The following is a 121,896-nucleotide window of genomic DNA, read 5'->3' as shown; positions in this document are numbered from 1 at the left end:
ATCCGAGATTCCACTTAATGTACAATTTAAATTATTGGTAATGCCGGTAATCATTTCCATTGCGAACTAGTTCTTACTTAATTTACTCCTAATATGGTAATAATTGAACGAAGACGTTTATCATAAGATGGTCTGAATTAGTGGAGCAGTCTTCGCGAGCCTAAACACTAGTATGTAACGAATATATTTCATATTTTGTAGAGGCCATTCGGATAACATAGAAATATAATATTCTAAATATAACATACACAGTGTCCATCCAAGAATATACTCCTCTTTCAAAATGAGGAATCTCTTTTTGAGGGCAGTTATCTTTTTTAAGATCACAAAACAGAATTGAAGTTGAATTTTACTGTTGGTAGATGTCCGCGCAGCACAATGCGTCATATTGCAAATGTGAGGTGGATAATTGCATTCCACATACGATCATTTTGTCATCAACATCAGATTCACCAATGTCATTGTAATTCTAATTTCATGAATTGTTTATACAGTGCTATCTGGAGGGCCTTGAGCGAATTATTAACTTAAATTATAAATTCAACTTTCTACCCCCTGTTTAATTTTTTAATACTTCTCTCGACCGTCCTCTTATATATTGTCACATAGCTTAATCTTTTCTGGACACTGTGTAGGTACTGTATTAAGATGATGGTATACAATTATATAATATCTATACACATTTCAATATTCAACTTAAACGTTGTACATATTCACGCGACCGAATATCAAGTTTGGAATTGAAAACCTTCATCGGAGATCCCACTGACGGAGCTACGAGCGTAATAATCAGACTCTGCGGTGGCTTGAACACATTATGCGTAGTTGCTGCTGAGGAGAGCCCGTACAGTACTTACAATAATTGACACGAGTGCTAAATCTGATAACTAATGTTAATATTCTACATAGGCCATATCATTTTGAAAATTCCGATTATACCTGATTCTGAGTATGCCCGATTCTATTTCAACACAGAAAAATCAGAAAAAGTAATAATTAAAATATGAGTGAATATTTGATGGAGAAAATTTTGATGTTTTTGTATTATTGATGTTATATGTATATGAATGTATAATGTATGGAGAGATGAGGATTGTGTTTCTTATGATTTAATATTCAGCAAAACTGCCCGAGGCGCAAGACATGTATCCAATTAATTCCAACATCAATATGTTCGGTGTAGAAACAGACTCAGGTGTACACCTAAAGAGATAAATACCGGTGTAGATATTCCTCGATTTATGTATGCGTTAGTCAAAATTGCACAATCCCTCGCAATAGTGAAATTGCGTCAGTCACGGAAAGTTTAGGTACAGATCATTAAACCGAGGATGGCAGTTGGAGCTCCTGCTGGGGCGCGCGGGGGCGGGGCTATAAGTACTGGTCCCAGAGCAGGTCGAGGGCGGGGGGGCCGGGCGCGGGGAGGGGGGCGCCCTCCCGGCAAGTGTGGTCGCACTCGCCGCTGTACTGGTCCACGTAGTTGCCGTACTCGTCCGTGTAGCAGCGGTGCCGGGGGCCCGCGCACGCCGCCGGCCACGCCTGCTCCGCCACCGCCCACGGCTGCTCCTCGTCCCCTGCCTCTCCCTCGTACACTGGAGAGTACAAATTATCTTTATTAAGTCATGTAATCACCTTATTATATTATAGTCATTTAATCATCTTATTAAACTCTTCACACAGTTGGTACACAATCTGCGACACCTCTAATATTGCCCGAGGAGATTGAGTTTTGATTTAAATCGGAGCTAATTCTTAATGAGACTTTTGTCTGCCTCCATAGTGTAGTGGTCAGCGCATTTGGTTACCATGTTGGAGGTCCCAGGTTCGATTCCCACGGAGGGTAAAAAAAAAGGGATTTTTCACTCTAATATTTATGAAACGGAGGGCTGATCACCTTTCCTTCAACGATCAAGACAACATTGCGTTTATGTGATGCCGTGCTCTATGCACCGTCGGGTGCGGATAAGGGTTTGGATTGAATGAATTCTTCATACATACTATCGACACGGGTGTAAACGATCCCCGAGAAAAATATATTTTTGTACAGTTACACAATAAAATTGTTGATCTAGGCGGCCGCAGTAATTAGAGTAAATATATCATTATAAAAATAACTTCTAATTGGAAATAATCCAGATTTATGAACAAGTATTTGGATGTGACTCAAAATGTGTTTAAAATAACATTAAAAAAAAAACAAAAACAAAATGTTAGTATTTTTTTGTAATGTACATCATTATAATAAGTTTTAGAATCGTGTAACAGCAAAATGTCATGTATATAAAGAGAAAGGGATCGTTGCTCACCGAGCTCAATTACATTTTGTCGCAGTTAAGGTGTAATTTTGTCGGCTACTTGGATAGGGTTACTTACATTCGGGCGTATGGATGTAGGTGTATGCGTAGTTGGAGGGCGGGGGGGTGGGCAGGCCGGCAGGGGGCAGCAGGGCGCGCTCCCCCTCCGCGGCGCCGGCGCTCGCTCGGTCCCCCGCGCCCGGCACGCGGGCCCCCCCCGTCGCGGGCCCCGCCCACCCGCCAAAGTCGCTACTGTTGCTGCTGCACTCCGGACTATACGGCGAACTCTGGGGGATAACAATATTTAAATATAGGTACGACTCGACTCCGTAACAGTCCAATACAACAGTGAATAAACTTCTTCTCTTCTGTGCGTGTCATGTTAGGTCCCCCCCTTGCTCATGCCAAAAATCAAGTATTTTTTATAACAATTTTTTTATTAAAATTGTAGGCATAAATGTATTCGAGAAGAACAAAGAGACGCAGTTCATTAAGTTTTGAATGTTTACAATATTGTCCCCACCAGCAACTCCTTTAAAATCGTATATAAGGGGTGGAGGACCAATATTTTCATGCTCAGATGAGATTAATATTCAAACATGTATACTCCGCACTCGCTCCTTTTCTATTGGTGTCGCTTTGTTCTTCTCGCCTTAATAAGTGTTATAATTTTCGATATATTGGTGTCGCTTTGTTCTTATAACTTTGTAATTTTTTATAAATAAATAATTGACTATCATTTGCGCGTTTCCGTCTTCCTCGTCACAAGTGTTCCAGTACCGTTAGCAGTAACACCCCTGATGTTGACTATCACTCGAGAGTAATTGTCCTTGTCTCGGGCAGCTGTAAACAGCGCCTCGACGCTCCTGATCCCCGTCTAATCACGTATATTCCGTAGCCAGGAAATCTGTCTTCTGCCCACACCTTGTCAACCCTGTATTTTGGCTTTTATGATAAGTTGCTCGTTCTTCTCTCTTCGTAGCGCATGCCCCAGATAGGACACCTTCCGGACCTTGATATCAGGCAGCAACTGTTTCCCTGCTCTTGCTCTTTGGAGCGCATTTGCATTGCTAAACATAACGGTTCGTGGAATAAACAGCATCCGTAATCGAACTCGAGACCAATTTCACGAGTTGTATAGACTACTAAGCGCCCTTGAGGAAGTATTTTACAATAATGGCTCTATTATAATATAAATAATGGCTCTATTGTAAATGACTATTATTATAAATACGATAAGGTTTCTCACCCGAAAGATTCCCTTTTTCTTTTTGACGTGGCCCTCTTCGTGGGCGTAGGAGAAGTCGATGGCCCAGTAGGAGCCCTTTCCCGGGTCGTCCTTGCTGCGGGCCACCTTCTGGAAGCACTTGTTCAGGGACAGGTTGTGCCGAATGGAGTTCTGCGGGAGACCAGACAAATGTCATAACAGTCTAACAACTGTACACCGAGTCTCACACAACTATACGCCCAAACAATTCTCCTCACTCACAGGACCACACCACCACAACCAGAAATTAATCCAGGAATGGCTACAGATAAAAAGTAATAATAATAATAATAAAACCCTTATCTGCACCCCAATGGTGCATAGGGCACTGCGTCATATAAACGCAGTGTTATCTTGATCGTTTACACATGAAGGAAAGGTGATCAGTCCTCCGCTTCAGGCACCAGTCCAGGGTAATATTGAATAAATATTAGTGAAAAAAATCACTTGTATTTATTTTACCCCCCTTGGGAATCGAACCCGGGACCTCCAGAACAGTAGCCGAGCGTGCTGACCATTACACTACGGAGGCGGACATATACATAAAACTGTAAGTAAATATGTTGTTAATACACCTTATGTAAGTGTAAGTTAATTGTAACATCAGTGACTGGGAAGACAGGACCCAATAAAAATGAGTGTAATGTAATTTTTTACATATTTACTTTAGATTAATTTTTGGCAGCATTAAATAATATGTTGGTTTCTCAGTATCTGAATATTAGCTGAAAGAAAATATAACATCTTCTTCTTTATGAGCCCTCTGGCCCCACTGCTGCATATAGGCCTCTTCCCCTGCTTTCCATTTCCTCCGGTTGGTTGTTGTTTGCAGCCAGTTTCTACTTTCTCTTTGGGGTCTTCCGACACCTCTTTTGTTCTCCCAAGGTCTCCATCGAGTGACCATGAATTGGAACAATAATAAATGAGTGAATGGGGATATCACCTTCCAGCCCGTGTTGGCCACCCGGTAGTACGGGAAGGACTGGATAATGAACTGGTAGATCTCCGAGAGGGTCATCTTCCCCACGCTGCTGCTGCTGATGGCCAGCCTGATGAGACTCGCATAGCTGCAAAAGGAATAAGTCATCGCTCGTTACTCTCCAACCAAACATGTATTTACCCGGCCGGAAATCTGATCCGGCTTCTCCCAACGCCAAGAAAGCCACTACGATAAGATTATTAATATTATTGGTAAATTGACATATGGTTGCTTCTTAGGAGGCACATTTAAAGCGTGCCTAAACTATAACTTAGTACGACAGTCACGTACATTGAACTATGGACAATTCCGTCCGACAAGATGTCATTGGATCTAATATTATAAAATAATACACAGTTTCCAATGCGTCTCATCAATAGTACCCATAAGTTAGTCAAAACCTTTTGGGTGACGACAGTCGACATATTTTATGATAAAGTTAGTGTCGCAGACTATTGAGTCAGAGTTTCTGGGTTCGAACCCACTCTGCCACAATTTGATACCTATTTTTAATAATGAGCCGCTTAGGCTCACAGAAAAGTATGAAATTGAATTATTTTTGTAAATAATTAAAACACAAATATTTCTCTTTTTTTAAAAAATAGTTTACCGATCCATACCTGAGTGGGGGCTTCCCCTCCTTGGGCTTGTTGGTGAGGGGAGGATGCACGGGGGAGGGGGAGGGGGAGGGGGGCTGCAGCTCCGCCATGGCACTACCGCACCGCCGCTACCATCCCGCTACTCTTGCCACTTCCTGCAAGCACCACACCATTACATTATTTGCACCCCTTTTATACCAACTTCACTGAACGCACACGCTAATTCTCATTGACAAATCATTTCATTTTGCTAGTCCCCACTTTCCCATCAAATATACTCCACTCCTGTATTCAAGGATGTGAAGCGCAAGATTGATTATCTCGCCGTTGTATATTTGGAGGTCAACTCAACAGGGCGTCAAACAGATGCTTCGCCCAATGCTCAATTTAGGAGCGGATAATATCGAGCGTGCATAAATTTATAATATACGAAGCAGAAACTATAAGACACTACTGTATGATTTAAATCGGAAAACTCTCAGAAAAAGTATTCAAAGGAAAAAATAAAGAGTTGAAAAAGAATAGGAAACAACACGGTTTATTGTAAGCCACAAACGAGGATATCGCACATAGTACCTTCCGTTTACTCGCGGAATGGGAACCGGACTCTAGCGGGCTAGGTGCTATCATTTGAGCATCTTAAAAGTTACAAAAATTTACCGTCTTATCAGTCGGTTGAAAGATACTACTTCTCTAATATGCAAAGGCAAATAGCCGCAAGTTAAAAACAGTCATTTTCAGATAAAAGAGTTTAAAGTTAACTTCAAATGATGCTTTTTGGAAAAACATGTATCAAATAATACAATTTTACGGCTATTTGGATAATGAATATCTCGGTAAAGGAAAGAGATAGAGCAAAATCTGTGATTGTATATGATAGAGGCCAGTTATCAGAATGCTCTGAGCCGTGTTAAGCCAAACAGCCGCAACTTGAGTTACGGCTAGTTGCCTTTACACATGAGTTCTTAGCAATAAGCTACCAATGATTGAACAAGAAATTTACAACATTTTGAGTGTGTCCAAATACTTGTAAATAAATTATCTGGTCAAATTATAAGCTTAATAATAAAAATGAAAATGGTATTTTCTGGCGTTTCTCATGTGTGTGATTATAATCCAGGATTCGGATCTCACATACTAATATAAGAGTTTCTGCTTAATAAAAAGCTTCTTTACATCTCACCAATAGATGTCGCTAGTGAAGTTCTAGTGATTCATGAACAAGGTTTCTAAATTGGTTCATATATATAGAACTTCCAAGAATTTGAGTAGTGTGGTTGTCAATAATGGGTAGAATTGGTGAATGTTACACGTGTGTAAAGTGATCACTTAAACCAGCCTATGACGGTCGTAAGCCCCGTAAATGCCCAGACTTCCATATTCTTCTTCATCTTTGATGAGATGTCAAAAAAAAAAATAATAATAATATGAACAAGAAATTGTTTAAAATAAATAAACAGTAAGTGATACAAGGGCAGTACAAAATGCTGAAAAGAAAACACAGTAACACAGATGTGCAAAAGATGCAGGGTCGACATTTTTTTCCATGAGATAATTTCAATTGTTCATTTCATTTTGAAAGCAAATTTATGCAAACTAATTAATAGTTATTAATGGATATTTTCCCAAGCAAACATTCTTTGGGTGATGCCATCTTTGCCGATGTTTCAATCTCCATCTTCATATGATGTCTATCCTAACACGGATCCCAAAATATAACAGAGAAAGCAAAAATGCCACTCTGTGAATAGGGTTTATCACTCGGGGATAGATCCTGCTAAAATTCTCTTTGCAATTACTAAAATGCATTTTAGTAAGTTAGCAACATATAACATCATTACAGTGCGTATTTTTAGACAGTAGGTTCCCCAAAACCGGCTTAGTAAACATTTCACTTTAAAATATATTAGATATCTTCAAAACATGGAAGTATGGGCATTCACAGGGATTAAAACATGGCCTTGGCAGGCTTTAGGGATCACTTTATACACTGTAAAACATTCACTATTCTAACCACATTGCTCAAATTCTGGGGAATTGTACATGTGAAGTCATTTATCCACAGCTTTCGTATTAGGTTGGAACTGCCATCTGTTAAAAACTCTGTGAAGTAAATGGCTTTCTTCTTCTGACCATAGTGATAATTATTTAGAAATTGTTTTTACCTATTGAAAGGGTCAGGTTATTTTAATTTATGTGCTTCCTTATTCCGTTTGTAGGTAAACAAAAATGATTCGTCTCTGTTAAGACATCTAACAAGTGAAAACAAAGAGATAATGGCTAAATTAGATATATCTCGTAATACTACATTAAAGAAGATTTTTCGTATGTCATAAGCGATTTGTTTGATGTCAAAAATATTAATTTAATCATCGAACTTTTTTTTCGAAAACTAGGGTCATGGCGGTCACGTCTATTTGCCTTCCTGCCAACAGTACGATAGTGCTACACGGATACTTCCTTGTGATAATGGATAATTATCTATCTTTACACATAAAAAATATTACCATTTTATAACTCACTGCATTAAATATTTTCTTTATCGTATTTTAAAAACAAAAAAGTAAGCTATGGCGAAACGAGTTAAACTCCAAGAGCTCCAAAAAACTATTTGAATGTGTAATACGCGCGTAGTAAATTTTACTATACACATCATAATATTGTCAATAAATCGTAGTACACATTTATCACTTCTGACAATAACTGATAATAATCAGAATGGACTACGATTCGCATCATAGGTATTCGGTATTACTTGTTTCGGTGCAAAACGGGACTAAGGCGGAAATAAGTTGGTAAAATCACAGCTAATAGCATTTACCTTCGAAATTATAATTGCATCCTTGAAAACATACGAAATTAAGGCTATACGGAAGAGTCTTACATTCGATTCAGGACGAAAATACTAGTTTAGAAGAAATAGTAAAGTGTTATAGAAAAAAAAAACAATTTTTGAGGATACTCACAATAACATGTGTACGAGGAATTTTGTTTATAAACATTAATCTTCACGGAAACAAACAATATCGCGACATCGCTGAACGGGTGACATCTTTTGAATGTTGCCAGATTTGATTTTATTTTATGAATATTGCCATAATGTATGATATGAAGAAAACTACTTTTGTAATACGGGGTAGATTGTATCAAACGTATAAAACAGGTTCATCACTGACAAAAAATAAAATAAAAACGCTAAAGCCATGTCAATTTTTAAATAAAATGACATTTGCTTTTGTAGATACTAGTGCACTTTATTCTCTTCGTAGCAATCACGTGCGGCTCATGTTTATCTTTGAGACAAGCGAGTACAAATGTGAGTCACCGAGGGGACCAAAGCTGAATTCATACCTGATTTTTTTTCTAATTGTACACTGACACAAAATATTGCGATAACTGTGAGGGTATGCAATGATATGAGCAATTTAATTATCACTATCATTATCCGCCATACGCGTCTATTGCGTATTCAGCACCGGGAGAAATGTTAGATGTATGCTCCTAGTTTGTACACTGCATCCAACGTTTTAAGGAGAAAACTACATAAGTGATATTAGTCTGTATTTATAAATGTTGAAATATTTACAATAAAAAAACCCAGGCATGGTCTGAGAGCACCTAAAGATTTGTAGTTCATAATTTTTATAATGCCCTGAAGGTTTGAATACATATTTAGAGGGAAAGTAACGCTACGGATACAAGTTTAAACGGCTCAAAGGCGTCATCTATACTAATTGAATGCAGCACTGTAAATAAGAGTTGTGGCATTATCCCCCAGATCTGGGTTCTGCTATTTAAAAAAAGGGATAACCCACAAAGCCTCTATTTTAGAGTCTTTTATACAGATAAAATAGTAAGGACGAGGATGGTGTACATGATAAATGTACAAACATACAGACCAATCAAAAACGGATTAATCAATTAATTTTGCCATTTGTGGTAATCAAACCCGTGACTCCTGTTTGGCAGTTAAGTGTCTATCCAACTACACCACAACGCCTGTCATCTTAGGGGTCTACGAAATTTGAGAATGAAAGCTTTCTGTATGTGTTCAATATTGACTTAAACACATACAGTTTTACTGAATGCTTATAAAAAATGTAAATATGGAATTATTGTGCAAAATCAAAAATAAATAAATTATTAGGTTATTAACACTTCATACAGGTAAATAAAACAATATAAGTAATTTTTTCCTTTAGTTTATTCATAAAAAAATGTTAACACGAATAGAATGCAACATAGCTGGTGATGGTTTCCTCAAGAAACATAAAATGTAAAGTGTAATAATGTGCCAAGAGTTAACCAATAGTACCAATCAACCAATTAAAATTATACCAATTTTACTTTACTAATAAAGGTGCTTCAGATTAAAATATCATCAGTATCCACAATAGAATTTGCAAAATAAATAACAACCAGACTTATTTACTGTAAATTTATAAAAATATTAAACGCAACACAAGATTAGCTGCTATAATCACAGATTTGTAAGATAAATGGGTGCAATCAATAAAATATTATAAATAATTAATACTACTCTAGCTAGCTATTAAACATATTGACCACAAACTAGGATTATGCCGTGGTACAATTTATTCAAAATTTAAAAGTATTCAGGAATGTTAATAGCAACAAAAAAGGACAAGAATAGGGAGATTAAGTATTCGTGTGCTTTGCACAAAAGATTTTTAAAATCAGTAAATCAATATATTTAAAAAAAATTAAACATCCCGTAGAAGAAATTCAATAAAATAAATACTTTAATTATAAATGCCTAACAGACAAATTGTCGTAACCATTTTTTTTACATTTACAACAGAAAACAAATTTGGTATTTTAATTAAATAAATAAATACATTTCATTATTGAGAATACGTTCAATAATTTATGCACGAATACAGGATTTAGCCCCTGAGGGATTGTTATTAAGAGTTTTGTAGATATCTCAACGGCAACAAGAAAGTCTGGGGAATTTGTGACTTGGTCCTTGTCACAGGAGAAATTACAGTAATATTATATTATGATCATTCATTGTTCAATCATGGACAGAATAGTGAATATTACACAAAGCTATCATTTAAAAACTAGAAAAAAGATCCATTCAACTATATCTATTTCTATATCTTTGTCAGACTTTAATATCTCAAAGTATGGTTGCTAAAATTTATGTCATTATTAATCAGGACGTTGAAACAGATGTAAAAATTTTCCCAACAAAATATCCTTAAAGCCAGTTAGGTAAATATTATTATTTTTTAGTAAATCGAAGGATATTTACCTATTTGAAAAATAATTATTGAACTCAAAATAACTATATTTTGCCGGAAAAGGGTCGATGTTTAAAAATGTGTTTGACACAATATATTGGTAAAGAAAATCTGTCTGTTAACCATGGATATATCAAACATTAAGTATCATTTCGTAAATGCATTCCCATAAAGCACCTTTTTGAAAAACATTTTCTCACAGCCTAAAAAAAAAACATGATCCAGCTTGATTTCCTGGAAAAGTCCACAAGAAACGTAGTATTTTAAGTATGCATTTTATATTTGAAAATTTTTTTTTGGATGGAATGCTGATAGAAAATGAGTAAAAAATCTCTTATAGGTTCATATGAGTATTAAAAGATAAAACTAAATTATTTATTAAATTCAAATACATAGCTCGATTGCGATGAATTATTCTACAAATAAAGACGCTACAACTTGATTATATGCAGTTGACAAATTTTCATCTTAAATGGACATTTTTGGTGAATAAAATTGGATCTGCAAATAATTATTACAACATGAAGCAGGTGTATGAAAGTTTCACTAAAGCCAGATTCAGAAAGATGGTTGGTTGTTATACATAATCATCATTAAAGATGTTAGAAGTCATTAGCAATAGCAATAGGGTTTGATTTTATAGCCGAGAAACTTTTTAGTTCAGTTAGATAGATTGCTCGAGCGGACTGCAAAACGACCCGGGCTCAAGTCCTTTAGGATATTTTTTAAAAATAAGTTTCATTATTAAAATGACTTTTTATGAATTTGTCGATGGTAAATTAATGCACAAAAACTTCTAAAAACTATGTGAAGAATTTTACAGATGTCACTGCAAGTCAAATTTTGTAACGAATTTAAAATCTCTCGAAAGCAACATCTCATCCATACTCCTCCATGACTTGATTTGTTTTTAATATTATATAAAGATTGTTAAGATGTCAAAAATTTACATGGAATATCTAGCATTTTAATCACAGCTTTACTTTTAAATCATCTTAAATAATAATGATCAATATTTGACTTTTTTGAATAATTGTGTCTAAAAATGATATGCAAAGGTAATATTGTAAAGAACCAATTCTGCAGATCCAATAATATTCATTGAATATATTTTTTAAACACGTAAATGAAAAATTCATCTTTTTACTGACCGATAAACCGTCATGTAGGACCCTACTTTGATCTAGAGTTATCAATATATTTTCCTATTTTTTTTATTATTATTTTACATTCAAATACATTATAACCTATTCAATGATCTCCTTGAAAAAAAATGGTGAACGCAATTGGTGCAAGATACAATAAATAAATAAATAATAAAGAGTGGGTAACGTTGTTTAGGTACTTGTTGTACATATGTATTCCTTTGTGTTGGTTATATTTAGTAAACGTATAACAGTTAGTTCATCCTTCCCGCATCGCATATTGTGCTCACGGTGAAGGCGGTACTTGCTGAATAATCTAAAAAAAACAGTAAATTGTAGTGTGTAGTACGGGCCACGCAAAATGACCAGAAAATGGCATTAATGATAAGTTGGTAAAAACGTAATGTTATTACCAGTTCATCAGTAATGAAGGTTTCAAAAAGTAAAAATGACAGCATTATACATATTGTATTATCCAGTTGAAATTCGACATTGTAATGATAAGACCCATACACATTTGTTTTTCATCAATTCGTTCAAGATAAAGTCAATTTGTACATGATTATACCTTAATTTTATTTTAGTTTATGTTGAGAATCAAAATTTAAGTTAAAAATCATAAAAAATGTTTTAATTGTAATTTTGTTTTGATTATAGTTTGATAATTAATTTGATTGTAGTGTAGCCTCCGTAGTGTAATGGTCAGCACGCTCGGCTACTATTCTGGAGGTCCCAGGTCCGATTCCCAGGGGGGGTTAAATAAATATAAGTGATTTTTTCACTCTAATATTTATTCATATTACTAGAGTGAAAAAATCCCTGGACTGGTACCTGAAGCGGAGGGTTGATCACCTTTCCTTCATGTATTAACAAATAAGATAACACTGCGTTTATATGATGCAGTGCCCTATGCATCATAGGGATGCGGATAAGAGTTTAAAGAAGAAGGAAAATTAATTTACCCTTTTTGGATTCTTGATCAATAGTTGATGAAAAAAATATTGTTTTACTGTCTCAATATGTAGTACTCACCTTACTTATAGAATCTAATCGTCTCTGTCCCATTGGAGGTTCATTTACTGATTCCGGCATATACCCATTTGACAGAAGTCTCCCTAAACTGTGACAATAATAAAAAAAAGTTATTTTTCTAATCCAAATCGACATAAGTACAATAAAAGTAGTTAAAAATTGGTTAGTACACAACGCTCGACAAATGGCACCAAATTATGTTAACACAAATGTAATAGAAGATCTGTACATGCAAGAATCAAATCGTGCAAAAACATAAAATCGCATGCAAATAATTAAATATGCTATTCTATGATCCTCCGGTTCTATGATGATTGATCTCCCGACAGTTTATGCCCATCAATTGGGCAGTGAATCCCTTACCCATAAATCCCCCGGGAAATGAGACAAATTTGTTTTTCTATATCTCTTGAAAAATTGTATGATACCATAGACAGATGAAAATAAAAAGATGAAAAATGCAAAAAATATATATATTCTCAAGTTATCAAAAAGAAACTGACAAATATTTTTTTTACATATAATTGGCGTGATCTTATTTTTATGTTTGAATTTTACAGTTTATGTTCTAAATGTCAATCATTTGATCAGTTTATTTTGTACTATTAATTTTCAAATTAATCCGCCTCCGTAGTGTAATGGTAAGCACGCTCGGCTACCGTTCTGGAGGTCCCGGGTTCGATTCCCAGAGGGGGGGTCTAATAAATATGAGTGATTTTTTTATCTAATATTTATTCAATATTACCCTGGACTGGTACCTAAAGCAGAGGGCTGATCACCTTTCCTTCGTGTGTTAACAATCAAGATAACACTGTGTTTATATAATGCAGTGCCCTATGCACCATTAGGGTGCGGATAAGGGTTTGAATAGAATTAATTTTCAAAATGACATTTAACAAAAGTTATTTTTCTTTTACTTAAAATACTCAACCTTGATAAAAGGAAATTTTCCGCCATATTGCTGACTATTGTGCCGCATAAATTTATATATGTATTGGTGTTTTTTTGCTGTTGTAGAAATTGGTCCCTTGAATGTCAACTTAATGGCTTTTTCTGTGCGTATATAAATTAGATCCATCAGAAATGAAATGATGAACTAGGAAAATATAAACAGAGAACAAAGAGATTGAATCTAAATGATGATGGAGCAACACGTGCTAGTTGTCGTGCATTCATGCAGTCATCCACGTGGGCGGGCGGGTGATGAGGAAGCACTACTGAAGGCAAACCAAGGGGATTTGAGTAACTTTACCTAGATCGCTTATTAGCTTTGTCAGAGTTATGTGAGTTTGAGTACCTATCGAAGTAATCTTTGTATATGGTATAGCGATTCTAAATGATGATAGAGCGACACATGCTAGTTGTCATGCATTCATGCAGTCATACAGTCATGCAGTCATCCACGTGGGCGGGCGGGTGATGAGGAAGCACTACTGAAGGCAAACCAAGGGGATTTGAGTAACTTTACCTAGATCGCTTATTAGCTTTGTCAGAGTTATGTGAGTTTGAGTACCTATCGAAGTAAATGATGATAGAGCAACACATGCTAGTTGTCGTGCATTCATGCAGTCATCCACGTGGGCGGGCGGGTGATGAGGAAGCACTACTGAAGGCAAACCAAGGGGATTTGAGTAACTTTACCTAGATCGCTTATTAGCTTTGTCAGAGTTATGTGAGTTTGAGTACCTATCGAAGTAAATGATGATAGAGCAACACATGCTAGTTGTCGTGCATTCATGCAGTCATCCACGTGGGCGGGCGGGTGATGAGGAAGCACTACTGAAGGCAAACCAAGGGGATTTGAGTAACTTTACCTAGATCGCTTATTAGCTTTGTCAGAGTTATGTGAGTTTGAGTACCTATCGAAGTAAATGATGATAGAGCAACACATGCTAGTTGTCATGCATTCATGCAGTCATACAGTCATGCACGTGGGCGGGCGGGTGATGAGGAAGCACTACTGAAGGCAAACCAAGGGGATTTGAGTAACTTTACCTAGATCGCTTATTAGCTTTGTCAGAGAACAAAGAGATTGAATCTAAATGATGATAGAGCAACACATGCTAGTTGTCGTGCATTCATGCAGTCATGCAGTCATCCACGTGGGCGGGCGGGTGATGAGGAAGCACTACTGAAGGCAAACCAAGGGGATTTGAGTAACTTTACCTAGATCGCTTATTAGCTTTGTCAGAGTTATGTGAGTTTGAGTACCTATCGAAGTAAATGATGATAGAGCAACACATGCTAGTTGTCATGCATTCATGCAGTCATACAGTCATGCACGTGGGCGGGCGGGTGATGAGGAAGCACTACTGAAGGCAAACCAAGGGGATTTGAGTAACTTTACCTAGATCGCTTATTAGCTTTGTCAGAGAACAAAGAGATTGAATCTAAATGATGATAGAGCAACACATGCTAGTTGTCGTGCATTCATGCAGTCATGCAGTCATCCACGTGGGCGGGCGGGTGATGAGGAAGCACTACTGAAGGCAAACCAAGGGGATTTGAGTAACTTTACCTAGATCGCTTATTAGCTTTGTCAGAGTTATGTGAGTTTGAGTACCTATCGAAGTAATCTTTGTATATGGTATAGCGATTCGGTTGCCAGATAGAATTGGTCAAGTCGTAATGTTTCCTCAGGAATTTGATCAGTTTCGGGGACGGGCGGTCGTACGCCATCGTGCCGGGAGTCAGCTGCTCCACCTGGAAAATAATAGCATTTACATCATTACTGAAACTGGCCAGCGATTTTCTGTTAAAATCTAGAATTCTGATGCACTCATGTTGCACTTACAATATTTTGAGTGTGTCCAAATACTTGTTCACAAATCTGGATTATATCCAATTATTGGAGTATTTTTCATATTATTTTTTGACATCTCATCAAAGATGAAGAAGAATATGGAAGTCCGGACATTTACAGTTGTCAGACCCGTAAATGCTCAGACTTCCATATTCTTCTTCATCTTTGATGAGATGTCAAAAAAATAATGTTGCACTTATTTCAAAATTGAATTATGGGTGTATGCGGTTGTATCTATGTATTTGTACTCACAGAGAGCATATAGTCAAAGATCCGTCTCCCCCATCCCTTGCGCTGTTCCCGGGAGTACACGTAGAAGTCCAGGACGCACGGGATGTCCACGGCCACTTGTTCTCGTTGCCCGTCCGTGAGGAACAGCTTCTTTTTGCCCACTTTGATGAATCCTGCAGCCGCTCCTCGACCACTGGACAGAAAAACACCGATGGTTTAGTAAATCAAATGTCTCCCCCTGTTATTGAAGGCAAAGTTATCAGTCACAGAGTGCGGACTCTTAAAAATATACAAGTAGAATATGTGTATTTGATGGGAGCTCGAATGTAGGCCATTACTGCCACACAGGAAATAAAAATGAGAATAGCAGTAATGGTAAGGGTAGGTGTCAGTTAGCGTTAGGGTCAGTACTCAAATTACGAGAATACATAAATGTTGATTATTAACCCTCACTGACACCCAATGGTGCATATGGCAATGTATTGCATCGATGCGGTGTTATCTTGATTCTTAACTACGGCAAGGTGACCCGTCTTGCGCTTCAGGTAAGGGTGATATAAATTAATATTAGAGTGAAAACGAAATTCAATTTATTTTGATCCCCTAGAAATCAAACTCGGGACCCCCAGCGAGGCACACAAATGCTTTAACTACGGCACTCCCAAGGCGGACAATAAATTGTGAAAAATTAAAATACAGTGGAATCTCGTGTTGAAGATAGATCATTTGCAAACAAAAAAAGGTTAGTTCATAATCATAATGGTTTTTGGAATACAAAACATCCCAGTTTATCTGATCTCAGTAAATTGAGAGTGTGTTGTCTATCTAAAAGACTCGCAAGTTTCTTCTTTCTTCTAACCCTCATCCGCACCCAATGGTGCATAGGCTACCGCATCTTATAGAAGCGGTGTTATCTTGATCTTTAAATATATAAATGAAAGGTTATCAGCACTGCGCTTTAGCACTACACAATAAAGGCGGATGAAAGTTGCACGTTCAGTACTATAGTTATTAGTGTAAATTTGGAGGTAGATTTACTTATTGAAATCTGGGTCCAATGCCATGTAGATAGTGTGGTTGGTGTTGATGAGGTTTTTGAATGTGGTGATGGGCTTCTTCAGCTGCTGCTCCTGGGCTGACAGCTCTCCCAGGGCATCCACCAGCTTCTCCACTTGAAGAAAATATCTCCTGGAAAACAATCACATCCGCTCAAATAACGCACACCAATCTTGTCCGCACAACAAATACTATAATATAACACTCTGCTTATCATCCATTGTTCACTTTGTGTAATACCACTTTTATAAACACTTCGTGACTACCGGTTTTGGAAAATCATTCCATCATCAGATCATTAAAATTAAATTATTACGATTTGACATTTGTATAATAACAACAATTTGAAAGAGAGAAAGAATACAAATGAATCACAATGGGAATATTTTTATAAGTGGAATTGAATGATTTTCCCAAACGGTAGTCACAAATAAGTGTTTATAAAAGTAGTATTACATTAAGTGAACAATGGATGATAAGGAGTGTTTTATTACCATACCACAAAGTTATCAATGTTATCAGTTTCTTTTAATTTACAAAATATATACTACAATCCTCAGTTTCTTAAAGGTCAAATATATTTAGTTGGTTGGAAGACTTCGTTTCTTAGGTCGTCAATTGGTCTCGGAGCGTCATGTAGGCGGAGTCTGGAGCTGATTTATTCTTATTTCTTCTATGTCTTGTTTGGCAGCAGCATGGCCAAAGTGTTGTGCGAGACGACTCCCTGAGCGATAGTCACGCCGGAAATTAGCTTATTGAGATCTCGGTCATTGTGAATGGCCAACTGCAGATGGCGGGGGGTGATCTTGGTCATCTTGTTGACACCCTTTGCACAGCCTGACACCGTATCGTGTCTCTGAAGCTTTTGCTGGCAGTAGGACATACGGATGCGAGCTGATGTGTTTTAGGTGTTTGAAATTGCCACTGTATTCCATAAAGTTTATTAGTTGAAAGTGTTTTGTTGCTGCGGGGATATTCTTTTTCACAAAGCTTTAATAATAAATTGCACAAATGGACATTGTTGAGCGGAGAAACTGAATCAAGAATATCTTCACATCAATCATTTCATTAATTCGACTCAAATATATTAAATGTTTTAACCAATGACATCCTACACAATTTTTAAAAAAAGAAATGGAAATTGACTTTGAATTGCGACAATTTTTCTTTTGCGAGAATCTCAATTTCATTGTTAGACATGTCGATTCGTCATTAAGATATTAATTATCGGAGCAAAAAAATATCTGAAATAAAACTGCTAAAGAATTGAGCAAAAGAAATTGCAGTTTTCTTTACTTAAATATTTTACTGAATGCTTGAACACACTATAAACAGCTTCTGATTGTTTCATTTCTTTATACACAATCTACACATAAATAAATAAGAAATTAATTATATGAGCATTCGGTCGGTTTCCTATATTTCATTCCAATGTAGAACGTACGGCAATCATTTATCATTGCTAATCCCTCAAAACTGGAGAACCGTGACTAAAAATAAATTTCCTATTTTGGAAACGAACTTCGTTGTAACCTTCGTCAGTGAAAAGGCTAGGACAAAAACAAATGATTTAATCATTCGAAAATAAAACTTTCTAGATCATGGTATTAACAAAACGAATTCACAAAATATTCAAACGTCACTTGAATGCTGAAAACGGTAAATAATACGATACCGTAAATAAAAAGTAAAATTTGAAGCCATATTTCACCTTCTGTCATCGTTATTAATTTTGTAGTATGATATCACATCTGCTTCACTTATAATCAAAAAGTCTGTGTTTTGAAGCTCCTTCACATCGTACTGAAATTCCATTTTTCTTTTATAACTCCCGAATTTTAATTTGAAAATAATAGGGAATGACAGGCCCGCTACTCGACACCGCTTTTGACACCATAGATTCTATATATCGCAAGCTGAAAGTATACAAATCTCACCATTCAAATATATTAGAGTGAGATGGTGCAATACAAAATATTTTTACTTCTTTTCATTCTATGATTCCCATTTTGTTTGTCTCTTTCGTTCTTCATTAGTTTGCATAGGAGAAACGAAGTAGAGACCATAAAATTTAAGTTCTGCAATCTTTACTAGACTTGCGGTATCGTTTGACAAAAGTAATAAAAATGTCTTCAGGAAAGCAACTGAACCATGCAATAATGACTCACTTCACGCCTGAGCAACCTTGATGAGTAATAAAAAGAAATAAACCGTATTGCAAGCAATTTAAAGCTGTATTGACATTGACATAAAAGTGTTTTTCGTGTACTTTTATTTTCAAGCGCGATGGGATTGGTTTTCCGACACGTGCTACAAATGGCGCGAAATGAAAAAAAAGGAAACACTCCCATGTTTTTAATCCATACGTTTCTTCATAGGAAGCTGTGTTTACCTTTGATGCCCTGTAATTTGATGCACATTATTTCGTATTTCTCTCCCCGTATATAGAATAGATATTGGCGGGTATGTATGAGGCGGTGCATGAATGTGGAAGATTGTTTTCAAATATAAAGTGGTGTTGCGTTTTCTTCCCACGCGTCTTAAAACATCTACGTTTTGAAATCTCTCAACCAATCACATTTAGGGATCGGTGTAGTCGTGGTGATGAAGAAGTCGGATGGAGTAAAAGGGTTTATTTAGATAATATACAAGGCGCGGTCGGTTGTGGACGAGTGGCGGTTTCCGGTGTAGGGGGGAGGTCGATGATCGATGTCTCGGGGTTGCCTTAGAAGGATCTGGTGAACGAAGGGATGAGACGACAGAGGAGGGGGCCAGTAGTAGAGGTCGCCGACTAGTCGCGTCAGAACTGGCGGAGAACTGAGATCCTAGCTTTTTTTTTTTGAATTACCTAACTTCCAAGTGACACTGAAATCTAGCTACGGCTTATGCAACACCGTTTATCATGTCCCTACTCAGGTTTCAACTTTATAAGTTTCATAGCCTATGCCTACTTGTGAGTGGATTTACTCTTTATGTTTAAGGTTACTATAATTTCATGTAATTCTAGGCAAAAACACTCGCATGAGATCCTAGCTTTCGGTGGCTCAGGCTTATATACTTTCCCAGATCCTTTGTTCCTGTCCAGACAATGTGTTATCGCTAGACGTTATTCGTTACCCAGTTGACTTACCCAACAGGCAGGTAATGCATCAGCCGTGTGACGTCACGTCGGTCATTCCATTGTTCTGAGGAATGTCTTCCTGGAATTTGCAATCTGGTGTCCGGTGTTTATTATCGCTAAAAGTTATTAGATCCTGAATTTGATTGACCCCACAGACATTTTAAGCATTCTTCTATAGTACCACATTTCGAATGTTTAAATTTTTTTCGGTAGCTTGGGTTAGAGTCCACAGTCGACTTTTTTAAATCCATAAAGAAGCACAGAATATTTTTTGGGAATGGTCTCACTGGCCACTAAGCTTACATTTACGTTTAAAATAAAATTCAATAAATATAATTTATGTGTAAAATGTGAGAATATATTATTGTAAATTATAATTTGTAAACATGTGTAAGATAAAAAATAACAGATTAAGTGGAATATCCGAGTGTAGACTTATTTTTTCTTAATAACCTTAATGCTTGCCTATACCAGGAATGGCAGACAAGGGACCTGCGAGTCACACAGTGAAAAACTATCTAACACGCTTGAACTTTTAGATATTATTGTTTTTATTTAAAGCTATCATTTAATAAAAAATAAAAAGACACCATCTTGGATAAGTCTACAAAAAAATCTCATATATCTAAGCCACAAAGTAAAAAACTCAAAAAAATAGTGCCCATTGTCAACGATACTTTTCACAATATGCTGTTCCCATGACAGCGTTTGGAAAACAAATCAAAACATCTAACCAACTTCACAGATATAATGCAAGTAACATAATGTGGACTTTTATCATAGATATAATGCAAATAACATAGCCTTTATGTATTATTGTTTTAATTACTCAATCTATGTGACCCGTAAACTGGATTTTTTAAAATTAGTCACACCTGTGAAAAAGGTTCACCATCCCTGGTCTAAACAAACTAACTAATAAAGTTAATGGTACTTATCACATCACAATATTGGTTTTCATCTCAGATTATTAGTCAGAATGTAGATGGACCTTGTCCAAACAAAATTAGTCCCCTTCTTTAAGTATAGATGAAATTCATTGTATAAATTGGACTTGTAACATCTATAAACTAAATGTAATACTTAAATTGTTAAGTCGCTTTTATAATTACTGCACAATTTAAAATGTAACAAAAAATCAATGCATTTGCTTTGGAAAAATCCAAGGTTTGATATTGCTTGCATAATTAATATTTTTATAATTTATATTTCAAGGACTAACTTTGTGATTTTTCATTTTATAATTAAAATGTAACTTTGTTTTAAAATCACTATAAATTTATAGTGATTTTAAACCAAGTTTCATTTTAATTATCAATATTTTTATTCATAATATTGTAAAAAAAAAACAATAACATGTTGGGCAAAATAAAATCTTGGGTAATGACTTCAAATAAAACAAAGTATGTATTTTACATTCATTTACTTCTTTTTAGAGTAGTAAAAATAGTATTTCTTTGCATTACAGCTCAATTTTATTGTAACAAATTGACAATTAGTAAGAAAATATTTGAACAATACGTATGTATTTATAAAACCTATAAAAAAGAGAGATCACCTTATATTTAATTAAATATATACATTAGACTGTACTGACTATACTTAAAATAACATATATACTTAATCAAAAATTAATAATAACTATTAACGAAATATAAATTATTTATTAAATGGAGTGCTGGGTAATTATAAATATGTTCATCATTTGAAAGGAATGTGGTGATGAGCTTTAGCATCGGTGGTTGTATACTAGTAAGATTAGCATTTCCTTAATACATATATAGTTGCATGTATCAATCTGTGAATTTCAAATACTCAAATGTTCACTCATTATTCAGGTACTGTGAGGCAATATGTACAGTTGAAAAAATATAACAATATATGTATCTATAATATACTTATATAAAAAAAAAACAATTAAAAATATTATGTGTAGGGTGACACAAAAAAGTGGGAGCTTTTTAACAATTTTTTAAAGATTTTCAAAAATTTCCTTTATTCTGTGTCATCCTATACAACAGATAAATGCAAATAAAAACAAGAAAATATGTTTATATTATAAAATGCAATGTTCCAAAAAGATTTAAGTCCACATGCCAACACATCGCACATTTTTTTGATGAATAATTTAAAAAAACATACTTCACATCTTTGGCTGTGTATCTATTACATTGCAAGCAAGTAGCGATCCATGATTGCTTAGTAGCAATCAGTGTAGATACATTAATGTGATCCGAGTGTGCAATGGTTCACGCCAGGCCAACATTAATCCGTTTTGATCAGATTTGAAAACAGAGATCAAACACACCCCAAACAACATTGCAAATGCACAAAGTGTGGTTCGAGTGTGCAATATAGTGGATACACAGCCGTATAGGGTTGTTAAGAGTGACATTTTTAAGTATGAAATATCTAATTTAAACAACTATTTGATCACAGATATATTTTATATATTGTGGGGATACTGGAAAAAAAACGTTAACCTAAAAATATGCTATTTTGACTTACTGATGTATATTACAATGTTTTCAACGTTCTATAAACTGGCAAAATATACTAAGTAGTTGGAAATGTCAAAGATTGAATTGAAATGGTTTTAAAAGTAAATTAAACTTTAAGTTTAATAGCGGTGTTTTATTCAGGCTAAAAGCTTTAAATAACAGGGATTTTAGAGTTAACATTTTTTGCCAGTATACCCACGATATATTTCATTGTATAACTAAAACACCTTTCAGGTAATACTTTAATAAAAATGGCACTCTATAAATTATAGAAAATGATTACAACATTATTGGCTAGTATCAAGCGGAAACAACTCAAATATTGAAGTATTGAGATAACCGATGTTTACTATTTTCTTTTAAAATGTTGATTATACGACATGTTTCAAAATCATCATAGACAAATCTTAAAAGTAATTAACGTGATTGATAAATAAATATGTAACTGAAAATACTCACCATTTTTGTGATTTTTTTACATGACCCCCCTTTGACCCACCTTTGCACAAATTTAACAAAGAAGAACCAATTAAGTGCGAAAGTCGAGGGCTGCCTGTATTAGCAGCTATGCCCTCCCCACACGACAAACCACATTTGAGGATCAATGTCCTCGGCGGACATTGTCTTATACATGGCGTAGTGCTCTCTTATCTATGTGCCGAGAAAAATCAATACTCGATTAATAAATCAATCATATTATCAAACTCTTTTACTAATCTAAGTATATAAACTACCAATAACAAATAAAATTAAGACTAGACAAAAATACTCAAGAAATAATGAGAGCATTGCATAGAAATAAAATATACTATATTATATCGCAGGTTGATTGATATTTTAGTATTTAAGGTATGATTATATTGCAGATGTAATATTTTGTCTATTTCTGAAGTGCAGCGGTTAGTTCGATCAGCTACCGGACTAGAAGTCCCTTAATTCAATTTCCAGAGGACCTTAAAATAATTATCGATTGATTTTTTCAGTCAAATATTTATTTAATATCACCCTGGACTGGCAGTGAAGCGCAGGACTTCTCGCCATATCTTCATGTAATTAACAATTAAGAAAACGCCACATCAATACTACCAATAGTGCGTTACAAGACAAAATCAAAAGAAGATAAAAATATTTACCAAAATTTTTAAAATTACAGGAACATGGCAGAGAAACTACAGTTATTAAGATACTAAGATACTATTAATTAATAATTCTACTAAATATACTTTGTGAGAGCTGTTTCGCTTTGCGATGACATTTTTAAGATTAGCACAGACTCGTACACATTACCAGTAAATAGATAACAGAATAAAGTACCCGTGGTGAATATTCGCTAATTATTTATTGTAAGATTAATCCATTTTAATAAAAATGCATCCGTCCGACTCCCATAGCTACTTTAATCAAAACTTCAATAGAGATCGGATTACTTTGGCAAGAACACTTCTCGGTCTATCCATCATATTGAACTCTGATATTTTGCCTTCTGTTCTTCTACATTCTCAGTGATCAGTAATTTCCCTAAATTGACTCCTAGTAACAAATCTGAAATACAAGGAATTTGTGGTAAATAGTGGTGATAAATTCTTGAAGAAGACACAAGATAGGCACGTGGCGAGCATTTTCGAAGCTGTCACAAAGCTCTGTGAAGAGTTAACCCGAGAGTTAGTTTCTGCAAACAAAAATATATCTGGGGAGTGAAAAATATATGTCGTCAATGGTCCCGAGGCTTGCTGGCATATACATTGTTTTTCAAATAAACTCACAAAAAGAAATCCGGAGAGGTCAAATCTGGAGATCTGGGTGGCCAGTCAATTTCGCTCTTTTTGATGTCACGCGTCCTGGGAATTTTTGTTGCAGAAACTGCATAGTTTGATTTGCAGTGTTGCATGGCGCACTGTCTGGAAACCAGAAACCGTCCAAATCCTTTTCACACATTTGTGGGCAGGCACGAGCCAACATCCACCGATACTGATTCCCATTTACTGTTTCCCCTTCTCTGAAGAAAAATGGCCCAATGATGGTTCTGGCACCGAACACCACCCCAAACAGTCTATTTTTAGTCATGCATGGTGTCATGGATCTCATATGGATTCACCATTCCCCAAATGTGGCAATTCGAGGCAACAGCGCCAGTGAGTGCCAAATGGGTCTCGTCGGTCATCAAAATTTGCTTACAAAAATCACAATGACAGTTCAGTGTCAGCCATTCGAGCGGCTGTTTGGCTGTATTCCAAGCAACATGGTCAGTTTGTCAGCAAATATTATTTGAGTCAATTGCACTTTATATGGAAACAAATTCCAATCATCCTTTAAAATGCGCCGCAAAGGAGTTCCACTGACGCTAAAATGCTGAGCGTTGCGACGATATGACACATATCGCTCACTCCTTTCAAGAACGTCATAAATCAAAAATCGCCAATTTTGAGTTGTGCATGTTTTCGGAATGCCCAGAAAATGTACTATATCCCAGCAAAAGCGGCATATTTTTAACTTAATATTTACCCGCACAGGGCAGAAAGTGTCATTTTTGCATTTTGAAGAGAAGGTATTGTTTAATTATTTTTTTTAAATATACTGAATATTTTTCAAATGCAGAAAAAACCTTCAGGTTTTACTTAAAAAGATCTGTTGCACAGTAAAAAGTTCAATAAGTGGCTTGATATTTATTTTTAATACATTGTGTTATAGTTTTAAACTTTAAAAACGTTCTCCTGAAAAATCAAGTTTTTTGATTTATGACGTTCTTGAAAGGAGTGAGCGATATGGGTTCTCGGCAACACTCTCTTTTATTTATCATATTATTTCTTCATTGGAACATCTTGAGCATTGATTGAGCAAGTGTTGTCAGATGGTGCTTGTTGGTCATGGCATTTCTGTCAATGTGCATGTTGAGTTAACATAACTGAACGACTATTTTAAATGTATAATGTCACTATTTCATTGCGTTGTTTTGGTATAAAGTAGTTCATGGTCAAAAATTGTACTGAATTGACATTTCAAAAACATGTTTACATCAATAAGTTTTAGTTGATAAATGTTAAAGTTATTCACTGTTTACAAAGTAACATAAAATATGGCACACCTGTATTAAAATAAAATACTGGATAATATACTATCCTAAATATGAATGTAATTAAAACTAAACATAAAAACCAAAAACTAAAACTAAACAACCAAATTACAAAACAAACTGACAGCCATCAAAACAAATGAATATATATACCTTCAGCCAGCGGTGGGTTGCAGGTGGCTCGGAGGGGCTCGCGTGAGCCCCTTGTTAAATTTGACTTGGGCCGGCAAACACCTTTTTAAATTAAGATAAATCAATATTCTCCGATTAAATCAGTACTTAAATGCAATTTCAGTGGTTGGTTTAAATGTGTTATGTATGAAATTGTGAAACAAAAAACTTTATTGCCTTTTGATATTTCTCGAGAAATATATTTATTAGGGATGCGCAATAAAAGAGACCGTTTAGTTTTTCGTTTATTTAAAATACCTTTATTTTATGGTTTGACGTGCATATTAAGTATTTTTTATTATTTTAATAATTATGTATTTTGGATAGTTAAAACAAAATGATACACCTCCCTCCACCAGCGCGAGCCCCTTATTAAAAAATTGGCAGCCCACCCCTGCCTACACCGGTTAAAAGATAGTGATATTTCCACTTCTCCATAGATGGCAGTCAACCAGTGTCACTCCGCACTTTTATACAAAGCGGATAACTTTGGCATATTAACTATAATGGTATAATTATAATGTTAAAAAAGTACAAAGTGCCTTAATTTCAATTTCAATAATAGTATAATAACATTTTATAATATCATAAAAAAATATATGAACAGCTAAGTCAACAGATTTATTTAGTAAAATAGAGTCCGATTCTTCGGAAATTTTCTGTATCAAATACTTCTCAATGTTGACAAAAAAAGTGTTAAAAATCAATGAAATAAAGAGAGCACATTTTTTACAGTATTCGGTCATTACAGTTTATTTGTAATTTTTTTAAAAATATATATAAGTTCTTATTACTGTCCACAACAAGGCAAAGTTTTAATATGTAAAAGGATGAAGTCAGCAGTATGGCTTTTTGAGGATTTGAATATAAACCCTTTTCAATTTGTTTCAGATGGTAACAATATTTTGTCATCTTTAAAGTAACATATTGAAATATGGCACAAATAACTTAAACCTATATACATTAATTAGATAATTGCATTTTTCTACATTTAAAATATTTTCTTTTTAAATGTATGCACAGTTTATATTCAAAACCGTAGATGGAAACATCTGTAGCTTCTGAAACTAGTTGTTAAAATATAATACTCAAGTGGTAAAAAACAAATGTTTTATTTCAAATTTAATCAAGTCTTATCACAAAGTAACATAATATGTATATGCGCAATAGATAATTTATTTTAAATTAAGAACAATCTTTGGTTTTTTCTCAATATTCACTTATCATACATTACTAAAATCATCATTCAAAATCATTAAAGCAGTTCGAGAACTCCATATGCTCCACATAGGCAGGGGATACGGATTAAGTAGTTTAATAATAGTACAGTAGTCCCGAAAAATCAGCAGTTTGTATAACTCGGACTGGCAGGCAGATTTTGCAAAGTCGGATAGTTAATTTTCATTGTAGACGGCTTCGTGCCTTCATAAAGTATTTTTCTAAGGTCTGTCTTATCAGGTAAATTACTGTATACTTTGTATTAATAAAGACTAATAAGTAAAATGTAGTAAATGAAGTATGTAGTTTTCCTTTGTGTAAGGGTATTCGGGTAAACAAATTTATGAGGCGAATGTAGTTGGAAAAAGAAGCAGAGGACGACCGAGGAAAACTTGGCACAATCAGGTATGTCAAATACTTGAAAGCGGCCGGGTCAGGAGTCGTAATAATCGTCGGGTATGTATGAGGAGATGCATGAATATAGAAGAGGCAAAGAATGTTTGCTAAGACAAAGTGGTGAGCGTTCGATTCTTTCTGCCTACCCCTGCGGAGAAGCGGCGTGATGGTTAGTGAGTTAGTTAGTTTATTCGGGTAATTTATTCTCTGATGAATCCTCAAGCAAACAATACATACAAGCAGAGGTGTGCATTCTACATATATGGGCAGAAAAGTAGTGCCTACCCTGGATTACTCGCGTTCCATATAGAAACACGACCAGTGCCTACTATACCTTATCCTTACCCAACACTACTGCCTACCCTGATTAAAAAATCTGTGCACACCACTGCATACAAGTACAGTACTGTATTTTAAGAGGAAATATATATTTTATATTCCCGATAAGCCGGCATTTACGCAAACTTGACCACCGAGGTTCACATAAGGCGGAGTTTTCGTAACTTTACTATACTGCCATAGTGTGCTTTTAAAATAAATATTTAAGAAAATTATATGATTATTGATAAAAAAAATATATAACAAATAGGAACTATATTCTGGTCATTGTTTATATTGTTCCGAAAGTCTTGAACTTTCTTGCACAAGATTCATATTTTTTTAATCACTCCAACACACTGGCACATATCTTTCCTGTTTTGATCACTCTCACTCTCACATAAATGCAGCGACACTGCTTATGTCCCTGGACACATACCATTGGATAAATGTTTCAGTTTATATTGTCTTTCCCACAATCAGATCAGGTAATAGTTTTTAGGAATCCTTCCACTATCTGGCTGAGGTATCAGCTTTTATGAATCTGCAATCTCCGGCACTCAAATCTCCTACTAAGAAGCACAAAGGGTATGTTGACTTTTTGATTTTTTGAAAGATCTAGTGTTTAAAATAAGCTGTGTAATTTTAGGAACACTTGGGTAAAGTTTCTCTGGTTTGATGGCTGTTCCGAGAGTTTTGAATTTGATGTAATAGATCTATGATCCAAGATGGTAAATGCTGTTTTTGTATAAAGCATTGGTTCTTTTGAAAAGTTTTTCCCTCAAACTCTTTCTTTCTCTTCTCTACTATCTGGTTTGAGCTTTACTTGATTTCTCCCATATTTTGACACGGGTTTAACACATTTCATTTTTCCTAGTCTGGTCAAAGTTTTATTACACTAAATGTTGAAAGTTGACAGGAGTCAGAATGATCATTGTGCACGGATGTGGATAAAACGAAGTTTGTATGCAAGCGAATGAGTGTATTGGTATTCTATTCTCCATGTCAGAAGCAGCCTGTGATCATGTCATTTGAAGAACGATGGACACCAATAATTCATTTTTATCTTGAAATATAATGCTGTTTACTCTCTCATTGTTAGAAAATATGTAGATTAAAATTTTCCAGACATGCCGAGTTCAGCTGAAACATAAAATAAATTTCAATATTAAATTTTAAACCAAAAACAATTATGACATGTTTGCTTCAGTTAATAATATGATTCATTATTGAACCAATGACATTATTAATTAAATAAGTTTATGCATTGGCATAAAATGTACAATTCAATTAACACAGTTTGTGCGAGCTTAGCGGCAAACTCACTAGTACATGTATATTTAACATAACATAAATTCCCGCACAAAACTATATTCGGATAAAGTATGTATGATACTTATATCACCTTTGAGTAGGGAACGTTGCAAAATGTACACTTATAACTAGTCAAACTTTTATTTTTGTGCACTGAACATACTGGATACTGTCTTTGGACATGATTTTTAAGATCAATGAATAATTACATGAAATAAGAAAGATAGATATACCATAGGGATTACTATTGACAACAGATTCATTTCATTGAGATAAAAAGATGGATTGTAATTTGAGAATTATTATTGCCTACCATTGAGATAAGAAGACTGTAATTTGAGAATTTTTATGGCCTAAGGAAATAATTTCCTTGAAATAAGAAAAGGCAAATTATAACACGATAATTATTATTGGGAACCTAAATCCTTTCACTGACTCATTGACTCTCATTACTAATTACTCAAGCTGAAGGAGCTGCCCAGAGTATGTGTGTATGTAAAATAAACAATGGCTTATATTATATTTTTATTGACGTGCGCTTAATTTGGAATGTCTTGGAAGTGTTGACACATAATACTCTTATGAAATAATAAAATACTCCTTGAGATTGAAGTGCAGTCAGCGTGAAAGGTAGTACTACCGGCCCCGCAGATAAACACCAGGCGAGCGGGTAGTACTATCCTCCCCGCATAAAGTGCGTTAATATGGTGGTTGGTTCAATAAATAACATGATTTCTTCAAATAATAATGTGATTGGTTTAATGCATTAAATGATTTGTGCGTGAGATTGATATACGAAACTCAAATCTGCCACTGTCATAAACATTATATGTAATAGATTTAAACGTTCTCATCATGGCGCTCGCCATTTTTCGTTTGTTTTTTTGTTTTTTTTTTACCAAGAAACTGTATATGAATTTATTATGTCTAGAAAATACAAACCATGGAAACTATTGTAAATGTCCCCCAAGCAAGCGTGACATTTATTAACTAAAAAAAAAGTTGTTTATTAATGAAGTACTGAGCCGTCAGCGCTGGTAGGTACCTACTGACTTCACAAAGCTCGGAGATGTTTCAAAAGCAATTTCTACAATGTGCGCAAATATTTTTTTAATGCTGTCGGAAAAACATCAATTAGAACTTAATAACTTAACTTTTGTCATATCCGATCCCAGCGGCATGGGTCTAGTTTACTGCCCAGTCGGTTTTTTGTTGCTTAATGTCGAAAATGTTTTTTTTAAAGATCGAGACATTAACAGTTCTAAGAAGAAAAAAAAAGACAATATTTTTGCTCGGTATACCCGAGAAGTAGCTCGGCATACCTGTGAATAATTGTATGGAGAAAATCACAAACTAAAATATCAACCAATGTTTCTTCGCTATATCCGAGATATCGCTATAACGCGTTCCTTATTAGGAACGCGTTATTATCGGTTATTACCGAGTTCGACTGAAAATACAAACTTACCGCATTTTGCACTTCTTGTCCATGTGACATCTGTTGCGCTGGAACCATTAAATTTTGACCTATCCCGGAAAATAAAAATAATACATTTTTATTGTGTAAATTGAAAGAATTTAATTTATTTTTACAGTATTGGTAAAAAAATCTTACAAGTCGCTTTAATATATATCAAAAAAATTATTGAAAACATAGAAATGCTTTTTTTTTAAAATTATTTTGAGTATCTAAAGTTTGCACTTCTTGTCCATGTGACATCTGTTGCGCTGGAACCATTAAATTTTGACCTATCCCGGAAAATAAAAATAATACATTTTTATTGTGTAAATTTAAAGAATTTAATTTATTTTTACAGTATTGGTAAAAAAATCTTACAAGTCGCTTTAATATATATCAAAAAAATTATTGAAAACATAGAAATGCTTTTTTTTTAAAATTATTTTGAGTATCTAAAGTTGAAATGGAAAATGTATTTAAAAATCAAATTGGAAACAGCAAAAACACACATTTAGGGAGTTTGTCCACTACACGGAATTTTACCCTCCGGCACGTCAGTTAGCGGGTAGTGGACAAGCGCCTTTAGGGCGTTTTTCCATTTCACGGGATTTCACCATCCGGCAGTGCGGTTTTGAAAAATGAAAACGACTATGACAGTTAAGCGTGATTGTGTTTACGCACCGATCAAGAGCAACGATCCCAAAAAGATGGACAAAAGCGCAAGCCAATCCAAGTCAATCATCGTTTTAAAACGCTTACTGACGTGCCGGACGGCAAAATTCCGTGTGGTGCACAAACGCCCTTACCATTGGAAATTCATGTATAATCTGTGGATAAACTTACCCTGAACGGGCGCACTCAATGTAGGATTTATCTGAAAATAATTTTTTTAAAAAACATTAAAATACTGACCAAAAAAGAAAATACTTCACAAAAAATGTAATATTTTGGATATGACAATTTATACACAAATGTATAATTTTAGAGAAAAGTTCAAATATTATATTATATTAAAAAGAAAAACAGTTTAATCTTTTTTCATAAATTAATATTATGTATTGATTTAATAAGTAAAAACAGTTATGTTGAATGCATCGAAGTAACAATAGATTGGTATTTATTAAGTAAAACTTGTATTATTTATTAACATCTCAACAAAGATTAAGCTTATTGGCTAATAAATTAATATGAAAAATTACAAGACTATCGGTAGCATTCTTATTGAAATATGTAGAGAAATAAGGGATATATAAATGTTTAAACTTTATATATTTTTATAAAACGAAAAACGTGCGTTCGCATACGTCATCAAATTTCCGTTATCGAACGTTTTATGACGTCATATGGTTTATTGTCTATGGTTTATAGAGCTGTGATAGTAGTAGTGTGGATTGTTTGTTTGCCACTACACTACCATTTGTGTTATACAAATAAGAGGGGAAGGGGGGGGGGTGAGAGGGTGGACTATAGACATCAACAAATAGAGCCAATAATTTAGCAATGTTACCAATATTAAAATAACTCCATCGTTTCTGTGACGTCATTCATTGCCAACTTACGAAAATAATGTTTTTTCGATGGCGAATTTTCTAAAAGAAATGATGAATGAAAATATTAATTATATCGGCTGTTATAAACACTGCTCGAATCTAATACAATCCTTTATAAGTTGAGTATGTTAAATTAGATATTCCTCCCGTCTGACAAAGATCCATTGGAGGTAATCCAGATTTGTAAACAAGTATTTGGACACACTCAAATTATGTAAATAAATTAACTGGTCAAGTTATAAGCTAAAATAATAAAAATCAAAATGATATTTTCTGGCGTTTCTCATGTATGTGATTATAATCCAGGATTCAGACCTCACACACAAATGAAAGAGTTTCTGCTCAGTAAAAAGCTTCTTTTCATCTTACCAATATGTGTATATGAAATTCTAGTGATTCAAGAACAATGTTTCGAAATTGGATGAAATTTATAGAACTTTAAAGAATTTGAGTAGTGGGGTTGTCAATAATGGATCTAATTGGTGAATGTTCACGTGTGTAATGTGATCACTTAAACCAGTCGATAACGGGCGTAAGCCCCGTGAATGCCCAGACTTCCATATTCTTCTTCATCTTTGCTGAGATGTTAAAAAATAATATGAAAAATAACTCCTATAATTGGAGATAATTCAGATTTGTGAACTGTATTTGGACACACTGAAAATGTTGTATGTAAAACTTAAATAAAAAAAAATTTGATGGAAATTTCACATATTGCTCACTCCTTTCAACAACGTCATTCACCAAAAATCGTCAATTTTCAGTTGTGCATGTTTTCGGAATGCCCCGAAAATGTACTATATCCCAGCAAAAGCGGCATATTTTTAACTTAATATTTACCCGCTACAGGGCAGAAAGTGTTGTTTTTGCATTTTGAAGAAAAGGTTTTGATTTTTTTTTAAATATACTAAATATTTTTCAAATGGAGAAAGAACCTTCAGGTTTTGCCTAAAAAGATCTGTTGCACAATAAAAAGTTCAATAAGTGGCTTGATATTTATTTTTAATACATTTTATTATATTCTTAAACTATCAAAACGATCTCCTAAAAAATAAAGTTTTTTTATATATGACGTTGTTGAAAGGAGTGAGCGATATATAAAAATTAGCATTCGTATCAAAAACCGTCAATAAACGGATCGTGCACGGCTGACGAGAAACTGGAGACAATACCAGAGATAAAGGGTGTGCATTCGTAAAGAGGTCCGCCCGTCCGCAGGACCAATTATAAATTAATTCACGTATCGCGAAGTAATAAGAAAAACAAAATGTAAACAAAAATTGATAAATACAGTAAAACATCGATATAACGGACTAATCTGGGGGAGGGAGTTCCCCTTAAAGACAAAATTCCGCTACCTATATAAAAATAGGTTTACAGTAAATAGATTTTTAAAATATGAACACTGTATTTAGATATAAATTATTCATTCATTTTCATTCAAACCCTTATCCGCACCCCAATGGTGCATAGGGCACTGTATCATATAAACGCAGAGTTATCTTGATCGTTAACACATTAAGGAAAGGTGATCAGCCCTCCGCTTCCGGTACCAGTCCAAGGTAATATTGAATAAATATAAGAGTGAAAAAATCACATATATTTATTTGACCCCCCCTGGGAATCGTACCCGGGACCTCCAGTACGGTAGCCGAGCGTGCTGACCATTACACTACGGAGGCGGAAAATAATATGTACGTATAAATAAACATTAAAAAAAAGACTTCTATCTGCGTCTTCTATCTAGTCTGCGGACACTCGTCGTGAAGTGACGTTGCTGTTTGATATCGACGCGCTCACTTTTATCCGTAATCCTGCTTTGAAAAAGGAATCAACTTTTGTGAGAACATACTTTTGAAGTTTTGTGGCAACACTTAAATTTGAGCATGTACAATATTAATAAATAATAAAATAAAAACCCATATCCGCACCGAATGGTGCATAGGGCACTGCGTCATATAAACGCAGTGTTATCTTGATCGTTTACACATGAAGGAAAGGTGATCAGCCTTCCGCGTCAGGTACCAGTCCAGGGTAATATTGAATAAATATTACAGTGAAAAAATCACTTATATTTATTTTACCCCCCTGAGAATCGAACCCGGGACCTCCGGAACGGTAGCCGAGCGTGCTGACCATTACACTACGGAGGCGGATATTAACGGATGTTTTTATTTATTGTTACATTTGACTAAATTCTTTGTCCGTTATATGCGAAGATCATCAAATGGGGGTCCGTTATATGGAGGTTTTACTGTACGCAGTATGACTCATGAAAGTAAATGATCCTACTCGAGATATATTCGAGTCGAGGTTCATACTATTGTACATACATACATGAATCCGGTAATTCGAAACGGTCGGTTTGTATCGCGAAACAAAGTAGGTATGCACCCGCAGAAAGTTATCCAAGTTTACGAAGCATACGGTCTTTGGTGTTTGTTCTAACAGGGTGGTAAGGAATCCAAACCCTCATCTACACCCAATGGTGCGCAGGGCACTGCATTGCATCGACGCTGTGGTCAACTACATATATTCAATAAAAAGAAATAATATCCCTCGAGAATTCCTATCTACTTATGTTTAAATCAATACACAATACGGCACCAGAGTATTTAAAATAGCTGTGTATTCCGGGCGAATTGGTTGATAGACGTCTCACGCTTCGATCGGCTACAATTGCTATGGGGAAAGTGATACCAGGTCGCAACTAGCGCACTAAATTTGGCGAGCGTGCCTTTACCGCTGCGGGACTGATAGCGTGGAATGCTCTTCCACCAGTAGTTAAGAAAAAGTGAGATGATTTTGAAAAAAAACTAAAAACACATTTCTTTGCTAAATCATTTCCACTATCTCCTTTTCCCCAATTCATTCACAGTGAAGCGCCCTTGAGGTATTTTTTTTACGAAAATGGCGCTATATAAATTAACCAAATTTATTATTATTCTTATTACTACGCCAGAAATGCCGCGATTTTAGCACAAATAATTCAATTATTTATTGATTTGGCCTCATCTTTGTGGAATGACATGTTGATTATTAAAAATTAAACGCTTGTTTTAGACCACTGATTGAGTTTTATTTCGCACGATTAGTTTCGAAAACTATACATGTTTTCGAAAGTAGTCGTGTGAACTATGTAAATATGTATACTCAATTAGTGGTCTAATATGAGATACATTTTTAGTAATTCAAAAGTAAAACTGTGTTCGATCACTTATAAACACTCTGTGCCATTGTTGAAACATGCAAATCTATTTTTAGATTCGTCATTCGGCGAGGCAAAAATTCCACAGCCAGAGTTTATGATACGGAGTTGCAGAATGAATGCAACCTTATGCTAAATCGACTAACAAGTAAATTCTCGACGCGCCGATAGAATTAAGAAAGGTGCGTTGAGGTGTTTTGGACATGTATAACGAATGAGTGAGAAAAGAACGGTAAAACAATTTTACGAGGCAAATGTAGTAGGAAAAAAGAGCAGAGGAAAACCGAGAGAAACTCGGCACGATAGAGTGTGTAAATTACTTGAAATTCGAAATAATCGACGGGTAAGTATGAGTGTTACCGACGTAACTCTCGCAATGCCACTGGGGGGCCCGTCGTCTGTAGCACAGCTATGGCTCTGCCGTTGTAAGTGGCAGAGACTCACCGCAGCTCAGTCCGGTCGGCGTAGCCGAACAATATCCACTGGCCCTGAAAAGGGCCTCCGACTTGGGTATCGGTCTAATGGATACCAGACTGAGGTACGGAGAGCAGGATCGCAGGGAGATCGCACTGACTCGTGTGTCGAAGCGTACTCACTAGCCTTGAGAAAGGCTTTCCAACGGTCCGTTGTTGGTGCAGTGAGACGGCGAGTCAGGCGAAGTCCAGCGGCGAATTCTTGAGGCGAAGGAGCGACAGGAATGGTGAAAATAAAAGACCGATTTGGTTTTTACAAAACACACACACTAATTTATTTAAGAAATAAGGCTGCATAGCCGGCACGGTTTCATACCGTGTCGGTGTTTCACGGCGCTGTATAACGGTAAAGTACCGTTACTCAGGTAACGGTACTTTTCCCGTTATCCGAGGCTTGTCCGTACGGGCCCCTCTATGCGGGCGACCGCGTTCCCCGCTCCCCGCTCTCCCTTCCGGGCGGGCGGAGCTCAGTCGCCGCATTCGCTCCGTACGGAACACATCAAAATACATATATAAAACGCTTGACAATTTGATGCTTATTTATATGCTTATTCTAATACATATATATATAATAAGTCCAGATGACCGCTACACCTCATAGGAGGCCAGACGTCCGCAACACTCCCCCCGTGCAGCTTCGCTGTACCCAGAATGCAGCAGGACGTGTGGGTTCCTCATCAGGACGTTTCTTTAGCTCGTAGCTCGTTCATGCGATGCGCCGCGGTGTGAAGATCCGAGTGATCTCCCTGCAGCGTCGGGTCCGGGCCGGACATCTCCGGCCGGTCGAGACGGTGCTCCTCGCGAAGATCTCCGTGATCTCCCGGCAGCATCCGAGTAGGGCAGCTCTGGCCGGTCAGAACGATGCGCCGCGCCAGACTGCAAGTGGTCTTCCGGCGGCATCGTTGTCTGGCTGGACAACTCCGGCATGCAAGGGTGATGCGCCGCGAGAAGATTTCTGCGATCCTCCGGCAGCATCCAAGGTGGGCCGGACAGCCCCAGCCGCTCTATACGTTGACCGGATATCTCCCCCCGGTCAAGGCGATGCGCCGCGCCAGAATCCAGGTGGCTCCACGGCAGCATCGGCGGGCCGGACATCTCCGGTTCTGTGATTTGATCTGCGCTGTGATGAGCCGAGCCACGATCCAGGTGGCTCGTCGACGTCATCAGTGGGGGGTCGGACAACAGCTCCGACGTGACGCTAAGATGCGCCGAGCCACGATCCAGGTGGCCCCTCGGCGGCATCGGGGGTGGGTCGGACAACAGTTCCGACGTGACGCTAAGATGCGCCGTGCCACAATCCAGGTGGCCCCGCGGCAGCATCTGTTTGCCGGACGTCTCCGGCGTCTCGCTATGATGAGCCGAGCCACGAACCAGGTGGCCCCTCGGCTTCATCAGGGGTGGGTCGGACAAAGGCTCCGACCGCTCAAGGCGATGCACCGCGCCACTAAACAGATGGCCCCGCGGTAGCATCGATGTGCCGGACGTCTCCGGCGTCTTGCTGTGATGCGCCGCGCCACGATGCAGGTGGCCCCGCGGCAGCATCCGTGTGTCGGACAACAGCTCCGACGAGTCGCTATGATGCGCCGTGCCACAATCCTGGTGGCCCCACGGCAGCATCTGTTTGCCGGACGTCTCCGGCGTCTCGCTGTGATGCGCCGCGCCACGATGCAGGTGGCCCCTCGGCGGCATCCGGGGTGGGTCGGACAAAGGCTCCGACCGCTCAAGGCGATGCACCGCGCCACTAAACAGGTGGCCCCGCGGTAGCATCGATGTGCCGGACGTCTCCGGCGTCTCGCTGTGATGCGCCGCGCCACGATGCAGGTGGCCCCTCGGCGGCATCCGGGGTGGGTCGGACAAAGGCTCCGACCGCTCAAGGTGATGCACCGCGCCACTAAACAGGTGGCCCCGCGGTAGCATCGATGTGCCGGACGTCTCCGGCGTCTCGCTGTGATGCGCCGCGCCACGATGCAGGTGGCCCCACGGCAGCATCTGTTTGCCGGACGTCTCCGGCGTCTCGCTGTGATGCGCCGAGCCACGATCCAGGTGGCCCCTCGGCGGCATCAGGGGTGGGTCGGACAACAGCTCCGACCGCTCAAGGCAATGCACCGCGCCACTAAACAGGTGGCCCCGCGGTAGCATCGATGTGCCGGACGTCTCCGGCGTCTCGCTATGATGAGCCGAGCCACGAACCAGGTGGCCCCTTGGCGGCATCAGGGTGTTGCTGTGATGTACCGCGCCACGATTCAGGTGGCCCCGCGGCAGCATCCGTGTGCCGGACGTCTCCGGCGTCTCGCTGTGATGCGCCGCGCCACGATCCAGGTGGCTCCGCTGCAGCATCCTTGTGTCGGACAACAGCTCCGACGAGTCGCTATGATGCGCCGTGCCACAATCCTGGTGGCCCCACGGCAGCATCTGTTTGCCGGACGTCTCCGGCGTCTCGCTGTGATGCGCCGCGCCACGATGCAGGTGGCCCCTCGGCGGCATCCGGGGTGGGTCGGACAAAGGCTCCGACCGCTCAAGGTGATGCACCGCGCCACTAAACAGGTGGCCCCGCGGTAGCATCGATGTGCCGGACGTCTCCGGCGTCTCGCTGTGATGCGCCGTGCCACAATCCAGGTGGCCTCGCGGCAGCATCCATGTGCCGGACGTCTCCGGCGTCTCGCTATGATGCGCCGAGCCACGATGCAGGTGGCCCCTCGGCGGCATCGGGGGTGGGTCGGACAACAGTTCCGACGTGACGCTAAGATGCGCCGTGCCACAATCCTGGTGGAGCCACGGCAGCATCTGTTTGCCGGACGTCTCCGGCGTCTCGCTATGATGCGCCGAGCCACGATGCAGGTGGCCCCTCGGCGGCATCCGGGGTGGGTCGGACAAAGGCTCCGACCGCTCAAGGTGATGCACCGCGCCACTAAACAGGTGGCCCCGCGGTAGCATCGATGTGCCGGACGTCTCCGGCGTCTCGCTGTGATGCGCCGTGCCACAATCCAGGTGGCCTCGCGGCAGCATCCATGTGCCGGACGTCTCCGGCGTCTCGCTATGATGCGCCGAGCCACGATGCAGGTGGCCCCTCGGCGGCATCGGGGGTGGGTCGGACAACAGTTCCGACGTGACGCTAAGATGCGCCGTGCCACAATCCTGGTGGAGCCACGGCAGCATCTGTTTGCCGGACGTCTCCGGCGTCTCGCTGTGATGCGCCGCGCCACTAAACAGGTGGCCCCGCGGTAGCATCTGTTTGCCGGACGTCTCCGGCGTCTCGCTGTGATGCGCCGTGCCACAATCCAGGTGGCCTCGCGGCAGCATCCATGTGCCGGACGTCTCCGGCGTCTCGCTATGATGCGCCGAGCCACGATGCAGGTGGCCCCTCGGCGGCATCGGGGGTGGGTCGGACAACAGTTCCGACGTGACGCTAAGATGCGCCGTGCCACAATCCTGGTGGAGCCACGGCAGCATCTGTTTGCCGGACGTCTCCGGCGTCTCGCTATGATGCGCCGAGCCACGATGCAGGTGGCCCCTCGGCGGCATCCGGGGTGGGTCGGACAAAGGCTCCGACCGCTCAAGGTGATGCACCGCGCCACTAAACAGGTGGCCCCGCGGTAGCATCGATGTGCCGGACGTCTCCGGCGTCTCGCTGTGATGCGCCGTGCCACAATCCAGGTGGCCTCGCGGCAGCATCCATGTGCCGGACGTCTCCGGCGTCTCGCTATGATGCGCCGAGCCACGATGCAGGTGGCCCCTCGGCGGCATCGGGGGTGGGTCGGACAACAGTTCCGACGTGACGCTAAGATGCGCCGTGCCACAATCCTGGTGGAGCCACGGCAGCATCTGTTTGCCGGACGTCTCCGGCGTCTCGCTATGATGCGCCGAGCCACGATGCAGGTGGCCCCTCGGCGGCATCCGGGGTGGGTCGGACAAAGGCTCCGACCGCTCAAGGTGATGCACCGCGCCACTAAACAGGTGGCCCCGCGGTAGCATCGATGTGCCGGACGTCTCCGGCGTCTCGCTGTGATGCGCCGTGCCACAATCCAGGTGGCCTCGCGGCAGCATCCATGTGCCGGACGTCTCCGGCGTCTCGCTATGATGCGCCGAGCCACGATGCAGGTGGCCCCTCGGCGGCATCGGGGGTGGGTCGGACAACAGTTCCGACGTGACGCTAAGATGCGCCGTGCCACAATCCAGGTGGCCTCGCGGCAGCATCCATGTGCCGGACATCTCCGGCGTCTCGCTATGATGAGCCGAGCCACGAACCAGGTGGCCCTTCGGCGTCATCAGGGGGTCGGACAACGGCTCCGACCGCTCAGGGCGATGCACCGCGCCACTAAACAGGTGGCCCCGCGGTAGCATCGATGTGTCGGACAACAGCTCCGACGAGTCGCTATGATGCGCCGTGCCACAATCCTGGTGGCCCCACGGCAGCATCTGTTTGCCGGACGTCTCCGGCGTCTCGCTGTGATGCGCCGCGCCACTAAACAGGTGGCCCCGCGGTAGCATCTGTTTGCCGGACGTCTCCGGCGTCTCGCTGTGATGCGCCGCGCCACGATCCAGGTGGCCCCTCGGCGGCATCCGGGGTGGGTCGGACAACAGCTCCGACCGCTCAAGGCGATGCACCGCGCCACTAAACCGGTGGCCCCGCGGTAGCATCCGTGTGCCGGACATCTCCGGCCGTTCGCTGTGATGCGCCGCGCCACGATACAGGTGGCCCCTCGGCGGCATCAGTGGGCCGGACAACTCCGGCACGATGCGGCAAACTCCGACGTGATACGCTGCGTGAAGATTCCTGCCATCTCCTGGCAGCATCCCGGCGGCATCCTTCCCTCCTGGGAAAGACCTTACAACTCCTCCAACCCGACTTGTGGTCCGCTGTAGCTTTGGATGGGTAAGCCCGTATGTTACCGGTCCCAAAGCGGTAGTTACTGTCAACCGCCCGTCCGCTTGAAACACAGGGGAGCCGCTCGCTGCCGTTAACGAGGCGTTATCTAGCCCGATCAACATCCGCGGCCTTACGCCCCCGGCCCGCGCACTTTCTTTGTTCCGGTATGGCAAGTTCATAGTTGGCACTGTCCGCGCCTGAACCTCGTACTCGTTGATGAATACCGACACGCACTGTGAACTCACGGCGTTAACCTTACCACCCAAGGTCGCAATGGCTAAGTTGTTTGCGGCGCCCGTCGCCCCGACCTCGGTTGCTACTCCCTGTTCGATAAGAGTTACTGAGGAGCCGTCATCGAGCAGCGCGTCGATGGATACTTGGCCGCGCGGTCCCTTCAACGTTATCGGTATAACTTTGAAGGTAACTGGTACCTCCTCGGTATTTACACAGGATATCAATACATCGGTCGGTGCACTATTGTCCGGATGTAGCAATCGATGATGGCGACCGCCGCACAGATCGCACTTTTCCTCCTTGCAGCTCCTGGATCTGTGTCCCACTTCCAAGCATATAAAACACGCGGAACTAGTGCGGGCGAGCGCCCGTCTCTCACTCAAAGTCTTTGTTTCGAACATATCACATCGCGCGAGTTTGTGCGCCCCATCGCAGCACGCACAACTTTCTACAGTACACACAAACACGTGTCGCCTCTCTCGCGCTACCGCCGGTTTCTCGCGGTTTGTGTCTCGCTGGTATTTTGGCTGGCCCGACCATCTGGTCCATGCCCTTTCCCCGGTCCAGGGTAAGAAATCGGTTCGCCCGGGCACTGTTGCTTGCACCGGACCGCCTCGATCCATCGTCCTGGGTGGCGGGAAGAGTGAGGGGGTGTCATCCACCCACTCTCGAACCGGGTCACGCTCTCCCGGTCCTCTGTTGTCGCTGGTACGCCTTACGTAGCGCTCCTGCGCTCCGCGTCTTCCGGACTCATCCGGGTGATGCTCGTACGCTGTTGCCGGGCCGTGAGCCTTTGGCCTCGGCGAGTGTGTGTAGGGCGTCTCTCTAACCGGGTTGTCCGCCGGTGCTCGAGAAGCTGAGCCGGAGTCCTCCGGCCTAGGCTCGCTACGGGAAGAATAAGCCGCGTTCCCCGTAGCAGAAACCCCTCCAAGCGACGCTGCATTCGCTGCTTGCAGCTGGTCGATCATTTCCCTCAACTCTGCGTTCTGTTCTTCCTGTCTCCGGCTGTTCTCGGCCATCTCATCTAGCTGACGGCGCAGCTCAGCGCCCGTGATGGTATGAGTGGACGAAACGGAGGCAGCATCCTCTTCGCGGCCCTCGGGATCCATACCGGCGTTGCGACCCGATCGCAAAGAAGCCGGCATCGTAGCTGTAGACGGGGGGTCCAGATCCGGCTCGAAGGACCAAATGTTACCGACGTAACTCTCGCAATGCCACTGGGGGGCCCGTCGTCTGTAGCACAGCTATGGCTCTGCCGTTGTAAGTGGCAGAGACTCACCGCAGCTCAGTCCGGTCGGCGTAGCCGAACAATATCCACTGGCCCTGAAAAGGGCCTCCGACTTGGGTATCGGTCTAATGGATACCAGACTGAGGTACGGAGAGCAGGATCGCAGGGAGATCGCACTGACTCGTGTGTCGAAGCGTACTCACTAGCCTTGAGAAAGGCTTTCCAACGGTCCGTTGTTGGTGCAGTGAGACGGCGAGTCAGGCGAAGTCCAGCGGCGAATTCTTGAGGCGAAGGAGCGACAGGAATGGTGAAAATAAAAGACCGATTTGGTTTTTACAAAACACACACACTAATTTATTTAAGAAATAAGGCTGCATAGCCGGCACGGTTTCATACCGTGTCGGTGTTTCACGGCGCTGTATAACGGTAAAGTACCGTTACTCAGGTAACGGTACTTTTCCCGTTATCCGAGGCTTGTCCGTACGGGCCCCTCTATGCGGGCGACCGCGTTCCCCGCTCCCCGCTCTCCCTTCCGGGCGGGCGGAGCTCAGTCGCCGCATTCGCTCCGTACGGAACACATCAAAATACATATATAAAACGCTTGACAATTTGATGCTTATTTATATGCTTATTCTAATACATATATATATAATAAGTCCAGATGACCGCTACACCTCATAGGAGGCCAGACGTCCGCAACAATGAGAGAGGCATGAATATGGAAGAGGCGAAGATTGTTCGCAAATACAGAGTGGTATGGCGTCTTAGTCTCTCTGCCTACCTCTGCGGGGAAGCGGCGTGATTTATTTTATTTATTTATTACCATCATATACATAATTACAGATTACGGTAATATGGCCTCATTGAGATTTTCCGTGCGAAGGGCACATTTTACAAAATATATGTCAACTCGAGGATCGAATAACATCTATCGATAACACACATCAGCAATTGCCAATTCCGAGAAAACATTCCTCGGAACAATGGAATGACCGACGTGATTAAACACGCAAAAAAGCAACTAAGTAAAATGCTTTATACACATGGAACAATGACCGGGAACAAAAGGATATTACATTCGCCTCGAGACCTGAGGTGGTCGAGCCTGCATTTCAGCCGACGCCGACGCGTTGAAGTTCCGACTTCGTTCCGCAGGTCGCCGAGCCAATCGAACAATGCCTTCCCGAACCATATAAAAACGTTATCGCCCGTGCTTCGACATCAAACACAAAACAAACCAATTAGAATCACACACAACACCGAGGAGCTGCAACCTCAAAAAACACATACCGACACTTGAGGAATTTTACTTAGTGCAAACTAGAAAATTCTGCGAGATACTCCCATCACACACAAACTCATCAACACACTCTGACATACGACGAGGACAACTTGTACGGGTACACATGCAGGCTGCCGAAACATTAGCTAATGTGCGGCAGACTGGACCCTCCAGACTGATCGGCGAGCAGCAGCCGCAGATTAACATTGTTTCAGTTCAAATGCTAAAGTTAGACTGATGTGAAGATTTATTGTAAACAACGTGTCGTGTATTTAAATAACTTATTTAGCGTGTATTATAATATATCGTAGTCGTACAGGAGAAAGTGACCAACTACCAAAACGTAAAATGTTCGGGAGGGCCATTTAAATCACTTTTGCTTGGCAACAAAATAAACATCGATGCAGTTAGTCATTTTAACCAAGTCAATATATTATACTTTCAAGTTTAAAATCCTTTGGGATTTTTTCAGGGTAATATTAAGCTAGTACGATATCAAATAGTCACGTTTTTGTAAAACAATGCACTCGGTCACTTTCTCCTGTATGACTACGATATTCTTAAAAAATGTATTTCCTTTCAGCGAGAGAAGTGAGAAATATTTAAATTTCGCCTAGTGTTTTCCCTTAGATTTCGCGTAGGCTTTTTAACTTGCCACTTTCCCTACAAAAGTGTTTGTTTTGATTTTTTTCTTTAATACAGCGCTGTGAACGTAACTTCATTTTCTTAGTGGAGTCGATTCGTATAGCGCAGTTACCTAAGTGTAAACTCGTGTCCCATCAGGGAATATTAAACTATTAAATGTAGAATTAGTGAACTCTACCGGGGGCGCGACCAGTACCAGCTCAGGCGCCACTTGTCCTCCGACGACGTCACGAGACGTCCGCCTCATTTCCCCGCCACGATAGTCAGTTAGCACCAGACATCAGACATCCGTAATACGTCGTTCCTACGAGATCCTCCGCCACGGTACCACGCCTCGAGGAATCTCTCTTCGTTCGATGCCCTTCCTCAACACCGTCCAGCCTGGCAGTCCGACTTCGCTGCAGACCATCGCCGAGACTACTGGGCTTTCTCCACGCCAAATTCGGCGATTCCGCTTATTGACATAGCCATTTAACCAAAAATATGCCTCATCGGTGAACAAATTATACGTTGAAAAAGAGGATCAAGCTGAATATTGTTTTTGGCCCCTTCGCGAACCTACAACGCGTATAATGGTCATTCAGCCTATTCATGGTGAAATGGCAGAACGTATCGACTACAAATTGACAGTCTGTAGAAACAATGTTTTCAGTTTAAAAACCAAATGTCTAAAATAAACAACCGTTACATACATATATTGAAAATACAAACTCACCGCATTTTGCCCTTCTTGTCCATGTGACATCTGTTGCGTTGGAAACATTAAATTTTGAGCTATACCGGAAAATAAAAATAATACATTTTTATTGTATAAATTAAAGGATAATATTTATTTTTACAGTATTGATAAAAAAATATTACAATTCGCTATAATAAATATCAAAATAATTATAAAAAAGTGCACTTTTTAAAAGATTTTTTGAGTAACCAAAGTTGAAACGGAAAATTTATTCGACAATCAAATTGAAAACAGCAAAAACACACATTTCCCATTGGAAATTCATGTATAATCTGTGGATAAACTTACCCTGAACCGGCGCACTCAATGTAGGATGCATCTGAAATATAATTTAATAAAAAAACATTAAAATACTACAAATAAAATTTAAAAAAAAATCATCATGAAATATGAAATATTTTAGAAAATATGACGATTTATCCACAAATTAATAACTTTTGAAAAATACGTAAATAATGCCCGCTTCTGGCACTAATTAGCGCGTAACAATCACAACTACTATTGTCAATAGTTATATTGGTATACACACATAAACATTGATATACACGCTGCAATAATATCTTAATAAAGCTTAGATCTCGAGCTTGTCTCGAGCGCTCAAATCAGAATGCGTTCAGCCACGCTCAGGGCTGGACGTGTACTCGGGCTAATTAAAAAAAAAGTGAATTGGATATTTTTTTGTTTTAGAAGATATATATTTTTTTATTAATAACTTTTATTTTCAAAACCAATGCAAAAACTATGTTTTAAGGAAAAATCATTTACGTAAAATGTTACCTGGAATTAGAGAAAATAAAGTTACGATTTAACGAATACTTGGCCTTAACCATTGTCATAAACATAATCCGATCCCGGCGGCATCGGTCTACTTAATTGCCCAGTCGGATTTTATTGCTTAGGGTCGAAAATGGTGTTTTTAAAAGATCGACACCGATTTTTTATAGATGGGTACAAAAGGGGTATTTTATCAACAGATGTATGCAGTAAAAAGCTTTTTCTTTTGAAAGCCAGCGACGAAATTGCATTCCGGAATGGATTAGCGACTAATGCATTCTTTAATTGCACCCCTAAATATTTTATATTTCTATTGACCATTTAAACCATTAAAAACGGTTCGAACCTCCATAAAAGATGATATTTAAATACTTAAAATATTTAAATACTTTGCCGATACAGCCAAAATAAAAAGGATGCCTGAGGCGAATACTGGGTATAAAGTGGTATGACTTCGTCGGGAATGACGATGTGAGGAGAAGAACTCAACAGCCCCTCATACTGCAAGTCCTGAAGAGAAGAAGGTGGACATGGTTGGGACATGTCCTTAGAATGCCACCTGTCTCTTCTTCCAACCCCGAGGATTCCGGCGCCCCGGAAGGCCGCTGACGACCATTCACCGACTATACTCAGCGGAACTTCGAGACGCCGGACTGACCTGGGAGGAAGCCAAGGAGATGGCGCGTAACAGAGTGACTCGGAGACGACTCGTGTTGGCCATATGCTCCACCTAGGGAGCGAACATGAAAAGAAGCGGACAAGTGTCTTTAGAAATCGGAAGAAGTTTACGTCCGTACGTTGTAAACAATTCGAGTTAAGGCCTAGATCTCGAACGTTCAAATCATTACGCGCTCGGCCGGGTCCAGAGCTGGACGTCTGACATCGGCTGGACATTTTTTTTAAACTCCTTTCAATTACTCTTTTCTTTTTAAAACCATACACTTATTTCGAAGAAAAACTTAACGTAACATTTGACGTAATTGATTTTTTTCTTATAACACCGTTTGTTGAATTTAAAAAAATAGTATTTCTTCTAAATAAACATATGGTTTTGAAAAGAGTTGTTGAAAGGTAAGGAGTTAAACATATTTATCCATTTCGCCGAGCGGTAGGAGTGCCTGGAGGCAGTTTGTGGACTCCATACGCTCCACGCGGAGTAGCGAGTAGTTGTAATAAGGTTGTTTGCGATAACTTACATTGTATAGGGCGGCTGCCCCGGCACCGGCCCGGATGGGCGGGCGGGCAGCTGTGGGCGGGCCGAGCGGTTTCGGGCACCGGACACTTTTTTAAATCTGTGCGAACTCTGATAAGTGGTCGGTGAGCTGCCTAAAATAATAAGCGAATGTCGATAAATGCACAAATAAATAAATGTCCTTCAAATTCCGAATCCTGAGTACTTTTCGATGTGTGTTACGTTGTATCTTACGGTGTACTATGCCGTATTTATTATATTCCGTGATTCTTGTAATTCACTGCTTACGCTATATAATCTTATACAAACCAACCTTATCTTATCTTTTTAGAATTTTTTTCAAAATTGCAACCTGGCGACCATAGATATCGCGAGAACACCTGGAGCCACCACGATGAATTGTTGACAAAAATAACGAAAACATGCGACGGTATGACATAGGTATAACAGAAACAGACTGATAGCCGCCGAGAAGTGAAAATGAACGAATTGCCACAAAATGTATGGCTGACGGAAACACTATTGAACATACCAACAGATAGAGATTAAATGGATCCTGCGCCATGCGAATTCGTGAAAACATTCGCCCGTTTGCGGGAGCAAGGAGAACAAAACTAATGCACGAAGTGGGGTATAAAGACAAAAGAGAATATAATAAAAGGTGTACTCACTTGCATCTGGAATCCGGACGGTGTGAAGGAGGGCTGAACACTTTGCTGCAGTGCGAGCTGCGCTACTCGGGCTTGATGGCTCTGATGGAGTGACGGGTCCGAGCTGTACCCCGCGGTGTTCCAGTAAGCCGGTGGAGGTACTTCAATGTTAGGATCGACCGAGGAGCCGAGCTGGCTACCGTAGGAGTGGCTGGCGTACGGATCCATTTGTACTGAAGAATTTCCAGGAGCGAAGTTTTGAAGTGGTGGATTAGTTACTGAACTTCCCGAGTAGTAATCGTATCCACTGGGAAATCCTGGCATTAAATAAGGATACCATTGTCCGTTATTATCAAACACTTGACGTTCTTGAGTATTACAAGCTGAATGTAAACTCTGAACGGGGTATTCGAAGGGTACAACGGGTATTGGAGGAGCTGGTTTCTTAGAGGTCGTATCAGGTTTAACCTTTTTAGGGTTATATCCTCTTGACGACATTCCCCGTTTCCCTTTATTCTGAGAATTCCGGGGAGTAGTGATTGACGGTTTTATATGCTCGGGTATATTATAAGTTTGTAATGAATTACGTGGTGATGGAGGGATCCAAGTAGATGATGCTTTCGAAACTGGTTCGGGAGGAAAACTTTCTCTTCTGTCGGAAATAGTTCCTACCTGACCAGTTCCCGCTCCATAAACCGGAAACGCAGGATTCCATACAAAAGGTGGCGGAGGAGGTATTGTTTCATTTATGTTAGAAATCGTCTGATTTTCCTGTCCAGTAGATGGAATTGAAGGAACATACGTTGATCTGGGAGTAAATGGCGGAGGAGGTAATCTTTCACTTCCACAGGAATCCACCCGATTCCTATCCACTTCGTTGGATGGATATGAAGGAATGTTCATGTGAGATAATCTCGGAGTAGGTGGCGGAGGAGGTAATCTTTCACTTCCACAGGAATCCACCCGATTCCTATCCACTTCATTAGATGGATATGAAGGAACGTTCATATGTGATAACCTCGGAGTAGGTGGCGGAGGAGGTAATCTTTCACTTTCACAGGAATTCACCCGATTCCTATCCACTTCATTGAATGGATATGAAGGAACATTCATGTGTGATAATCTCGGAGTAGGTGGTAGAGGAGGTAATCTTTCACTTCCACAGGAATCTACCCGATTCCTATCCACTTCGTTAGATGGATATGAAGGAACGTTCATGTGAGATAATCTCGGAGTAGGTGGCGGAGGAGGTAATCTTTTACTTCCACAGGAATCCACCCGATTCCTATCCACTTCGTTAGATGGATATGAAGGAACGTTCATGTGAGATAATCTCGGAGTAGGTGGCGGAGGAGGTAATATTTCACTTCCACAGGAATCCACCCGATTCCTATCCACTTCGTTAGATGGATATGAAGGAACGTTCATGTGAGATAATCTCGGAGTAGGTGGCGGAGGAGGTAATCTTTCACTTCCACAGGAATCCACCCGATTCCTATCCACTTCGTTAGATGGATATGAAGGAACGTTCATGTGAGATAATCTCGGAGTAGGTGGCGGAGGAGGTAATCTTTCACTTCCACAGGAATCCACCCGATTCCTATCCACTTCGTTAGATGGATATGAAGGAACGTTCATCTGAGATAATCTCGGAGTAGGTGGCGGAGGAGGTAATCTTTCACTTCCACAGGAATCCACCCGATTCCTATCCACTTCGTTAGATGGATATGAAGGAATGTTCATGTGAGATAATCTCGGAGTAGGTGGCGGAGGAGGTAATCTTTCACTTCCACAGGAATCCACCCGATTCCTATCCACTTCGTTAGATGGATATGAAGGAACGTTCATGTGAGATAATCTCGGAGTAGGTGGCGGAGGAGGTAATCTTTCACTTCCACAGGAATCCACCCGATTCCTATCCACTTCGTTAGATGGATATGAAGGAACGTTCATGTGAGATAATCTCGGAGTAGGTGGCGGAGGAGGTAATCTTTCACTTCCACAGGAATCCACCCGATTCCTATCCACTTCGTTAGATGGATATGAAGGAACGTTCATGTGAGATAATCTCGGAGTAGGTGGCGGAGGAGGTAATCTTTCACTTCCACAGGAATTTACCCGATTCCTATCCACTTCGTTAGATGGACATGAAGGGGAAAAAGCAGATTGTGGATTTGGAGTACATACTGAAGTAGGTAATCTTTTATTTACGTTAGATGTCATCTCCAAACCACTAGATGGAATCCATGCGGATGGTGGTCTCGGAGCAGATATCTCTTCGCCGGATGGTAATGAAGGATCCCCACTAGATTTTGATCTAGGAGTAGATGGTGGAGTAGCTAATTTCTCATTTCCATGAGGATCTAACCTATTAATTTCCTCATAAATAGATGGAGATGAGGGAACGCGAAATGATGGTTTCGAAGTAGATATTTTATTTTCTCTAGATTTCAATTCATTTTTTTTTACTACATCTTTTTCCGAATTAATCTGCCTTGAGATGGTACTGGGACCTTGTTCAATATTTTTTGCTTTCGCCGAGCTTGAATATTCCATCATTTTGGAAGTATCCACGAGGTTTCTCCGTCGCATGGAACCATAATAATTGTTTAAATGATTGTTATCATTCCCCGAAGAGTCTGTATCGTGAAAATTAGTATGTTTCATTGTTAATAATCTGCATAAAGTATTATTTGGTGCTTCGGTAGTGTTAGAGGATATGGTGGTGGGTATTTCCCTCGACGGGCAAACAGCATTATCAGGTTGAGGGAGGGTTTTTGGGATGTGTTCATCGGTACACATTTTTTGTGGCGGTGAAAGGATATTATAAGATCTTCCATTTACCGTTAAAAACGGTCGATTCAAATCGAGTTCGTTTTCCAGTGTAAGGGGTACTTGTAAAGCTGGTGGTTTGCTTTGAGGAATGATATCAGACGCATTCGATGTTAGCGACGTTAACAGGTTACAGTTTAATACTGGAGATGGACTTGTACAGTAAGCGTCGAGCGCGATACAGTTCTCGCCCAGTGACAGAGGAGAATTCGGTATTCCATCTATCTTTGTACTCGGAGAATCATTTCGCAGCGTAGGTTGAATAACTGTTTCGGATGCTTTAAATAGACTCTGGTCGATGACCTCGCAATCTGCTTCCACTGAAGGCAAAACCTGATCAGTCGCATTCATGTTCAAGGACTGCTCCTCAGATCCCTCAGGGTCTGGAGTGGTTGGATTTACAGATAAAGTAGTAGACGCAGTAGACGGAGATGAGTTTGAGATATCTTCCAGGAACATATCTTCCGTTAGTACCTCTGTGAATACACCCCCTGTGTTACAGTGCGTTGACATGATTAAACTTTTACCTCGATCTGGTGTACATATAGAACCTTGTTCCGCGACGATGGTACCGACCTCTTCTCGTGTGTACTGTGTGTTCGGGTAATCCTTTCCTAATAATCCCAAAGTAATAGATTTTTCAGAACTGCTCTCATGCTCCCGTACAGTGTCCACCTTTTCTAGACCTTCCATACTCTCTGCTGTATCTTCCTTCGGTGAATACATACGATCTAATTTTTTTGCGCTCTCTAAAATGGTATCTTCCGGTTTAGGTAGGATCACCTTTTCCGGTACAGCATCTACCTTGTTCGAATATTCATCAAGATCCATTTTATCATCCAATGGTGGTACTAATGTGGGCTTCGTCTCGACAGTTTCGAATTTCTGTTTCGGTACTCCATGCAAATCAGCGAGAATTTTCCTTTTACAATGAGTGTAATATGCGTTGTGTAAAATAATAAAAATGTCATGTTTGGTAATCGTAACACCCGTTAATTGTTTCTTTCTTATAGTATCCTGAACCCAGTCACAAGTTAAATCACAAAGTTCATTTACAAATTCGTCTTTCGAACAAAAATTACGTAATTTCATATCTGAGTACATAAAGCTCAAATGTTTTTCCACTATCCCATATGATGTTCCCGAGAATGTCTGGAGAACATAGTCTGTCAGCGTTATAATGTTTTCTAAGGAATAGAAAATCGACGAATTGTTATGATCCTTTCTTACATCAGAGTCTTTGATACTCGACCTCAGCCGCTGTCGTACACAGTTTCTCGTCATCATTTCTTGAAGTTTTTTATGTTTTGGATTAAATTCTGATTCATTTTTCTGATTACGCAGATTCGGTAATATAACGATCTGCGAGTCTGTGATTTTCTCTTTTCGACCCGAAAAGTTTATAGCGATGTTGCGATTGTTGTGGAGCTCTTCGTCGTGAGATCGCATTTGCCGGCCTAAGACTTGAATGCATTTCTCGACTCGAGGGACAGATTCCAAGGGAGGCCCTTCTCCGGTAATGTCAGTATTGTTTTGCAGCTCCCCATTGTGTGATTCCATTAGACTACTACGAGTGAGAGATTCAAAACAAGGCCCTTCTCCAGCAATGTCAGTATTGTTTTGCAGCTCCTCACTCTGTGATTCCATTAGACTACTACGAGTGAGAGATTCAAAACAAGGCCCTTCTCCAGCAATGTCAGTATTGTTTTGCAGCTCCTCACTCTGTGATTCCATTAGACTACTACGAGTGAGAGATTCAAAACGAGGCCCTTCTCCAGCAATGTCAGTATTGTTTTGCAGCTCCTCACTCTGTGATTCCATTAGACTACTACGAGTGAGAGATTCAAAACGAGGCCCTTCTCCAGCAATGTCAGTATTGTTTTGCAGCTCCTCACTGTGTGATTCCATTAGACTACTACGAGTGAGAGATTCAAAACGAGGTCCTTCTCCAGCAATGTCAGTATTGTTTTGCAGCTCCTCACTGTGTGATTCCATTAGACTACTGCGAGAGAGAGATTCAAAACGAGGCCTTTCTCCAGCAATGTAGGTATTATTTTGCAGCTCCTCATTGTGGGATTCCATTAGACTATTACGAGAGAGAGATTCAAAACGAGGCCCTTCTCCAGCAATGTAGGTATTATTTTGCAGCTCCTCATTGTGGGATTCCATTAGACTATTACGAGAGAGAGATTCAAAACGAGGCCCTTCTCCAGCAATGTAGGTATTATTTTGCAGCTCCTCATTGTGGGATTCCATTAGACTATTACGAGAGAGAGATTCAAAACGAGGCCCTTCTTCAGCAATGTCAGTATTATTTTGCAGCTCCTCACTGTGGGATTCCATTAAATTACTACGAGAGAGAGATTCAAAACGAGGCCCTTCTCCAGCAATGTCAGTATTATCTTGCAGCTCATCGTGTGATTGGCTATCCATTTTTTTAATGCGTTCCGCGACTCGAGGGAGAGATTCCAAAGGAGGCCTTTCTCCGGCAAATTTGCTTTTATTTTTCAATTTTTTTGTCAACATTTCACGTAATTCAATGAGTAAATAATTATTAGTGGTGACCTCTTTCTTTCTCTTCCCATCTAGATAGTTAATATGTTGTTCCAAAGGAGGTGTCGGGCAATTGAATGTAACCGTGTCATCTTGTGTCATGTCCATTACAGAACCACTGTCTGAAATTTAAGGTGAAAAATGATAAGCGACTATTAAATCAAATGGCATTTACTTATTGACAAAAACCCAAATAAAAGATTTGTTTTACTAGAGAAGTTCACCTGAATTTGTTTGATTTTTAACGGTCGTTAATAAATATAGTTGCTCTAAAAACATGATATTATACATATTATTGTGTCGATATAAATCCGACGTTTCAGGCGCGTTTGCAGAGGATATGGAGCTGGAATAATTCAATTGACGTTTTTCTTTATTTTTTCTAATTTTCCTATAAACGACGAAATGACATTAGTCTGTCTGACGAAGAGATAGCGCCCTTCTTTGGGGAGAGTTTAGCCCGTGATAGCTATCGTTTTTTAAATGGAGGGATTCGAAAATTCCGCTCCGGATATTGCTTCCTTATTTTCTTATCTGGCTACGTAGTTCGACAAACTCACGATATGTAGAACGATTTTCACACAGATTATATTAGCAAGAATAGCTTTTCGGATTAAAAAGTTTCTCTACATTTCTATTCAGAGTTCGAAATGAACATGTTTTGAGACGCATAAAAATATAGAGAGATGTTATAGACACTTTACAGAAAACATAGCTTAAGTACTTCGGCCATTTTTAAGGAGAAATATGCAATTACATGCGATGACTGCCAGCCTTCAACGCGGAGTGGCGCATTTAGAAGAAGGCGGATCTCCAGGGTCTCCTATTCGCGTTGCAGTGAGCGAGAAATCCAAACACTAAACTTACCAGATTTGTTGCGCGTGGCGGTCTGCTTCGCCGGTGGCTTTAGCAGTGAACTCAGTCGCTGTTTGAACAGGCGCCGGGAACGCCGCCTCGTCATAGTGGAGCCGCTTCGCCCGAGCCCCGCATCCGCGAGGGTCCACTCTGCGGCGACTCTGCATCAAAGTAACATGACGGTGAACCCAGCTGCACCGGAGACAACATCTCTCGCTCATCTTTCTCCCATGATCTCCAGTGCCTGCTTAAAGTGTCTAACTCCATCCGGGATTAGTTAAAAGGAGATACGATCATTTTGTGTAGTTAACCCGGATAAACCTAGGTTGACTTCGTATTCTAGCATTACCCGTAACATATTTGTTAGGTGCTAGGTGGGTGTAAATAATAAAAATGTACTTTCTTCTCAAAATAACATTTAATTCCCACACAAAAATACTGAGGTTATGCTTCTAGTGACTACTGTAGTGTTCTCCCCGTGAATGGGGCTTACATGCCCTTATATTATGATATTATACAAATAAGATAATAATGTCTGGACATAGTTCGCTGCCTGACCATGCTCCGTGAACATGTATTGACATGATGCATAATAATATTGATAAAGAAAGTGTATACAAGATTGTATGGTGTACATGTACTGACGTGATACAGGGGTATTGATAATAGGGAAGTTATACAAGATTATGGTGTAAACAGTGACCGTTACATGAATCACAGAATAGAATAAATAAAGAAGAATACACAGTAACTAAGATAATAGAATAAGTGGAAAATAACATAACATATGTACATTAGAGTGGGAACATTGTATGTTAAGGTTCTATGTTTGAAAAATAAATATAAAGGCAATTTATTTATTTTTTCTTGTGTAATGGCTATTCTTTTATTAATATATAATTTTTTCTTAAAAAAGTGAAATTTTATGTTTTGTGAGAATTTCAATCTTGGTTGATTTGTCGTTTTTAATTAACATATTGTATTTAAAATAATTTTAATTGTTTGTAAAGATAATCTTTAACTTAATCACACTTAAAATTGTAACACATTTTAAAAGTACCAGGATTAAAAAAAAAACACGCAGAGCGCAACCGATCCTTTGAGCGCCGCGTGCCAGCTTAATACTGATGGAAACAATGACTTACTAAAGCAACGCTACCTATTTATAACAACGAAAAGTGCAACTTACGACCCTGTGTGATTATTAAATAAGTTGTGTTACATATCTTAACACTTAATTAGACTGTCTATATTAATAAAATACGAAATGACAGCTGGTTAAGCGCAAAAAATGGCTTTTCCGAAAACTTTGAGCTCTGGTTGAGGGCCAAAAGTAGTATCGAATAGTTTTTTAAATATTTTTCTCGTTATGTGCAATCCAAAATGCAACTTTTTAGATCCATTTCATTGTTGAATCCGCAAAAAACGCCATCGGCCCACCCTAATGTACATGTCCCATGAACTATTGTCAAATTATTACTGCACATGTTACAACTATCATTTAAGTACCTAGAATTGTATAGCTATGTGAGGACCAACAGTCCATTTAATCTTCACATTAGTTTGGAAATGCCGTAACAAGGCGAAACCATTTTCACAAATTTTATTTTTGTGTTTTTAACAATAAAATACAATTTACTAACTAACTAACTAACTAACTAACCATCACGCCGTTTCCCCGCAGGGGTAGGCAGAGAGAATCGAACGCCACACCACTCTGTCTTTGCAAACATTCTTTGCCTCTTCTACATTCATGCATCTCCTCATACATACCCGACGATTATTACGACTCCTGACCCGGCCACTTTCAAGTATTTGACATACCTGATTGTGCCAAGTTTTCCTCGGTCGTCCTCTGCTTCTTTTTCCAACTACATTCGCCTCATAAATTTGTTTAACCGTTCTTTCTTCACTCATACGCTCCACATGTCCAAACCATCTCAACACACCTTTCTTAATTTTATCGATAATGCTTATCTCAGCCTTACATTCTTTTCTTATTTCATCATTCGAACATCTATCAAACATCGTTTTGCCACACATTCGTCTGAGGGATCGCATTTCGACTGCATTCAGTCTGCTTTCATCCTTCTTTTGCCAACTCCATGCTTCGCTTCCATACATAAGGGTTGGAACCAGAACTCCATTGTGTACTGCCAGTTTAGCTTCCGCTGATAGATTTTTATTTGCTAAAACTGATTTTAGTGCACCATTCACTCTGTTCCCAGCATTCACTCTCCTTTCTATGTCTTTATCAATCTTTCCATCCCTAGAAAACATACTACCCAAATAATTGGGTAAAATAAGAAGTCTTTCCGTTGGTGACACACATCTAATAATCACTGTCAATTGATGTCCTTGTCAAATATCTAGTATAGAATCTACTGATAAGCTCAAATATTCTGCGATAAAATTTTTATGGAAAAATAAGTGAAAAAATATTACTGCTACAAATTTTGCAATTTTTTTTCGTCTTCTTCAAAATCCAGAAACGTCTTCTTTCTCTTCCCCATCGCACAACATCTTCAGCTACTAAACTTTAGTTTAATAAAGCTTTTTTCTTCTTCAAACCCTCATTTGCATCCAATGGTGCATAAGGCACTGCATCATATAACCGCATTGTTATCTTGAACCTAAAATCTGGTGGCGTCAAAAGTCTGCGTAATCGGAGAGCATGTATGACTAGTATGGATGTGAAGGAGGCGAGGAGTGTATGTCGGGACAGAAGAGTGTGGCGTTCCATCTTTCTGCCTACCCCTGCGGGGAAACGGCGAGATGGTAGCAGTAGTAGTAGTTATCTTAATCGTTAACATATGAAGGAAAGATGATCAGCCCTCCGATTCAGGTACCAGTAATATTGAATAAATATTAGAGTGAAAAAATCACTTATATTATTTGACCCCCCCCCCCCACTGACCCGAGGACAGGTGGAGACTCGATTTTTTTTCAAATTACCTAACGTCCAAGTGACTCTGAAATCTAGCTACGGCTTATGCAACACCGCTTATCATGACCCTACTCAGGCTTCAACTTTTTAAGTTTTATAGCCTACGCCTACTCGTGAGTGGATTTACTCTTTATGTTTAAAGTTACTATAATTTCAAGTAATTCATGAGCGAAAATTCTATGAAAAACACTCGCTTCGAGTTCTCGAAGAATGGCATACCCCTTTCATATGGTTCGGGAAGGCATTATTCGATTGGCTCGGTGACCTGCGGAATGAAGTCAGAACTTACGTCTGCTGAAATGCAGACTCAACCAGCTCAGGTCTTAGAACGAATGTAATCCTTTGTTCCCGGTCATTGTTAGTTTGTTTGTCAGTTCACCGTCGGCGTCGGCCCGCGAGGTGTGTGGCTTCCACACTGTAGAGCCCTCCAGACCAGAGAAGAAGCAAAGGAGTGCCTGGAGGCAGGTTGCGGACTGCACAACCTAAGTGAGTCATTGTTTTAACGGTCCTGCCATTTGCCTACATGCTCTTACCAGCCTTCTTAGAATTTTATCGAGGAACTTGTCAATTAATCTTTTTAATATCTGAACTAAGTTCGGTCATGGTGCGCTTTCGAGATGTTTCCCTTCCCTTCTCTTCTTTTTCTCCTTTTAGGACTAAGTCCTGTCATTCTCCGGTCCGCTCCTGGGAGGTGGAAGACCAGCTATCCCTCCATCGTTTAGGTGGTCTTCCCGGGGGTCTGATCCCGCTTATGCTGCTGTCCGCTGCTATCCTCACCACTCGATCCGAACTCGCTCTTCCCACACGATTTCTCTAGAAACATCTTCTTTCTCTTCCCCATCGCGCAACATCTTCAGCATCGCAGATTTTTCTTATTTCAGAGTTTCTAACTCTGTCGCGAAGTGTTAGGCCTGCAATGGGTCGTAGAGTCTTCATTTCGGATGCCTTGAGAAGGCTTTTTGTTCTCGCGGTGTCGGCTCTTGTTTCCGTGCCGTATGTCAAGATGTTTCCCACGGACATAAATCACTTAGCGTATCGGCAGCTATATAAGGGTAGTGTCTACCCTAGATAAAGTGGCTATTTTGATTATTCATTATTCGTAATTCACAAGAGACGCGTGTAGCATCACTCTACAGAACTGATTTGAAACACATGAGTATTGACTGCTGAATTCTAGGTTTCTCAAAAAAAAAACAGTCGAACCCGGTTATAAACGAGGAAGAAGGGACCGACTGAATTTGCTCGTTATAACCGTAACTCGTTTTATCTGAGAATAGTTTTTTTTAACAAACAAACCTATCACATGAAGTGTGTTATCTGGAATGGTCACATAATACAAGTCGCAATCGAAACAAAATTCATACAATTCATCCGTTACACACATCGCTCACTCCTTTCAAGAACGTCATAAATAAAAAAATGTCATTTTTCAATTCTGCATGTTTTCGGAATGCCCAGAAAATGTACTATATCCCAGCAAAAGAGGCGTATTTTAAACTTAATATTTACCCGCTACAGGGCAGAAAGTGTTGTTTTTGTATTTTGAAGAAAATGTATTGTTTTATTATTATTTTAAATAAACAATGGAGTTTTTTTTCAAATGGAGAAAAAACCTTCAGTTTTTACCTAAAAAGATCTGTTGCACAGTAAAAAGCTCAATCAGTGACTTGATATTTATTTTTAATACATTGTGTTATATTTTTAAACTTTAAAAACGTTAATCTAGTTTTTTTTTTATTTATGACGTTCTTGAAAGGAGTGAGCGACATGTCAATCTAGTTTTCCTACAAAATTTGGAAAATCTTGTGCTTCTTTGAGTACAAAACCATTGTAGCAGTTTCATCAAAATTCGTAAGATCACATTTTTTTTCGAGTCCGTGATGTTCTTTTTAAATGCAGATAAAAATACAACGTAGATAATGAGAAGGATGAAAAATTTCATCATTCTCATTAGACACTTGAACATTTTTCGCGCCATGTTCTATTTCACGAATAATTTCCGCCTTTTCACAAATTGAGAGACACTTTTTATGATTAGTAGACATGTTGATAGTTTGAGGGTTTGTTGTTTACTGACCTGCTCTAGAATTGATATGACATTCCCCACCTCGTAATTTTTACCATGCATTGTCCATAGTAAACATAGAACATACAAAATATGGAAACTATCGCAAAATTTCCCGAAACAAGCGTGAGATTTAAAAACTACAAAAATAAGTTGTTCATTGTTATGAAGTGCTGAGCCTACTGACTTCACAAAGCATGAATGTTATACATGCAATTTCAACCATATGCGCGGGTACTTTTTCAATGTTGTCGACAAAACACCTTATGTACTTAGTATTTCAACTATTGTCATAAACGTCATCCGATCCCCGCAGCATTGGTCTAGTCAACTGCCCGGTCGAATTTTATTGCTTAGAGTTAAAAATGGTGTTCTAAAAAATGGACACATTAACAGTTTTAAGATTTTTTTCTTTTTCTGTCGATATTTTTGCTCGTTATGGCCGAGAAAAAGGTCGATAACGAGCTACTTCTACGGTTATAAAACCGAAAATAAATGTTTGGATAAAATCAGAAACCAAAATGCAAACGATTGTTTCCTCGTTGTATCCGAGATCTCGCTATAACCGTGCTCGTAATAACCGAGTTCCAGCGTATATTTAAATAATCAATGTCGTGTTATTAATACTAACGCAATGGACATACCGAGACTACCTGCCGCGATAACGTAATATAAATTCAGCACGTACGAACGGGCTATGTGTTTCATAAAACGATAAGAAGTGAGAGCACTCCTTAAGGGTTAACCCTTGACTGCATTTGCCATCGGCGGTTGGGTTCTGATTCATTATATCACAGTACTCATGTCCTTATAATCGCCCTTGAGGTAGTACTATTTTACGAAAATGGAGCTATAAAAATGATCCAAATTATTATTTTTATTATTATTACTCATACAATGTTGATGATCCGCAGAGCTTTGGCTCTGGCGGGCAATGGTTGGTATGTAACAAATGGTTGGTTGGCAACAAATTGTCCACTGGATCTTCAAAAAACAACTCTTGATTTATTGCAATATTATTTCATTGGCGTCTTTTTCTTACAAGTTGTTGCAAACTTTGTATTATATTTTCACTAACTAACAAATATTCGTGATTTACAGTCTAATATTTATTTAATATTACCCTGCTCTGATCCTTGAAGTGATCATCTCGCCTTCGTGTAACGATCAAGATAACACTGCGTCAATACGATGCAGTGCCCTATGCACCATTAGGTGCGAATAAGTGTTAGAAGAAGAAAAATAATTGAAGAAAAAAACCGAAAAACGAATTTACGGAATTAAATTAAATTTAAACTTTATAATATGAAACAACTATGTTTTAACCACTATTTTATTATTAGTACACTTTAACCTACCGGTTTCGACAAGAACCTTGTCATCGTCAGGGTTTATTAAATTCTAAAACATTCATTTTATAGAGTTTATAAAATGTGCCACAAAGTATCTGCGAAAACCATTCAAGAAATAAATTAAATTTTGTTAGTTCTTCCCTAAATACCTGTCACCTGTCACCTAGCAATTTTTTTAAAATTGTACACTAAGATATTATATATTTGATGTATTAGTATTAGTATTTTTTCTCAAGTGTATAACCTACAAAAGCTAATACGAATATGCAACCTCGAGTTGGCCCTAGCCATTCTTGCAATTCTCCTTTACCTCTCGCGTAGTACACACTATTCCTCCTCCATCTCCTTTCCCGTATAGCAGTAATGTACGTAATCGTAAACTAGACATCCGTCATCCGTACTCCATCATTTACGTTACACCCGGAGTTAAATAAAAAAGATCTGCGCTTCTAGTTAGTTTATTACATTTCCAATATTTGTGTACAAAGAACGATGACTTACGATCGGTATTCGGTTCGACATCCACTTCAACACGTGCTTTGTTTGTTATTGTTAGTCAGTCCAAGTCAAAACACAAGGGCAAAGCCCGGCACATCACAACACGCAGCGACACGACCTCCCCGCGCAACGCTTCTCGCCGAACTGAATCGCACATAGCTCGGCGCGAAGTTTACGAAGATCTAGATCCGATTGCAAATGAGTAGTCTGCTTGCAAAACACTCGATGTCAAAAAATATATAATAAGTGTTTTAGCTAATGGTGGCAATTGGTAGAAGATTTAAAATATCAACGTCTATGTTTAAGGCCAAGTATTCGTTGTCACAACTTTATTTTATCTAAATCCAGGTAACATTTTAGGTAAATGATTTTTTTCGTAAAACATTGTTTTTGCATTGAAAATGCATTTGCATTTGCGTTTGCGTTTTCGACTTTGAAAAGAAACGAGTTATTGTTACAAATATTATTTCAATACACATTCTAAAAAACAAAAAAATATCCAAATTACATTATGTTAAAAAATCGGGCGTGGATACACGTGTAGTCCTGACCGTGGCTGGACGGATTCTGTTTTGAACGCTCGAGATCTCAGCCTTAACATAATCTGCCAAATTTATTAAATTAAGAATAAAATTGAATAGAAAAATCAATACTCGTGCAAAACTGGCTATGCCGATCGACAGTTCACTTTTAAAAATCTTTAAGTTACTGTTAACTTGCTAAGTTGCGTAGTGACTCGTGGAAATCGAGCGTCAAAAACGTACTAAGGTTTCCTTGATCTTGGCATTTAATGCCTCTAAAAGATTCTTTGTTTTCAAGAAGAACAAAATAAAAATATTGTAACAGAAACTGACAGTGAAGAGACTTTAATACACGTAGAAATTGATATTTTTGTAATGGTTAGGTTAGGTTAGGTTAGGTAATGGTTAACGTGTTTAGCTTCCATGCTGGAGGTCCCAGGTTCGATTCCCAGGGTGGTGATAGTAAATATTTGTGATTTTAGCCACTAATATTTATTTAATATTACCCTGGACTGGTGCCTGAAGCGCAGGAGTGATCATCTTGCCTTTATGTAAGTAATGATCAAGATAATACTGCGTCAATACGATGTAGTGCCCTATGCACCATTGAGTGCTGATAAGGGTTGGAAGTAAGAAATGGATATAAGAGTAATAATATATTAAAATTGTGATTTCTTAGAGTAGATAGGATAGAAGTTAAAATATGAAACTGTTTTAAAACAAATGTTGATTGGATACAGTTGTATTGTATTACAGTTGTAAAACTATCTGTATTTAAAGTACAAAACTGTATATGTTTAATTTTAAAATGCAAATTAAATTATTATCGATAAACAGTGATTTAATTTCTTTACATGAATGATTTTTTTTATAATCCTAGACTTATGTAATTCGCAAATGAATGCGCCTTTATATCTTGACTATAAGGATAAACATTTTTATCGGATTTTTCAATTAATTTCTTTTTTTAACATAACGTGATTTGCAAAAGGACTGCTCAAATGCGTGTTCGTTCGTGTTAGTGTGAATGCAAATCGTCAGCAGGCAAACAGAAATGTAAGTTTTGACGCCCAGATTCGTTTAGTCGCAACTTAATTTTCTCTGAATCCAGGTAACATTTTACGTAATTGGTTTTTTTCTTAAAATATTTTTTTGCATTGAAAAAAACTGCTTTTCTTTGAAATAATTACATGGTTGAAAAGAAAAGAGTTATAGAAAGGAGTTTAAAAAATATTTTACAGTCAGTCAAAAAATTAAATTAAAAAGGCAATTAATAAAAATATACAAATACAATGTGGACATGTGGATGGACATGTGGTATGGACATGTGGAGCGAATGGATAGCGAGAGAATGACTAAGAAAATATATGTGGCGAATGTGAGAGGGAAAACAGAACGTGGACGACCGAAAAAGACTTGGCACGATCAGATCAATCAGAACCTAAAATCTGGCGGTGTCAAAAGTCTGCGTAATCGGAGGGCATGTATGACTAGATGTATGGATGTGAAGGAGGCGAGGAGTGTATGTCAGGACAGAAGAGTGTGGCGTTCCATCCTCTCTGCCTACCCCTGCGGAGAAACGGCGTGATGGTAGTAGTAGTAGTAGTAGTACAAATACAAAAGTATATGATTTTTCTAAAAGTCCGTTATTAAATATGTTTCCAATCCCTCATCATCCCTGATCCCTTTTGACTGTGACTGCCAATCAACACCAAAAAAATAAAGCCACTTGAGACCTACCCGAGCTCCTTTCCCTAACCGTCAAAATATTTTGAATATTGTTTAGTAGATAGTGTTTTAGCATTTATCAGTCTTGATAAAGAAGCGGTTAGCTTCGAAACCAGTAGACATTATAATTAAGTTATAATAAAATATTTATAGTGATTTTAAAACAAAGTTACATTTTAATTATAAAATGAAAAATCACAAAGTTAGTGCTTCAAATATAAATTATATTATAAAATCAAATACAGAATATTGTAAAATAAAACTTATTATTTAACAATATTGTGAATTTTACTAAATAAATTTAAATTTTACTAAACAAACGTATATTATGCAATCCATCGATTACTATTCAAGATTTGAGGAAACAAACTTACGTAAGCTAAATTGTTATGTACGAAGATATTCAGACTCATTTATTTCTTTGGAATTGGCACAAGCCAAAAGGTCATATCGGAGAAGCCGAGAGAGTTCTCCACCCCTGACCCGAGTCTCCGGAGATCTGTGATTGACAGCAAGCCGATAATGTTGTTGCAATCAGGTCACAGTGTATTGTTTATTGCAGCTTGTTCCAGGAAACCCGCGACGTCCAGTGACCGACTCGCCCAGAGTTTCAAGTAGGTACTCGGAATGTACGTAACAGAAAGTTGCAACTTTAAAAAAGAACTGGAAGTGCGTTAGGTCGTATTAAGTCATCCGAACTCTCGCGCAGTCGAAATGCGATCCCTCAGACGAATGTGTGGCAAAACGATGTTTGATAGATGTTCGAATGATGAAATAAGGAAATAATGTAAGGCTGAGATAAGCATTATCGATTAAATTACGAAAGGTGTGTTGAGATGGTTTGGACATGTGGAACGTACGAGTGAAGAAAGAAACAAATTTATGAGGCGAATGTAGTTGGAAAAAGAAGCAGAGGAAGACCGAGGAAAACTTGGCACAATCAGGTATGTCAAATACTCGAAAGCGGCCGGTTAGGAGTCGAATAATCGTCGGGTATGTATGAGGAGATGCATGAATGTAGAAGAGGTAAAGTATGTTTGCAAAGACAGAGTGGTGTGGCGTTCGATTCTCTCTGCCTACTCCTGCGGGAAGCGGCGTGATGGTTAGTTAGTTAGTTTAGAACTCTCGTCGCGGACCAAATGCCGCCTATACGAGTACAATACCTGTAATGCACCTACTCTCAGCGATGGGCTACAGTAGTCTCGGAGGGGCTCGCGCGAGCCCCTTGTTAAATTTGACTCGAGTCGGCGAGCCCCTTGTTAAATCAAGAGAAATATTCTCCGATTAAATCAGTACATAAATGCAATTTCAGGGGTTGGTTTAAATGTATTGCGAAACATAAAACATTACGTTTGGTGTTCTTGATATTTTTTATCATAATATAGTACAACATTTTTAATGGACGTGAAATTTCTTCGCCAATCTTGGAATATTTCACTCTTAACATCTGAGGTAGGTAAGTACATTTAAAACTAATATTAAGTATTTGATTTGTTGAATCAAAGAATTTTCTACAATAAAAAATAAGTCAAATCTACATTTATAATATTTTGTCATTTGATGTGCAAACTAAGTTTTTTTTTATTATTTTTTTATTTTTATGTATTTTGGATAGTTTAAACAAAATGATACACCTACCCCCATTGTTAAAAAATTGGCAGGCCACCCCTGCCTATTTTCTAATATCGCTCACTCCTTTCAAGAACGTCATAAAAAAAAATCGTCATTTTCCAGCTGTGCATGTTTTCGGAATGCCCAGAATATGTACTATATCCCAGCAAAAGAGGCATATTTTTAACTGAATATTTACCCGCTACAGGGCAGAAAGTGTTGTTTTTGTATTTTGAAGAAAATGTATTGTTTTATTATTATTTATTTTATAAGAAAAGGTATTGTTTAAAATATGCTAAATATTTTTCAAATGGAGAAAAACCTTCAGGTTTTACCTAAAAAGATCTGGTGCACAGTAAAAAGTTCAATACGTGGCTTGATATTTATTTTTAATACATGCATTGTATTATTTTTTAAAATTTAAAAACGTTATCCTGAAAAATCAAGTTTTTTTTTATTTATGACATTCTTAAAAGGAGTGAGCGATATATACGGCTGTTGAACGTGGTACCTTACAATGGCCCAGAGCAGCCGCATAAAAAACAGATTTTTATTATAAATTTTGCTTGGTAAATACTGCCACTATATCTTAAATGTATTGTGACACGCGTGTTACGACTAATAGTACTGGAACTTGATGATGAGGAAGACGGAAAAGCACATTCTGGAACGCATATTTACTTTGCCAAATTATAGGGGTGAGAAGCCAGTGCCAGTAACGACTGTCGACATTGAAGCGGTCAATGGAGTTGACGCACGTGTAATGGCAGAGTTGCCATCTGTTCTTCACACTCTTACCAGCCCTTCTAAGAATCTTATCAAAGGACTTGTCACTCGATCTTTCTAATGTCTTACGTCATGGTGCACATTCCAGAAGGTGCAGTTGTCGGGGAGTACTTTTGTTATGTCCCGTATTATTGAAGAGGAAAACTCCAGCGGTGCAGATAATAAGTTTATTTAAATTACAAGAACAGATGTGGAGAGGTACGACACTAAAGACGTATATAAAATGAATGACCTGGAAGATAGATATCAATGCCATATTTATATCCCTCAACTCTTGATAAGAAGTGGACGCAGTCCAGTCCCGCACGGCACGCCTTATGTGCATGATCACCAACATTTCGGGTACAATTGTTGAACAGTCGCGTAGCCGAAGTTAATTATCAGTATACAAGGTAAACATTGCCTGTCTGCATCAATAAGATAGTATATTATCTTATTTAACATCAGTCGCCACTACTGGACTTTAGTTTAGACATCAAGCCCATGGGTAGGTACCTAACACTTTGATGGGAACAAAATCGATTTGATGAATTTTTGACAAATAAGTAATCCTTTTTAACTAGAAAACTGTCTGAAGACATTTATTTTTGACGACCCTTTAATATTTGGCTAAAAGGTGCCACAGCCATATCATAGAATAAATTTGTAGCACGAATACTTACCGTCTTATTATTAGGGTGAAGCGTCTTAATGTACGATCCAACAGTTTCTCTTTCTGTGCGAGAAGATTGTTGCTCCGCTACTTCCTCCTCCTCCATTAACAAGCTCTCCTCTATAATTCCTTGCTGCGAAACACGATGCAACTCCATAAGCTCTTTGGTGGTCAGCTCTTGGCTGTGCTCTTTCAAAAGCTCTTTAATATCGTTGCTATCCACCTCGAGTCCCATGATATTGGCCAATGACACAATCTCGTTGACTGTAGACTCCGCAGGTACTGTTTCAAAATCACATTCGACAGCACTCGTCCAAAGTTTTTTTTCCAAGCAGAAGTGAGGGTCCTCTTGGTAACTCCTTCCCGAGCCGCGGAAGTCCCGGCCCACAAGTGAATGTCGTGAAAAAGGGACTTACCCTCTCCCTGGAACTCGTTATGCGAAATATCGCTCGTTAAGGGAGAAACGTTTTCACATTTCTTTGTTCGTTATGCGAATTACTCGTTATGAGAGGTTCCACTGTATGTACGTAATCCGGTGACGTGTCAAGTCTCAACTGAGTTGATACTTGACACGTCCCCACTTCATCAAAAATAAACAAAACGGTATCAGATTTTAGAGCGAATGTATTTATGCCATAAAAAACCAAACCCTTGATTTAAGTATTTTGTGGTATTCATTTTCTCTTTGCTAATTTTTTCTTTTTTCTCTTTCATAATTTCTGTATTTCGAATGAGGTATTCGCGCTCATTATTATATACATATTTCAATTCCTATTATTTTACATCTAATATCGCAATTTATCGCAATTCTAATAACGCAATCGCCTACGATACATTCCAGAGTTGATTTTAATTTGCACTACCCGTACTTGTTTATTGTAACGGTGGTATATTTTCGTGATTACTCCCTTTGGCCACATATTCGTATTGTCACACGAATCGCGATATCTTCTTCCTTCGTACTGAGTTGTGCCATTTTGGACGTTTTGTTAAGGTAGGTAAGTATTATTTTACCCTTCCGGCCCAGAACGGGTCGGTAAAATATTGCGCAATGCTCCATTGTCTTTTAAGACACATGTTTTCCTCGTTGGAGACGGAGATGGATGATTGGTAGATCATAAAATTATACCCTAACAAAAAATGGTTCAGTGTTAAACTTTCAGTCTTTACTGTCGAGAGACGGGTCGACTATACACGACATTTTCTGTTTCTAATAACAACGCATGTGTGTTTCCGACCTCGGAGCTTGCTTTTTTAAAATAGCATAAAAAGTCCTTTTGATGGATTTCACCAGACTTTCCCAAGCCCCACCGTGGTGACCCCACGTGGTGCCGGAGGTTTACATTTCCAAACTATTGTTCGGTTTGTCATTACGTCCGCAATGGCGTATTGATGTAAAGCAGTGGTTCTGAACCTTTTTGAGGTCAGAGAGCACTTTTGATCATAAGTAAATTCGCGGTACACCAAAACAAAGGATCCGAAAAACATACAGAGATATTTTTTATTAAAAAAAAAACTTATTATTTTATTACATGCAAGTTAAAATTTACATTAACTACCGTAGAACGGGGCTACTTGAACTTTGATGTGTTACTTGAGCCCAGTACAAAACAAAAATCTGTATTTGGTCTACAATAATGAACATATCGACATGATTCATTGTTTCGCTGACAGGTGACACTTATTGTCACGATACTTCGATCGATACCACGATCTAAATATTTTTTTGTACTGGGCTCAAGTAACACATCAAAGTTCAAGTAGCCCCGTTCTACGGTACTTCTGTGGTCAACCTCTTGGAAAAAAGTGAGTAAAAAAGTCACCTTTTTTTTCACTATTATGTATTTTTTTAACACACTATCTGCGGGCGGATTACGCGCTAACTATGTACTACGTGGGGCGGGCGAAAATAAGGGTGTTGGGGAAATAATGTGAATTTTTTTAAAATCGCTATATCTGTAAGAGTATTTTGCATTAAATTTTTTGTGTGATACTTACGATAGCCGGTACCGTGTAAATACATTGTTAGACACACACATTGACGTTGGAAAATTGTATATTTAAAAAAATACTCATTATTTCATAGTTTTTAAAATTAAAACATTAATTTATTTTTAAAATCCTTTTTAATAAATTAAATATCGAGTCAGAATGTGATATTTCTCAAAACATTCACCCCTATGAAGAGGAATAGAACAAAACTTGCACATATAGCACGTTAAACTTTTTTTTATGCGTCGCGCAAACACGACATTGCCGCTGAGGGTTTTTCTTTCTTCCGGATGTCACTATTTTTTGTAAACAATTTTTTCTCAAATCCATGGATAGTCTTCCAGGGGGGTCAATATTCCGGATTCTTCTTGTAGTCTGAGAGGTGGATGGTCCCGGTTCTTGCTCATCTGCTGCTGAAGGTTCAGGAATGCTGTCAGCTATCCAGTGTTGCGCAACATTATGCAAAAAAGATTTGTATCTTATTTTACGCTTATTCAGTGACTTATAAACTCTAAAAGCATTAAATAGAGCTGAGTTTAATAGAAACATAACAACTCGTTTTGTCCATTTTTTAGTTCTCCTCAATATAGAATATCGGAGTTTCGATAGTCGGATCTATTGACCAATAATCATCTCTATTATCTTTCCGGACCTGACTCATTAGTAAAATTAGACCTAAAAACTTTTTCAACTCCGCAACACATATTGGCTTCCATTTTACGGACTTCCTTGTTTCTCTAAATAATAGGTCAACATTTTGGGAGTGGTATCTATTGCTCTCTTCTACCATTAGGTCCAATAAATCCTCCCCAATAAACAGATTAACCGCATCTATTATATTTTCCCGATTATTTGGCAGAATATTGATACCAGTTTGGCCTAAGAACGGTTCTACCTCAGAAGGATTATCTCTTTGAGACCACTCTTCAATATCCTCCTCGCTCGAACTTGATTCAGAATCGCTGAATTGCAAGGGTATTACAGGGATTCTTCTGTGTGGAATCACTTCACTATCACTCGAAAAGTCACTATCATCGGTAAACTACAGTCTTCCGAATTATTTGACAAGTTATCTGCAAATATTTCCTCATCAGCCGAAGCCATTTTATGATGGGAATGAAAAATAAATAAATCTACACTAAAAGTATTCCTCGATATAAATACGCAAAGAAATGAACTGATATGGAAACAAGTGTTAGAATGGTAACAAAATTTAAACGTAAACAACTCGTAAATTATAAATTATAATTGTTTTCTCTTGTCCCAAACATAACATTGAAGATAAGTGGTCTGAAGCTTCCTAAGGAAGGCCGGTGTCATATGACTCGTTGGCTCGAATTTTTATGTTGCTCATTGAGTTCGTATTACTCATAATAGAGATAAACATCTCCGAAAAGAAGTGATAACATTTATCCATACTGTAAACATCGATATGAGATCAAAAGATGCCGCAAAAGTCGTGCGTAAAAATAACTTACACGCAATTTACGATGGGTCGAGTGAAAAGGTAAAATTACCCTTCCCGCCGAACACCACCAGTCGAGTGAAAGGGTGAAATTACCCTTCCCGCAGATAGTGTGTTAATATAATAAATCAGTATAAAACATAAATAAACAATATTAGGAAAGAAAAAAAAAATAAAGGAAGAATGGATGTATCTAGACTAGTGGGGAATGAACCGAGCTGGATCACTATAAAAAGTTTGGTTACGATACACAAGGGCATAATCAAATTATTTAATGTGACACTAATTTCAACAATATTAGGTCTAATATTTGATATATCTAATAAAGATATCATAATTGTTGGATTTCTATGATTAGTGTTACTGCTAACGGTACCGGAACACTTTTCATTGGGAAGACGGAAACGCGCAAATGAAGATAATCTTTTATTTATTAAAAATTGCAAAGTTATAAGTGTAAAAACAACAAAATTACACCAATATATCGAAAATTACAAAACACAAGGGGCGAGAAGAACAAAGAGACACCAATATAAAAACAGAGCGAGCGCGGCGTATACACGTTTCGAATCTTATTTAATCTGAGCACACAAATATTTGTCCGCCACCCCTTAAATACTATTTTAAAGGCGTTGCATGGGGTGGGGACAGTATTTGTAACATTTAAAACTTACTGAACTGCGTCTCTTTGTTCTTCTCGACTACCTTTATTAATACTAATTTAATACATCAATTATTCTGTAAAATACACAAATTTTGGCCGAAACAATTAGGCTCGGTACATAATACCACCGGCTGGGGTTGAGATACAAATGCTGTGTGCTCGTGACAAATGCTGTATTATTTTGGAAGAGATCCGAGTCTTGAACTTTGTCTGGGCGAAATCGTATTAACCTCGAGATTTGTCCATCCCGATACTATGTGCTTTTTTGTTGCATATTTTACAGAATTTTCTTTCCATTACCCTTTGCGTACGGTTATAGTTCAAATATTTTTTTAATTTAATGCTCCAAAGCTCCCTCAAAGCTTTTCGGGTCCCCTGCATGTAAAATAATCGAATTCTGAATGGCTACTCCTGTCATGAAAGCTTGTAAGCCTAATTGTTTCATCACGGACAGTTTTATGTAAGTAACAATCGAAATAAAACTGTGTGAATACGACGCAGTGCCCTGTGCACCATTGGGTGCGGATAAGGGTTAGAAGAAGGGAAGAAGTGCTTACTATGCACAATGCATAATAAACATTATGTGATGGGGAATGTCAGATCAATTCTCGAGCTGATCGTAAAAAAACTTACCCTCAAATTATAAACATGTCTACTAATAAGAAATAAAGATTTTTTTTATTATCACTATCGATGAAGCTAATCACAACCTTGCGTTTTTCCCGCATTTCACTGTCCGGACAACTATCGCACGATGTTTTACCATATGTATGCCTGAAAGTAGAAAATAATGTAACAATATTATTGAGAATGCAGGAAATAATGACACGCCATGTATGAAATTACACTTTATTAAATGACAGAATCTTTACAGTTTAAGGCACATGAATTCTGTTTAGGTACATCCAAGTTACAATGGCACTTCTGCGCTCCTACTACAAGTTTATACTAGACATCATCTCACTTTTATCTCAATAATGTACTTCGCCGCACATACGGTAACACTAGAAAGAACGGAGCAGTCATAATGATTCTACACTTATGGTCAAAGAAGATTGTATTTTATTTGATTTTTTTACATTGAGGCAAGATGATCAATCCTATACTTCAGAAAGCAGTCCAGGGTTATATTAAATAAATACAAATTACAATGAAAAATCTTCATTATTTGGACCCCACTCCCTGAGATTTAAATCTGCACTATGGGCGCGGACTATATTTAATTTTAATAAACCAAAAACTAGTTATGTATGTAATAGGGTTTGTTTCATTGTGAGCCTTCATAATAGTATGAAATTAAGGCACAAATAGATTTTAATGGCAACATCTATAAAATTTTAGATGTTTCTTTTATAAATTAACTAGAAACATCAGTCCTTGGTATGTCTGTATTTTTATTTGTTACCTGAATTGTTCATAACCAAAGATATTTGTAATCTGATGTTCCGGCATAATATGATTACAAATTTAGAGTTGAAAAGACTGCTTTCTGATTCAATCATGAATTATCATCTTTTCCTCTTATGTATAAATTATATATATATATATATATATATATATATATATATATATATATATATATATATATATATATATATATATATATATATATATATATATATATATATATATATATATATATATATAATAAAACCCTTATCCGCACCCCAATGGGGCATAGGGCACTGAGTCATGTAAACTCAGTGTTATCTTGATCGTTTACACATGAAGGAAGGGTGATCAGCCCTCCGCTTCAGGTACCAGTCCATGGTAATATTGAAGAAATATTACAGTGAAAAAATCACTTATATTTATTTTACCCCCCTTGGGAATCGAACCCGGGACCTCCAGAACGGTAGCCGAGCGTGCTGACCATAACACTACGGAGGCGGACATTTTGTAAAAGTATGACATCTAGTATAAACATTGTAGCTAAAAAACTATTTTTATAATGGAAGCATTTTTAATTTAATCTAATAAATGAAACTGTTTTATATACAATAATGAAAACACTATGATATCTTTATCTTTGAAAATTAAGTTTCGTTGAAGGAATTATTATACAATACCAAATTCGCAAAACTTTGTCATTTCATTATTTACAAAATAATAATCAAACTGTTGACATCTCAACGTAGATGAAGAAGGATATGGAGGTTTGGGTATTTACCACATTTGATTATTTGTGTCCACATCTTTGTTCACAAATAGCGACCCACTTAGGAGCCATTCCATCATCGATATATCGTGGGTATACTGGCAAAAAACGATAACTCGAAAATCCCTGTTTCAATAATCCCTGTTCTTTAAAGCTTTTAGCCAGCATAAAATAACTGCTATTAAACTTAACCCTTAGAGTGCCAACCGTTCATAGATGGACTCTCTATTAATGCGTATAAAGAGCGGAGCGTCGGAATACCGATCATTGCGCAGTTAGATTCTGTGCACACTTAATTAATAAGGTACTTTTTTCAAAAATGATTTAGCAATTTATGCAAAATATGTGAAAATAAGCTCAGCACTATAAGGGTTAAAGTTGAATTTACTTTTAAAACCACATTAATATGACATTTCAAACAACTTAGTGTATTTTGCCAGTTTATAGAATGTTGAAAACTTTAAAATATGCATCATTAAATCGAAGTTATATATTTTCGAGTTAACGTTTTCTGCCAGTACACACACGATATTGTAACATTGCGCAAATTAAATTACTGCAATCACCCGAGACGGTGGAGACAACGCACTACGCTCACGGAATTCAACCCTTAATTTCTGAGGCCGTCGAGATTAGCATGGACCAATTTAAATGGATATTTTTTTCAAAAAACCACAGATATCAGCTGTATGAGAAATTATGTAGCCATGTTTTAAGCCTCAAATCATCATGATATGAACAATCGATCCATGGACTTTGAGGTTTGAATTTTGGGTATCACGCTGTAACAGATTGTGTGCCGAGTACAGGTGAAGAACTGATGAGATGACGGGTGACTGAAGTAAAGAGCATTGAAATAATTACAATTTTCTATACCCAGTTTGCTATGAAGTTTATAATTATATCAAGTGTTGGGCAGTAATATTTGGTATTATTTTTGACACCTCATCGAAGATGAAGAAGAATATGGAAGTCTGGGCATTTACGGGGCTGACGACCGTCATAGGCTGGTTTGAGTGATCACTTTACACGCGTGTAACATTCACCAATTCTACCCATTATTGACAACCACACTACTCAAATTCTTGGAAGTTCTATATATATGAACCAATTTTGAAACATTGTTCTTGAATCACTAGAACTTCACTAGAGACATCTATTGGTAAGATGAAAAGAAACTTTTTATGAGCAGAAACTCTTTTATTAGTATGTGAGGTCCAAATCCTGGATTATAATCACGCACATGTGAAACGCCAGAAAATATCATTTTCATTTTTATCATTTAAGCTTATAATTTGACAGCCCCGTAAATGCCCAGACTTCCATATTCTTCTTCATCTTTGATGAGATGTCAAAAAATAATAAGAAAAATACTCCTATAATTGGAGATAATCCAGATTTGTGAACAAGTATTTGGACACACTTACAATGTTGTAAGTAATATTTGGTGCTGTGTGCTATGAAGCGCAGATCATTAAATCACCAGGTAGTGGCGAACATAACCTGGAGACTAACCAATATGCCATTTTGTAGACATTTTACTAAATATTTTTCAAAATAAAAATGTAACTTAAAGGTTAAAAAAAGGTTTCTTAAATACTGGAAGGCATTAACACTTAATCTAAGGTATAGTACAAAGATACAAATAATGTAATAAATATTGAATCTGACTTTAAAATATTCAGCAAAACAAATCAAAACTTAATTATTTATTAAAACTAAGTACTTTTACATAGAATGCAGGTAGTTTGACTTTTCAAGATGAAAATCAATTTTTTTTAGCACCGAGTCAAAATATTTATCGAATAATTTAATTGTTAGTCAGTTAAAATAAAAATAAAAAATGTAAAATCTGATAAACAGGACGTAATATTTGATTAAGTTCACCTTTGGTGCGTATTTACAAATTGTTTTGCAAACATTATATTCTAAAACTTGCGTTCATATACAATTATGGCCATTTGGAGCAAAATATAAATTACTAATACTGGCTACGGATTATCTAAGTATCTTACAGTCTACACTTACATTTTATACTTTTTGTCTAAAAATATGTTATACTGCGCATTAAATGGCAGTTTATTTGTATTTTGGTTACATACTAATATGAAGGGCTCCTTAGGACATAAACATATCTTGTAAATAACATTAATTGCTTCGAATACTCAATAACATTGTAAAAAAACTATTTACTGTAAATAACATTAGATATCTTACACAACCAATATTATTTATTGTAAATAACATTGGATATCTCACATAATGAATATTATTTATTCTAAATAACATCGGATGTCACACACAACCAATATTATTTATCGTAAATAACATTAGATCTCACACAACCAATATTATTTATTGTAAATAACATTGGATATCTCACATAATGAATATTATTTATTGTAAATAACATCGGATGTCACACAACAAATATTATTTATCGTAAATAACATTAGATCTCACACAACCAATATTTTTTATTGTAAATAACATCGGTTGCACTACACAAATAATAATATTAATAAATAACATTGGATGTTGCGCACAACCAATATTATTAATTGTATGGACATTTATTTTCCTATAAGTGAATGTTTATTGATCAACTGAGGGCTTCTTTTTACATATTATTTTTATAATTATTAAGTAAATATGACAGAATATAAGGTTAATCTTAAAATTATCAAAATCACACTATGTATAAAACAAACAATTCTTTTTTCAATATTTATAAAGTATCAATCATTATTATAATCGTATAAGGGCAGGTATACCATTTTGCCAAATTAAAAATCAATAGATAAAATTATTATACATACTATTTTACATCCATAATAATTCAAAAAAGTACCTGTTCAGCGATGTGATGATGCATATGGCGACACCATTTTTTTCCTTGACATTTCATTCCTTGACACATCTAAATTCCATTCCCACGGTAATAAAATTCAGGCGAGCTACATGTTTTTTGTTTAATAAGCAAAATACAATTAAGAAAGATAAATGTTGAAATGCTTTTAAAGCATTCTAGGAAATATTTTTATTTTGATGACCCATAATAAAATGAGGTAGTGACATTTTATAAGAGTTTTATAAAGAGATACAAAAATATAAAACAAATTTTGATACAGCAATACAAAAATACTCTTACTCATCATTTATACAAAGACAATGGATCAAGGCAATACCTTGAGCCTGTTACTAAGACATGTCATATCACACACACGCCAATTCCGTAGGCACTCCGGATATATATTTGACATTTACATTTGATGTTGCCCTTGTAAAATATTGCATTTTAGTCATTTTAATCGCCCTACATTTGGGTTATTATTAAAAAAGTAGGTAAAAAAATCCTTGGGTTTTTTTTTCATAACATTTTATTTACAATGTAGTAGGCAATATTTTTAAAGAATAGACCCATATGTTACCTTTTTTATATCACAAGCAAGTTAGAGGTTCTCAACATAAAATGACGCCGGATTTTTTGTTGTAAATTGTATATTTTTACAAATATATTTTGAATTGAATGTATCGATCGACATAATCCAGACATATTCTGCAAATGAGCTAGCCAGCGATATTGACCTCGAAATACTGAACATGCCATATGATGTATTTGTATGCGTAGGGTGAGAAGGAACAATTTGACGTATCACAAATGTTTCTGTAGTTGCGGGTAATTTTTTTTGTACCTGAATATACGGGATATGGCTTATTGCATTTGGGCTAGTATACTTCCATTATATAATGGGTCATCACGTCACGTACATTTGTATCGGCAGTGCAGTTAAATCTGCTTTAATTAGGACCTTGTTTTGTTGTTTGTCTATTCACATCATAATCTATGATGACAGATAAGATGCTCGAGGAACTAGCCATGGATTGTCCTACTTACGGCTAGGATGTGCATTAAAAACAGGCTAATAGATAAGCCATCCGCAGTAGCTCCGAATCTTAGAAAGCCTCCTAACTTATTAGATTGTCTCAAAGAATGGGGACTAACAAGAAGTTTGTTGAGCGCAGCGTTTGTCATGCGAGGCATCGCTGTATGTATTTTCTTTAGGCTTTTTCCAGATACCGTGGGAACCTATTACTGCCATACGAAGTGCAGAAGAATTAACTGATATTTAGTAATATTTTGATGGGTTCAGATTTTACAGTTTTTGCTTAGCAAAGAAATTATATCGGATATCTGATACATTCAAAGAGAAAAGTGGCTTTCCAATAGTCTTATCTTAACATTACTTTATTATAGGATATAAAAATAGTTACATTTTGATGTTTACTATGGAATATATATAAAATATGATGCTGAAACCGGTTTCAGCATAATGATATTGTGGAATTGGAAATGTGGAAATGAAATGAAACGCTTGGAATTACTTGACGGCGAAAAGGCTCCAAAAGGCTGGCTTCAATGGAAATTAGCGATCACAGTAAAATTGCTTCATAGGCATAATTGTAAGGAAGACATTGAAAGAAGGCATTGGCTGAAAGATACTGTCTCGGTTTCGGAATGTACATGTTAGGACTGGAATCCTGGAGCTAATCCGGTTAGTCTGGGACAGGGAGTCGAAGGGGTACCAAACGGAGAACTGCCCTGAATGATATATTAACATATTAAGTATGTCTATTTGTTGTAACATAAATAACGAAGCCTCGATGACTACAAGTCTAGCTCCTTTCGCTTCAGTGCAGCAGAGCAGGTCGCGCCTATACGCGGACAGCGTTGGGATGGTGGTTGATGGTGTTGTGTGTGTGCGAGAAGGGCCCCGGGCCGCCGGCGCCCTGCGCCAGCTGCAGGGGGCGCGCCTTGCCCCCCAACATGCAGCGAGTCGTCTCTCCCACTTCTACCTCTACTGACAAATCCGAACCACGCAACCTGCAACAAAAAGCGTGGAAAAACATTAAAAATGATCCTTAATCGACCGATTGCTCTTTCCTCCTCAGAACAAGAACATTAGAAAGGGTATATCAACAAAAATACCCGAGTTGTTGGTTCGATGACCAGTGGGACCATCCCGAGAGATCAGTCAGGATAGAAATAGCGACAAACTGCTTCTTCAAGATCTTCGACCTCCTTAGTAACAGAAACTTCAATTTCAATCTGCGCTTATTGCGTGCAGTATTCTATGGCCTTCTTGGGTAATTATCAGGAACATGTAAGCTAATGGGCGGCATATTCTCAGGAAAAATGATTATACTATTTGTCAAATATTACTTCTGGTGTAATTCTGGGTTATGTCCAGTTGCTATTTTTTATCTGATTATCTTATCTACCTGTCCATACACAGGCATGTATGTATGTATACGTATATGTGTATGTGGGTGTCTGCATATGTAATAACTTATAATATATATAAGTTTTATGCAATATATGATGTAAATTGTTATGTACATAAAATAAAATAAAAACTGAATAAATAAGAATGAAATTTAAAAAAAAAATACATAATTAAATACATGTTCCTTCTAGTTTCCACTATTGATTACTATTAACCTTCTCCTTTCGGTGATATGTATTTACTACAACTCGACTTTTAAAATGAGAATATCAATATAAAATACTATAGATATGGGCTCAGAATTTTTGTATTTTTCCGTAATGTAATTATGTATTACATGAAAGTATTATAATATAAAGTTATTTATTTGCAGTGGCGGAAATAAATAATTTGTGAATAAATCGGGGATAAAATCAGTAATACACAAACGTTTCGCATGTCGTTACGCGCATGTCGAAGCGTGTTCACTGCGCCAGTAGTGCGCAGATCGTCTTACGCGTCGGTCGTGTCGCTACGTCAGCTATTGCGGTACTTGCAAGGTATTTTTTTCCCCTTTTTTAGATACTTACCAGAGCTAACATTTCAAAATTGTTACATTTCAACTTCAGCTATGCTCAATAAAAGGAACATTTAAGAATATTAGTATTTTTCCCGTTTTCAAACCACATTTTCATACGATGTACAAAATACACATCACCGGTGCATGCAGAAGTTTTTAGCGCCGTAAGGAAAGGGTTAATAGATCACTATAGCATTATAGCCAAGTATGTCTGGGAGACGCGAGTCTGGGAAGTGTACTCACATGTGGTACCTGTTGGCGACCACTCCTACGAGCTCCCCCACCAGGTCCTGGCCCGCGCCGGGCGGGATGAGCGCCACCACCAGGTCGTTGTTGGAGGCCGGCACCCCTAGCACCACCAGCTGGGCGCTGCCACTCATCACTCGGATCACTCCCAACTGGACATAAAATACGCATAAATTATTTCATATATTAAACCATATCCTCTCCCTATGTGGACCATATGGAGTCCACAAACTGTCTCTAAGCTTTCCAAGGTCCTTTGCATCCTCCCAAGTCAGATCCGCGTCCCGAAGTTTTGACGAGAACTGCCAACGAATTGTCAGCAGTGGTCGTCCTGGGTTTCGCGAACTTGATGCCTTGTAAAAGAGTCAAGCTTGATGATGAATCGCCTTTTCGTGACGACAGTTGTGACCAAGATTTGCTACGTCCTACGCCTTATCTCCTCATTCCTCACAAAGTCAAACCACCGCACGCATAAAATTGCTCGCAGACACCTATTCACAAAGCTTATTTCATATAGCCATGAAAAAATTGTCATTCTTAGTTATGTGAGTAACACAAACAGAAATGGAAAGAAGAATGCTAAATATATCCCTGAGGGACCGAAAAATTAATGTTTAGATAAGGGAAAAGATGTGCAACAGATGTGGCTCAAAGAATCGCGGAACAAAAGTGGAACTGGGCAGGTCATGTGGCATGTATGTCTGAGGATAGATGTATGAAAACGGTGCATAACTGCATGCCTAGAACAGGACACTGAAGCGTGGGCAGGTCAAAAACGAGATAGTCCAATGACAAAAATTGGTGGGCCTGCACTGGAAGAGAGTCGCGTCCAACAGACAACTGTGGAAGTCCAAGAGGGAGACCTCTGTTTAATACTAGATACAAGAAGAAGACTGAAGAAGTTACATTGAATATTGAATAAATTGAATGCGTTCAAATTATTCTTAGGAGGTATATATTATAGGTATTTAAATAGAGGGAGTTGCGCAATGTATAAATTGATCATTTAATCCAGCCAGTGCCAGGTCGTAAGCTCTGGGATGGAACTTTCACATACATTTTGTATAAAAATAATCACTTCGTCTGTGTTCCGATACAGATAATATATATTTTGAGAAATTAAGAACTGTATTGAGATGGAAATATGGAAGTTTGGTACTTGGCTCACTATGTAACATCATTGTACCTATGATTATTATAAAATTTTATTTATTTTGAAAAAGAATCATCTGTGGTTGAAAATTGTAAGTTGACAAGAGGCCTTTTAAGTAAAAGTGCATAAATATACATGAGAGATTCCTAGGATGTAAAATAAGTTGGTGTTCAATATGAGAAACATTCTCTCTAGTAGATTTGAGTTGTACCTCTGATATGAGCAGCGGCTTCTTCATGGGCTTGAAAGTCTTGGGGTCCAGCTTGTAGAGGTGCTCGGGCGTGACCAGCAGGCAGCGCTCGGCGACCTTGTTGAAGCGGTTGACCTTGTAGAGGCGGCAGGAGAAGAGCGGTCGCGCGGCGGGCTTGAGCGCCGCCAGCGCGCGCGAGTAGGCCGCGCTCGCCGGGTTGTAGCTCCCCTGGGACAGGTAGTCGCCCTGCCACGGGCGCTGCGCCCCCCACTCCGCCCGGCGCCCCTTCAGGCAGCCGGCCGCCGCGATCTTCATCCTGACACGAGATAAACCTGTACTTTCTGATGCAGCGCTCTAATCAGCTCCTTTGTCTTAAGGTGGGGACTGACCGGAGCATTTGGTTGTAACGTAACATTCGCAGCAAGCATCCGACTTGGGATGAACCACTCGGAACGAGCGGTGAGCAGCTCGGCTCGCTGTAATGTACTCACATCGTAAAGTAATGACTTAAGATATAAAGCTCGTCAGGAGTTTGGTCCACTCTGTTTTTCTCTATGCCGCTGAAACATGGACCATAAAAGCAGCAGAAAGGAGAAAAATTGACGCATTTGAAATGTGGTGTTGGGTATGTGAGTAGTATGCATATGCTGGTGTATGATATTGACAGTGAAAATATTGGAGATGCAGAAACTCGGGATACGAGTTTGTTTCACATTTTTTTTATAATTTATAATTGCTTTGCAAGAGAGGTCTGTCAGGTGTCAGCCTAAATGCTTCAGTATCAGATCCAGGAATGCGGTTAGGAGAGGCACACAGAGAAGCCATAGTTACTTGAGTTGCGGCCACTGGTCTCTGGGAACGGGCTTGAGCAGCAGCCACGCGCGCCAGCGCCGGTGCGCGGCCTGCAGGAGCGGCACGGGGACCCCGCGGGGGGCGGGGGAGGGCCACGCCGAGGGGGGAAGGGCCCCGTTGCGGCTGCCGCGCACCTTTCTTTGCAGCTCCGCAATGTACTGCCTTCTCTTGTGGTTCCTGTAAACGACGAGTCAATGATAACACTATGCGCAATGCAATATATCAATTATCCAAGATGAGGAGAGATGCATACAGAGATGCGTACCCCGGGCTGGTCTATACGAGACGATGACTCGCCAATTTGCACAATTCACACTGCCTAAGACAAACTGTTGCATTTCCAATACTCCGTTATATTGTTACACATAAATTTGGTTATGAACACTAAAAGCTCATTGATTCCAAAAATTCTTCATATTAAATACGAAAATTCAAAATGTTATCAAATTGCGATTTCATTCACTGCAAAAGAAGGATTAAAGTAAACTGAATGCTGTTAAAATGCCATCAGGATAGATGTTGTGAAATAAGGAAATGCAAAGCTGAGATATTGATAAGAGATTATTGATGAAATTTAGAATGGTGTGTTGAGATGGTTTGGACATGTGGAACAGATATTTAAGGGAGGACAAATATATGTGGCGAATGCAGTTGGAGGAACAGAAGAAGACTGAGGAAAATGTGTCATGATCAAGTGCTTCGAACGCTCAGGTGTGAACAGGTCAGGAATTGGAATAATCGGCGGGTATGTATGAAAACATGAACGAATGTGCAAGAGGCGAAGAATGTTTGCAAAAGCAGTTGTGTGGTATTCTATTCTCACTGCCTATGCCTGCGGTGAAACGGAGTAATGGTTAATTAGTTGAAAATTTTAATTATCTGAAAAATTGTGCATATCAAAAATTGAGTCAGAAACGTATATTTAAAAAATTTGTTCATTTAAAATACTTTACAACTTTTGTTGCTGTATTTTCCAATTAACACACTTTTACTACATAACAATGCAATATGTCACCGCTGACCGGTTATAAACAACTCCTTTATACAGTGAGGTAAGTGGAGGGAGTAGAAGACAAAGATGAATGTGTTACCTCCATGCTCGTACGATGACCATTGCCGCCTTGAGTCTCTTGTAGCGCATCCTCGCCAGGTAGCCGCGCCACTGCTTCTGCAGCAGGATCACTATACTGGGCAGCAAGGCAGCGCGAGCTGCTTCCAGTGCGTGCAGAGTCTTGGCGCTCCTGAAATGTCACAATTAGGTAAACTCAACACACAACAAGATAATGAGACACCGATTCACATTCTCTAGAATTGCACACAATCCAAATCACATCCTGGTAGGGCCTCTACTGGACTCCTAACACCAAGACAGGTCGTTAGTTACATGACTCACGTAGGTCTTGAGAGTGAGCTATGACACAGAGGGAGGTCACAGTAGACCTAATATGGTTGTAGTGATACAAAGGATTCAAGATCCCTTGACCTCTTAACACACTTTAGACGGGAAAGGTATTTCTACCCGTTCGGTCGATTGATGTTAAAGAACGGGAAGGGTATTTTTACCTTCTGCGCCAGCCTCATTTGACAGGTAGAAAAGAAGGAATTATCCAATGTTTTTATATGAATGTTATAAACCAATCTCTTTGTAGAGGTCTTAACAATATGTACATAATTTTATCAAATCCCCTCACCAGCGGTCCACAATTGAATAAATAAATAATAAAAAAAAATTCAACACTCGTGGGATATGCTTCATTATTGGTATAGTGAGTAGTGGGTGCGAGTCCTAATGTGCAAAGCCAAATTGCTGCAAGTTAAAAACTGAAGTTTTAAGATAAACGAGTTTGTAGTTAACTTCAAATGATGCTTTTTGGCAAAACGTGTATCAAATTAATACAATTTTGCGGCTATTTGGATAATGAATATCTCGGTGAAGGAAAGAGATAGAGCAAAATCTGTGATTGTATATGATAGAGGCCAGTTATAAGAATGCTTAAAGCTGTGTTACGCCAAACAGCCGCAACTTGAGTTACAGCTAGCTGCCTTTACACATTAGAGTCATCCTCACCTAATGAAGAGCTTGGTGTGGCCGTACTGCACGTCGGTGATGTTGCGGTCACGCAGGAGCACCATGACGCCCTCGCGGTCGCTGCCCTGCCGGAAATTGGGCCACGTGAACTGGGACAGCATCTTGTAGCGCTTCAGGAAGCGGTCGTAGCGCTGGCGGTTGGCAAACCCGGCGCGCCGCACTCGCACATTCTCCACCAGACCTAGGTAGGCCACTTGGTGAGCCACCTATCAATGTGAACATGTGGATAAGAAAATTCACTGTGAAAGGACACATACTCGCAAGTGACCTGGGAGTCCTAACACATTGTTTGCGGGAAACGCTTAACAGTGTCTTCAACATGCTGTTGGTAGAGAGCGGTAGAAGCTTATAAGCGTTCTATTTACTTACTTTGCAGAGCCCAAGATGCCAACAAACATTGTACAGATCAATGTTGGATCTGCGGTTACTTGTGATTTGTATATTAAATAGGGCCGTGGTTGATGAAAAAAACTGCAACAATTTGTTAATAATCTGCTATGTGGTAAATGCGCCCATACTTTTAATGTTTCTGTGCTCAGAATGTCAGTCATTCATGTATTTATGCATACTACTTATGTACTATGCATGTGTGAGTATGTATTATGCATGTGCTGGTGTATACCAGGATTAAGCGATATTGACAGTACAAATATTGGAACATGCAGAGACATCTCTCGGGATAATTATGATACGAAGAGATATCTCTCGGGGTAATAACAACTGACACGTAAATTTCTGCAAAAAAAACTCCAGCATGACAGCAACGCCTCATTTAATACCTATTACATACCATGTAAGCTGTCTCTTTTCCAAGGCACTACACATTAGGTTGTGGGAAGATTTTTTGTAAAGTTTCATTTATTATTTGCCTTGCTTATTACGTAGAAGGCTATTTTATTACGGATTATTTTTTGGATTTTTGTTTCTTCTAGTTAGAAAACATGTTTTATTTCAATCTGTGTTGAGAAAGGAGGAATAAACTAGTGTATGCCAATCAGGAACTTTTCGGCATTTGCTCATTGTTGGGAGGAAACTGCATAAAACTTCTCAGGAGAAGCCAGACTGTTTACTGTCATCAACAAGTCTTACGGTACAACAGGCCTTAGGTTTTACGGGAAGTTTTCGGATACTGTAGGGAGCCGTTAGTCAACTTAGTGGAATCTATGGAGGGAGTAAATTAAGACAAACTAATTAAAGTACAGAATTATAGTTTCTTCCACTTTTAATAGGCAGTATACACTGTTAGGATACACTTTAAGGGTGAAGACTGACCAAAGCATTTCGTCGTAACGTAACATGTTACGATGCGAGCATTCAGGCAGTCAGTACAGCGAACGGAGCGCTCCATCCATAGTTTTGGATCCTCGCTGATGCTCGCCGCAAGCAATATTACGACGTTATGTTACGATGAAATGCTCCAATCAGTCTCCACCCTTCGGTTTGAAGAAATCGGGTGAAACAAAGGTGTTCAGGCTAGCTTAGCTCGCTAGCACTACGCACTCACCAGTTGTCTGTCCCATATGGCGGGGCTCTGAATAGGGTTCGGTTTGACGCAGCGAACGTAGAAAGGCTCCTTGGTTTGCAGGTCCGTCACCAGCGCTGACATGGAACCGCGGAAGAGAGAAGCGGCTGACGGGGGTCGCTTTGAAGTCTAAAAACAAACAACGTCAAACATTTATATCAAGTTTATTCAATATTTGATAATCACAAAGCTTGATTGTTACTTACATGAAGACAAGGTGATCATTCAGGGTAATATTAAATCAAAATTAGTGTAAAATCACTAATATTTATTTTCACCCCCCCCTGGGAATCGAACCTGGGACTTCTAGCACGGAAGCTAAACACGCTAACCATTACACCACAGAGGTGACGCGCCTTCATAATATCCTTTAAATATATATTTAAAAAAAATTATCTTGTTACGTTTTACTTTTTTAAAATGTTATGCCCTCCAGGGAACACCTTACTAATACCACCTGGCACTTTTTGAAAAAGTTGAACAATGGACATGTGGAATGTATGGGCGAGGAAAGAACGGTTAAACAAATTTATAAGGCGAATGTAGTTGTAAAAAGAAGCAGAGGAAGACCGAGGAAAACGAGGCACAATCAGGTATATCAAATACTTGAAAGCGCCGGGTCAGGAGTCGTAATAATCGTCGGGTATGTATGAGGAGATGCATGAATGTAGAAGAGGCGAAGAATGTTTGCAAAGACAGAGTGGTGTGGTGTTCGATTCTCTCTGCCTACCCCTGGGGAGAAGCGGCGTGATGGTTAGTTAGTTTGAACAAAATAATAATTTCCCGAGTTTCGTCCCTCAAACCTTATTCATCTGAGGCCTTTACCGGAGATGATTCTTTGAGTGAAGTTACCTGTTGGATGTGCGTGGCTCCTTCCGGCCACATGTCCTGGAGACTCTGGTTGGTGGAGGAGTGCAGCAGCCTCTTCAGGTCCTGCCACAAAGCATCCTTGTTCTTGTCCATGAAGCCCTTAATGCTGTACGTCACATCGCCCGCATAGTGCCTACAAATAACCAAAACCGGATTGCATTTTCATACCTGATCATCGTTAATACAACTTACTAACTAATCATTACTCCGCTCCCCCGCAGGGTTAGGCATAGAGGATGGAACTCCACACTGCTCTGTCTTTGCAAACACGCCTCTTTTACATTCGTTCATTTCTCCTCACCTGTATTCTTTCCATAATAGTTCATCAGTTATATTTCTTCAAACCCTTAATCACACCCCAATGGTGCATAGGGCACTACATTATATAAACTCAGTGTTATTTTGACTGTTAACACATGAAGGAAAGGTGATCAGCTCTCAGCTTCAGGTACTATTCTAGGGTTATGTTGAATAAATATTAGAGTGAAAAAATCACAATATTTATTAACTCCCCCCTGGGAATCGAACCCGGGACTACAGAACGATAGCCAAGCGTGCTGACCATCACACTGCGGTGGCGGATAATTAGTTACATGTGTGTAAAGTGATCACTTAACCAAACCTATAAATAGAAAAATAATAAAAAGTGAGCCCTGTAAATGACATATTCTTCTTCATCTGTGTGGAGATGTCAAAATAAATAATGTAATTGAAAGAAATGTGGAAAAAAACAAAATACCGTAGAACGGGGCCACTTGAGCTTTGATGTGTTACTTGAGCCCAATACAAAAAAATATTTAGATCGTGGTATCGATCGAAGTGTCACCTGTCAGGGAAACAGTGAATCATGTCAATACGTTCATTATTGTAGACCAAATACAGATTTAAATTTTTTTCTGTACTGGACTCAAGTAACACATCAAAGTTCAAGTAGCCGCGTTCTACGGCAGTTGTTATTTTATTATACATCATCATCCCATACGTCCTCTAATATTTCGTGTCGCAATTCTACACGCGCTATTCACCTCTTTGGCTTCCGCAAGGAGTGTGGTCTATTAGCTAGCAAGGCACCCATCAACAATCTATATCCAAGAAAGACTTACGTAATTCTAAAGTGTTCCCGGTGCTTGAGCGCCTTGTCGGTGGGGAGCAACTGGCGGGAGGTGTAGTGAGCGTGCTGAGCCAGCCGGGAGTCCAGAGCTTCCAGGAGAACTTCATCAGATACCTACCAAACAAAATAACATGATTTAAAATTGCGCCCAGTGTGCGATTTTTAAATGGTTAACGGAATTTTTCAACTCTTAACCTGCAGTTGGCACACACAGCCCTTGACAATGCCCGCCATGCGTGCACTTATAATCAGGGCTTTTTTTTTTAAACAAAAAAGGTCCCGGAACTCACTTCATGTCAAGCTTTTTACTGAATTCAAATATCATTTAGATATTTATGACAATACCATATTTTAAAATTTAGATGAATTATGTAAATATACAGATTTTAATTACGTAAGTGCAAACATTGTTTTGTCTAATTTTCTCTCTCGTTTTATTGTTTTCAATCTAATATAATAAAAATATTATGGTTATCAAGAATATAAACGTTTTAAATCATAGATATTTTATTTTTATTTTGCCACATAGTGGAAATGTCACTACTGTCCTCTTTGAAGCTCCGTGATTGTGTTGAAACTAATCAAAGGATTCGTTTACTTTTCATTAGGTGCCGATTCTCTTTTTGTTGGTTTGTCAAATCATCATGAAACACAAAGGGTTGAAATTCTCTTCTAAAAATTCTCGAAATTTTCTTCAATAGATCTTCGATATCTGCCTTCTGTAACAGTGTTCATGAGATCGAGTAGTTGTTCAAGTATGTATTATCAAATATTGACCTGCGTCGGGTTGAGGCAGGCTTCATCCATGATGGAAATAATGCCCTTGTGAGGAGCATCGACTAGTTCACAGATGACCCGGTTGTTGAAGTACTGCACTGGGGTCCACTGGATCCCCTCGCGCTGGTATTCCTCCTGCTCCTGCCGTAACACCAATTCTGCAAGCAAAACACACTTTCTAACTCTTAAATTACTTAGTTGAATAGAATGGCAAACCTCTTTATCCTTACATCACATAAGTCTCCTCGTATGTATCTTGCCACATCTCTTCATCATGAATGCGTTTTGCTATTCTTTCCTGATTCATTCATTCCGCATGCCCGAACCATCCTAACACCTCAATAACCGTTCTTGCGCTTGCGTGGAAAGTTGATCCAACTGTTAAGGACTGGTCCCGATCAAAGTGGTATAAATTTATTTCCGAATGAACACATGTTTTGCTTTACTCAAAAGATAGGATTGAGTTATATATACTTTATGAATATGTACTTATAAATCCACGGTAGTGCGGTTGGATCAAATTTCTGCTCTAGCCCGGAATCAGTCCTTAAGGTATTAATACAACTTGCCGTACACGAATATAGATATTGATGGTCGCTGTCAACTCTTTACCCACAGTTGGCACACAGTCTGTGACTCCTTTAATGCTGAACTTGGGTTGGGCACACAGTTTGTGACAGTGTGCTACCCGTAATTCGAACCCCAAGTTACGTCATAAATGGACACAAACGCTCACCAATGAACAACTGCTGGAGCTTTTCGTTGCAATAGTTGATGCAGAACTGCTCGAAGCTGTTGGTCTCAAATATTTCAAATCCGTAGATATCCAGAACCCCGATGAGCAGGTTTTTGTAGGAGCTCTTGGGCACCTCGATGGCCATGTTGATGCGGGTCACGATCCACGTGAAGAGGCGGTCGTACACGGCCTTGGTGAGCGCGTCGCGCGTGTAGCCCGCGTCCGTCACGCTGTGCTCCTTGCTCACCAGCTCCCCGCCGGCCGAGAGCACGCGCCCCACCAGCGCGGCCTTCAGCGCCGCCTCCGGGACCCCCAGCGCGCGGCAGCACGGGCCCAGCGGACCCCCTACCTTGAGATCCGACTCGCTGTTGCCCGGAGAAAAGGTCAACTCGCCCTGTAAATAGCAAACACAACATGAGTGAGGCTTATACCCGTAGAGAAGATTGTTTTGTCACTTAATCGGTAGACCCAACCTGCCAATGGAAATGCCAATTGGGAGGGCAGTATCCCTGCTCAACTGTATCTCCTTGCATAACGACCTTTTTCACATCGGTAAGGGTGCCTTTAAGAAGAAATACTACTTCTGGTGTAATTCTCGGTTATGTCCACTTATTATGTTATCTACCTGTCCATATGCAAGCATGTGTGTATATGTATGTGTGTATGTATGTGTATGTGTGTGCATAAAGAATGACTTATGTTTTTTACGTAATATGGTGAGAATTATAATGTAAAAACTTGGCACGATCAAGTATGCCAAATACTTGAAAGTGCTCTGGTTAAGGTATGTATGAGGGGATGCATGAACGTGGAAGAGGCGAAGAATGTTTGCAAGGACAGAGTGGTGTGGCTATTCTCTCTGCCTACCCCTGCGGTAAGCGGCGTGATGGTTGGTTAGATAGTTAGTTAGAATTATAATGTAGGTACATAAATGAAAAAAAAAATAATAATAAGTAGATGAGATAAAGGTGCTACTTCTTTTCTACGCTGGCAATTTGGCAATTTAAGCAGTCTCTGATATGTTGGTTATGCGGTGGCCTTACCAATAGGATGACGGCGGCCACGATGGTCCACACGTCGGAGAGCTGCTGCTGGGAGAAGCCGAGAGAGGAGAAGGAGGAATTGGTGGCCGAGAAGAGCTTGCAGTCGGAGCTGGTCGGCTTCTCGGGGCCCATCAGGCGGTACTGCTGTCCCTTGGACAGGCCCCAGCCTTTGCACTGCGCATCGGAACATCCTCCCAGCATCTGAAATTAGAAATATTCTCTCATTAGACTCAAAATAAGCTCCAAACATTAAAGCCGTTGATTCGCATTCCAATTAATCGCTATACGCAAGCATTAATAATTTAGTACACTGACGGGCTCATTGTTGTACAGCAATTTGCCAACAACTAATAATCATCACTTGCGCAACATTTCCAGTCGGAATTTGAAGAGTATCAAGATTCTTGAACAACAAATTCAAGATGAAGTGGGTTAAAATTATTAACACATTGTTGTCAAGCCGTTTTTTCATCAACCCGGACCGTAATTAGTAAACTAATTAGTATTCTATACTAATCAAAAGTAACCGCAAACCTGATTCCGATCTGTACAATGTTTTTTGGCATCTCTCGCGCTCTACCAAAAGTAAGCAAATAGAATGCTTAAAAGAATGCTTAAAACATTGGACTATACGCCTTCTCTTATGCGGCTGTGAAACATGGCACTTTACAAGGGCCCAGAGCAGCCATGTACTTAGCTTTGAGAATCGGTGTCTGCAAAGAATTTTAGGCGTACGGTGGTTTGATTTTGTGAGGAATGAAGAGATGAGGCGTAGGACGCAAATCTTGGTCACAACTGTCGCCAAGAAAAGGCTATTCAGTTGGCTTGGCCATGTACTTCGCATACCTCCTGAGAGCCTTAATCAAGCTTGCCTCTTTTACAAGGCATCAGGTTCGCGCCGCCCAGGACGACCACTGCTGACAATTCGTCGGCAGCTCTTGTCTGAACTTCGGGACGCGTACCTGGATTGGGAGGATGCAAGGGAGCTGGCAGCCAACAGAAGATCATGGAGACAGTTTGTGGACATGTTTGTGGACTCTATATGCTCCACATAGGGGGCGGATATGGTTAAAGAATAATGTGATGGACTATACTTATGCCATGATATATCACTCACTCCTTTCAAAAACGTCATAAATCAAAAAACTTGATTTTTCAGGAGAATGTTTTTAAAATTTAAAAATATAATACAATGTATTAATAATAAATATCAAGCCACTAATTGAACTTTTTACTGTGCAACAGATATTTTTAGGTAAAATCTGAAGGTTTTTTCTCCATTTGAAAAATATTTAGTAGAAAATTGTCGATTTTTGATTTATGACGTTCTTGAAAGGAGTGAGTGATATGACAGAGATGGAAAATGACGGTGCTTTACCTGATAGAAGGAATGGAAGTTCCTCTCTCCGGCCTGTTGGCTCATGACCCTGGACTTCTCCAGGAGATAGTTGCTGATGTGGCCTCCGATGGGGTCTCCCTTGTAGTCGAAGTGGATGTCCATGTATTTACCGAAGCGCGATGAGTTGTCGTTGCGGTTCGTCTTAGCATTTCCAAATGTTTCCAAAATGGCATTCGATTGGATAAGTACATTTTTAACCCTGTAATGAAAAACATTATCATATAAATATTTAAGTAAAAAAAAAACAGTCAAGTCGATAGAATTTATAACTTTTGTTTTCTAATGTAAGGAAGTGAAGAGTGGAGTAGGCAAGGAGGATGAAAGTAGACTTAACGCAGTCAAAATGCGTTCTCCTAGACGAATGTGCGGCAAAACATTGTATGATGGAATGGTGATATAAGGAAAGAATGCAATGCTTTATCTCTATAAGCATTATCAATAAAATTGAGAAAGGTATGTTGAAATATGGTAGTTTGGGCTTGTGAATTGAATGAGTGAAAAAAGGATAGTTGAACAAATTTATGGGGCGAATGTGGTTGATAATAGAAGCAGAGGAAGACAGAAAACTTAGCCTGATCGAGTATTTCAAATACTTGTAGTGGTCAGGTTAGGAGTCGGAATAATCAGAGTGTATGTATGAGAATATGTATGACTGTGGAAGAGGCGAAGATTGTGTGCAGACAGATTGGTGTGGCGTTTTATTTTCTCTGCCCACCCCTGCTGTGAAGTGGCGTGAGGGTTAGTTAGTAAGTTTTTTTTTAAATTACCTGTCTATATATTCCCTATGAACTTGCGTTGTGTTGGCGGCAATGTATTTCATAATAAATTTGGATGCTTCAGTTTTCCCTGCGCCGGATTCTCCACTGATTAAAATGCAGGTATCTTTACTCTGCAAAGTAGAAACAGATTACTAAATAACATATTGCAATTCTGATTTAGCTTTCAGACCAGTAGGTAGGGCCATTCTCGAGAGTTGGAACTCTTTTGGGTCTGATGAGGTTAAACCATTTATATACAGTGAAACCTCTATCCTTCCTCGAATAATCGTTTTCCCGGATGTGTCGTTTATTTCTTCTATCCCGAATTAATTTCATACAAAATTAAACCGCATCGATCGTTTCTCTATCACCATTTACCACATTTATCGTTCGAATTAAGCTGCATATTTGATACATTTTGTCTGTTTTTTTACATTCTTTTCAATTTTGTTACATTCAACGGCAACGTATGGGATAGAAACTATCGAAAGCTTGTGTAACCGATAGCAGGAGAGGTCGATATTGATGAAAAGGAGCCGTTGCCTGTACCTGCATTTCCAGAAGCGTGCACACTCTTTGAAAGAAAACTTTCTACAACGCACATTCAATAACCGATGCTGAAAAAAATACTATATGCAAAGCCGAAAATAAACTATTGACTTACGAAAATAAAACAATTAGAAAACATATTTTGATCAATAAACTTTAGTATTTTTTTAAATTCTATTCAGGTTTGTATTTTTTTAAAATAAATACATTTACATCTGAAACCTGTATTCTTCTTAGATTTTTAGCCTACGAATGGTTATGCAGATTGGGAGGACGGTATCTTTCCTCGGTCGTATCTACTTGCTTATTGACCTCTTAATCCCGCATTCATTGTTTTCCCGCAATCATAGTTTATTTTCATAGGTCCCTTTAAAAACGATAGATAGAGGTTTCACTGTATCTCTATATATCTTTTCATGTTTGCTCCTTAGGCGGAGCATATGGCCAACACGAGGCGTCTCCGAGTCAGTCTGTCACGTACCATCTCCTTGGCTTCCTCCCAGGTCAGTCCGGCGTCTCCAAGTTCCGCCGAGTATAGTCGGTGAATGGTCGTCAGCGGCCTTCCGGGGCGCCGGAATCCTCGGGGTTGGAAGAAGAGACAAACTAAACTATATAAACTATTAAGGGTCCAGATATGTATAATAGTAATTAGCACCTGTTGCCTGAGGACCCTCTGGCAGGCGTCGGCCACGGCGAAGACGTGCGGAGTGACCTCGAACATCTCCCGGCCGCGGTACTGGCTCATGGTGTTGGCCCCATAGATGTCCAGCGTCTTGTAGGGGTTCACGGAGACCAGCACCTCGCCGATGTATGTGTAGATTTTGTTGTGTTGGAACCTGGGGAAAAAGGACATTCTTATTTTTTAAACATCCATCACAAAAAGAAAATACAATATATGTTGGCTTCTACGAGTATATTAATAAAAATTTAAAATTTATAAAATAAAACAACTTTGTTTTAACCACTTTTTATTGGTACACTTTTTCCAACCGGTTTCGACAAGAACCTTGTCATCATCAGATTTTATATACTAATTCTAAAACATTGAAATAGGTACTCATAGTTAGGTTATAGTTAATTACCCTTCCCTTACCAAAAACTTCCACGCACTCTGTACACCATATGAAAATATGATTTAAAAACATGTGATTTAAAGAAAGGGAAAAAAGTCCTAAATGTTGCTTTTATTGAGCATTGCGCAGCAAATACGTCCACTCCGGACGACAACTTGTGAGCTACAAATGGAACAAAGTTATTTTATTTTATACAGTTTATAAAATGTGCCACAAAGTATCTGCGAAAAACATTCAAGAAAAAAGAAAAAATGTAAATGTTCATTTGTAAAAAATCTTAAAAATCTCAAACGCATTCACCGATTTATTAAATTTTTTGACAGGATGTTATATTCGAATAACCGCATGTTTTTATATGCTCTTTTCTTACTACTACTACTACCATCACGCCGTTTCCCCGCAGGAGTAGGCAGAGAGGATGTAATGCCACATTCTTCTGTCCTGACATACACTCCGCGCTTCCTTTACATCCATACATCTAGTATATAAAATACGATTGAAATTATTGTAAATCTCAGCAAAATAAGCCTTATCTCATCTTGTTCTCATCAATTGGTTCGACAGCCACTATGACGGTCCTAAGCCCCGTAAATGCCCAGACTTCCATATTCTTCTTCATCTATGTTGAGATGTCAAAAATATTATCCAAAATTATTATTATTAATATTATTTATCTATTGCGACACGTGTTTCGGATGCATTCCGCATCTAACACGTGTCACAGTAGATTTTAAGCAATAGTGGGTATTTACTAAGTAAAACTTAAATTTAAAACTTAAAAAACGTAATTCGGTGGCGTGGATGGAGCGAGGGATCGATATGGCGGTAGCGGAGGCTAGAGGGTGGTCGTCTGTCCGCAGTTCAGCATTGTGTATTGATTGCACCGCGCTTCGTGACACTAACTTGGTGTGACGGTGTATGGCGTCGCCGGCAATGCCCGAATCACGACTTCCGATAAAACGGCTAGTTTCGTGACCTTGACAAAATAATCTCATTTTATTGTGTCTTTTCTTCAAAGATTTATTTTCAAACTTACTAACTAACTTACCACCACAGAGAGAATAGGCAGTGAGAATAGAACGCCACACCAATCTGTTTTGCACACAATATTCGCCTCTTCCACATTCATTCATCTCATACATACACACGGATTTTTCCGACACTTTTAAGTGTTTGAAATACTTGATAATGCCAAGTTTTCCTTGGTCTTCCTCTGCTTCTATTACTAACCATATTCGCCTCGTAAATTTGTTTTTTCTACACTTGCCGTGACCAAGTATTTCAAATCCTTGAAAATGGTCAGGTCAGGAGTCAAAATATCGGCGGATATGTATGAGGAGATGCATGAATGTGGAAGAGGCGAAGATTGTTTGCAAAGACATATTGTTGTGGTGATCTATTCTCTCTGCTTACCCCTGCGGAGAAGCGGCGTGATGGTTAGTTAGTTTTATTGTTAAAAATCATTTTTGAGATAGTATGTAACGAAAATGGCGCTGTATAATTTATGGATAATTTATCCAACCAATATTATTATTGCGATATTTTTTCATCTAAAGTTTCGTACCCCCTCCCCACACCCCCGCCCCTACCCCGCTGATGACCGTCATAAATTAAATTAAATAAACAAAAAAGTGAAAATAAACAGTGAACGTTTTAGGCTAGACCATAAACTTAAACAATATATTATAAACAGTGTGTTAAGGGATAAGTGGATGATTTGAGTTTTGTTTTTAGTGTTACTTTTGATATAATTTTAACACACCCCCGCCCCTACCCCGCTGATGACCGTCATAAATTAAATTAAATAAACAAAAAAGTGAAAATAAACAGTGAACGTTTTAGGCTAGACCATAAACTTAAACAATATATTATAAACAGTGTGTTAAGGGATAAGTGGATGATTTGAGTTTTGTTTTTAGTGTTACTTTTGATATAATTTTAAGCTTATATTAGTTCATGTTCTTTGTATATTAGTGTATCTATAATTAAATAATTAATGAATTTATAAGTTTAAGTATGTGCAAATAGGATAATAAAAGTTGTGCGAGAGAATGCCGTTACGTAGCAGTGAGGCTCACCACCCACTATGCAGCGTCTCTCGCGGGGGTGCAAAGAGGAGGATGGAATGCCGCATAGGCGCTTGGAATATCCGAGGAGGAATGGATAAGAAGATGAATGAGTTGTGCGAAAGTATGAAGAGCAAAGCTCTAGACATTGTGTGTGTAAGCGAATGCATGAAAAGGGGAAGTGGCACGTTGGAGCATAATGACACGCTTGTTCTGTGGTCTGGAGTACAGGACACAGAGCGGGCGAGTCAGGGCGTCGCGGCGCTACTATCCCCAAGAATGGTAGAGTGTATGAAAGAATACAAATGTATAAGTGCCAGGCTCATGTGGATCTCCTTCAAGATTGGAGTCACGAGTATCCTTATCGTAATAGGGTATGCTCCTGTGAACTCATCTTCTGAGGATGTGAAACGAGAGTTCTGGGAGAGTGTAAGAGAAGTGCTGACGAATAGAAGATCGAATGAAAGAGTGATTCTAGCAGGTGATTTTAACGGATGGGTAGGCACTCGGAGGGATGGCTTCGAATCAGCCTTAGGTATGTTTGGTGATAACAGAACGAATGGTAATGGGAATAGTCTGCTCGAGTTGTGTCTGGAATGGAACCTCTTTATTTCGAATACTTTTTTCGATCACAAGGGGATCCATCAGTATACGTGGGAGAGAGGGAATGAAAGGACCATAATCGATTATGTTGTTGTTGACTCGAGATTGAGGAGAAATACAATCGATACGAGAGTATTTAGAGGGGCTGAAATGGAGTCGGACCATTTCCTCGTCGTATCGAGAGTAATTCTGTTCCGTGGATGGCGGTCCAGGAACAAAACTGTTCCGGTTTCATCTAGAGTCAAAGTTGAAAAACTACAAGTCGAGAATGTAAGTAAGTCGTATGAAAGGGAAGTGAATGAAAGATTGAATGTAAGGATTATGGATATGAATGTAGACGATACCTGGGAGCACATCAAATCGTGTATGTATGAGTCAGCAAAGAGTGTATGTGGAGTTGCGATCCAAGGTAGAAAAAAAGGAGATGCATGGTGGGATGAGGGCATGAAAGGACTTGTCTCTGAGAAGAAGAATGCTTGGCTAAATATGTTAGCAGTTAACGATGTTAAGAGTGAACTTTTTAAAATAATGAAAGATCGGTATAAAGAATGTAAGAGAAAAGTGAAAATGGGAGTAAAAGAACGGAAAGATCGTCTAAAGAGAGAAGAAGGTATGAAAATGTCAACCCACTTTCAAGAAAACATTAAGCTTTTCTGGAAAGAGGTAAAGAACGCAAAAAATGAGACTGAAAATGGAGGTATGAAAGTTATCAAATCAAATGATGGAAAAATATTGACGAATGAAAGTGAAGTGAAAGAAAGATGGAAAGAATACTTTATGGAAATTTATGAAAGTAACGGCAATGTCTCCACCGAGACACCCATAGAGGCAAGGGTGAGTGACGGTATGGTATGTGAGATAAGTATGTCAGAAATAACGAATGCCTTAAAATTAATGCGGAACGGTAAGGCTGTTGGGTATGATAATATTGCTATAGAGTTTGTAAAATGTGGTGGACTGACCACCCTCACATGGATTCACAGACTATTTAACCTGTGTCTTGAGGAAGGATACACACCTCTGGATTGGAGAAGGGCAGTAATCATGCCTCTATTCAAGGGAAAGGGATCTCGCGCAGAGTGTGGGAATTATAGGGCGATAAGCCTGCTAAGCTCTGTCGGTAAACTCTATAGTAAGATTATAATTGAAAAAGTTAGAATGGTGACGAAAGAACGGATTTGGGATGTGCAAGGTGCTTTTATGAGTGGAAGAGGTTGCACAGATCAAATTTTTGCACTACGAATGCTGACGGAAAAGTTTTTGGCTAAAAATCAGAAACTCTTCTGTGCTTTCGTGGATTTGCAGAAAGCGTATGATAAGGTTGATAGGATAAAATTATGGAGCGTGCTGGAAAAATATGGAGTAGACAATAAACTTATACAAGCAGTTGCTTCCCTCTACGAGGGCAGCACAGCTAGTATAAGAGTGAATGGGGACATTACATCATGGTTTGCAATATCCAAAGGCGTAAAGCAGGGATGTGTAATGTCACCATGGTTGTTTAATCTCTATATGGACCATTGTATGAAAGAGATTGAAAGTATGGGAGTCGGAGCGAAAATGATGAATATAACTGTTAGTTGCTTGCTGTATGCGGATGACGCCGTACTGCTAGCGAGCAGCGCGGAGGACTTGCAACTAATAGTGTCAAGAATGTACGATGTATGTATGGAAAATGATCTGGCAATGAATGAAGGTAAGTCAAAGGTCATGGTGTTTGAAAGAGAGAAAGATTTGACAGAATGCAAGATTATCGTGCACAATGAATCCCTAGAACAGGTGCAAGAATTTTTATATCTAGGAAGCATGTTCACAAGGGATGGAAAAGTGGATAAGGATATTGAGAGAAGAGTGAATGCAGGGAATAGAATAAATGGTGCTTTTAACAGAGTGATTGGGAATAAGAATATGTCCATGGAAGCCAAGCTAGCGGTTCACAACGGCGTGCTAGTACCGACACTAATGTATGGAAGCGAAACATGGAACTGGCAAAGGAAGGATGAAAGCAGAGTGAATGCTGTTGAAATGCGCTCCCTCAGACGAATGTGTGGAAAATCATTGTATGACAGAATTAAAAACGACGATATAAGAAAGGAATGTAAGGCTGAACGAGGAATAATTGAAAAAATTAGAAAGAGCTCTTTGCGGTGGTATGGACATGTGGAGCGAATGGATAGCGAGAGAATGACTAAGAAAATATATGTGGCGAATGTGAGAGGGAAAACAGAACGTGGACGACCGAAAAAGACTTGGCACGATCAGATTAATCAGAACCTAAAATCTGGCGGTGTCAAAAGTCTGCGTAATCGGAGGGCATGTATGACTAGATGTATGGATGTGAAGGAGGCTAGGAGTGTATGTCAGGACAGAAGAGTGTGGCGTTCCATCCTCTCTGCCTACCCCTGCGGGGAAACGGCGTGATGGTAGTAGTAGTAGTAAGTTTCGTAGAAAAAAGCACAGCTCTTCTTCTTCTGTGAGTGTCATATCAGGTCTCCCTGACGTCGACATCACTTGAGAGTAATTGTCCTTGTCTCGGGCAGCTCTAAACAGCCCCTGGACGGCCCTGATCCCCGTTCAATCTCGTATATTCCGGAGCCAGGAGATCTGTTTTCTGCCCACACATTGTCGACCCTCTATTTTGCCTTTTAAGCTCTAAAATATACAAATATTTATGGAATAACACGGCAATCCATTACACCCTTTAGGCGCAATATTATGTAATTAAATCATTTAAAAAAATTGCTAAAAGTCCGTTATTAAATATGTTTCCAATCACTCATCATCTCTGATCCCTTTTGACTGTGACTGCCAATCGATAAAAAAAATAAAGCCACTTGAGATCTACCTAAGCTTCTTTCCCCAACCGTCAAAATATTTTAATTATTGTTTAGTAGATAGAGTTTTAGTATTAATCAGTCTTGATAAAGAATCGGTTAGCTTCGAAACCGGTAGACATTATAATTAAGTTATAATAAAATATTTATAGTGATTTTAAAATAAAGTTATATTTTAATTATAAAATGGAAAATCACAAAGTTAGTGCTTCAAATATCAATTATAGCAATATTATGTATTTTTGTAATTGAAAAAAAAATCAATAATGGTTATAATACCGCAAAAGAAACATAAAATAATCACATCTCTTGTTGTAAGACATTCTAACTTGGTAGTTGGTCTTTCCGCAAATCGGCTCGCATTCGGAAGGCAGCAGTTACCTTCGGGGTTTAGGGTTGTACAAGGCTTTGGAGGAAATTGGTGATCCGCGAATAGAGGCTCCAACGAAACATCCGATATCCATCATACATTTTGTACTGTCTGCTAATATTGTATACCCTCTAATAGGATTTAGGCACGCGCTGTCAATTTATTATACTTTGTAAACCAAACTGTGAGCTCGTTTGTTAATAAGCTCAATACGAATTTTATGATTGCCATATCGCTCACTCCTTTCAAGAACGTCATAAATAAAAAATCGTCATTTTTCAGTTGTGCGTGTTTTCGGAATGCACAGAAAATGCACTATATTCCAGCAAAAGAGGCATATTTTTAACTTAATATTTACCCGCTATAGGCCAGAAAATGTTGTTCTTGCATTTTAAAGAAAATGTATTGATTTCATTTGGATGGAGAAAAAACCTTCAGGTTTTACGTAAAAATATCTGTTGCACAGTAAAAAGTTCAATAATTGGCTTGATATTTATTTTTAATACATTGTGTTATATTTTTTAACTTTAAAAATGTTCTCCTGAAAAATCAAGTTTTTTTTATTTATTTCGTTCTTGAAAGGAGTGAGCGATATGACCTCAGCGCCCTGCAAACTTCATTTCAAGGTTTGGAATAAAAATAAATAAATAACCTGGTATAATACCATAAATCCTACACACTTAAAACTACACAAAATGTTTAACTTTTTTTTTAGGGGTTTTTTGGTCGACCCAAAGACCAACATGCACTAGGGGTTGCAGCACAAACATGCATTAAAAGTCGAATAATGCATGTTTGACCTCGGCTCTTAATGCATGTTTGTGCTGCAACCCCTAGTGCATGTTGGTCTTCGCGTCAACCAAAAATCGCAAGTGTAGTTTTAAATGTGTAAATAGTGCTATGGTAGTGAAGGGTAGTATTGTGTGCATGCTGTGGTAGTGATTGTCCTGACGAAGAGACGGGTACGTCGCAAAACTGGTAGACATAAAAATCTCGGTGAGATTATATACTAATAATACAAACATTTTTGTAAAAAGCGAGTGTTTTTGCCTAGAATTTTCACTCATGAATTACATGAAATTATAGTAACTTTAAACATAAAGAGTAAATCCACTCACAAGTAGGCATAGGCTATGAAACTTATAAAGTTGAAGCCTGAGTAGGGACATGATTAACGGTGTTGCATAAGCCGTAGCTAGATTTCAGAGTCACTCACACAAAAAAAATGTAAAAAAAAATATAAAAGTAAAAATGACTAACCCCAAAGTAACTAACTAACTAACTAACCATCAGGCCGCTTCCCCGCAGGGGTAGGCAGAGAGAATAGAACGCCACACCACTCTGTCTTTGCAAACATTCTTCGCCTCTTCCACGTTCATGCATCTCCTCATACATACCCTAAAGTAAATGCTTTAAATATTAATAATATTGAGAATATAACATTTCTCGATTACTCATCACTATGTTGAAATATCAATAAAATATTGATATATGTAAATAACTCATAAATGGAGCGAAATCCAGAATATGTAATTAATATTTATACACATAAAATAGTGTTGTAAATATTAAGGCTATTAAAATACACAATGCACACGAATAATCCAGCGTAACCTTTCTAGCTGACACGATTCTCATTTATAGTCGACATGGACGTGTTACAGTTAATATAAAACTGTACTTTAGTACCAAAATACCAGTTTGGAGAGAAGATTGGGCAGATTAGTGTAATGTACTACGCGAGTTCCCGCTACGAGGTGCAATATGGTGCGGGTACTAAAACAATTCAAGATAGGTAATATTATATTGCGGCAGCCGTAAAAGACTGAATGCAGTCGAAATGCGATCCCTCAGACGAATGTGCGGCAAAACGATGTATAATACATGTTCGAATGGTGAAATAAGGAAAGAATGCAAGGCAATGAGATAAGCATTATAGATAAAATTAAGAAAGGTGTGTTGAGACGGTTTGGACACGTGGAACGTATGAGTGAGGAAAGAACGGTTAAACAAATTTATGAAGCAAATGTAGTTGGAAAAAGCAGCAGAGGAAGACCGAGGAAGACTTGGCACAATCAGGTATGTTAAATACTTGAAAGCGGCCGAGTCAGGAGTCGAAATAATCGGCGGGTATGTATGAGGAGATGCATGAATGTGGAAGAGGCGAATAATGGTTGCAAAGATAGTGTAGTATGGCGTTCAATCTCTCTCTCTAGTTATGGCGCAAAATTATTTGCGCAACTCCGCCATTGATATATTCCACGATTTGCAACGATTTCTTACTACAAATAGGTAGTTGCGTTGAAGTAACAATACACCGTGGGAAATCCTCAACCGTTTTTTGTGGTGGTTCTCAAATAACATGTACTAATTAGTGATAGACATCTATTCCTCTCCCCTTCTCTCGATGATTGTGTACCTGTTTCGATACAATAAAATACTAAATGCCGATTGTAGAAGGTTTCATGCCACAATTTTCGGAAAATATCAACGTATCCACAGTTTTCCTTTGAGACCAGAAGGCTCTAACCTAACCTAACCTAGCCTAATCTAACATAACCTTCGTTGGAAATTCAAAATCAGGTACAATCGTAATTGCGGATACGATAATTCCCGTTTATACTCGTATCTACGTATACGAGTACAATGTTTTGAAAAACTGGTGTCATAAATATTTTAATCGTTATTAGATAGTTGGCAGCAATGGCACATTTTTGCTACATAAATTTACATTTTTATAAATCAAATCTACCAGTTTGAATGTTAAAGTCACCTATTTGGAAATAATTAAAAAAAACAATTGTTGGGGAAACAATTGTTTTTTTTGAACAAATTCACCTTCTTTCGTACCCAATTCGTATTTTGTAATTCAAAATCACATTTTTGCAAAAAAAAATAACCCTTTTGCGTGGATCTAATTCGCCTTTTTCTAAACCAAATTGACTTGCAAAACAAATTCATCTTTTTTCATATCCGATTCGCCTATTTGCATAACAAATTCATCGTTTTTCATATCCAATTCGCCTATTTGCAAAACAAATTCATCTTTTTTCATATCCAATTCGCCTATTTGCAAAACAAATTCATCTTTTTTCATATCCAATTCGCCTATTTGCATAACAAATTCATCTTTTTTATATCCAATTCGCCTATTTGCAAAACAAATTAATCTTTTTTCATATCCAATTCGCCTATTTGCAAAACAAATTCATCTTTTTTCATATCCAATTCACCTTATTGCAAAATAAATTAACTTTTTTTCATTTCCAATTTGCATAGCAAATTCACATTTTTTCATATCCAATTAATCTTTTCGTAAATCTTACCCGCCTTTGTATCCTCAATATTCAATGATTTTTTTACGTCTTGTTTGCGGAAAAATAAGAATAGTATTGATATTGCTATTAGCGTATTTTTTTGATGTTTTGACTGATTTACTGACAAAAAATATGTATAGTAACATATTGTATTGCACTTAATTTATTTAAATTGAAAAATAAAAATACATTTTCATTGATTGACAAAGTTGGTCAAGGCCAACTTCATTGATGACTATTTAAATACTAATATTTTGAGTGGGTGAAAGATTTTTTGCGTGAATCATTTACAAGAAAACAAAAGGTGAGTAATGTTATTTATGTGACAATAATACAAAAAAATCATGTTTTTTTGGACGCTCAATATTTATTACGTCCATGGATTCGTATTGGATATTTGAGCTCCCGCTGAAAGGGGTATTTGGAGCATAGAACCCATCAAGGCCTTGGAACCCATCGACTGACGTCACCCAATGCTGTGCACATATATCTCAGGTTTCAAGCACTTGACAGACATTTAGGGTGCTAAAAGTGGAGATTGAAAACAGGATTGAATATGATAATAGGATTGTTATTGCTAAGATACTCGTACAAGTTTGTGTGAGTTATATACTGTTAATACGTACCTAATAATGCAACGAGTCCCTTGGGGAAAATTTGATAACACTCTTAAAATATTATTAACAATTACCTATTTACATATATAAATATTTAGGGTGCTATAAATGGAGAGAGAAAACCTGTCTCCATGTCTTTTCTCTTCACTCCGTGTGGTAAAATCTGTCTATACAGATCTAAGTACAGATCAATATTTGGTTTGTAATGTTTTTACATAAAGTATCTAAAACTAGTAAAGAAAATATCAGAGTAATAAAACAGTCGTTGCAATTTTGTTTTAATCCTGGTTTTCAATTGTTTTTAACATCCGAATTCATAAGAAATATGGTATCCTTAGATTTCTCCCAGATGACGCTTTGAAAAACAAAACATCAGTGTTATTCCTAATCTGTAATTTCATATAAAGGATCATCATCAGACGGGAGGAATATCTAATTTAACATACTCAACCTATAAAGGATTGTATTAGACTCGTGCAGTGTTTATAACAGCCGATATAATCAAGATTTTCATTAATCATTTTCTTGTGGAAAATTCGCCTTCGTAAATACGTTGTTTTCGTAAGTTGGTAATGAATGACCTCACAGAAACGATGGACTTATTTAAATATTGGTAACATTGCTAAATTACTGGCGGCCTCCCCTCCTCTCGTCATATTTGTATTACACAAACGGTAGTGTAGTGGTAAAAAAAATCCACACTACTACTATTACAGCTCTATAAACCATAGAAAATAAACCATATGACGTCATAAAACGTTCGATGACAGAAATTTGATGACGTATGCAGACGGACGTTTTCGTTTTATTAAAATATCTAAAGTTTAAATCTTAATATCTCTCTTTCTTCTCTACAGATTTCAATAAGAATGTTACCGATAGTCTTGCGATTTTTCATATTAATTTATTAGCCCATAAACCAACAAAATCTATTAGGATAATCCAGATGGGTCAGATGAAGAGGGGATTGGAGCTGTTTCTTATTTTAATTTATTCATCATTTATTGTTTTCACAATAGATTTTAAGGTGATGTTTAAATTGAAAATATAATTGATCACCTGACAAAACCCTGTGTAATGACACTCTAAATGTAGACGAAACCCACGTACCTGATTATAATACGTGCTAATTAATGATAACAATAGTGCTAAAACAGTGGGGCATTTGATGTGCAAGACCGAGTGACATCACTCGCCTGTCGAGCGCCCAGCCTCGGCCGGTCGGCCATGGAGCCGCGCGCAATGTCACCAGGCTCGGGAGCTCGGGAGCTCGGGATGGTGTCAGGTGATGAATCACCGCTCTGAGGACGACCGTCTGAGGTTTCGCGATTGTGGTGATGACAACGTATCGCATGCTAATGCTACAGGTCCCTGAGTCAGACAAATTCGATTGGGTAATCATTATCAGTTGCCAGTGGTTACTCATCTTCTAGATTACTGCACCTTACAATACGACAGATATTTTAAAGAATTTTCATTTCATCTGTCCGTTCTATAGAATACGAAAATGATAGAAGAGCCCCCAGCATGCATTTTATCTAGAAAAAAAAATAAGGTAGCGTCGCGAAATGTGCGAGCATAAAAGTAATACCGGCCAAGTAAGCCCTACACTCCGTTCACAGATATTATACCTCTATTTAAAAAAATGTATTTATACTTTAATTAATTTAATTATTGCGCAAAGAGTGCAAATAAGCCTCTTAAAGTATGGGCTTTGCGGGTTATTCCTTAAAAAACTAACTTCTTTTAGATATCATACCTCGAGCTGAAATTACAATATGATTGAAAGCTTTATCTGCATAGTGTCAATTCTGAATTTTCATTTCTAACTATTTTATCGCAGGAGCGGATCGGAGACATAACTGGACATAGTCTTAAATAAAGAAGAAGAAGAAAAACTTTTTTTTTTATAAAAAAACGATAATTTAAGAAAAAAAAATCAATTACAAAAACAATTAAAAAATTAATGTTACCAGGGTTTAAAGAAAATTAAGTCGCGGGTTACCAAATATCCCGCCTTAAAGCTCATCACGCGTAAAAATACTCTGTACATATAGTTTTAACATAAAACAACAATATGTAAGACAGTCGTAAATTTCTGCATTAGTGAGATACAACTTTAGATAAGAAACTCAAAGAAAGAAGTGATTTCGCGGTGTATTTTTTTTTTCAAATATAATAGACACACGATGAATGTTCAATATTGACATTTTCAGCGTAAACCTGCTGTTATATTCAAGATAAGTGTGATTCACATCCTTCCGGCCACTTGACGCTGTAGTTATTCCCAGTATGTGTAGTGTCAGTGACTCACCTACAGACTGTACGATAATATCAGCAATATATAGTTATTTTGTTCGGGATAATTATCAACTCAAAAGAGGGCATCGTGAGATAATACGAGTGTATGCAAATAAATGACTAGAAAGGAAAAACAAAGAAAAAATGCAGATAGCTTTAGAATGCAAGTAAATTTATCAAAACATCATAACAATGCAAGTATTCCTATCAAAACATGACAATATGAGGATTACCATCAAAATATTATGACTATAAAAGTAAATAAATACTACTACCCAAAATAAAAGTAAATCTACCAATATATCACGACAATATGAGGCAGTAAACCCCGCTATAACGCTGAGATAGGTACCGCGTTATCGGAGGGGACGTTATAGGGAAGTTAATGTTTTTCAATTGTATTTCAATTTTAAATGTATATTTTTCCATTAGTCATTATTATTATTATTACATTAGTCATTTTTCTTAGTTAAAATGTAAAAATACAATTTAAAACATTAACCCCTTATAAAATTCCCAAAGATAAAGGGGTATATATCGCCCACTCCTTTCAAGAACGTCATAAATCAAAAGACTTGATTTTTCAGGAGAACGTTTTTAAAGTTAAAAAATATAATACAATGTATTAAAAATAAATATCAAGCCACTTATTAAACTTTTCCATATGCAACAGATCTTTTTAGGTAAAACCTGAATGTTTTTTGTACATTCAAAAAATATTATTTAGTATATTTAAAAAAAATATTAAATAATACCTTTTCTTCAAAATGCAAAAACAACACTTTCTGCCCTGTATCGGATAAATATTAAGTTAAAAATATGTCTCTTTTGCTGGGATATAGTACATTTTCTGGACATTCTGAAAACATGCACAACTAAATATTGACGATTTTTGATTTATGACGATTTTTGATTTATGACGTTCTTGAAAGGAGTGAGCGATATGTCAACGTTGTAGGGGGGTTTACTGTAATCCCATCAAAATATCATTACAATGTACGTCAATAACTCCATCAAAGTACTTGCAATATAACAATTTGAGTGATTTTATAAAAATATTAGTACAATATAGATAAATCCACTAAAATATCATCAGCTAATATCATACCTAAGTTACTCTTTCAAAAATGAGAGTTATGCCCTCAAACTAATAGTTTGATTAATTGTAATTATTTGCAACGAATATAAATCAACCAAAATAGTATTACTATAGGTGTCCCGACGAAGGAACTCTAATTCGGAAACCGACCATCGAAAGATGGTAAATGAGAATAGGAATAAGGAGAGAGTCATGTTCATACCACAAAGCTATAACGATTTTAAAATACACAATGATATTACATCTAAAAATGTCAATAAAAGACAAACCGACGTTAAATTCAACGAAGTTATCTAAAAGTAATGATAAAAACGAATGGTTTTATGGTTTTACGATACGGTAGATAACTCGTTTATAATCTTAATACAATTGATAAAAAAAATCATTTTTATAAACGATTATCACAATCACAATCATGGACGCTTTTGAAGTGATAACATACAATTTTATCGAAGATACCGGGAATTCATTACCCGTAAAAATAAAGTATTATGTCGCTACTAATACCCACTCCAGTCGCCGATTGGCTCGCAAGCCAATATTGTATTTATTGATGAAATTTACCGTTATCGATTACAATAAATATTTATAATACATACATATGATAAAACGGATAATATGGAAAGTAAGCAGAAAGCATACTGGAAAAAAAATGTTTCTATTACGAATGAGAGCATTCGAACCACAGCAAGGTGGATATATTCCCCAATATATATCTAGTAGACGCAAACAATAAGGTCCCCTTGACTTGCTACCTCCGCATTTATTGCGTTCCATTATTTTTTCATATATGTATACATAAGTATACCATATATAACGATTTAAAGACGATGCCAGCCAGAATTTTAATGGAGAGCGCTAAAGAACCATGATTACTGACTTTTCCGTAGCTCTGTTGAATGGCATTGATGTGACAGAGCTGTGGTTTCAACAAGATGGCTCAACATGCCACACGGCGGGTGCCACCATCAATTTATTACGGGAAATTTGAATTTGTATACTATTAAAGAACATCGTATATATGTACATTGCTGCTATTCTCGTCTTACTCTTCTATAGTAGTACATACTTACTATTCCTCCTCCATTTCTTTTCCCATTTATTATTAAAGTTTTATCACAGTGAGCTCCTTCATTTACGTCACTAGCATCGAATCAAACACACGATCGGTCGATAACCCAATAGTCAAGGTAATAGAAAAAATATCGACTGTCAAACAGTGAAATTATGTTTACGTTGGCGAGCCTGTGGTATAACGTATCCGCGAGTGAAATTTCAAATCGAATCAGCAAAGTCTTTTAAGAATCGCTATCATTTTTGGACGATAAGTCATCGACTAGGGCGACTATTTGAAGCTATTTAAAAAAAAACATGTTAGTTAAATTTTTTAAAATTTTCCTTCTGTATATACTTATGTGCAAAAATTTATAGCACATATAGTTTATATCCATCAATCGAAAGACCGTCACATAGCTGATTTATTTGTGTCATTCGTCTTGTCACATTTTCCAAGTAAGACACCACCAAATCCGATAAATCCTTATGTCCCATTGCCTCAATCATCAATTTTTGTCAACTGAATACCCTCTTTTGCACATTCTGTTTCCAATTGAAATCTCTCCCTTTAAAAAATTGGACATATCCACACAAAATGAGGGACATCCTGTGATGACATGTCATCACATTCACAAGACCAAATCTTGTCTGATTTCAAAACGGAAGACGCATTTTTAATTTAAGGTTTACTTAGCAAATACCACTATTTCTATTGTGACACGTGTTTCGATGCAATCCGCATCGTTTTCTAACACGTAATGGTGTTTGAAAATGATGCGGAATGCATCGAAACATGTGTCACAGTAGATTTTTAAGAATAAGTGGTATTTACCGAGTAAAACTTTAATTAAAAATGGATAAATTTTACCACAAAGTGACTGCCGAATCAATTAACGGAAGAGATATTCGGCTGTCCTAACTTAAAACACAGTAAGGGACATTTTTTTAAGTAGTTTTTTTTTGCATTTTTGGACTAAGTAGAATCTACTTAGTCCAAAAATGCAAAAAAACGTACTACAAAAAAATGTCCCTTACTGTGTTTTGAGTTTGGACAGCCGTATTGTCGAAACGCTCAAGCTATTGAAAGTTTTTTCTTTCTTTGAATAAAACTTAAAATTTCTTCTAAATTTTAAAATCAGTCATCATTGTGAAACTGATTAATTAAGATAGTGAGAGTGAAAATAAATTATGTTAATGTGTGATAGGTACGTTCACATAATGTATTCCAAATATGGCTTTATCAGCGTTCGGTTAGGCCGTTTCCGCAATTATTATTAATTTCTGTTATTCAGTGAGTTACTGTGTTTTTGTAATTAATTATTTACACTTACATAACATTATTATTTATTGCATTCAAATTTCTACTACAAGTATGAATCTTTTAGGCGGGATAATCTATAGCCCGCAACTTAATTTTCTTTAAACCCAGGTAACGTTCGACGTGATTGTATTTTTTGCTTAAAATACCGTTTTTGTATAGAAAAAATAAGTTTTACTTCGAAATAAATACATGGTTTTGAAAAGAAAAGAGTTATTTCTCAATAAAAAGTTTCTTTTCATCTCACCAATAGATGTCTCTAGTGAAGTTCTAGTGATTCAAGAATAATGTTTCAAAATTGGTTCATATGTATATAGAACTTCCAAGAATTTGAGTAGTGTGGTTGTCAATAATGGGTAGAATTGGTGACTGCTACACGCGTGTAAAGTGATCACTTAAACCAGCTTATGACGGTCGTTAGCCCTGTATATGCCCAGACTTCCATATTTTTCTTCATCTTTGATGAGATGTCAAAAAATAATATGATAAATATTTATTCGCCAAATTCCAAATGTATTCTAAAAAAATTGTGCGCGGACAACGCGTGTGGCTTCTCACGCAGCCGGTCGTGTACTGAATCGTTTATTTGAGAGTATACCTTAAATATAATTGTTCCACAAACGTCATGTGGTGTCCTATGCTGCACACAGAAAAGTACCCACAAGGGTAAACTGTTAAGTATTTTCATGCACTCTGTGTTCCGAGTTATTGATAGCGACGCTAGGGCCCCGTTTCACGGAGGTAGATGTGGTGCGAGTAAAAAAGAATAGCTACTTATCAATATATTTAAGGTTTTGACTTTTGATTTTACTATGTAATATTATTTTAAAAGCTTCGTCTTATTTTTCCAACCCATATCCACACACTGTAGAGCATAGGGCACTGTATCGCATCAACGAAGAGTTATCTTGATCGTTAATATAATAAAATTACGGCATTTTTTTGTGTTTCTAGATGTTGGGCTAGAAGTAGTAGTAGATTTGTTTTCCCTAGTTTAATAATGTTACCATATCACTATGAAATATAATACCAGTGGCGTGCCTAGGGCTACCAGTAAGCCAAGCCCATTATTTTTTACATTCGTGAATACATGATGTACCTATAATTTCTTCACCTCATATCATACCCAGTATAGTAAGCACCCAGAAAGTATTATAAATATAAACAATGTATTGTAATCATTATAAAAATATGCATACATCTAACTTTTGTAAGGTATAGCCATCACCTATCAATAAAGAAAATGTTCACTGTAACAAAATATCTTCCTCAGATATCAATCATCACCATATAATGGCATGCATAGAGGTTAATAATCATATAAGCGCGCGATAATTTAAAAATAGTCATATATTAATTTTGTATTTTTTTATCATTTGGTCTAGATTTAGTATTTTTTATTTGAAGTTGTTAGGCAAGCCGGGCTTTTGGGCTTCTAGGGAAGTACCGCCACTGTATAATACTTACAACCATAGGGTTAATAAGCGAATGTAAAAGTTGAATGTTTATCTATATTTAAATAGATAAGTACCATTTAAACAAGAAAAATAGGACACAACTTTCATTATGTACAAATAAAAAAAATATAATATAAAATGTGGTTAAGTACCTATATATTAATAAGAATTATTTTTAAAATTGATCATATTTTCATATTCACAAATTAGTACACAGTTAAGAATATTATCGAAGTCATAATATTTTTTAACCCTTTGACTACGGAAATCCGATATATCGGCTTTCGATACTCTAGCTAGAAATACCGGATCCGTCGGATCTGACGTCATGATTTATAAAAGTATCACACACATTTTGGACAGTATGTTAGGGATTTTGTCCGTTTCCGTTGTGTAATGGTTAGAGAGTCTAGCTACCGTGCTGGAGGCTCCAGGTTCGATTCCCAGGGAGGGGTGAAAATAAATATTAGTTATTTTTATACTCAAAATTTTATTTAATAGTACCCTGGTCCCTGAACCGCAGGAGTGATCGGTTGTCCAAATTCAAAACCCAGTAAGGGACATTTTTTGCCAAAAAAATGCAACAAAAAAAACGTACTACAAAAAAATGTCCTTTACTGTGTTTTAAGTTTAGACAGCCGTGATCACCTTGCATTTAAGTGACTATCTAGATAACACTGCGTCAATACGATGCAGTGCCTTATGCACCATTCTAGCATAGTAACCCCAAAAGTCCCGGTAACCAAAGGGTAAAGCGATAAATTTCAAAAAGGAGGCGTGTCGTAAAAAATGATGTAATTTTAATTTTAAATTACTGAAGAAATGGCTATAAAACGTAATGAGTTACGTGTTTCCATTATTATTAAATCCACGCAAATTTAACTTTTTAAATGCAAGATATTAAACGCAACATTTTTTTCTAGACCAATAATTCGACTGACACTTTTGCAATTTCTCACATTATGTGGTTACAATTTTTATAGTGTGGCTAATTTGAGACATTTTGACGGTTATAACTAAAGTTTTAGCCGTTTCAAACAAACATGACGTCACAACATTTTTGGGTGTGTTCAAATCCTTGTTCACCAATCTCGGTTTCTCCACTTTTATTTTTACATTTTAACACCCAAACATAGATGAAGAAGAATATGGAAGTCTGGGTATTTACAGGGCCTGTCTGTCATACGCTGGTTAATTGATCACTTTACACACGTCGCTCACTCCTTTCAAGAACGTCATAAATCAAAAAACTTGATTTTTCAGGAGAACGTTTTTAAAGTATAAAAATATAATACAATATATTAAAAATAAATATCAAGCCACTTATTGAACTTTTTACTTTGCAACACATCTTTTTAAGTAAAACCTGAAGGTTTTTTCTCCATTTGAAAAATATCAAGTATATTTAAAAAAAATAATTAAACAATACCTTTTCTTCAAAATGCAAAAACAACACTTTCTGCCCTGAAGCGGGTAAATATTAAGTTAAAAATATGCCTCTTTTGCTGGGATATAGTACATTTTCTGGGCATTCCGAAAACATGCTCAACTGAAAATTGTCGATTTTTGATTTATGACGTTCTTGAAAGGAGTGAGCGACGTGTGACATTCATTCATTCATTCGTGACCCATAATTGACAAGAACATCACTCAAACATATTTCATAAATCTTAAAACACTTTATGTTTGAGTTCATGGGAGCCATCAATGGCTGGTTTGAGATTTTTTTATTTCTTTAAATGTATGCAAGATCCTAACCGGATTATTTTACATATTGGAAGACGCCTGAAATCATGTTTTTTTATGCAGTTTATAATTTGACCAGATCATTTTATTCACACCAAAAATTTAGTAGTCTGGTTGTCAATCATGGTTAGAATGGCGAATTATGAGTTACTACTGGCTTGATATGAGGGTCGGATATTATAATCTATATTTTGATTTAAAGATTTTGTCAATTCAATAAAATTCGGAAAAAAATATTGTTCATACAAATTCGCAGCTGAGAGTACATGTCGCTCACTCCTTTCAAGAACGTCATAAATCAAAATACTTGATTTTTCACGAGAACGTTTTTAAAGTTTAAACATATAACACAATGTATTAAAAATAAATATCATGCCACTTATTGAACTTTTTACTGTGTAACAGATCTTTTTAGTTAAAACCTGGGTTTTTTCTCCATTTGAAAAATATTTAGTATATTTAAAAAAATAATTAAATAATACCTTTTCTTCAAAATGCAAAAACAACACTTTCTGCCCTGAAGCGGGTAAATATTGAGTTAAAAATATGCCTCTTTTGCTGGGATATAGTACATTTTCTGGGCATTCCGAAAACATGCACAACTGAAAATTGTCGATTTTTGATTTATGACGTTCTTGAAAGGAGTGAGCGATGTATGCAGATATTAATTCTAATTAAAATAATTTCCTTCTCGAAGCTTACACGCGATATATGTAGTCTCTCAACCGGTGTTTACATGTTCATATGAAACCATGTAGGTACATCTGTACGAAGAGCATTTATTGAACAAAGAATTTTAACAAAGAAAAAAAAACTAGCAATTTAAATTCAAACAAATAATGTGGTATGAATGTTTCCAATACAAAATAAAGCAACTCGTAAAACAAGAATATTTCGTAAAAAAACCATTAAATACGAAAATAGTTTATGGAAGATTGTCCATTTCTTAAACGACCTATTGAAAAAATACGATATCGACGAGCTAACATTTGATGGGCGAACGAACGCAAAGCCATATTTAGCTGCAATTTTGTGTAATTTTAAGAAATAATGTGAGAATTTTTTCAACAATAGCATCATCGCCTGCATCAGTGAGATTATGGTATATTGGTTTTGACATAGCTGAGTAGATATTTATTCATTTATTTTAACTTCATATACAGAAAAAAGTATAAAAACCTGACTAATGATATTGGTTAAAACGTTCGATACCTTATAAAGCTGTTTGCATTCAGATAGTGCTTGAACAAAAAATATTAATGAGAAAGAAGAAAAATCATAAATTACAATTCACTGCTGAATTAATGAAGCAACTACATTGTGTTAAATATTTATGAAAATTACAAATTAATGATAATAAGGAAGGCAAAGGAAGAAGGGAGCTTAGGGAAGTATGTAGAGGAAAAATTGAGGAATGAGGTTCGATGGACAGCAAGGATATATCAGCCCGTTTAACCAATTATTATACTATAGCTTCCTAAACTTCTGTATATCTTCCATTCATACGCGCTCTCCGATTTACGTAGACTTTTGACATTACCAGGTTTAGGATGTGATTGATTTGGTCATGCCTACTATTCCATTGACACTTGCTAAATATAGACAAAGATCTCAAACCGTGATCTGCGTATTCAACCAAGCACGGATGGCTTCGCCATTCTCTTATGCAGAATGGAGACAGGGCACTGAACCAAAGTCAAGGCCTTTAGCATGTAGGTCTATCGAAAGATCGCAAATATTGTCCTAAGGCTGTAAGTCCTAAGGCGAATGTTTAAAGAACGAGAAAAAAGTGCTTTGCAGCATCAAAATACGGAAACTAAGACAAAGAAATGGTTTATAGGCTTTGTCCAACGCCCCGAGCCATTGTTTGAGGATGAGTGGCCGTTATTTACACGATTACGACATGAATGATCACAAGAACGGTGGACGATTACAATCGCCGTATTGCAAACTGTACCCACACCATGTTGGCGAAGAAAGGAAAGTAACAACTGAGGAATTACCATAATAAACTAATAACTCCAGTCGCGTGAATCAAACCAGAGACAATATGCAAACTAATTAACTTGTATTATCACTGAACATAAATCATGTAGGAAGAAATATAGACTTTGGTTACGAGTAGGCAATTAGCCGGCGCATACGCGCAAATAAATGATGCGTATTCAAATTTCAAACAGGCTTCGAGGTGGCATAACCACTATCGACAGGACAGCAAATCTTCAACTCTTTGACATATTACTGGAAGAGAATGGGACAATCAGGAATAATTAGTTATCCCTGAGAATGAACAAGGATAGAGAACAAGATGTCTATCCAATCAGATGGGCAGTCTAACTCTGAGACATGACCGAAGCCTTGCACACACCGCACTGAATAAAAGCCAGGTTTTCAGGGAGTGGATATAGATGCCGAAGGCTGTAAAAGCGAATGAACAAACAACAATGTAAAATTGTTTTGCGACATTTTCGGAGAAGTATTCCTAGAAATTTCGTACTACAATGAAGCGAGCAAGAGGCTTAAAGCGACATCCTCGAAGGATAACATGCAATTGTTTTACAGCCTGAGACAAAATTCTACGCGACGCGGTATCGGCGTGGAAATATAAATACGCCATTGTGCAGTACATCTTATACGGTTTTAGGCATCCCATGACGTCAAGTCACCATTATCATAACATTACGTCAATGTGTGAGGTTTGGAGCTTCCTGTAGCTTGACATTCTCGACCTGTTGTATAGGGTATCCAGCTCTCACCTAGTTTTGGGGATCAACACTCTTTTATATATTAATTTTAAATCAAACACAGATTTTTTGAGTCTACTACTGTGTTTGATTTAAAATTAATACATAAATTAAAATGGAGTTCTACAAATTAAACGCCAAGTCAATAAATAAATCAACACTCTTTCCACCAGGTTACAGTTTTTGTCATAAATTATCTGGATAAGTGCCTACTCCATTTTTTTCAAACATCAAGAATTGACAAGTAAGTTAGTTGTTTCATTACATATAAAGCTTGTTTCACTAATTCTTAGTTCAGTGGCCTTAACCACAATTTTTTCTGTAATTTTCTGTCCATAGCATACACCGCTAATCATTTTATTCAAAATATATTTTTCAATTCACATTCCATCTATGGATGAAATTGTATTTGTTTAAATGAAACTTTTAGAGAATGTTTGTTTTTTCTTCGTCGCTTTCAAAGATCTATAATTAGACGTCCAAAATCTAGCACAAGCTTTTTGTTAAGCTCAAAATGTTACCTGCTAAAGTCATAATTCGTGGAAAGATACAATGAAGGCGAGGAGTAGAAAGAAGAAGAATGTCAAGTGTACGGACCATCAAGAACTGGACGGGTTTCGAAGAGGAGCAGCCGTTCCATACCAACAGGGACAGAGGCTGGTATGATGCCCTGATGCCGGCGTTTTAATTCGGGTACGCCAGAAATTAACAATATCTTACTTTAATTTGGTCACCCTACTGGTGTAATGTGTGCGTTTCATGGTGTGAATCCGTGTGTGCACTCACACCAAGGTACAGTACCTAGGACACTAATACCGAGTCATTGGTGACATAAATATAACTCCGCTAGTATGCTAATGTACTCGCAAGTATAGGGAACCATTTCCCCGCAAGTTTGTGGTTTGGATAAACCTGCCATGGTAAATATGGCGACGACAATATCCATTTATCAATCCGTACTAAGTAGATAAAAATAATACTTGGCATTTATCACTGCGGATTAAATAGACAATCTACGTAATGAAACAAGTTATATTTTGGGCACCGATATTAAAGAATCTCAGCGATTGAAAAAATAATCTATCGCACTACTGTTTTAGACTATTCAAACAAACAAAAAAACTTCTTTTTTAGATCCTCAGGATCTGTCTGTGCCTCCGCCTGTCGCTGTTGGGATGTTGACTGCCAGCTATCTCTCCACCTTTTTGGAGGTCTGCCTGGGGGTTTACGTCTTTCAGGGTTTCCATGAAGGGGCGATACGTGGAAGTCTGTCTTCTGACATTCTGTTTACATGATCATCCCTGTATCACGTTGTCATCCCCGCCTTATGACATCACACGTCTTACACATGCTCCGGATATCAGCGTTTCTTACGCATTTAACAAAAATACGACATTTTGAAATAATTGGGTTATTTCTGTAATAGTTCCGCTCGTTATCCATTTCCTCCTCATGCCCAAACCATATATTAGTATCTGGGAGTACTCTGACATGCATTACATTTCACCGATGATTTTACTTCATCAATGTTATACTATCCTGGTCTCGGTTCATCCTATGTATAGCACTTACGTTGATTCGACTTTGATAATTATTGGTTACGTTTACTATTATTTCTACATAATATTACTATTTGCTTTATCAATTATTTACTGCACCAGTTTCCACATTTCATTTTTAATCATTTGATCTATCAGAACAAATTTCATCAGTGTGATTCGACACTTACTAGGCAGACAGCTATGATTTCTTCCTCATAACAGTATATTTTTAATTTCAATACCCAAGTACGTATTAAGTATACTTTTTTTAATAGCTCAAAACTAGGGGAGCGATATGTTTATGGCCAAAAATAGTCTCCACACACAGCAGACGACGACATAAAATAGTTTTCATTCAACAGCAGTAGTTGATCTCCACGTGGGTTAAGTGGTGCTATTCCTGGAATTAGTGTCTATTTACAATGCAGTGTCACTACCACTGTTATGGTTCCTCGCGTGAACTTGGAATGGAGCCAAGATGAGCATTCATGTACATCTTCTCGTGTTGGTTAATCTTGGTTCTCGGTGGAGTGGTCGGGATTACAGCCTTTCATCTCTCACGAGAGGAGGTATCATATATGATTAATGGTCTCCGGCATTACTATGGTAATATTTACTATATATCTCCCTATGGAGACGTCGTGCCCAACATCTTGGCCATGCTCCAGCCAAAGAAGACCGAGAAGGCGCAATAATACGGCGGGTCCACTTTCCCCCCTTCAGACTCAGCTGAAGTTTTTCTTTAATATTTTTTTTATCTCTTATTATCATTTTCATATCATAATCCATATCTGTATAAGCGCCCTCGAAGTAGTATTTTACGAAAATGGCGTTGTATAAATTATCCAAGGTTATTATTATTTAAATAGTGAAGGATATTGGTACCATAAACCAAGCTAGGACACAAAATGCCGAACCCTCTTCTAGTGGAACGGAAGGCCTGTTGACGACAGTCAACAGTCCGGCTTCTCCTGAGGAGTGCAACGTGGTATTATCCTAGCTATGAGCAAATGCTTATAAGTTACTGATTGACCAAACAAATTGATAAAACGGACACAGATGTCCGTCAACACTGGCGGCAGTCACACGACGAAAATCATATTTTCCACTTAACAGAAAAAATTGTAAAGGTCGAAATAAAGATTTCCATCGCTCAAACCATTTATTTATATTTTGTAAAAATGTTATTCACAAATAAAATTGGATGATTAATTTTGTGCCATCCTATAGATATAATCGGCCAAGTGAGAAGTAAAATCCCATAGACACTTTCATTTAATTTGAATTTGAGGGAAAAGTCGAAAATAATGAAATTTTACGCATTGTGCAATGGCTTTCTAGACAGTGCTGACGATGCAAGCCGGCCGGGAAGGCGAGAACGCGCTGACCAACATAATCATCTACTCAATTATACAAATGTCCATTATCATTACAATATCACCATGTTCATACCGTACAATGTGAATTAAAGTTATGTTTTATGACCACTCACCAAGATTTTAGTCAAGTGCTGAATGGTATTAGTATCATCTCATCGGGGCTTTAATATTTTCACAAAATTATCTTACATATGTATATATGTATGTATATGCTATATCGTCCACCTCCGTGGTGTAATGGTCAGCGTGTTTAGCTACCGTGCTAGAGGTCCCGGGTTCGATTCCCAGGGGGGGTGAAAATAAATATTAGTGATTTTACACTGTAATATTAATTTAATATTACCCTGGACTGGTTCCTGAAGCGTAAGAGTGATCACCTTGCCTTCATGTAAGTAATGATCAAGATAACACTGCGTCAATTCGATGCGGTGCCCTATGCACCATTGGGTGCGGATAAGGGTTATAAGTATAAGTAAATATGCTATGGTGTATATGTTTTGTCCGCCTCCGTAGTATGATGGTCATCACGCTCGGCTACCGTTCTAGAGGTCCCGGGTTCGATTACCACTGGGAATCAAATAAATATAAGTGATTTGTTCACTCTAATCCTAATTCAATATTACCCTGGACTGGTACCTGCAGCGGAGAGCTGATCACCTTTCCTTCATGTGTTAACGATCAAGATAAACCGATAAACTAAAATCTCGGTGCGCGGTTATAAACTAACGTTTTTTATATAAAAACAGTAAAAATGCTATAAATATAAAAATATTAATTTGTAAATAAAGATACTTGCTTATTACCGATTGAGTATTATATTTATTTTTAACGACTAGTTTCGGAAGACACATATGATTCCATATACGGGTTTAAATATAAACTTAAATATAACAGTTTATATTTAAACCTGTAGATGGAAGCATCTGTAGCTTCCGAAACTAGTCGTTAAAAAATTACATACATATAACAGGTACTCAAGTGGTAATATAGTATCTTTATTTACAATTTAATCATGTCTTAGCACACAGTGAATGCCAAAACAATAAATAAAATAAAAATATTAATGATAATAAAAATTATGGACCCAAGTCAAGTACTATCTCGTTATTCGTACACAATAGGGTATTATCCCTCGTGAGGAATATCTAATTTACCATATCGCTCACTCCTTTCAAGAACGTCATAAATCAAAAAACTTGATTTTTCAGGAGAACGTTTTTAAAGTTTAAAAATATAATACAATGTATTTAAAATAAAATTGAGCCACTTATTGAACTTTTTACTGTGCAACAGATCTTTTTAGGTAAAACCTGAAGGTTTTTTCTCCATTTGAAAAATATTTAGTATGCTTAAAAAAATTATTAAACAATACCTTTCCTTCAAAATGCAAAAACAACACTTGTGTGCCCTGTAGCGGATAAATATTAAGTTAAAAATATGCCTCTTTTGCTGGGATATAGTACATTTTCTGGGCATTCCGAAAACATGTACAACTTAAAATTGACGATTTTTGATTTATGACGTTCTTGAAAGGAGTGAGCGATATGTACTTAACCTATAAAGGATTGCATAAGGCTCATTTTGTGTTTAAAACAGCCGATATAATCAATATTTTCATTCATCATTTTCTTTTACAAAATTCGCCTTCATAAAAACGTTGTCTTCGTAAGTTGGTAACGAATGACTTCACACTACTACTATAACAGCTCTATCAGACGTAAAATTTTATGACGCATAGCGGTGTCCGTTTTTCGTTTTATTCAAAGATCTAACTTTAAAAAAAAATTAAACCCTAATATCTCCCTTAGTTTTCTACAGATTTCAATAAGAATGTTACCGATAGTCGTGTGATTTTTCATTTTAATTTATTAGCCAATAATCACACTTCGAGAAATTGATCCATTCATTGTTATTGCTCTCTCCTGCTGAGCTAGAGTTGGCCACTTTACAGATTAGGCAATCGATGATACGCACTAATGTACTATTATGTTCTTTGCGAGTAGTATTATCTGAGTAACAATGTGAAGCAGGCATGTATTATTATAATATGCAGAGTGAGTGATCTCCAACCACCAGAACCGGTTGATAAACGATATTCACTCACTGTGAGGTTTGATCAGCCAACAGAAAAAATATAATAATCGATGTTGTATATTAAAAACATTGTTAACTTTGTGGTATGGTAATATAACATTATCCTTATCATTCATCTTTAACTTTGTGTAGTACTACTTTAAAGTGGTATCGCACAAAGTGAAAGATGAATGATAAGAAGAGTGTTATATAATAATCGCTTTTTTTTATTTTCGCCGAGAAATGCACGACAAATTTAGTAACTGCATTAGCAATATTTTATACATTATGTTTTAACAACTCAGCATATATGAAGAAGAATATGGAAGTCTAGGCATTTGCAGGGCTTACGACCGTCATAGGCTTGGTTAAGTGATTACATTACACAAGTGTAACATTCACCAAATGTACCCATAATTGATAAACCACCGTACTCATTTTTTTGGAACTTCTAGATATATTGATCAAACTCGCAATACAGTATGTGCGAGTTCACAACAGACATCTATGTTAGAATGGGGAAAGCTTTTATTAAGTAGAGATTCCTTCCATTTGTATGTGAGATCCGAATCCTTGAATATATTCACATAAGTACTTGATAAACGCACGAAAACATGATTTTTCAATTAATTTTAGCTTATAATTTAACCAGTTATTTTACTGGTCAATTTATAAGACTGTTGTGATCGGTAGCCTGGAGGGGAAGAGAGGGAGAGGAAGATCCCCACGCGATGGACCAGTTAAGGCAGCAGCAGGCACCTCGGTGGTTGGAGTGCTACGCGCAGCGCAGTCAAGGGAACTTAGAATAACTGGAGAAGAGGCATTGGGTCACAACCCTCAGTAATGAGGAATAAGACGGAGAAGAATATTCTCATCATAATACAGTTTTTTATCTATGCTGAGATATCAATTGAACCTTGAAAAAACTACTAAGTAAGATACAACCACGAATTTTTAAACAAAGATTTGGGCAAACTAAAAATTGCGATGTGTTCAAACGTTGTGGCTTACACCGTGTAAAGAAGACGAAGCGCTCATACTGTATTTTGAATCTTGATAATCTTGACTAGTCAGTGAAGAACGCACGAACCAAAAATTAACGACCGTAAAATAATCCGAGTAATTATTTCGTTAGGCGAAATTGCCGTGGTTAACACGATGCAAGGGGCTGTGTGATACCTTCATGGCTTTACTATTCCAACAAATTCTTCAACGATCGAGAACACGACAAACTCATTAATCAAATCAAACACAGATTTTTTGAAACAATTGTCACAATATAAATTTTTAAGGGGTTTTTATAATTAAATACAACTTAGTAGACTCAAAAAATCTGTGTTTGATTTAAAATTAATACATAAATTAAAATGGAGTTCTACAAATTAAACGCCAAATCGATAAATAAATAACTCATTAACTAATGGCAATATCTATCCATTTTAAGTTAACTTTTTAACCACTCATTATTACACTATGTTGTCTCACGTGTTTCGATGCATCTAATAATATTAAACAGTGTTACCATTTTGAATTAATTTTTTTTTTAAATCCTGTACGATCAAGGCAAATTCGTTTACACATACGACAATTTTTTTACACACACAAAACAAATTCGTTTACACACATTTTACACACAAGACAGATTATTTACATACAAGACAAGTTCGTTTACACACAAGACAAATTATTTTACACACAAGGTGAATTCATTTACACACAAGACAAATTCTTTTACACACAAGACAAATTAATTTAAGATTTTCTAGCATAAAAAAAAATGACGAAGTACTACCGCTATTATCACACCGTTACACTGGAGAGGTGAGAAAAGAGGATAGAACGCCATGTTCGTCTGTTCTGACATACATTCCTAGCTTTGTTTAGCCCCCAGTAACATGTCAAAACACAACCAGATTGAAAACTTAAATATGTTATATCAAAGTAAAACCAATAATAATTTGAGCGGTCAAACAACCGGTTGGTGATTCCAGTACTAACGAAAGAGACATATTATTTTTGATTTAGCGTAAATAGGGCAAATACCAGACATTTCAATAAATAACCTTTTTGTTATATCGAGAATATTGCTGTGTGTATAATGAAAGTTTAGTGCTTTGCCCCAAGGCATGCAGAGAACGGAAGATATTTATTTTATAATTATTGGTGATGGATCTACCAAATGCTGGTGGAGTAATAACTCATCTCTGGTGACTTGAAACTATCACTAGAGTCAATGACTCCTTAAATACCAGTACAGACGAACTCGCCCATTCTTTATTCGTACGACTCGATATTCGTTATTTGTTAAGTTAATGTCATCATAGCAGAACAAAACTTGATGGAAAATGGGTTCTTACATATGTTTAATTAAAATTTTGGGTACAAATTATCAACCCTAATACAGGGTACCGTTATAACGACCATTTATGACTTATATTATACTGTTTATGTTTTTTCTTCTTCTCTTCTAACCCTTATCCGCACCCAATGGTCTATAGAACACTGCTTCGTAATGATGCAGTGTTATCTTGATCGTTATTTTCATGAAGGCAAGGCGATCAATCACTCCCGCGCTTCAGGAACCAGTCCAGGGTAGTATTAAATAAATATTAGAGAGTAAATTCACAAATATTTATTTTCTCCGCCCCTTGGGAATCGAACCTGGGACCTCCGGGTAGCTAAGCATGCTAGCCATTACATCACGGAGGTGGACACATGTTTTTTTAAGGGTTAATTATTTTTATTTTTAATAAACTTTTACTTTGTACGTATCTCCATTCCTTAAAATCTTTTATGACGCGTGTTTCTATGCATTCAATATCATTCCTTCTAACCCTTTTCCGCACCCCAATGGTGCATAGGGCACTGCATTATAAACACAGTGTTATCTTGATCGTCAACATTCGAAGGAAAGGTGATCAGCCTTCCGCTTCAGGTACCAGTCCAGGGTAATATTGGATATCATTATCAAACGTTAAATGCATCGAAATACGTGACACAATAGATTTTGAGAAAAAGTGGTATTTATCATGTAAAAATTTCATAAAAAATACACATACTTATTACCATAAAGTGACTGCTGAATTGAAAAATGAATTTAATAATTTTTATTTGATTCGGCATTAACTACTGAAACATTTCATCCGTAATTTAACTTAATTATAATTTCATTAATTGATTCGGCAGTCACTTTGTGGTAAAATCTATCCATTTTTAATTAATGATTTACTTAGTACACAGTACACTTATGTCACAGAAGATTTTGAGAAATAGTGGTATTTACTAAGTAAAACATTAATTAACTTATTTATACCCGCATTCACAAATCTAGTTGACGTTGTTATGAATAGTCTATTTATTTATATTTTTTCGTTTACATATTTCATGGTACATGT

At 38.0% G+C, this 121,896-nt stretch overlaps 4 protein-coding genes across 8 annotated transcripts in view; all 4 read right to left on the bottom strand.

Annotated features, from left to right (window-relative positions):
• Positions 1 to 295: 295 nt before the first annotated feature.
• Positions 296 to 8,182, bottom strand: LOC148301949 (uncharacterized). The gene is made up of 6 exons (XM_088272462.1): positions 8,106 to 8,182; positions 5,161 to 5,294; positions 4,505 to 4,628; positions 3,544 to 3,693; positions 2,374 to 2,581; positions 296 to 1,592 (listed from the first exon to the last, which is right to left on the bottom strand). The coding sequence occupies exons 2-6, from the start codon at positions 5,247 to 5,249 to the stop codon at positions 1,372 to 1,374; spliced, it is 792 nt and encodes a 263-aa protein (XP_088128588.1). The 5' UTR covers positions 5,250 to 5,294; positions 8,106 to 8,182; the 3' UTR covers positions 296 to 1,371.
• A 1,143-nt stretch (positions 8,183 to 9,325) lies between these two features.
• Positions 9,326 to 18,589, bottom strand: LOC148301948 (alpha-tubulin N-acetyltransferase 1-like). Of its 4 annotated transcripts, none has more exons than XR_015838723.1 (6): positions 18,388 to 18,589; positions 16,659 to 16,808; positions 15,642 to 15,813; positions 13,839 to 15,289; positions 12,587 to 12,674; positions 9,326 to 11,870 (listed from the first exon to the last, which is right to left on the bottom strand). XR_015838723.1 is itself a non-coding variant. In XM_088272456.1 (6 exons), exons 1-6 carry the CDS (start codon positions 18,489 to 18,491, stop codon positions 11,841 to 11,843), a joined length of 729 nt encoding a protein of 242 aa, XP_088128582.1. In that variant the 5' UTR covers positions 18,492 to 18,589; the 3' UTR covers positions 9,326 to 11,840. The 4 variants fall into 4 exon arrangements, 2 of the variants coding, with proteins under 2 accessions (XP_088128582.1, XP_088128583.1); XR_015838724.1 differs by having other exon boundaries at positions 13,884 to 15,289; XM_088272456.1 differs by having other exon boundaries at positions 15,105 to 15,289.
• Positions 18,590 to 27,694: 9,105 nt separating this feature from the next.
• Positions 27,695 to 60,336, bottom strand: LOC148301947 (uncharacterized). 2 transcript variants are annotated; one of them, XM_088272454.1, is made up of 9 exons: positions 60,192 to 60,336; positions 53,339 to 53,487; positions 47,108 to 52,593; positions 46,441 to 46,570; positions 44,759 to 44,789; positions 44,447 to 44,505; positions 31,088 to 31,118; positions 30,254 to 30,312; positions 27,695 to 28,614 (listed from the first exon to the last, which is right to left on the bottom strand). In XM_088272454.1, exons 2-9 carry the CDS (start codon positions 53,430 to 53,432, stop codon positions 28,586 to 28,588), a joined length of 5,919 nt encoding a protein of 1,972 aa, XP_088128580.1. In that variant the 5' UTR covers positions 53,433 to 53,487; positions 60,192 to 60,336; the 3' UTR covers positions 27,695 to 28,585. The 2 variants fall into 2 exon arrangements, with proteins under 2 accessions (XP_088128580.1, XP_088128581.1); XM_088272455.1 differs by lacking the exon at positions 46,441 to 46,570.
• A 14,466-nt stretch (positions 60,337 to 74,802) lies between these two features.
• The window catches only part of Myo31DF (Unconventional myosin ID), a 56,508-nt gene continuing 9,414 nt past the window's right edge, over positions 74,803 to 121,896 (bottom strand). The window contains exons 2-16 of the mRNA XM_088272460.1: positions 91,563 to 91,743; positions 90,368 to 90,489; positions 89,580 to 89,799; positions 88,202 to 88,402; positions 87,159 to 87,552; positions 86,423 to 86,580; positions 85,638 to 85,759; positions 84,517 to 84,667; positions 83,647 to 83,793; positions 82,122 to 82,348; positions 81,145 to 81,294; positions 80,033 to 80,230; positions 79,223 to 79,517; positions 77,856 to 78,010; positions 74,803 to 76,650 (exon numbers count right to left, since the gene is read on the bottom strand). Coding sequence (XP_088128586.1) covers positions 76,482 to 76,650; positions 77,856 to 78,010; positions 79,223 to 79,517; positions 80,033 to 80,230; positions 81,145 to 81,294; positions 82,122 to 82,348; positions 83,647 to 83,793; positions 84,517 to 84,667; positions 85,638 to 85,759; positions 86,423 to 86,580; positions 87,159 to 87,552; positions 88,202 to 88,402; positions 89,580 to 89,799; positions 90,368 to 90,489; positions 91,563 to 91,743 — 2,890 coding nt within the window. The 3' untranslated portion in view covers positions 74,803 to 76,481. The remainder of the gene's footprint in view (positions 76,651 to 77,855; positions 78,011 to 79,222; positions 79,518 to 80,032; positions 80,231 to 81,144; positions 81,295 to 82,121; positions 82,349 to 83,646; positions 83,794 to 84,516; positions 84,668 to 85,637; positions 85,760 to 86,422; positions 86,581 to 87,158; positions 87,553 to 88,201; positions 88,403 to 89,579; positions 89,800 to 90,367; positions 90,490 to 91,562; positions 91,744 to 121,896) is intronic.

This window comes from Brachycentrus maculatus, unplaced genomic scaffold (genome assembly GCF_059751285.1).
Source record: "Brachycentrus maculatus isolate JH-2025_06_01 unplaced genomic scaffold, ASM5975128v1 h1tg000498l, whole genome shotgun sequence".
In the NCBI taxonomy this organism is placed as follows: Eukaryota; Metazoa; Arthropoda; class Insecta; order Trichoptera; family Brachycentridae; genus Brachycentrus; species Brachycentrus maculatus.
The sequence above is the reverse complement of the archived record's forward strand: the minus strand, read 5'-3'. Positions and strand labels throughout refer to the sequence as shown.

Excerpts from the sequence above, each read along its gene's own strand:
- LOC148301948 (XM_088272456.1), bottom strand. The coding sequence starts at position 18,491 with ATGGAATTTCAGTACGATGTGAAGGAGCTTCAAAACACAGACTTTTTG. Across the intron at positions 16,809-18,387 it reads ATTAATAACGATGACAGAAG|GAGATATTTTCTTCAAGTGG; the intron begins GTGAAATATGGC and ends ATTGTTTTCCAG. Across the intron at positions 15,814-16,658 it reads TTGGACCCAGATTTCAATAA|TGGTCGAGGAGCGGCTGCAG; the intron begins GTAAATCTACCT and ends TTTTCTGTCCAG.
- LOC148301947 (XM_088272454.1), bottom strand. The coding sequence starts at position 53,432 with ATGACGAGGCGGCGTTCCCGGCGCCTGTTCAAACAGCGACTGAGTTCA. Across the intron at positions 31,119-44,446 it reads GACAAGAAGGGCAAAATGCG|ATAAATCCTACATTGAGTGC; the intron begins GTGAGTTTGTAT and ends AATTATTTTCAG. Across the intron at positions 30,313-31,087 it reads ATTGAGTGCGCCCGTTCAGG|GTCAAAATTTAATGGTTCCA; the intron begins GTAAGTTTATCC and ends TTTCCGGGATAG.
- LOC148301949 (XM_088272462.1), bottom strand. The coding sequence starts at position 5,249 with ATGGCGGAGCTGCAGCCCCCCTCCCCCTCCCCCTCCCCCGTGCATCCT. Across the intron at positions 4,629-5,160 it reads GAGGGGAAGCCCCCACTCAG|CTATGCGAGTCTCATCAGGC; the intron begins GTATGGATCGGT and ends TTCCTTTTGCAG. Across the intron at positions 3,694-4,504 it reads TGGCCAACACGGGCTGGAAG|AACTCCATTCGGCACAACCT; the intron begins GTGATATCCCCA and ends GGTCTCCCGCAG.